The 144,179-nt window shown below is 44.6% G+C and overlaps 2 protein-coding genes across 2 annotated transcripts; both read right to left on the bottom strand.

The window, feature by feature from the left end:
- Positions 1 to 49,606: 49,606 nt before the first annotated feature.
- Positions 49,607 to 81,273, bottom strand: MAB21L3 (mab-21 like 3). The gene is made up of 7 exons (XM_058799886.1): positions 80,922 to 81,273; positions 65,033 to 65,135; positions 60,905 to 61,045; positions 56,083 to 56,374; positions 53,565 to 53,746; positions 52,594 to 52,788; positions 49,607 to 49,840 (listed from the first exon to the last, which is right to left on the bottom strand). The coding sequence occupies exons 2-7, from the start codon at positions 65,078 to 65,080 to the stop codon at positions 49,607 to 49,609; spliced, it is 1,092 nt and encodes a 363-aa protein (XP_058655869.1). The 5' UTR covers positions 65,081 to 65,135; positions 80,922 to 81,273.
- A 289-nt stretch (positions 81,274 to 81,562) lies between these two features.
- On the bottom strand, positions 81,563 to 114,623 carry SLC22A15 (solute carrier family 22 member 15). Its single transcript, XM_058800057.1, has 12 exons — positions 114,477 to 114,623; positions 100,459 to 100,671; positions 97,219 to 97,351; positions 96,050 to 96,214; positions 94,461 to 94,590; positions 92,524 to 92,739; positions 91,034 to 91,174; positions 90,184 to 90,269; positions 88,582 to 88,702; positions 87,656 to 87,728; positions 84,908 to 85,096; positions 81,563 to 81,877 (listed from the first exon to the last, which is right to left on the bottom strand). Exons 1-12 carry the CDS (start codon positions 114,561 to 114,563, stop codon positions 81,791 to 81,793), a joined length of 1,641 nt encoding a protein of 546 aa, XP_058656040.1. The 5' UTR covers positions 114,564 to 114,623; the 3' UTR covers positions 81,563 to 81,790.
- Positions 114,624 to 144,179: the final 29,556 nt, after the last annotated feature.

Below are 144,179 nucleotides of genomic sequence, written 5' to 3'. Positions count from 1 at the left end.
CAGAATCCAAACAAGAGACCTTAAAAAGTAGCCTCAACTAGAAGTAATTGAGAAAGAAGCTGCACAAACCTGCAGTTTCACCTGTGCTGTGGATGAAGTTCACTAAATCTGTAAAAATTAGAGCAAAGTCCTTGCAAGTGTTGTCTCTATTGCTGCTTACTCTGCGTAAGAACCAGAGGACACAGAGGCTCTCACGCTTTAATCAGCTTCAGCAAGTGTTGCAAAGAGAGGGTTTGATGGGCCGTGGGCACTGGTGTGTGACACACCCCAGGAGCAGGGCTGGACACTGCCAACCCAGCACCCCTTCGTGGCCAGGGTGAGCACAGCCATGGCCCAACTGCAGGGCAGAGCAGAGCTCACTGCCTTTCCAAAAGTTCCTGCACAGCAGTGATGGCCCAAGCTAAAGCCAGAGAAGGCCCTGCATTGTCTCCTCTGGGTGTGCAGGTCACACAGTCCGTGTTGGCAGGGCAGAGCCAGTGCCAAGGGCGAGCTCTGAGGAGGATGCTGCTCCATGGCTTCCTCCACCCTCTCTAGCCTTGGGGGTCTTAGCAGGCCAAGGGGATTTACAGCCCTGTGCAGAGATGGCTACAAGCCACTCCAAGTGACATATCCTGATGGGCTGGTGAGTTATAACTTTCAGGCTGCTCCAGGCACTCCCCTGCACCATGAAGGCACCTCAGCTATCCCTCTGTGCATCTGAGGGCAACAGGGTGGCAAGGCCCTTCTTGTGGGGCCACCCATTGTGCCAGGCAGACTATCATGCAGCTGTCACACTCTTCTGGCCGCCCTAGATAAGAGTTGCACATAGACCAGAGGCAGTGATAGCTCTGTCTGAGGGATTACACCCAGATTAGGAGAAATTGGTCCTGTGTTTGATCAAATTAGCAGAAGTACAAACTGGCAGCTGATCAAGGCACATACCACGCACATGGGAACAAATTACTGCCAGGGAAGAGCATGCGGGTTATAAAGCATCTGTTCCTGTGGCTGCCCAAGGCTGAGGACAGGATGCTGCCCATTTGCTATGAGTTAGAAGAAGTGCCCATGGTACACCCTTCTGAGACCTCTCTTGTGCTCTCCTAGCTGCTCGGATGCACTGCATTAGCCGCTCGTGGATTTACCCAGCTGGCAAACTGACTCTCCAGGTGGAGTCCCATGCTAAAAGCCCCATCATGTCATTGTCTACCTAGCACAGGAGGGAGAGAGAAACGCAGCACAAAGGGGCCAGAGTTGAATGTGTGCTATTTCCAAACTCACTCGAGAGCACCTCTCCAAAAGCAACTCATTCTACTGATATCCACCAGTGACCCCAGAGTGAGGTGTCACTCTGGAAGACCCCATGTTTCCCCACTAACTTGGGCCCTGTTCAAAGACTTAAACTTTTCAATAAGCTAAAGTTAGGGACAGTGAATTGCACAAAACCCTGTCTTGGCTCAGCTGTTTGGAAAGTTCACGGGAAGATCTACCCATGCTTTGATTAGGATCACACGGCTCCAGGCAAACCTGAAAGCCCAGCCTCTGTTTAGCGGGATATCATCAGCTCTTCACCAGAATGCTAATGCTTCTTTTCGATGTCCTTCTGGCACTGGCTGCTTTTGGGCAGTGCAGATTTCCTTTCACGATACACATATGTGTACCAGGACCTTAACTGTTATGTTAAGAGCACCTGAAATCGTGGTAAATCTGCTGACTTGGAGCTTGGGTTTTCCCCTGATGAGGAGCGAGATGTCTACCCCCGTGCTTTGCTCCAGGCGCTCTCTTGCTGTCCGCTTTGTTCTTTCCCACAGGCCGCTGGAAAAGCAGCATTCCCTGGGGCCGCAGCGTTAACATCCAGCACTCCAGGAGGCAATTACAGCGGAGACGGCGGAGCGGGGAGCAGCTCTGGGCAGAGCAGGCCCCAGGAGGACGCGCTTTGCTCCCCCGACCCTGCTCTGCTCGGGGCACAGGTATCTGCCAAGTACAGGCAGTACAGCAGCCCCGCTCCCCGTGCCCCGGCGTGGTTTCTTTAATGATTATTGTGGTATTTAGATACATTTAGACCTTGGCTTGCCGGCACACAGCTATTGTTTGCATGGGCATGTCCTCAAGAAACGATGCAAAAAGCCCATTATGGTTAGCGATAGACCTGGGCTGGATAATTGAGATCCACCCTTAAGCCTCAAGATTTTCTGATCTAGCGCTCAAATCCAGCAGATTCCTCTCTTGCAGATAAAAGAAAAAAGAAAAAAAAGAAAAAAAAAAAAAAAAACCAACCCCAAAAAATCCAAACAACCCAAAACCCCAACCAAACCCAATATTTTCAAAGCTGAATTTTCTCACTTCTGAAAAGCTTGAGGAATTTATTTTGGTTTGAGGGCTGTGTCAGAGTTCAGATCTTGTTCTCATATATATATGAATGTTCAGATGGACTGCTGGATGCATTATCTTGTTTCAAGCCTGGTCTCCACTTAAATTGGAAATGTTTAGTGGGAGAGGATAATCATGAGTTCAGTGAATATCTGGGAAAATTAATTTTAAGGCATGTCTGTGACAGGCTTTTTGGTGCCAAAATAACAATATTGTTAAGGAACAGCTCTTTTTTTACTTCATTTTTTTTTTCCCTTGGCAGAGAAGTTGAAATTTCCATAATGACAAGAACCTTAGTGCAATGCAGTTGAATCCACTTAAAAGTCTTTTTGCCAATATGTAATCATTTTTGTTTCACTCATCAAAATCAGCTAAACCAAGAGAACTCTTGTGACAGCAAAAGCAATACTCCCACAAGGAAGGTTTGCTCGGATCGCTCTTCCAGAATACCTGCACCTGGAAATTTTAAGACTAAGACATCACTGAAGTAAATACATAGAAAAATATATATATTGCAAAGATTTGGTGAAGAAAACAGACTGAGTAATCTCCAGTAATCTATCCCAATGGACCGATGAGAAAGCTTCCCGTTCCTACATAAACAGAGGGAGCTTCCTGTCTCTTATTTATGCCCCAATGAGTAGGAAGACAACAGTAACAAACGCTGCCAGCCTTGCCTTCATTCTTTGAAGCTTGTTTCCTTACAGTGTGCACACAAACCTCTCCAAGGGTATTGCCTAACTCACCAGACAGCCTCCCCGAGGTATGTTCTTAAGAGCTAATGCATGTCACACCCATGCAAGCCTCTTTTCCTGCATCTCCAGGCAAGAGCCATAAAAATATGCAAATCATTCGCTGAGTGTTGTAACCAAAGCATAAAAGAAAGTATTTCAGTGCCCCGAGGAAGTCAACAGCAATAAAGAGATGGAAAAGACTGGGGAAGATCTAGAGGGGGTCAGCTCTTCTCTAGCTGAAATAACAGGGGTCTGACCTGGAGTATTGGGTGGTTTTGGTCGCTGCAATAAAGGAACACTGATCTCTGTGGTGGGAGTGACAGGGCCCGAGGGAATGGCCTGAGACTGAGTCAGGGAAGGTTTAGGTTGGGTATTTGGAAAAGGTTCTTCACCCTGAAGGTGACTGGGCACTGGAACAGGCTCCCCAAGGAAGCAATTAGAGCACCAAACCTGATGGAGTTCGAGAAGCGTTTGGACAATGCTCTTGGGCATTTGGTGTGACTCTTGGGGATGGTCCTGTGCAGGGCAAGGACTCCATGATCCTTGCTGGGTCCCTTCCCACTCAGCATATCCTGTGATTCCATGCAGTAATGGAGTGATGGAGAAGCCAAAACTCCACACTGGCCAGCAGGAGTGGGCAATGGGGCAGAGGGTTCCCCTCCCTCGTGGCTGAGTGCACCCCGAGCTGAGCAGCTGTGGTGGCTCCTCCCTTGCAGGAGCTCTTGGTGGCCCTTGGCTGCTGCTGGGCTGCCTCAGGCACTGCATGGGCCCAGCTTCTGTCCCCCAGCTTGAGCTTGTCTGGCTCTCCTGGCCATCAGGGAAGGAGCTTAGAGAAATCTGTGGCTTCTGGTGGCTGATGTAGTGCCCTGGGCACTGCAGAAAAACATTGATTCTGCTGACTGACCAAAGGAGCTGTGGTGGGCAGGGAGGGGATTGCTTGCAAGTGCTCTGCTGCTGGCCTTTATGGCTGGACCTATTACAGAAAGGGCCTTTCAGATGTTACAGATACTTTTAAAATCTTGCTTAGCAGCTTGAAGAAATAGCCTTTATCCTTTTCCTTAACTTTTGGGGACACATTTTCCTGGTATACTTACAAACTCAAAACGTAGGCTTCCTGACGTAGGCTGAATGCACAGAGGAAGAAGCGGCATTAAAAATATTGGAGCAGTACCACCTCCCAGAGAACCACACTGGAGAAGCTTTTGCAAACCTAATCACCTACCCCTAAAGGAAGTCACTCAACCAGCTCCTCTCAAGCCAAAGCACTGAACGCTTAAACAACAAATTGAGATGTTGGCTGAAATAGGAAAAGCCTTTTAAATCTATATTGACCAATGCAGTTCAAAAGGGAGGTTTATTGTTGCAAGTGTATATACTATAAATAAGGGGGTTATTTGGTGTTCTGAGAGTTGCGTAACAGATTGTTTTATGTGATCTTTCAAGCAATGATTTTAGCATGAGTGAGGTGGGTGGTTCTCTGAGGTATAGGATTTCACCAGTGTGCTAAGGCTTTTGGGAGAGCTTCCACCCCAAGAAAGACAGATTTGTCATGCTGAGGTTTTTACCTCTCCCAGGAGACAGAGAACAGACATGGTGATAAAAAGGCATAACCCCCTGAGAAGCAGCGAGGGGGTGTGGGGAAGAAAAGAAAAAATTGTGAGGGTAAAAGAGGACTGAGATTTTTTTTTTTATTGCTCTTCCAATCAGGGAGTTGGCTCTTCAGTTTTGGAAATAACTTTCTGTTAATATTGCCAACACAGGCAGCAGTGGGGGAGTCAGCTAGATTCTAGCATCATTTCCAGAGTCCTTGACAGAAAAACACAGGTGCCTTTGTGCTCTGTGGACATCCAGCAATCCTGAAATCACCCCTATAATATGGCAAGGAAGAAAAAAAGATCACAGGACAAGGAAGGGTGTGTGATCAGATATGGGGAGGGTGCCACCAGGCAGGGTGCCATGAGGCAGGTGTGGCAAGGTGGAATACAGTGAAAAGATGGCAGCTCCATTTCTTCACCTGACGGTCCTCAACACTGCAGAGGGACCTGGCCATGACTGGTATTCAGTCTTGTGCTGTTAACTCTTTAAATTTCCACTCCTGTTATGCCATGTGGAGCCTCATTTCTCTGCTCAGAAACAGGGCAGTAGATTGCAAAACGTCTCTTGCGGATGCAATGCCATTGGGAAATGTAATGGCCAGGGAGGGCTGGGATGGAAAACAGCCATGGAAGTGGATGCAGGTTACGCCTCTGGTTCCTGTTGGCATGCAGTGCTTGTGTCTCTGTTGATGCAGGATTATTTTTTGTTTGTCTGATGTGGTTGGGACAGGAAAGCCAAGCTACTTGCTGTCAGTCCATTTGAGTTAATGAGTATGGACTGGGTTTGCCTCTATAAAAGAGAATGCCTTGAAGGAACACTGCAGTGTAATAAAAAAAGGTAATCCAAGTACAGCACCTAATTTTGTGCTTAGCACTGTGTAGCTGCAGTGTTACTCATTCTTACTAGACCTTTACACCAGCTGGATTGCAAGACTAGATTTCTACCCAGCATCTGAAAGAGAAAGAAAAGTTTGATTCAAAGGGTAGGGTTTGGGCCTGAGATGTGAAGGAGATCAAGCTGTAAACTTCACAGGCATTGCCCTGCTTCCAGCCATACTGAAGTCTCAAACACCATGTACTAATTGATGAGGATTCATCACAGAGCCTAGGAAACTCCAGCTATATCCCAAGTGGAAAACTGTAGTTCCCCACTGCACCATGGGCTCGCTCCTATACAAGGTGCCCTCCCCATTTTCTCTTGCAGTTTAGCCCTGAGAACTCTGGCTGCTGCTGCCCAGCCCCACCCAGCTGAATGAAGGGGATGCTGATTGAATGCATTCCTAAAAGCCTTCTTCCAAAAAGGCCATGGGCCATGCCCAATTGCCTCACCGATTAGCTCATGGTGATCTAAGCCTCCCGTTGCTCTGAGGCAGGATCCAGGATACCTCACCCTCCCCCGACTGACTGTGGAGACAGGTTTTAAAGAGACATGGGTGGTAGCCCAGCAACACTGTCTGTGGGTACTTACTGGAAGACGAGCAATCCTTAAAAACTTGAAAATATTGCCCCTATGCCTACCATAAATCACCTTTATTGTAAATCAAGTCAGGCCTGCCTTGCATCCATGGACATGGAGAAAAATGCATCACAACTTTTACAGCTGCCTAGAGGTAAAACATGACCGAGTCTGTAACATCTTCCTCGGAGATCATGTTTTCTGAGCCCTCTGCCCAGCTTGCTCATTTCTCTTAAAATTTTTGCTCACCTCTCCAAGGCTTTATCCTGATATAGTGCAAACAGAAGTCTGAATGCTGGCCCCTACATAAGACTCGCTGTGGCCCTAAGTGAACAATTTCTCTGGTGAGAGAATAGAAACCAAATCAAAGAGGATACTTGTCACTGGGTCATTACTTCATAGAGTCTTTTTCTAAAAAAGACTGAGCCAAAATCCTGCCTTTGTCCATGTCTGAACTCTGGATAAACTTACACTTGAAATGCACACATGGGCCCATAAGCAGAGCCTGACCCACATTAATTCCTGAGCAAGACATTAATAATGCACAAGAATTAGAAACTTGGGACACTCATCTTGCTTTACCAAAAGGTCATGTCCACAGATTGAGTTGCAGGTCTCAGCACCGAGGCCTGCGTGACTTCTCTATGGCAGCAGAGGTGGAGGAGCCTTTCCAGGTGGCATTCCTTCTCCCTGTCCCACCAGCAAGGACAGCAGAAGGCTTGGTGTGCATTACTGCTCGAGGTTTCAGCACACCTACCTGTGGTAACCGGAGAAGCCGTGGCAGAGCATGGAGAAGGCAAGCTGAAATTGATCCAATAAATGTGCAGGCCACCAGCCTATCCTGTTGCAAATCCCCCTGAGAGGATGTCAGTGCTGCTGTGCCAGAGATTATGGAAGAATGGGCCTTTCACGTTTTATAATTATAAATACAAAAATAAATGCAAATGAAATAAGCTTCCATATTATGTGTCCCTGTCATAGTAACTGAGAACCATGTGTAAGAAAGTGACAGCAAGAGCTGAATCTCACAGGTAGCAGCTTGACCTCTGAAGTTTAGCAACCAGGAGGAAGACTCACACATCTGGAATGCCAGGTAATTCACAGAGGAGGCCACTCCTGTCAGGCAGCCAGTGTGGATCTCAGCTGCCAGGAGGCTTTGCCTGGCTCAATGCATCTGTGCCTTTATCTCTTGGGACAGGGAGGAGGGAGTTAACAGTCTTGTAGCTTCCTACCCCTGCCTGAAGGCACAGGGCAGAGAGGAGGGGTGGATTGATGGGCCCTCAGGCTGCATACAGAAAGGGAGGCTTGCAGGGTGACCTGTGGAAGCAAAGGGCTCTCAGGCTGCACACAGCAGCACTGGTGCAGCTGCATTTTGTACCACAGCCATAAAAGCCGCCCCAGGTACGCAGGCAAAGCAGACTGGGATGGTGATGTTTGGAGAAAGGAATATCTGCAAGGCATCCTTCTTGTCTGAGCTCTGTGTCCTTCCACCCCTGGCTGAGCTGGCAAAGGCATGGAGCCACCAGGAACACATGCTACCTTGCAAGTGTGCCCCTGCTCCAGGCGTGGGGCACTTGGTGCTGCACTCGGTGGGCAGGTGTCTGCACCAGCACCTTCCTCAGAGGGCTTCTGGCTTGCCTGCCACATCCCCCAGCTCAGGGCTCAACTCCATCCTCCAGAGCTGGGTGTGCCTCAAGCCTTGCACAGGGCTTGTGAAATCCACATCTCTGCACTGCTCTGTCCCTGCAGCTGTGCCACAGGGCTGTCAGAAGTGCTCCCAGTGCTGGAGCTTATCTCAAATTCCCAGTGCCTCATAGCTCTGTGCCCCTTAATCAGAAAAAGCTACAGGTGCTCAGAAGGAGTCTGCTGCCAGGGCTGACCTGGGCCCATCCCACAGTGAACTCCCTGGAGGAGAGGGAAGGGTGGACCCTGAACGGTGACCTGACACGGGGTGATGGAGTGAGGGGCTGCCCCTCATGCTTGCTGGCACTGGGGCTTCCCTGAGGGGCTGCTCTGTTTGTGTAACCCATCACTGGCAGAGCTGCTCTGGGAGCTGTGGTTCTCCCATTGCCCATCACATGGGCTGCATCCTCTCAAAATGTGCCTCCTGCCCCCTTCACAACACACCAAAGCAATGAGGTGAGAAACAGGTAAGGCTGAGACTCCTAAAGTCCCTCACCTGGGGTGCTGGAAAGCAGGACCTAGATGGCAACTCCTGCTGCTGAGATGGGAGTTTTGTCTGATTTCTGTATTTGTTCCTGTTCTCCTGTACTTCACCTGTTCTCTGTCTCTTCAAATGACAAAGGTCAGTCTCCTTATTCTCCCTAAGTAGGGCAAATGTCCAGCTGAGCATGGAGAGTGAGAAAGGAAAAGAGATTGTTAGCAGCCTTGGAATGGCATATAAATCATGGGCTGGATCCATTGCTCAGCTCCACCATGGGGATTTGGAATGGATTGACATTGTTTTCCCGCTCATAAAAGAGAGATAATCAGTCTTCCTAAAAGTGATGCTGGGAGAAAGTTTGGCTTTGCTCCTTACACTCTTTGAGGTTGTTAAAGAGCGGGCTAGCTGGTCTATCACCCGGCTGGAAGGCATCTGTGACTTGAAATACAACAGCTCCTTGCAGGGGGTAGGATCATAAATTCCACAGGGCACCAGATAAACTGGAGGAGGTGAAAACACAAAGGGGCAGTTGAAGTTTCACATCCCTTCCCCCCCACCCCACCCCATCCTCTGCCTCCTTCCTCCCACCTTTGCCATGCCAACACAACAATAATGTTGACAGCCCTCTCCATCACTGCTGGGGGCTAAAGGAGCTCTGCTGCTCCAGGACCTGCTGCCCACGGCCCTGTCTCTCCTTAATCCCTGTTGCTCCCCCTTGGTCAGCAGGTGCACAGCTTGAGCAGCCTCTCACCTGGGAGAAACACAGAGGAATGGTGACAGAGGGAAGGACAAGGCTGGAGGGAGGCAGGGGGAATGGAGGGTTGCAGCAGGGGGTGGGATGGAAAATCTGGAGCTGAACAGAAGGAAAAAATGGAGGTGCTGAGGTAAAAGCTGGAAGGGGAAAAAGGAGCACACAGACATGCTTGCAAAAGAAAGGCAGCAGGTGGAAGCATGGAGGAGGGCCTGCCAATTGGAGCTGGTGTTGTACACATTTCCTGGCCAGTGAGAAAAGATGAGAGGTCACACAGAGGCTCTTTGCCTGCACACACAGCTCCAGGCAGGTGTCTGGTAGCACTGATGCACTCAGTTAGCAAACAGCTTCACCTGGCACTGCTGGAACAGTTCTGGGACCAGGTCAAAGTTCCACAGAAGTAACATCCCCTTCATTTGGTGCAAACAGTGCCCACTTTGCCCAGCTCCTGACTGTTTGTCTTCCCCATGGGAGGGTGATGATCAGTCACACAGGGGTCACCCAACTTGTTCTGCTGCTTTGGTTGGACAACACGGAACAATTACAGGACAGTTCCCATGAGGATGAAGACAAGGAAAACAAGGCTGTATTTAAAAGTGCTACCAGTGTAATCATTTTGGAAGGGGGTTGGGAAGGGGAGGGAAGACAGTACTCAGTCAGAGCAACAATAACCCAAGTATGGGTACAGTTTTACTGCAAAAGAGTACTTTTAATAGGAAAAGTCATTTCACTTTTTCAAGGAAAGCCTATTTCACTTGGAAATTCCTGTAAACAACACCGACAAGTGTTTTATGTGGAGAAGTATGAATACAAGAGCCTAGAAATGCTCTATTTCAGGTCACTATGGTATGGCAAACTGCTGCTCATCAGCTGCATGCTGCCTGGGGTGTCACATCTGGGTTCACAGCACATGCAGGGTCATTGCAGATGGACAAACAAGCTGCAATCGCTATTTATTGCACCTAGACAGTGTCTCTGAGCCCTGAAATGTTGTAAGGAAAATGAGGGGGGAGGCTAAATGCAGCTTTGGGAATAGCATGCCACTGACAGTCCTCTTTGGGGAAGACAGAATCTTCACTGGTTGTTTTACATTGCACAGAGGAATGACTGCAGTAGCCATGCAGCAAAGGACATGTCCACATGGCTTCCCACTGCTGGGACACTGCTCTGCCTGAGATTCCCAGGGCAGGTACAGCCACAGAAAGGGGACAAAGCCACAGAGGCTACAACAGCAAGATTGACTGACTTCAGCCTGGTTCCTTATGCTCTTGGACTAACCTCCAAATTCTCCTTCATCCAGAAACATTAACCCCAAGCCCTCGCTGACTGCATCTATTTTTCAGCAGCGATGCATGCTCAGGCTTGGAAAAACACCGGTCATTAATGGATCCTGCCCAGAAAGGATCACAGGCTACTTGCAGCCCTTGGGCTGAAAAACACATTCCCCCAAATGAAGGGTAAAAGAATTTGCCTCTTTGTTTTAAGGATTGTTCTCCCCAACCCTAAGCACAAGCTGAATATTCATGAACCTCCTATATGAATTGGTTATCTTCTAAAAGCAAATACAAAGTGCCCATTCTGCATGAGGTGCCCAGGCACCGGACAAAGCCAAGTGTCTGCTCTAGCCGTGGGTTTCCCAGGGACTCTCTGTGCTGCTTTAAACCAGTCACTCTTGCCTATTAAAACAGGATCAAATGAACAAAGAGGAAAAGATCCTTCCAGAGCTGTTTGAGGCAGCTGCAGCTAGTTCAGACTTCTACATCTCTTGACCTAACATGACTCCCAGGCTGCCACATTGTCTGCATGGGAAGCCAGAAGGGAAGGTAACGTGATTTTTATTGTAAGAGCTGCTCACCAGTGCAGCCAGCCAGATTTATGTTAAGAGTTCATGTTGCTAAGTAGCTTGCCAGCACAGAGGTCCAGCCTCATGTCGGAGCTGTATTTGTGGCAGGAACAAAGGGGTGTGCATGAGCACAGAACTGTGTCTGGCCCATTTGCAGGTGTTTGTGGTAACTGCACAGGGGAAATGGGCATTTGTGGGTGGGAGCACTCCCGAGGTTGCTGAGGATATCTAAGGATGGTTCATTCCTTGTACAGATGATGGAGCTGACATGATGGCATTTAAGAACTGGGTATCACTTGGGAGACAGACCCGGGTCCAAGTGAAATGGCAGGAATGTGAAAAATAAAAATAAAAAGGTGAGCACTTGCAAGTGTGTACACAAAATACACAAGACATGTCTACTGTCTGTGCTGGGTCTGTCAGGAATGGAGTTAGGAAGTTAACTTTTTTCACAGCAGCCTGTGTGGTGCATCTGCTTCCCAAAGGGAAGTGGTGAATTAATTTCTTGTTTTGCTTTGCTTCCATGTGCAGCTTTTGCTTTTCTTTTTAAACTGTAATGATCTTGACCACAAAGGGAGTTTTTCTCCCCCTGACCTATTGAGGTGAGGGGAATGAGAGTAGCTGAGTGGGCAGCTGGTTGTGGTCAGACCACCGCTGTCCTGTCATTCAGGTGCCCTGCCTCCTTCCCAAGGCCCTGTGTGCAGACAGTGGAGGCTTTTAGGGACTTGTTAGGGATTTTTTAGATTCTTTGGAGGTTGGTAAGCAATTCAGAGCGCCTGTGTGGGGAACTGCCTGGGGCTGGGCAATAGGAAGGAGTATCAGGGTCAGACTGACCTTGTGTCTGAATGCCTGGGAACACAGCTGCCATTGCCCCTGAAAATATCACCCAGTACTGGTGCTTTATCCCAGTACAGCAAGTGCCTCTGGCTGGCCTTGCCAGAGTGGGATTTCTGAATTGCCAGGGACCACTGCCTCTCTGTGCAGTGAGGAGAGGGGGCTGCTCCCAGCATGTGCTGAGCAGCAGACCTGGGGCTGTGGAGACCTCCCTTGCCCACATCAGTGCAGCTCAGAGCACCAGCCACGTGTGTCCCTTTGCTTATGCTCTGTGCTGTCCCAGGACACCAGGGTGCCCAGGACTGTCTCTGCTACTGATTTCTTTCCAGCTCAGAGCAGCCAGGTCTCCTGCAACCACCAAGGGACAGAGGGGAAATGCCCTTGATCAGTCTCCATTGTATATCTTCCACATCTTCTGTGCAAGTGGCAGAGAGACCCAAGTTCTCCAGAGAACAGTCCTGGCAGGTGTCACCAACATTGGCACTTTTCTGAACTACAAGTGCTTAGTCTCCACTCACTTCCTTTTCCCAGCACCCTCAGAAGATGTTGAAGGACACCAGTGGGACTGATCATTCCATGGGCCAACTGCACACCCTGCAGAAGCAGCAGGCACAGGCACGGTCACAGCATGGTTTGTGGGGTTCCTGGACACAAATCCCTTCTGCAGCATGAGACAGAACCTGGCATGCCCCAGCGCCCCTCCCATCTTCCCCAAGGGCTGTGTGTTTTTCTCACTGCCTTTGTGCCAGCACCTTCTCCACCTCCAGGCCCACTGTGCCACAAGACCTTGGCAGCCTCCGCTTTGCCCTGGTGAGACTGACCACCTGCAGCCCCAGGAGAAGGAGGATGAAGAGAGGAGACCACAGCTTTTTTAGACCACAGGCTATTTTCTCCCTGCACTTTGTATGCTTGTAGGGAGAGGTAGGCAGAAATGGTGTTCTGCTCCATGTCCCCTCCTGGCTCTCTATTCTTGCACTTTTAACCTCTGACCTTCATCCTCTTTCTCCCATCAATTGTTTCCCTATCTGTTGTTTTCCTTTATGCCCTCTCCCCCCTCCAAGAGCCATATGTTTTAGTTAGGATCAGCTGACACCCAAAGTGAGGGGTAGGGTTTTCCCCAGCAGTCCTTGGCTGGTGGCCACATAATTAAAAGCAGCAGGGGAGCGGCGGCAGGAACCCAATCTGGCATTAATGAGAGCAGAGATTGTTGTGTGACCAGCTGAGCTGCAGGAGCCCGGCCAAACAGCAGCTCAGCAAATGGCTCCGTGAGTGCAGGGCTCTGTGTTAGCATAACATGCATCTCCATTACACCTGGGCTGCTCAGCCTCCCAGCTTGGCCCTGTCCTCATCATCCCCCTTGCATAAGCAAATGGTAAGGACTGGATTCTGCTTGTTTGCTGCAGAAATTAAAAAAAAAAAAGAGATGTGTGACTTTCTACTTTGGTAGAATTTTGGGGTTTCTGTCTTGCCCATCTCCAGAGCTATTGGGATCCTGATGGGGCTGGTCAGGCTGAGTGATGTGGCACTGGGCAGGGTGGAAGAGGACTATCTCCATGCTCTGTGCTGGGAGCCTGCTTCCCCAGCAGGCAGTGAAGCTAGCAAGGTGTCCATAGGCAGAGAAGACCAGGCAGGGTACAAAGAGTTGTTAGGCTTTGCTGTCATCACTGCATGGATCTGACCACTGCTTGGATTTGTGGGATGCAGTTGCTTTGGGCCTGACTGCCCTTCAGACCCCCAAACCTTTGTCCTTTCTTTATGCAGACTGATCACTGCCTGCCTGCTTCAAAATTCTCTTGGCTGGCCACTCTCTCTCAAAGTCTGTATTAAGAAACTCCTTCTCAACATAGCTCAGTGCTTTGTTGTACAGCAAAACATGAGGGGCTTTACAGCAGCTACCAGTTGCAGTTTATTTCAGCTCCTCCATGTACAGCACAGCAGGGGCTTGCTGACACAGCTCAGAAAGCCAAAGATCTGCTTTTGCACAGACTAACTGGTAGCAGATGTGGCAGAGGTCCTGAAGTCCCTCATGTGAATGCGATCAGATATAATTATATAGTGTAGCTAATACTATACCCCTGCACACAGCAGTGGTCTCAAACTGGGAGTTTGGAGGCAGTCCATAACCTTTGTGCAATCTTGGGAGTTGATTGCAGTCTTGAGGAAGCTACAGCTGATGCAGGCCAGAGACATCAAAACAGGGTATTGCCCACAACGAGCAATCTTTGCGCAGTATTAGCTAAGGAGTGACATGTCATGGGTGGTCATATCTATCATCTGTTTTGCTACACCAAATAATTCACACAGTCACAGAAGTCACATCCCTAAAATTTCCCAAGTGGACAATCCTCATCATGGTTTTCTGACATCCACATAATTCAACATTTTCATGCTACTCAAAGCAGCTAAGCAAGCACCAAACTTTCAGTGTAAGAAACCCTTTGAACAAAAGCAGCACCTTAAAGGCTAGGTCACCATCCAAGAGTTTCTCAGCCTTTTCTGGAATAAGGGGATTCATGAGCTGTTTCTGCTTTTAGAATATCAATTCAGAATAAATTCTGCCAGGAGCTTCAAAATTCATCATTTGGAGCTGGGAACCTAACAAGACAGGCAGTGTTTGGTCAGTGTACATCAGGAGAGTTTGTAGCAGCATCTGCATTTCTGCAATAGAAGTGTGAGTCACAAAAACACTCATACTTTTTGCACCCCACGTAGAAAGCAAATCCATCACAGGTGTTTCCACAGATCCCTTGCAAAGATCACTAATGAAAAACTCCCATCGCAGGGCAGGAATTCTGAGTTGTGCCCTCAACAAAAGGGATATATGAGCATTTATGATTTTGAGGATGTTTCCTTTGCATGGAGCCTGAGTGGGGACCTGTGAGGTTGACCTGACCACATCTCCAGGGTCGGTGACAGAGCTGCTCTGGGGATGGAGGTGAAGCTGTTCAGTGCTGAGCACAGTAATGCTGAGCTGCCAGAGGCACTGCTGTGCTGCTTGGTGAGGACTGAGTGTGGCCCCCACATCAGTGAACAACCAAAAACTCATTGGGAGATGGCACCCAGCCACCAACATGAAGGGCACCCTGGTCCACAGCACACACTTGCTGTGGTTGTGGAAACTGCTCACCTGCTCCCAAAAGCCTCTGTGAGCCAATTCACTGGGGTGAATGACAAACTTCTCCTGTGCAATGACAACTGCATCCCAATGCAGGGGCCTCATACTGGCTTTGTAGAGCCTTCCACAGGCAGAACCTCCCCACACCTAAAAAATGCCCCAGGCTTCAGCTCTAAGGAGAGCTGTTGAAATGTTACCTGTAAACATGATTTTGTCTTGCTGAATACAGCAAGTCAATATTGCACTCCACTGCAATATTGTTGGGGTGACCTGGGTGTAAGAGGGTTAGACAATAACACTAAAGATAGGAAGTGTGCCTGTGCAATAGGTTAGATACAGAACAATGTCCTGTCATAAACAGTTTAGCCTCATCTACACAGAAAGAATCAGCCTAAGTTTACCATATCACAGCCTTGCAGAAAGCATGGATCAAATCCTGACATTTCACTAGCTTCAAGAGTGGTGCTAACTCAGAAAATAGTTAAATGCAGTTCTAGTTCTCTGTGGATGAAAAGGATTGATTTTCCAGTTCCATGAGGGGAATACTGTTCCTGGCTGCTTCAGGGCTGTGGTAATTGCAACAGGGATGGGACTTTGGCAGGCCAAGGAGTAGGAGGCAAGAACAAGCCATGAACTGTGTATGTGAGGCCACAACAACAGATGGGGCTGGAGGAAAACCATCCAAATGAAAATTGTCCATGAGTGAAGCAAAGACCGGCTTGCAAAAACCTGTCTCTGAACGTGCCCACACAGAATGGGTGTTTGGGTCTCAGTCCAAGCCTTCCTGGAAGCTCAGTGGTGTAAGAGGTTAAGAGTCAGAGCAGAAGAGATCTCAGGGTTCATATCAGCAGAGGGCTCAAAGCAGGTATCAGAGTCCAAATCCAGCAGCTCCTTTGTCCAGTGACTCATGATGATGAGGGCAGTTTTGCAGAATCACAGCTTCAGGCCTTTGGATGTTTTGAAGAAGGCACCTCAGTGCTGATGCATGTGAGCTGCTCTCAGCTGAGTTCTGGGAGTATGGTATTTGACCAGTTCTGGTTTTATCCACTCCCTCTGTATCACCACCATCACAGACAGTGAAGGAATTGCACAAAGGTGTGCTCAGCTGCCTCCCCCCCTCCGACTGGTGGGAGGTGAAAGCACGGGCTGTGTTTTCATCCTACCTGGAGGAGACTGTGAGGAGCCACTGCAACAGGCTTCAGTCAGGTGAAAGGTCACTGCTAAAGGCAAGGGGGGAAAAGGAACCTGTCCTCTTTTCCCACGGGGAAAAACCAAACTCAGGTGCCTTAAGCACTCTAAGACGACCAACATCAATACCATTAACACATGAGTCACTTCCTGAGTAGGCTGGATGGTTGTAGGGCTGTTAAATACATGTCAAAAAGCATCTGGCATGAGCTAGGTTTAGTTAATCCTACCTTGGAGAGGAGGATGAGTTAGCTGATCCCAAAGTCTTATTCTTTGTTCAGTGATTTCCCCATTCCTCATGGTACTAAGGAACCAAATACAGCTATTAAAAGCTTTGTAAGTTCCCTGTTGGCTTGTGCTTCTTCCATTAAAAAACCCAACAACAACAACAAAACAAAAACTCAAAAAACCCAAACAGACTCACCCATGGTTTATTTAGGAAGGAAATAGATATTCAGGGAAGGAAAACATCCTCTATTTATTCCGTAGTCAATGCTTAAGGGAGGACTGTGAGAGGAACCAGGTCCTGCAGTGCTTTCGAAATGGAGGCAAAACTTGTCCTGTGGGAACAAAAAGATAAACCACAGCCAGCACAGCAATCTCTCCTGTAAGTGCCTCCAGTTTCTTGGACTGGTAGCTTTCAACTTCTCTGATTATAGACCTTCCCATGATTTTCTCCCTTTGAAGACACAGGCCCCATACAGTGAATTTAAAGTGGCCAGCCAAAGGCTTGCTCTCCTTAATTACCTCTCAGAGCAGAGCGTCTGCAGGCCACAGGTCAAAGGGCTCTTTGCTGAAGAGAATTCAGAGTTAGGCTCTTCAAAGCCAAGTGCAAGGGATCAGGCATTTGAACATGGTATTGCCTGGGGCTCTGCCTTGGATTACGCTCCCATGGAGCATTTTTATTTTGGAGCCCTTCTTTGGGACAGACCTGAAAACAAACAGTGCAGTGTAAAGGGAGCTGTGCACAGGCAGAGGGGTAAAAAAAGTATTTCTGATTAACAGTGACAGACTGTAACCCCCTGGGGCTTGTCAGCAGCCTCATCACAGGCTGCTCTGCCATTGCTCACGCTCTCGGGGAAGGAGCCGGCCCTTGCTCAGACACAGGCATGGTGTCTTCTAGGCTGCTTGCAACCAACACAAAGCGCCCTGACACACACATGTCAGGACAGTGACACTGCACAGCTTTTGTGGCAGCGTAGGAGCCTTGTGGAAGTTATATGAGTTCCTCTCTGCTGCACTTCCTGGGGGCTGCCAGGAGTTTCTCTTTCAGTTCATGCCCCGGAGGGATGGAACACCCCATCCTGCAGCACGGAGCATTGTCAGCAGAGACTGAAATGGGTTGTGCTTGGCAAGCACAGTGGAAAGGAAAAAGAGGGTGACCTGGGAGGATTGCTGTTCTCACTTCATTTTTCCATTGCATGTGCTGGCTTGTTTTTTTTTTTTTTTTTTTTTTTTTTTTTTTTTTTTTTTTTTTAATTTTTTTCTATCAAGCCTGAAGAAAGAAACAGAACAGAAACAAAATATAAATGGGTTCTCTCTCTGTAAGTGCTACAGCAGTGGAGCATTTTTGAAAAAATGAAAGCAAGGTCTGGGTTATAGTCTCCATCCTTACACTCACCTCCTTCTCTGTCTTTTCCCTCCCTGTCTTGCTTTCTCTCCAGCCTCCCACCACTGCCTCTCAGGGTGCTGAGCTGATGCTTGTGCTGGTGCTTTGACAGGTTACCAAGGAATTGTATCACTCACAGGCTGGCCCTGAAGAGACATTTTGGAAAGCGCCTCAGCTCTCCCCACAGCCTATTGTCAACAGATGCGATAGCTCAAATAGGACAGCAATTGAAGGTGACAAGAATGTCATTGTCATCTGAGCTGCTGGGAGCAGCCTCTGGCTGCTCAGAGGGGCAGAATGTCCTGGTGAAGTACTGACCTCAAAGCTCAAACTGTATAGAGGGTGCTGGCCTCCTGCAGCACCACCTCCAAACCACCTCTGGCAGAAGATGAATCCCACTGGCATCTCCCTCCCCTAAAGAAACCTGGCCCTTGCCACCCGGTCCAACACAGTCCCTCTCCTGGCTGGCTCGGCTGAAGGTCCAAGGAGTGAGCGGTCCAGGCAGGTCCTGGCATGGGGAAGGGTCATTCTGCCACCCTCTGGGCTGCACCCTACCTCCCCAAGGCAAAGCATGCAGTGTTGGGCTCAGGCACACCATGTGTCCCTCAGGAAATCTGCTTCACCCGTCCCTGCTGGCATGTCTCCTGCACCACCTGCCCCCATCCATCCCTGGGCAGCAGCAGAGCCAGAGGACAGGGGTTATCCGTGCTCCACACCAACAGCCTGGCAACTTCAGTTGCCCATTTCCATGACAGCGTCACGGGCTGCAGAGAAAGGTTTACAGAGGGCACAGTGCCAGGAAAGTCCCTGGAGAAGATCTACCTAGAGAAGATTCCCTTTTAAACCACAATCTCACCCACAGCACCCATGACAACTGATCTCTCCTAGAACTGAATACAGGGAAAAGGTATTTCTTTTTATGCCTTTGACTGGCAATGAGCACAAGGTAGAGCCCTGGACTTGGGTCTTCATTCAGAAGACTGGCAGAACTGCAGTGGCTGAGGGAATCGCAGCTCCCAAAGCCCCAGAGCAATTATGTGCTTGCTTGAAAGAAAAGTTTTGAAGCTGGATGACTCAGACCTGGAAACAAAAAAGCCAACATTTCTTCATTCCATAGCATGCCTCTGAGAACCATAGGCACCATGAAATACCTTGAAACCAGACAGCAGCCAAAAGCAGGCTCCCAAAGTTAGGACATTCTTCTGAATGCCAGGGAGGAGGCCGTGTGTACGCCCAGCCTCTGAGTGTAGCCTCAGGCAAGGCACTGCCTTGGTTGCCTACACCTCAAACCTGCTAAAAGTAACCTTTCCTGGTCTTGCTTTAACTCTCCAAGAACATGAGTTCCTCTGCAAGCCCAGCACATACCACTCTCCACATTTAGCTGGCCAAGTAGACCCTCTGGAGCTGCGGCCTGGGCCCTTTAATTGCTGCTCCTGTATTTCAGATGGCTCTTGCAAACCTCCTGTAACCTGAGCAGACAAAATTGGTGCTGGCACTGGAAAGCAGTTATGCAATATGCAGGAGGTAAAACCCTCCTGGCAGGGGCACGTGAAAGGAGATACAAGTGGGAGGCTCCAGTTGCTGAGGTGAACACCATGTCCCACGAGGAGACTGGGAGAGAGGAGATATACATGCCATAGAATCACAGAATGGTTTGGACTGGAGGGGACCTCAAAGATCATCTGGTTCCAGCCCCCACTCCAGTGACTGTCTCCCTCCTTGCTGTTGTTCTCCCCGCCCATCTCTGCCATGAAGGGTGGACAGACCTGGGCATGGTGAAGACACTGCTGGAAAAAGCAGCAGTCTGAATCTGAAACTCCAACAGACAGGAGGCCTGTGCAGAGGCTGTTCACCCTTGTGAACATGTTTCAAGCATCACCTTTTTGTGTTCAAAGCCATCAAGTCAGCCACATGTTCACTGAGTTGTATCCTGTCTCCCCTCTCCCAGTGCTGCCCTGGGGCATGCAAACACAGGAGGCTCCTGAGGCAGAGCTGGGAAGGTGCTCGGCACCCCCACAGGGTGTAGCCTGCCACCTGTTGCCCTGGTAAGCGTGCCGTGCCATGCCATGCCGTGCCATGCCATGCCATGCCATGCCATGCTCCTCCGCCAGCTGGGCCCCGCTGCTCCCAAGGGCAGGGTTTGGCTGAGGCAGGCTGGCTCTGGCACGTGTGAGCAGCAGGGCACGGATCCTGTTTCCTTGCACTGGCATGTGCTGCGCTCTGTGGTGGGGCTGTACAGGCTTGAGCTGTCCTGTCTCCTCAGGTGAAGTGTGAGGCTGATCCCACCCCTGCTGCCAGGGCAGCTGCTCCAACCTGTAAAGGCAGGATTTTGCCCACAGCATGTTTTTCTCCAGCCATGCAAATTCATGTGGAATTAACCAAGAAGTGGGATCTCGCCAGTGCTCTGCACCACCTGCCTGAGTTGGAGTTGCTGGTACTCCTCTCCGTTTTTCCCTGCTGAAAGCCCCCAAGTTGCCAGCTCCATGGAGCTGCCCTCTCGCCCTCAGCCAGAGAGACCTGGCTCCCAGCGCTGCCGGTTCAGCTGTGAACAAATGTCCACCAGCTTCTTGCTGCATTCTCCTGCATAAGCCATGCAAAATATTTGGATTTTGGCTGCAGAAGGTCTTGCACCCTGCTCCTTTCTAAGCCTTGCGAGAAGCTGCCTTGCTTTCCCCAGCCTGATTAAGCACATTCCTTCCTCTCTCTCTCTCTCTCTCTCTCTCTCTCTCTCTCTCTCTCTTCTTTGCTCTGCCCTGCAGCAATTTCCAAAGCATTTTTGTGGCATCCAAGACGGAGACAAATTCATGAGCTGTGGAGATGTGGTTTCTGCCATGTGCTCTCAGCTCTGAGTCCTGGCTAATGCAGGGGAGGTGGGTCCACAAGCATGAGGGCACTGTGCTCCTTTCCTGAGGGTCAAGGGGTACTCTTCCACATCTGTGTCTTTCTGAGTAAAATCAAATTTCTCACTGTGAGCTGATTGGGGAAATACTGTCTATGCATTCTCTTCCAGGTTCCTGACTCTCAAAATAATAATAATTATGTGGCCTGGAAAAAATTATTGTTAACCATAAGCCTGGGAAGTGCTTCTATTATTCAGCTTTATGGGAATCCATACAGCTCCCATGGAAGGGGATTATTTACCTAGGCCCTGAGAAAAAGTGGAGGAGCCTGCATGCTCCTTCTGGCTATTGTGCTGCCAAATCCCACGGCAAGGTGGCTGGAGGAGAGCGGTTTCCTCTGGCTGTCATTAATCCTTGTGGGCTTGGCGGCCTCAGCGCACGGCATCCTTGGGTCACCGGCTGCTGGGGAGCCAGGCTATTGTTTGAGGGCTTTTGTCCCAGACAGAGGAGCTGGGGAGCCAGGCTTTTCAGGTGTCCCCACCACACAGTGACTGGTTTGCAGCCTGACACTGGCTCAGGCCTTTCCCGGCTGTGCTGCTGGGATTGGACCCGTTTCGATGAGGCCGAAGGAAGGGGTGGCCCAGGGATGTCCCAGTATGAGCTGTGCTCACCCTGCATCAGGGAGCTTCCCCACATACCTGTGACTGCAAGGAGAGGGCTCCACCACAGCCCCCATGGATAGGATGGAATGCCCAGGACCCCCAACTTTCTCCGGTTCCTAACTCTCAGCCTGATCTTCTAATCCCTGCAGGGCACAAGCAGGAAGGCCCAGTTTCAATTCAGGGCATGAACTGGAGCAAAGGAAATGTGCTCTTTCTCTAAGAGCTAAAAGAAGTCTTGCAGAGAGGCTTTCTAACAGGGATGTTGCCCATGGCATGTATGTGCATAAATGTGCACGGAAGGAATTGTGGCATGGAGGGAAACCCAAACAGGCCATTCACTCTTGCCATGGGCTTGCAGAGCCCTTTCTGGTTCTTTTAATGGTGACAACCTTAGAGGAAGAAACAGAAATATGTGTTTTCCAAGCCAGGGTTCAAAGGGGGTTTATAGCTCTGATGGGAAAGTCTCTGTTCAAGGTTGCATCTGTCTCAGCACAAACTGCACTTTAGAGACAGCTCAGAAGGAAGTAAGCTGTGATTTCTTCCCCACTGATGCTGGCAGGCAGTGCACTGGTAAGTTGCCTTTTCTTTCTCTAGGTGAGGCATACAGCAATGCCTTCATGTGGGCATTTCTCCCCACTCCTGTCCCTCTCAGGGCTTTAGGAAGGCCCCAGAGCAAAGCAGCCAGTCCCTACAGCCACCACATTGTGACTGGAAGCTTTCCTCTCTGGCTTGCAGCTGGAGCTCCCTGTTCCTGCCCTCTTCAGAGGTGTTTCGTGCTACCACAGCTTTGCCAGTGGCAGCAATATTATTTTGACGCTGCAGTCACTCCTTTTTGGTAACTTATTGCTTTGAGAGGTGCTGCTGATGGACTGGAATGACAAAGTCACTTTTTACAGCAGCCCAGCAGTGACACCAGAAGAGCATCCAGGATCTGAAGAAGGTCTGTCTGATGGCCCCCATAAACAGAGCTGTGCTATTGTCCCCCCCAGTGCCACCTGGGCAAGCGACACAGGGAGAGTCTGTGGGTTTTCCAAACCCACACAGTGTGGGGCTGCCTCAGAGACCCCATAGCTGGTGCACCCCATGACCCTGTGTGCAGTGCTGGGCTGGGGCTAGGGGCACACTGGTGTGGCTCCACACCTGGGCTCCCAGCCCACACCTCCAGTGTGGAGGCACAGGGACCCAGCTGTGCAGCTGGCCAGGCAGCCTCCATGCCTTGCAGGGATCACAAAACACCAGCGTGGCCCAAGGGACCCCTGGGAATCTGCAGCAGAGCAAAGGTCCAAGCTCTGTGTGACCCAGCCAGTGCCTGGTGGAAGCAGAGCCACCCTAGTCCTGCATCAGTGCGTGGGGGAACGGGGTGATGCTGCTCTCAGGCATCAATCCCTCCATCTTCTCCCTGACTTTGCCCAGTGAGGGGCATGCAGGGGTGCAGGGGGACACCCTTCCCCTGCCCTGTGCTCAGCGGATGAGCACTGCAGTGGCAGCCAGACAGAGCTGCTTTCTGCAGCACAGTGCTGCCATTGTCCAGCTGGGCTCTGGGCTCTCTCATCCCCACCAGGATGCAGGCACAGCTTGGAGCTCTGCAGCCCAGCAGCACAGACAAAGTGAAGGGGATGGGTGGAAGCCTCTGGAGCAGGCAGCCCACCTTTGTGTCTCCACAGTGCAGCCCCACTGCTTTTTGGACTTCTGTGCAAAAGATGATACAAGGGAGCACAGTAAGGTGGTGGCTAAAAAAAGGAAAATCTGAATGAATAGGAGGGGGAAGGGAGAGCAGATGACGCTGAGATGTGAGGGGCAAGAGAGAGCCAGTGAGAGAGAGCTGGGCTGCGAGCCGGAGAGGAAAAGACGTGAGCCCCGTGGGAGCTGGGCTGTGGGAAGAGACAATGCGATGGAGGGGAAGGAGCCAGCTCCCACTCTGGGACAGGCACAAGCTGCAATTAGAGAGAGGAGACAGCGTGTCTGCCCAGCCTGGGAAGGCTCTGCCATGGACTCAGGGTCGTGCAGGGGCTGGGGCAGAAAGCCCCTGCCTGCTCTGTGCCCCTGCACACAGCTCCCCTTTGAGTGGCACCCGAGGGGGCAGAGACCCCAAGGGCAGACACTGGCAGTGCCTGTGGCTGCAAGGCACAGGGGCTTTGTTCCCCAGCGCTGGCACAAGATGTCTGGGTTGCTTTGTGCTTGCCCTGCAGTGGCACAGTCATACCAGGCCCCCTTCCCTGGGTCAGCCCTCCTCCCCTGGCTGCCCTGGGCAGCTCCCTCCTGCCTCCTAAACCAACTGATCAAATACCAATGTCCTCCAGGAAAGCAGGTTGCTTGACTGTTCACCCTTCACAGCTAGCACCCTTCAGCAGGTTTTTGGAATTTTCCTGGATGAAGGATGCTATGGAAATACGCAACTCCAGAGCACACGCTCTGGTTTTAGTGTCCTCCTCTGCACTGCGATTATCTAGCTCCCAATGGAAAATTTAAGTTTGTTTGGAAACAGTCTCTGGGTTTGGCTTGAAAAGACTCAGAAAATGCCATGCAAGGGTCACAAACTTTTAGCACAAGCCATGTTTGGCTGGGACTGTAAAAGAGGAGGGAGGTGGAGGAATATGAGCACACACCATTTTTGCTACCACAAACTTGGCCGGGAAACTCTGCGCTTCACTCCCTCTGGACATAAAGGTCCAAGAAAGGAGTTTGGTGCTTTTAAAAGAAAACAACATGCAGCCAGAGGAACTGATTTCCACATTTGCTTTTTACGGCTCATTTTCACCACCCAGCCAAGAGGCAGATGAAGCAGAGATCCTGCAAACTTCTGCTGAAGTGACAGCAAAGGGAGATGCTTGAAAAAAGCCATCAACTCGTGGCAGGGACGGAAGAAAGAGGAGAGCCCTGGTGAACCAACAGTGGTTTTTTAAAATATAAAATAATATACTTCAGACTTGCAGTGGTTTTTGCTTCCTGATCAACAGTTTTAAGCCAACCCAACTGCTTTCCTCTTTTTCTGGGCATTTTAAGATCTTTTCACCGAGGTGAAATTAAATATGAGGCGCCGGAGGAGACCTGCCGGTTTTCCTGACATTCTCACCTGCGTGGGAGCAGCAGGAGCTGGGAGTTAAGGCAGCGCCGTGTATTCACTGACCAGGCAGGCACAGAGAAGTGTGGAAGATCACCACAGTGTATTTAAAGCTGTGCAGCAATAACAGCTAATTTGGTTTTGCCTAAAGAGCAGTTAGGGTTGGTTTTGTTTCATTTTAAATAAAGACATTTGGACTCCAAAGGTCATTTCCGTGGAATAACAATGCTCCTTTCAGAAAGGGGCACCGGCAGGGTCTCCGTTACTCCCAGTGCTCCCAGTCTGGTTTGAAAGCCCAGCTGCAGCTCAGCCGGGTGAGCATCCCCTGGGCTGCCCTCTACATGTTGCAGCCACGGGAAGTGCCAGAGCTCAGGAAGAACTGTTGGCTCCTCTGCTGGGGTGTTCATATAGGCACCATCCTCTCCTGGTGCCTATTTGACAGTAAAGTGAGGATAGTGTCCAGTCCATTTCACCCCTCACCCCAACCTCAGCAGCACCCCTGTGCCTTCTGGGCGTGCTGGAAGAGGATGGTGCATCCCCAGCAGGCAACATACGGCCATAGGTTCTCCTCATCCTCAACAGGTATGGCATGAGGAGCAGATATGATCAAAAATTCTGTTTCTAAAGTAGGTCATTTGCAGTGTGGAAAGGTTTTCCATGAGCTGCTGCCTTTAAATGGCAGGTGAATGTGCTTCACTGACTTCAGTGAAATTGGTACCATGATCTGTATCCATGCAAGCACATTGATGCTAGGCAATACAGGAAGCATTCAGCAGAGCTGGGTGAAAAAGCAGGCACCTGAGTGCCCAGATCCAGTTACATACTTATTTTCCTACATGCTTCCTAAACAGCTACTCTTTCAGGCTTTATGCAGGCAGAAAGCATTGGAGCTGTGAAAAAGTAAACCTGAGGCTCAGGCTATTCTCTGTCTGGCAGGCATGTATTTGCCAAAAACTTCCTCTCTGCTCCAGTGCAGCCCCCAGCATCACTTCCTATCAGTCAGTCTTTAAGTTACAGGGCACTTTGCTTGAAAAGTACTTTATCTTTTATTCTATGTGGGGAAAGGATCTTCAGAAAGAAAAAAAGCCTTTGAGTTAAAAAGAGCTCTCCTCCTTAGCAAGCACTGCTGTTTGTCACCATCTCGGAAATTTGTAAACCCTTTTCTCTGTATTTATCTAACTCTGCTATTTTGGGATTTGCCGTAACTGTCTGCACCAATGAGGTGTGTGTGGAAGGGAGAGTGTCTGTGCTGCTTGGCTGATATTTTTGGCCAGTGCAGAGCTCATTTCTGGGAACCTGGGTACCATGGGAAGATGCAGTTCTGATCCCCTCATCTCTCTGCCTCCTCTTCCTCTTCTGAGAGCATTGATACCCACAGAGGCTCAGGACTCCCCAGCATAGATGCCTCTGGATGTGCTGAGGAATCGAGGAGAGAGGAGGACACTGGGATGGATGGCAGTGGGACCTGGCTGCAGTGGGACCTCTTCTCCCATGCCAGCACTCTTGTAGCTCCAGGAAAATTCATCATGACAGCTGAAGGAGGTTTGCACAATTTTGCCTCCCAGGGGCATGGTGGGACTGTGATGCTCCATAAAAAAAGGCAGTTTACTTCCTCTGCTCTTCCCAAAACTGCCCTGGCAACTCCCAGTCAGCCAGCTCCTGTGTGGGAAAGAGCAGCACGGGCCAAACGTGGCCAGCCAGGAACAGAAAGGAAAGGGCTTCATGAGCTCACAGTGCTCCCCAGGGAGGTGTGAGTGCATGCATATTGTATGCATACACATGTGTATGTACCTTAATACCCTACAGCTTACAAGATACTCGTAATTTTAATTTTCTTGACTGGCAAGGGTCTTTCCAAACCTTTTCCAGACACAGTTAACCCGGTCTGCCCTATTCCGCTCTCTTGTGCTGTCAGTGGAGAGACATGTCCTCACCTAACCAAAGTTGTGTTCAGAGCCATTGTACATCTACTGATCACACACAAAGGTCTTCCAGATTTCTTGGAAGCTTGCAGGAAAAATTTTTTTCAGTTCCAGAGTTTTGATTAGGGCTTGTCTTCCAGTAGCCAGGAGGTCACAGTGTCTGCACAGATCACAACCTGAACATCTGCATCCTATTACACAGTGTGGTGATTATTTTTCAACATTCCCCACGTCTTCTAGCAGTGACAGTGGTGATTAAAGCCTGGAGTGGATTCCTGAGTAGCATTTCAGCTTCCTTTACTTTCGCATCCTGACCGTAAACAGAAGAAGAGGGTTTTCCTTGGGCACTAGGTCAGGAAACCCGTGTGCCTTAGGGTGATGCTGACGCACTGATGAAAGCCTGGAGATGTCAACTGGTACAAAGCAGCTGAACAAACCTGCCAAGGGATGCCAACAATAGCAGGATGTCACTGCGGCTCGCAGGGAGGAGATTTCCATTCACTGATTTGGCTCCCGTGCCAAAAGCCGTCCAGTGGTCCAAGGAATAAAGCCATTGTCTCCAGGAAGTGACCTGCAGCAGACTGTGGTGGCTCAGAGAGAGTGACGGGGATTTGGTTTCCCATCTGCAGTGCCAGAGCAGCAAGAGGAGGAGGAGGAGGAGGAGGAGGAGGAGGAGGTGTGTGAGGCAGGCTCTGGGCAGGGCACCTCTGGGCAGCCCCCCTTGCTCCTCTCACATGGTTTGAAGCCCCTGCTACAAGAGCTCCATAAACCGTCTCGTAGAAGACTGGGACTTTATTGTTCTCCTTGGTGGAGGGAGGGGAGACAGGTCAGGGAGATCAAGGAGCCAAGAGGAAAAGGATTATTCATGGCAAGTCTATAGCAAGAGGCTGGAGCTGCCAAGCAAGTATTCCAGCCAGGAGACAGTCTCAAAATTTCCTGACCGAGAAAGGATTTTACTTTCTCTGCTCATTATGCATGGTGGCATTAATGAGCCCACATTTCTGGGCTGCTGGGTTTGGCCTTGTGCAGGTCAGCATTCAACATTCAAGAAACTTCCTTCACCGTATTTTTCCCTACAAGTCTGTGAGGCAGCCAAGGGCAGGAAACTGTCTATAAATGAGGGCAACTGCTCTGGGTGGGGTCCCAGCACTGAAAGCAGCTGATGTCTATGGTCTGGGTCCAGCCAGACGGGAGAGAGGAGAGAGAAGGCCAGACCCCTTCTCCTGGGAAGAGGAGCTGTGGCACACACCAGGGCACACGCCCTCCACAGCAGCTCCTGCTGCTTCCCCTCACCACAGCCCTCTGCAGCTCCTCCTGTCCTGTCCCTCATTACCTGCCTGGCATTTCTCTGCTTGTCTGCTCATCTGTCTCCTCCTCGGTGTGCCAGAGTGCTGTCCCCATGTGCCTGCCTGCCCGTGCAGCCCTGTCTGTGTGTCTTGCTCTCAGTGAAGGCTCAGGCTGCCTGCACATCCTCGTCCATCTGTGTTTCTCTGCTCAGTTACGCTCGTGTGCCTCTCGCTGGGTCTGCCTTCCAGCGCCTGCCTGTGTCTCTGCTTGCATCTCCCTGCACTGGCCCTTTTCATCCCGGTGAACAGGACAGGCACGTGCATCCAAACCCCGTGTGCCCAAGGTGGCTGGAGCTGCCCCGGCTCAGAGCCAAGACAAAGGACAGGGAAGAGGAGGAGGGACGGGGAAGTGGAGGGGAGCAAAAGGGCTATTGAAAAAGGCCTGGGGGACAACCCAGCTTCTTGCTGCCTTTGCATTGCTCTCATGGAAAAGATCCTCAGATAAGCTGCTCACTATGATAATGACCTAGTGCCTGCAGCCACCAAGGTGGAGGTGAAGAGAAACTCTCCTTCATCCTCCAAGACAAGAAAGGACGAGTATGAACCAAGGCAGCTGCCTCTTGGGCTAATGGGGGTCAAGGGTGGGGGGCACAGATGCACATCAGAGCTCAGGCAAAAGGGGAGGGCTGCAAGACATTTGGAAAAGGCAGACTCAAGGCAAAAATCCTCCAATTTTAGAAAAATGCAGGTTGTGCAATTAAGGCAGTTAAGGAGTAACAATGCACCCCTCCCTCAGAGAAAGGGCAGCTGGCCTTGCACGACATAGCTTGGAAATACCTGCTCAGAGCCTTGCTTAAAAATTTGTTCCCTACACACTGGCAACCACATCACACACCAGATGAACTGCCACCTGCATGAGGAGCTTCTGTGCTGTGCCCACAGGTGTGGTGGTGCAGGGAGAGGATGCTGCAACAAGGGCATGTTGAGACTTTCCAAAAAAGTTTGCAAAGGGCAGGAGAACTGTGGCTGCTATGGGCTTTGAAGAGTGCAGAGGACCCTGATGGGCCAAATTACAAGAAGCAGAGAGGTCAGGTGAGAAATCCTGGAAGAGGAAGGACTGGCAAGGTTTCTGGAGACATAGCTGGGAGGAGGGATGGAGCAAGCTGGCTCTTGCTTCTTGCATGGCACGTGCCACACAAGTGGTCAGAGGCACCCTGGAGCACCAGCAGTGCCGGCAGTGTACACATGTGCAGGGAGACAGATGCAGGGGTGGGGAGACAGGAAGAGGCACAGAGGCAGGCACAAGATGAGTCAGCTGTACCAGCTGATGACTAGGGGGGGTCCTGGAAGCTGTCAACATTTCTGTCTCACTTTCTGGAAAATACCCAGCCTCAATGGAAAACTACTGCAGCAGAAGTTACCAGCACAAATCCTGCTTTGAATACTGGGCCAAAACCAACACAGCGGTGCTTGCTTTTCCCAAATTTTAATATGACTCCTTTAGTCCTATATGGAACCAAAGAAACCTTAATGAAGCAGTTGACACGATGGAAGAAAGGGATGCCATCCAGACAACCTGGACAATCTTAAGATCTGGGCGCTTCCAAGGTCAAGTTGTTGCGTCTTATGCCCTTGCGGTCATAAACACTTAATCCAATTTCAATCTCAGCAATCTCTTCTGGGAGATCAGGACAGAAGACTCTAATGTTTTGAGGAGACGCCTGACGCTTCCTTTTTTGCCTGGCCAGCCAGCAGATGACAGCAAGCAGGACCAGGCCAACTGCTGCAGTCCAAAACAGCCACCCAGAAAAGAACCGGCCTTCCTCTGCAATCGTGCTATTCTCAATCTCCTGCAGCAAATGAATCAACTCCTGGTGCAGATGCACCTCACGCTCCAGCATCTGTTTGGCCGTGGCTCTGCTGATGTGCTGATACTTCTTCTGGCCAGGCTGGATCATCTCTCTGGCCATCGAAGCTAGGAGGAGAGAATTTGCTGCAGCCATGGCCTGGAGGAGGAGGGAGGAAAGGGGGCTCATCAGGTCTGCGTGGGAGAGAGAAGGGAGCTGGGGCCACCCAGAACATTCCCAAAGCCTCTTCAGGCACCTGCCATCTCTGGGAGCCCTGAGCCACTCTGCCCCCAGACCCAAGGGTGGCAGTGCTCTGTCCTGAGGGACTCAGCTCTCTCTCTCTGTTTCAGAACCCCCTGGCATCTGCCCTATCCTCCATCCAGCCCAGCTTTCTCCCTGCACGAGCACTCACCAACACCTAAGTCCTACATGGGTGCAGCTGTGGTGGAGCTGAGGCTGCCTACTGATGCTCCTGGTGACTTCTCCCACTGAGGGACATCCTCCATGATGTCACAGCCACCAGAGCCGCATCACCCGGTCACCAAGCCCAGGCTCTGTCCCCACCACCCAGCTCAGCAAGGCCTGGCCACCACACCAAGAGCAAACCCCACCTGCAGATGAGAGCTCCCAGGAATGCTCTTGGCAAAGGGACTCCCCTCCAAAACTGCAATTGAAATGAAAATGGGGACTGCAGGTGGATGTCCCTGGTGGTCTGACTCCAAGTTACCTTGCAAAGAAGAGCTATGAGCCCTTGGGCAGAGACCACTCTACTCCCTCTCATTCTCTTGGCTTCCTTCTGCTGGGGCAGGGCATGTGGATAGCAGTTAATTTAAGAGAAATTTTAAAAAAATCATGGCAGCCACAGCTAAAGGTCTAGCAAGGAGTGCCTGCAGCTACCAGTGCTCTCAGGTACAGCAGCAGGAGGGGACATCTTCACTGCCCATGGGAGAAAGCTAAAAAAAACCAAATAAATCTCATTACTTTTCTTTCCTTCAACTACCCATTTAACTACCTGTGCCTTCCGCTTGTTCCTTGCTATCTAATTAGATTTCCTCAGATGACCATGTTTCAGGGCAGAAGGCCGGGGGGGTGTGCAGGTCTCGCAGGCCTTGGCCAGCTGCAGGGAAGCAGCTGGAATGTGTGCCCCCTGTTCTCCCTGTGTCCAGGCTCTGTTCCTGGCTGCTTTGTGATGGAGATGTAACAAAGGGAACGCTGCAATCGCCACAGCAGGTTAGCAGATAAGCAGCCCTCCCTTAATGAGGACATGATATACCTGGCAAGATTGTACCCCTCGTGGGGAACAACAGGCTCTTTCACTGCAGGCCTGGCACAGCCAGGAGCAGCTGAGGGACAGAGGGAACAACAGCTGATAAATCAGCTCAGCAGCACCAGCCATAGCAAGCCCCACATCAGCTGTTGTTGGGAAACCCTGGGATGTCCCACATTGGATTCCACCAACAATCACAGCAGGACAGCAAATTTGAAGGGCTACAGCTTTTCTAAATTTGGCTTTTCCAGGAAGGCAGATGGGCATGGCAGCTCTCCAGCACCAAGGGAAAGCTGCATTTCTGCCGCCAGTATCTGCTGAGGGAAGCCAATCCCGGAGGGAAAAGGGCAGCATTATCACACTGAGAGACCTCTGCTTGCTGCTTGGGAGGTAAAATCCCCACTGAAAGGAGCCAAATTGTTACTGTGTGTATCTAAAGGCACTGAATTATTAAGGAGATCTCTTAAGGCTGCAGGTGAAGTAGAAAGCTTTATGGATGATATTAAATGTAATGGACTTCTAATGGGAAACCACCTGATTGCCACAGAATGTTTCTCAGCTGTGGAGCAAACCCAAGCAGCTGGAGTGAGTGTGGTACAGACCATTATTGCCCCGGGGAATGACTGGTTTAATAGTCCTTTGCAGCATTTTGGAGTGTTACAGTGAGCCTGTGATGGAGAGGTACTCCCTCCCACCCCATCCTCTGAGAATATTCACAATCCAGCCTTTGCTTTTTCTGGATGAGCTCAAAACAGCCTTTCCCTGTCTCACCAGTGCACACTTACATGTGATTAAGGTCATATAAGAGCTGGCTGTTTTTTCCAAGCGTCTTGAATTTGCCAAAATTAGGCTGGACTTGTGGAAACTGCGTTCCCGAGACCTCGGGCCCTCCTTGCTTTGAATAGCAGGCCAAACACAACACAGCAATGCTTGCTGTCCCAAATTTCAACATCACTCTTTTAAAAAGTCTCACATGGAGCCACAAATTACAAAATTCGTTTATGAGAGAGAGGACCCATGAAACACCAATACTTTAGGAAGCAGCAGGGAAATTCCTGTCAATGATCCCAAAGGAGTTAGACAGGGTTCTTCCCAAAAGGTAAGGAGGGTGATAGCCCAGATGAAGTGTCTCTACACCAATGCACACAGCATGGCAAACAAGCAAGAGGAGCTGGAAACCATGGTGCAATTAGAAAACTATTACCTGATTGCTGCCTCAGAAACACAGTGGGATGAGTAGCACAACTGGAACACTGCAATTGAGGGCTATAAGTTTTCCAGAAGAGACAGGATGGGAAGGAGGGAGGGTTCCTGTGCTGTAGGTTAAGGAATGGATGGATTGTGGAAAATTGCCTCCGAGAAACAGCCACAGACAGGGTGAGAACTTGTGGATGAAAATCGAGGATGGGACCAGCAAAGGACAGCTTGTGGGTGGGGTCTGCTCCAGGTACCTGACTGGTTGATAACACTTCTTGCTTCAGCTGCAGAAGCATCACACCCACACATTTTCATCCAGATGGAGGCTTTCAACCATCCAGACATCTCCTGGGAAAGCAGTACAGCTGGCTGAGAGCAATCCAGGAGACTCCTGGAGTGCCTAGAGGACAACCTACTGGTCCAGACATTGGACAAACCTGCCAGAGAAGTGTTGCTGGACCTGGTGCTCACATGTGCTGATGAGCTCATCACAGAAGTTTAGTGGAGGCTGTCCTGACTGTAGCAGCCAGGCCCTGGATGAGTCCATGATCTTGAGGAAGATGGGTCTTGGGGGGAGCAGAGTGAACTTCTGTTAAAAAAATTAGAGGATGAGATCCCCTGGGAAGATGTCCTTAGGGACAGAAGAGCTGACCAGAGCTTTCAGGACACTGTTCTTAGCTCCCCATCCATGTGAGTCAGGAATCAAGCAATGAGTAATTCTTTAGGTGACTTGAGGGGGTAGAAAAGGCCATTACAGCTGACTACTCTGCTGTGACAAAGAAGCCCTTGCTCCAAGACCTCATAATCAAATATAAGACAAACAAGAAAGGTGGAATAACCAGGGTGGAGAGGAAGTCAAGGGCTAGAGGAAAGTGTGATGTGTACCAGAGCTGCAGGGACTGAGGCTTTCTATTCCTAATTAACAGGCTCACTTGTCTTATTTTCTGCTCTGACCACCATATGAGCCTTTTAAATATAGAAGGCTCCTCCCTGGCTATGTACACAGCCAGCCAGGCACCACCATCCCTCTCAGCTACATGGCCACAGGTCACATTTTCAGAACCACTTGATGGGTGGATTAATGGCTGCCTTTTTATTGCCAGCTCTCCAGCTTTCAGGGTGGGGTGGAGGTGGGAAGGAGAAAAATAACTAATAAAAAAACCCCATATGTGAAGTTTTGAAGTGTCATGAAGGTGGATAAAAAAAAAGCTGATATTTTATTTTAAAATTAATCTGTAGGGGGTTTATTTGCTGCTTAGTATGAAAAATGTGAGGCTTGTAGGCTCATTTTTCACACTTTCCCCCACACACAGCCCAGGCCTGGAAAGTTACTTTATTATTTTTAAATGAAAATATGGAGCTTTACTGGAATAACTAGTAACTGTGGGTGTTCTTCAGTGCTGCCCAGTGCAGCCACCCGCACAGAAAAATCAAGGTTTCTATTACATTTAAGGAGAAGAGCAGGGTCTCTTGCCCTCTCTTTCAGGCTTTGAGAGGTAATATTTCTAGGAAAACCCTAGAAATTATTTACCATAATTGATACCGGTTTTATGTACTAAACAGCTGAAATTGAAGGGTTTAGGGTTGTTTTGTCTTTTTATTACTATCAAGAGGGAAACTGCTCAGATTTAAATGCTGTGCTGTATGCAATGCAAATCAAACCCCAGCAGGATGCAGAAGGAGGTCTGGGTGCAGAGTAAGGGGAAGTCAGCAAGTGGCATGCACAGAGCCTGGGCTCAGAAGGGGGCTAGGAAATGAATCCCCACGCCTGGCTGTCTCCATCGCCTGTGGAACTGCGGCGGAGCAGCGCTTCGGTCAGAAATCTCCTGCCCAAATCTCCTGCCCAAGCCGGCGTTTCTCACAGTGGAAATCCAACCCCTCCGAAGGCCAGGGCGGGATTGTTTTAACCTCTTGGGCAGAGCCAAGTCTCCAGCCGCGCTGCAACAGGCAGCACGCCGCTCTGATGCTGTTCCTGCTGCGGCACAGCTCCAGCCCTGCTCCTGCTCCTGCTCCTGCTCCAGCCCTGCTCCTGCTCCAGCCCTGCTCCTGCTCCAGCCCCTGCTCCTGCTCCAGCCCTGCTCCTGCTCCAGCCCTGCTCCAGCTCCTGCTCCTGCCCTGCTCCTGCTCCTGCTCCTGCTCCAGCCCTGCTCCAGCTCCTGCTCCTGCCCTGCTCCTGCTCCTGCTCCTGCTCCTGCTCCTGCTCCTGCTCCTGCCCTGCTCCTGCTCCTGCTCCAGCCCTGCTCCTGCTCCTGCTCCTGCCCTGCTCCTGCTCCTGCTCCTGCTCCAGCCCTGCTCCAGCTCCTGCTCCAGCCCTGCTCCAGCTCCTGCTCCTGCCCTGCTCCTGCTCCTGCTCCTGCTCCTGCTCCTGCTCCTGCTCCTGCCCTGCTCCTGCTCCTGCTCCTGCCCTGCTCCTGCTCCTGCTCCTGCCCTGCTCCTGCTCCTGCTCCTGCTCCAGCCCTGCTCCTGCTCCTGCTCCTGCTCCTGCTCCTGCTCCTGCTCCAGCCCTGCTCCTGCTCCTGCTCCTGCTCCTGCTCCTGCTCCTGCTCCTGCTCCTGCTCCTGCTCCTGCTCCAGCCCCTGCTCCAGCCCCTGCTCCTGCTCCTGCTCCAGCCCTGCTCCTGCTCCAGCCCTGCTCCTGCTCCAGCCCTGCTCCTGCTCCTGCTCCTGCTCCTGCTCCTGCTCCTGCTCCAGCCAGCCCGCAGCCGGCCAGAGGGATTTGACTGCAGCAGTGCTCCTGCTGCCAATGGGCCCGAGATGCCTGCTGAACTTTGCATGCAGCTGCTCTGCCCACAGTGATTCAGCCTCACCCTGGCTGCCCAGTGCTGCCTGTTTTCTTCAGAAAACCAGGGTGATGTGAGTCATCTGGTCACACCAGGGCTCGCCACATCTGGCTCAGCTGCAGGACCATCCTCAGCCCTCTGGCTGCAATGGGCCGTGCTTATTGTCTGTGGTCCTCAGGGCTGCAGCCAAAAGCACCTGTCCATGACATGGGGACACATAGAATCATAGAATGGTTCAGGCTGGAAGGCACCCTGGAGGTCATCTTATCCCTGCCATGTCCAAGGACACCTTCCACACCTCCCACTAGTTTACTCAAAACCCTGTCCAGCCTTGAACATTTCCAGGGATGGAGCATCCACAATTTTTCTGGGCAACCTGTTCCAATGGCCCACCACCATCAGAGTGAAGAATTTCTTCTAATATCTAATCTCAACCTACCCTGCTTCAGTTCGAAGCCCTTCCCCCTTGTCCTATCGCTAGGTGCCCTTGCAAATAGTTCTCTTCCTCTTTCCTGTAGGCTCCCTTTAGGTACTGGAAATCTGCCTCATGGGGCAGAAGACACATGTCTTCTGACCAGGGGCACGCTGTCAAGCTCACAAGAGGTCCTGTCCAGAGCAGGGGAGCATGATTTTTGGTGTGACTCCTGTCTGGGAGGCACATGGAGGGGCCAGGCCCCCTTGGCATCCTATTTCCCACATCCCATGCCCTTACACACTGGGCAGGGGTGGCTGCTGCGCTACGAGGGTGCACAGGAGGAGACCTGGGGCCAGCCCTTTCCAGCTGCACCCAGGCGCTGCTGCAGGTTTGGGGATGGTGGCAGGGAGGGAGAGTGCTGACAGGGCACAGGTGCTGTCCCCAGGGCTGAGCCAAGCTGTGCTGAGTGCCAGGAAGGTGTCACACCTACAGGTCTATGCTCTTTGTGCCCTGGCTGCCTGTCCCAGGAAGCGCTGTCTTGAAAAACCACATAACCCGGGGTAGGGCTGACTTGCTGATACAGGGCATGCCCTTGCCCAGCAATTAATTGGGATGCAAATAGTATTTGCATGATAACTACTCTGCCTAAATAACACCATGTGTGGTATGGAGTGTGAGTGCTTTTCCTCTACTCTGAAATAACTTAATCTAGAGACAAGCTTTTTGAGATGCATGAAGCTCAGAGCAGATCCAAGGTACTGCCTACAGTTTCCACACAGCATCATCCTGACTTTCTTGTGCTGCTATGTGTGACCAGGGGAGCCATGAGGTGCCTCACATCATAGCAGGAGGGTACAATCATCATGCTAAGCAATTAAAGGACACCCCCATCCCCCCACACCAGCTACCCACGTGCCTGGACTTTCCTTCAGGCTGGCACAGCACCCACTGCCTTCCTGAGCTGGCATCTCAGCGGGTGGGAAGGAATTTGGACCCAGTGGATCTGATTGCCAGCACTGTTAAGGAGGCAGCTGCAGTCTTCACAGGCTGAAAGTCTGGCTTTAGGACCAGCCACTGCATCCCAAGTGCCTGGCTGCATCTGGACCCCATGCTGCCTGAGGGCACCTCGATGCCAGTAAGGGAGGCTGCTGTGCCCCAGCAGCCTGGAGTCTGCACCGTGGTCTGGTGCAGCAGCAGGCAGTGAGTGGTCTCAGCTCATCTATGGCTTTAAAACCCTTCCAGAGAGAAGGAGCATGAGGGAGCTGCGTAGCTGTGTAAAGGGCTGATGAGAAATATTTAAATATTTCAGTTCCCAGTGTAACTTGAGTAATTTGGAATGGAAAGTTTCCATTACCCAATAAATCTAGTGCATTCATTTAAAAGGAAAAAAAAAAAAAAAGAAAATGGACAACTTTTGGTGTTGGCTTGGGGAACATAACAGTGCAGCAGAGTCACAGACAAGCACCACCCACCAGCAGGTACATAATGTTCTTGGCCCACGCTAAGGCCAAGGAGGGATACAGGGTAGGCATGGAGCAGTGGGCACATTTGCTGCCCAGGGAAGGCCTGCTCAGTCATGCTGGCATAGATAATGCAGAGAAAAAGTTAGGCTTGGATCAGAGCAGGTGAAAACAAAAACCCCAAACCTGTGCACCTTCAGATGAAATTAAATTGCATGAAAAACTTTTTAGGAAAACTTATAAGGAGATGCCCATGTGCGAAGCAATGCTCTGCACTACCTGACTGTGAGAACAAACTCTGTCCAGGGATCAGACATGGTCACCCCTGGCTTCTGCCTAGGAAGGACAAGTACCTACTGCCTTGCAGGGATGGCTCTGGGGCTGAACTCTCCCAAATCCAGGAGCCCCGTGCTTACATTGGCTTGGAGGATGAGCTCTCCCTGCCCCAGCTCCTCCTGCCACGGCCCACCAGTGGCGCTTGTTCCTGAGGCGTGCTTCACAGAGAGCCACGCTCTCCACATCAGGATTTGGGGGGAGGGAGGAGGCTTATATGTGCCCTGATTGCTGTTGTCAAGCAGCCCTCGGCCACCTCGATGGCTTCAGAGTGGGGACCCGGGCCGGGAGCGGGCGGTGCCGGCTGGCGGGGCTGCACTGCACTCCAGCGGCCGCCGAGCTCCCTCCCGGGAGCAGAATGCCTGGTGGCGAAAGGCATCCCTCGGGCTCCCCCTACACCCTCAGACCGTCCTCACTGCGACAGCTCCCAGCCCTCCCCAGCGCTCTCTGTCTCAAGGACGATTTTAGTATTACAGCAACTCTGGTGCCTCCCGTTATCCTGCTTCCCCTCGCTCCCAGTCTTCCTGCAGCAACAGTGCAGGCAGAGGAGAAGCTCGCACAAGGACTGTGGCACAGGGTTGGGGAGCTGGGGGCTGCTTGCAGCAGAGACAGGAACACACGAGTAAAATGAGTAAACAGAGCAGCACCTTCTTCCCTAACACACCAAAGAGGCACGGAGCACAAGGGAGAACACAACCAAGGCAGTCTGGAGCCTCCGAGCCCCTTCTCCCTAGAGCTCACAGCTCTTCCAGGGGAAGAAGCAGGGGGATGGCACTGTGACACTCCAGAAGGGACCACCTGGCATGTGCTGGATGTAGGGCATGAGCTGCGCCCTCTCCAGCTCGCACACACCAGACCCTACAAGCTCAGGAGCAGGGAAGTCTCGAGATCTCTCGCTGCTCAGAGTCACCCCGAGAAAAGTTGGAAAGTCTCTTTTCCCAGCCCGGTGGTCGAAGAAGGAGTCAGGGCTCTTCAGTTCTCGGTCTCAAGGTTGTTTATTGTATCTTATCTATAAAATTCTTTCTCCTGTCCTGCCAGGATGTGCTCAGCAAGACAGTCCAAGGCACTCTGCCTGCCCCCGGGGTGGTGTTATGTCTTTATACTAAAAACTATGTGTACAATATTTACAGTAACTTTCCAATACCTATCACCTATGTTAGACAGTGAGCTTCTACTCTAAACCAATCTGAAAGTGCCAACATCACAGCAGAAGATGGAGGCCAAGAAGAAGAAGGAGAAAGGCTGGACACACCCAGATTCCTCCATCTTGCCCCCTGAACTCCCATTCTAAAAACCCCAAAATCTACTTTTTCACCTTGTGATAAATTCACTATCATTCTACTTAAACTGTCATGGCTTGCACATCTTCATCTAAGGTTGGTAACTTGCTCCATGGGTCATAATCAAAACCACAGGCATTTTTGGGCTCTGCCAGGGTCTCTGAGCCCCCTGGCAGGGGCCTTGGCTGCTCAGGACAGCCAGAGGGATGTCCTGGGTTCTGACAGGAAGGAGAGCAAGAAGGGCCCTCCCTGGAAGGCTGTGAACAGAGCTAGAAGCTGAGCTCCCACCTTCACCCTGATTGGCACCAGAGCACCCAGCTGCCAGCAGCAGGGCCAGAGTGATGCCCTGCCCCTGTTGGGGACAAAATAAATGCCCTCTGCACCTGGGGGTGCAGCTGCAGTGCAGAAACTGTTCCCAAATACAGATGGAGTTTTTGTGGAGCTGCGGCACAGACAACCCATGGCAGGGCTCCCACCTGAGCTGGCTGGGTCAGGCAGCAGAAAGGAGGGTGGAGCAGTGTTGCCTCCCTGCAGCAAGATAGTGCAATAGCAGACAGCACCCACTCACAGCCCGCCTTGTGTTTCTGGGCAGACACTGACAGTAGTCCAGATACTCATACAGCTTCCTGCCCGAGCCAGAGGAACAGAATTACTGCAAATACTGCTATTTTGGGCACTCTGAGGAATACAACCTTGCCAGTCAGTCCTGCCCTGTTGCAGGGACCATTTTTGAAACAGAGGCCAAGGCAGTGGCATAAAAAATGGTCTCCTCGTGACAAATCCTGCATTTACAATTGTAAATAATATTTACCTCCAAGGCACAAAAAATGTGCAGAGGGAGCACTGCAACTTGGCAAGAGATGTCTCTATAATCACCAAGAAAGATTTAAACAAGCAAACAAACAGAAAGGAAACCATACCATTAATGACATGAAATATCAACAAAGGGAAAAACAACACACCCTCACTAGCAGAAGCAACTTTTTCACCTACAGAGCAGCCAGGCAGCCACAAATTACTTTCCCAGCTCAGTACAGGCCAGAAGGCTGGGAGAGCTGGGTCCAGATCTGTGTACCACCCTCTGCTGCATCACTTTGGACAAGTCACAGGCCATCCTTTTGTCCTATGCACCAATACAAGGAAGGAGAAGCCTGGAATATGCAGCACCACAATCACACCTCCCTCCCTCTTTCCCAAAATGGTGCACAGTTCTACCTGTGCCAAATGTCGTACTTGGAAGGAAAAACTTCAGATCTCTCACCTTAAAAATCCTGCTAAATCCAGCTGAAGTTTTACCCAGCTCTTCCAGGTTCTCAGGACAGGCTGATGTGGGTTCATGTCTTGCCCAGGCCAGGGAGAGGGTCTGAAGATACTTTTGAGGACGTTGTAGGGATGCATTGAAGGAAGAAAAAGAGGGAGTCCTGATGATTTTAATGGTCATCTTTCAAAGCTCTACCATGTGTCTGTCTTACAAAGGTATCAAATGAGACCCCAGCACCTGCACTTCATTTTACCAGGTTTTTCCAGCTTGTAAGAGCAGACCACTGGAAAAAAATCAATAATAACTAAGCTTGAACTGCAGCCTCTAATAAAATGAGGTTTAGATCGAACTGTTGTCCAGTGTACATAGGTAGGAACCATTGTGTTGTTCCCACACAGCTCTGCTGTCAGCATTACAAGAAGCTTGCTGGGCTGACATTGGTGCTTCTCCCTGCTAACCTAGACTTGGGCACATATTACAGTTTCCTTTTATTATTGGTCACAGATCAGATCAGTCTCTGTGTGAATTAAAGGATACCCCTGCTCACACCCACGAGTTTTGTGTGAAATTTCAGCCAAGGTTTAGCACAGCAAGTTTGTGGACACCTGAGCTATGCTTGAAGTGCCCTGGATAAAACAGAAATGAGCATTAGGGCTCTCCTAGACTGCCTTAGGCTGTATTTCAACAACTACTGAGTATTGCCAAGACTTCTATTTGTTTTCTAATATGTTCCCTGTTTAGAAAAACACCCCAAGCCCCCAGTGCCCTCCTGTTCACTAACCAGGTGCTACACAGAGCTCTGGAAACAAGCACTGGGTTTGGATGCTAGCATGTTTTTAATAAATTACATATATTTTGGATGTAAACAGTGACTATTCATTGAAATGTCATTTTCTATTCTCTTGTTTTGACTGTGGGTTGAAGATTCAAAGAGATTAAATTTTAGAACACCAAAAGTAGCCTTTGCTGTAGTTTCCTAAGCAAAAGGGGTATGTTAAGTACTGGAACACAAATAGGGAGATGGTCCTCCACTTTGAACAGAAGAGCTTTCCTCTTGTTAAATCCTAGCAGGTGAGAGCAACCAGCTGCTACAGCCTCTTTGTGCTGGGATTGCAATAAGGGGCTTTGCCCAGGTTGCATGATGAGGCTGCTGCCACCTCCAAATCCCAGCCATCCCCACATCCTGACCTCTATCACATCCCAACCTCCATCAGTCCAGTTTGCCATGTGGCTATTTCACATGTAGCAGGAAGAACAGTGATCATCTTAGGTTTTTGATCATGTTTTGAGGTTTCTTTAACAGCCCTTGAAGTATTCCATTTTGCCAGAGGTACATGATACCCATGTTTTCAGGTGTTCCCTTGCTATAGGACCCAAATCCATGTGTATCACGTGGTTTGACTTTGTCAGCTCTGATGTCTCACCATCCTGCTCCAGATTCCCCTCTCTCAGTGCCTGGAGGAACCTCACTGAAAACACTTCCAAATCAGTTCTTATCTTACAGCAGCTCCAAGAGGCACAATAAGGACCAGGGCCTTCCAGCATGGGGCTCGAGCAGGATTTCTGCATTTAGGAGCCTTGAGCACAAGGACAGTGCCTGAGCACAGGCTGCCTTGGCTGGCAGAGTCACCAGGGTGACAGGAGGACAACATTTGACCAGTCTGCTCCTCTGGGCAGCTTCTTTTGCACTGTACTTACCGAGGCAGCTGCCTTCAGTTCCAGCTGGAGGCACAGAGCTTGGGCTCTGCCCCAAACTGATGGTGCCCATGCACCTCTGGAGAGTGATGAAGGAAAGCACAGCCCAGGTCTGGCTCGATTGGTGCATACATTGTAGAATATCTGTTGTATGCATATTGCATATGATCATCACAACTTATTAAAAATCTTCATCAAGACTCGAGGTGCCATTGCTGGAAGCAGCCTTTGTCATCATCAGGGATGCTTTTGGGATTGTGTGGAGCCAGAGGGGGAGCAGCAGCAGCTTCTGGGGGCACACAGCTGCTGCCATCCTGTACAACACTGTCTCAAGCTGCCACTACACCCAAGGTGGGCTTGGCCAGCCAGGGTAGGATTTCTGCCCCTGCCCCACTCCCACCATGGCTGTAGGCTGAGCAGAAATCCTCCAAGTGTTGTCAAAAGGCTCTGCCTCCTGAGCAGCTTCCCTGGCTCCTCATGGGTCCAGGCACTTGTCCAAAGTCACCATGCTGTGCAGAAGTCCCGGGAACAGCCCAGGGCTATGTCTGGCTCAGAGGAAGCAGAGAGAGTCACTCCACCCTGCTGCAAGGCTGAGGGGTGCTTTCCCTCTGTGTGAGTGCCCTTCTGCAGCCTCTGTCAGGCTCCAGGAGGGGAGACAGTCTGCTGCAGTCTTTTTTTGGTTGTTAATACTGGTGTGAGTTGCCCGAAGCCATACACCGAGCATCTGGCACTGCCATGCCCTGAATGCTGCCACTTCATCATCCTAAACCGGGGATGTCATTAGTGATCTGCATGGCTGTGGCACTGCAAGGAGTGCTCATCCATCTGCTCCTCCCCAAGTAACTCCTTTTCACTCCAGGAGTTCTTTTGGGTGGCTGGAAAGGTTCTGTTGTCTTTCCAGCTGTTCAGATCAGCATCTCCTTTGTTACTCTGAGGTTTCGCTAAGGGTTTGCATTGTGCTAAGTTTCAGAAAGCTCAAAGAAACCAAAGATCTTTGTATGCCAGGCTCCTGCCCTAAAGTACTTAAGTCTCCAGGGACTAGAGGGCAGACAAAAGAGAAGAAAGTGCAATATCAGAGCAACAGATCAAGCCAGTGAGAGAATATATTATTCATTAAGTAGATCTCAGAACAAGTAACAGAGGGAGTGCAGGAACAGAACTTACAATTGTCTTAGGTACAGTTATAAAAAATTTATACACCCATTTTTATCTCCTCTTTTTTAACATCTGTTTACTTCATTTGGGATAGGACTAGGCCTAGCCACCATTTTTGAAAATGAGTGTATTTATATGTTCCCACTGTTTTCACTGTTCATGATAGGGTGGGGTGTACATGTGATCATGTGAGTAGATAATGTCCACAGAGAGAGCTGCAGAGGTCTGAGTTTGATTCTAAAGCTAGTGGTAGCTGGAGTCTTTCCTGAGACTTGTCTGTTAAATGGGCTCACAACAGAGACTGAGCTGCTCTGACCTGTGGTCATGTCTGTCTGGTGGCACAGATGCCAGAAATGCATCTGTACGCTGCCTTTCTCAACATGCCAACTTTACTCTATGCTACTTCTAATGCCAGCCAAACCAGTTCAGAGGTGATCACAAGGAGACCTCCTAGATGTATATTCTCACTGTGGGGCTCCTGCTGACTTTTGGAGGGTGTCTCCTGTCCCCAGATTGCTGGAGGACTCATTGGATGCTGTGCTAAATGCACTGGAACAGAAAGGATCCAGGGAACAGCTGTTCAAGTCAAGGACCTGGGCCTCCAGCACAGAGATGATGATAACTAAGTGGCCATTGCCCAGGGCAAGCCCCTCCCAGAAGTACCACACTTCAGTGCACCTGCAACTTTGGCTTCTGGCATCCTTTACACCTGCTGAGCTTTCCTTTCCCATGCAAGCCCCCTCTTCAGGCCCTCATTTGGGAATAGAGGGAAGCAGTGAGGGGCTGGTGGCTGCAGAGCTACTCCCTATTTCAAAGTGGGTGCTAAAACCTTTCTGCTCAAAACTGAGCAGGGACACAGACAAAACAAATACCCTCAGCTGGAGCCTCCACAATCACTTTTAACCCTCCTTACCACCTCAAGCAGAGGCAACTCTGCACTGTCATACAAAATTAAACTTCGTCTTCATTCTCCAGTCTAATCTCTGTCTCCACAATATGATCCTGAGGTATAATCTGATTATGAACCTTCATATCACACTCTAACAAATGGCCCCAGCTGCCAGGCTAAGCGGTTTAATGAGATACTGTGTCAGTTATCAAACCAAAGGCAGAAGAGACACTGCAGACAAAGGCACTGCTTGCTCAGTCCCATCCCCAGGATGGGACATGAAACTAATGTTGTGTCTCTTCTGTAAGAGGAGCAGACCTGCCCTTCTGCAAGAGTTTTGATGGAGAACTGTTCTCTGTCAGGCAGGGTGGCAGATGCTCCATGACTGGCAGCTGTGAGATGTGACCACAGTGTTGTCTGGCCATGAGGGTCTGAATACAAGACAGAGAAAACACAGTTTGTCTTTAGTCAGATGTTATTACATCTGATCCAAACATAAAAGCCCAAGATGTATCACACGGCAAATCAATACAGTTGTTTGTTAATCCAAATGCAATCAGACACTTTTTTTTCTTCCTGTCTACCTAAGACCCACCCTTCCCCCTCAAAAGTGCAGCCAAAACATAATTCCCTCTCAGTGGCTAATGGCATTCATAAATTACGCTCAAGATCCATTGTTCATTTAATCCTTTTTGCTGCTATTACGTCTGGTCACTGATTTGTTACCTCTCCAGTCTATGGCATTTTAATGACACAGCTAAAAAACAGCCAAACTCTTCAGCTTAGTGATAAAAGCTGGATATGTGCAACAAGGAGGAATGGTGTCTACCACTAACTCAAGGGGAAGAAGTGTGGGAGAACTACAGGCCAGAGCTGGTTGTTGCCTGGGGAAGGCAGAGAGGAACAGGCTGGAGCAAACTCATTGATTCTGGCCTGAGCTCAAGTCTTATGGAGATGATGGAGCTGTTGGCCCATGGCCTCGGGAACATGGTTCACTTCCAAGACAACCAGACCACAGCAAGCCTCTTAACCAGCCTAACCTGGTTTGCCAAGGAAATAATTGATGATAGTCACTCTTTCTTTGAAGTTGCAGTTGTTTTTTAAGTTGTTTAACTTGACCTCTGTGTGTTGTTTCCTCCTCAGCACAGGGGTTATACTGCATGGATTAGTATATCAATGTGACATTCCATTGCAGGAGATACTGATGAGACTCCATCTGGAAGGTTGCAAACCAGCCTGGTCATCTGTGCAGACATGAATTACCCTCAGTGTAAAGCAAGAGTGGAATTACACTCAGTGAAGAGCAAGACTGGAACAGAGGTTTTATCAGAGAGAAAGAGACCACAGAGTCTGGCACATCTAGTCATGCTCAGCTGAAGGTAAGGGAGCTTATGATTACCCTTGTGATGGTTGCACAGACAGCAAACCCCATGGAGGGTGAGCAGCAGCTTGATCTGTACTGGTACAAACCAGACTGCACTGGCTGTGAGCACATCTAGGCTGAAAGTTCAAAGAAAGCTCCTAATGATCTGTGTGGGTCTGAAATAATCTGCCTGCCTTGGGAGCCAGGGGCAAAGTATCCACCCACCTTTGAAAGTATCTACCTACCTTTGCTCTCGGTTAATCTGGGGATAAGGACCAGGAAGAGCAGCAGATGGATTTGGTGGCTGATGACATTCCTCCCAGTCCTCACCCCTTTAAAATGGGATCGTAGGAATTCAACATTGATGTTCATTTCCTTAGTAAATTTTACAGTGGATTTTTAAAGTGTCCTCTGAGCTGCATTTTTGTTTTAGTTCACTACTAGCTTGAAACTGGATTTTCTTTCAACTGTCCTGAATTAACCAGACTTTTTCCCTGGAATGCATTAGCTAGCCTCCTGGAGCTGCAGTGCATGCAGCCTTGCCCTTCAGGTCCCCCATCTGTGTGGGTGACAATGCTGTCACCAGAAGGGCTATGGCCTGCCCTCTGCTGCTGGGATGCGCTGCAGAAGCAGATGGGTGTAAGGTGCCTGCAGCTGTGGCACAAGAGGTTTGGCTGTTCAAGTTGCTGGATAACAAATGGTGCCCATCTCCTCCAAGGCAACATGAAAAATGTGATGGGCCAGATGCAACTGAGCCATGGCTTGGGATCAGGCTCTGGACCACCCTGCCCATAAAGTGGTGCCCTCCCAGGCTGAAGCAGGCTCAGTTCATGCTTCTTGGAGCTGCTGGCTTGTGTTGCTGCCTGATTCCAAGAGTGGCTTTTCTAAGAATGGAAACAAAAAGATATTAAGATTTTTAGTCCAGAAATCTTTAAGTATCATAAGCCACAGTTGTGCAGCTGGTAATTACCACCACCCAGGGGAGTCTAGGAAGATGCCATTCTTTTTTTTAATTACTACAAAGCCTTTCAACTTGATTAATTCTTTCCTTAATGCATTTCCTTGTAATTTGTATTTGTGAAGATGCTAATGGTAAATTAGACAATCTTTCCTATGAAAAATACATTCTGTACTCTCCATAAGCTTGGTTTCTGGTGGCATCTGTGCATTCTTCATCACCCATCCAGGAGATGCCTTCAAAGTCAGGTGCTGATCCTTTCCTTTCTTTCAGTTCAAAGGTGTTGCTTGAAGCAGAACTGACAAGGTACAACTAACACAGGTACAATTAATGAAAGCATCGTCCTTTTCTCTGTGCTGCAATGGTTTGGGTCAGAACAGACTAAAACACATTTGCTACCTGGAGCTGTTTAATTTCCTTTGAAATTGTGTATATTACTCCAGCCAGAGAAGTCAGATGCCAAGGAGGTCAAGGGCACCACAGCCTTCTACAGTAATGGCACAGGTTGGCCTGAAAGGGTGAGTGGGATCTCTTGCCATGATTTGAACACTGGCTGCTGTGTCACTATCTCACATGACATTGCAAGGCCCTCAGATGAGTGTTGGGGGTGGGATATAATAATAAAAAATATATTTCTCCTCAAAACCAGAAATCCTAGCATTGGTAAGCAGAAAAATATTTAGAGTGAAGGCAAAATTATCCTGCCTATCATTGTCCATGTTCCAGCTTTGCTCAGAGAGGGCAGGCTGCTCCCCTGGGAACATAGTTTGCAAGGTGATCTAACTTCATTGCTGGGCACCATTTCAAACTGGAGTGTAAGTGAGGGTGAGTAGATGGTCTGTAATGGCCTCTGTGCACACCTGGGTCCCACGAACTAAAAGAGCTTTGATGTGCACTGAAAAATAACTATTCCCACCAGAGCCAAAGGGGTGGCATCAGAAAACTTGTTCCGAGATTTTTTTTTTTTTTCCTGGAGGAGGGAGAAAACAAGAGGGAGGCAGAGGAGCCTAAGGCACACATGGGAGTCATGGCCTAGTCCCATGGAGAGAGGGAAGGACCCTAATGGAGCAGGGCAGTGGCTATTCCTGCAAGTTCCCTGCTTCCCAGAAGCCTGCCTGCACTTTGCTTGTTGGTGCTTTCCCAATCGAAGGCTGTTGGGAATTACTGCAAGCCTATCAGAAACAATAAATCCATATTCTGGCTCTTAGAGCTTCCAGAATTTAGAGACTTTTTACTCAAGTCTTGCTATTTATTAGAAAGCTCCCCCATGGTCTCTTCTCTCCTTTTTGGCAACAGAATTCAGCATTAAATCAATCGAGCTCATTTGTCTCAGCTCGATGATAATAACAAGATACTCATTTTAAGAGCAAGATCCTGGATTGGTGTTTGTGCTTCAGAGAGACATTGCCCTCTAGTGACTAGAAGGCAGGCTGTGTAAAAAGACAAAACATCACGAGTTTTGCACAGTTTTGTATGTCAGAGCAACACATTCAATTGAAATTTCTGACAGATGGAGCAATGCTGACTGTGGCAAGGGCTGAAAATGCAGCAAATACTCATGAAAGCAGTGAAAAAGAGGGAGAGAAAATGGTCATCACATTCCTTCCAGACATTCTGAACAAAGAACTTTTGATTAAACTTATTTCAAGAAAGTTTGTATTTGTCCAGATGCTCACTTTTTAAAAAGAAAAATTATAAATATGAAAAACACAAAACTTATTCTGTAGCCAAAACACAATGTGGTATCTCTTTTTGGAGGAAAATTTTGGGATGAGGCCATGATTTTGCAGTCAGGCTTGGTGTATAAGTGAAAAGCTATTTGCAGAATGTTTACTATGGTAAGAAATGTGATAAATATATTTGGCAAGTTTGGTTTTTTTAATAAGAGACCTCCTGCACAACTCTCCCACAACCACAAAAAACTGCCTCACAACAAAACCCCACACACCCAAGCAGACCTGCATGAGATGATATAAGATAGTAGCTCAAAAATGTCTCTGAAAGGAATTAATTCTTGTATTCAACTGCTTCCATGAACACTTTAGTCCTTTCCTCAAAGCCTTTTCCCTTTGCCAGTGGCCACCTGTATCACATCTTGCTGTTCTGGATTAAAAGCTGCAGGATTGTTCCTGTGTCTTTGTGGTCAGTAGTAATGTACCTTCCATGTTTCAGTGGTGACAAGGATATTTTCTGCCCCAGCATATGCTAGCTGCTGCATTTGCTTGTGTAAACAAGAAGAAAACAGAGCAAAAACGGATCAGACTTGCCTCAGAGCAGGGGTCCATCGTTCTGTGGTTACTTCCTGGCTTTGCTGAGTCATTGCTGGCTGTAAGAGGCTGCCACTGTGGCAGAGCAGTGGAGCATTCCATGTCATGGCTGTGCAGCACACAGTGCATGCCCGTGGTTTTGCGTCACAGCAGGCTGTGACCCCAGCAGCTGAGGACTCTGATACACAGCTGCATCCAAGTTAAGGTATCACCACTGAAACATTTTTTTTCACACAGCTATAAAGGGAGATAAATTCTTCAACAGCCACAACTAAATCCCACAAGAACCATACATCAGAGCAGTAAAATATTAAATTTGGGATGAACAGGTCTGAATGTTTTGCACTGTTTTCAAACAGTCTGAATTGTTTTTGCCCTCCTCTAACTTCAGAAGCCAGCCCTTCAACCGCAAGACAAAATCAAGATGAGACAGGAGACATGACTTCATTGCCACAGCTGTCTGACTCTGCCTGGCAGATCGGCATCTCCTTGCGCGTTACGGGAACAGCTCAGCTCACAGGAAACAGGAAAGCCACACTTGAACAGGAGGTGTCATCATGAAACTGACACTTGTGTCCCATTTAGGGGGCCTGGAGAACAAAGGTCTAGCAAGAGAAGTTAACTGTTGGAAACAGTTCCACACAATGCAGTTACCCATGTGGAAAGGTGGCCTGGAGGGTATTCGAGGTTCGGAGCAACGCGGCTGCCGGTTTACGTGGTGGGATCAGGTCTATACAAGGTGAGATCTGGTGCAGGAGACACAGGACCACGACCAGGCCAGGACCATACAGCTGGGATCCTTCCTGCCCCGTATCTGCCCTGCTCAGAAAACTAGGTGACAGCCTGCTCCAGAGGCAGAGGCTGTGCTGGAGACCCGTGGCTGTACCAGAGTCTGCCACGATGGGGAGATGCCGTGCCACGGATGTACCTCATGCAGCTCCCTGGAGCGCAGGATGCAAATCCCACCTCTGCCAGCCCCCTTGGCAAAGGACTTGTTTACTTTCCTGCACAGATGTCACAAAAAACCCCACCAAACCGAGCCCAAAATCCCCTCTTTGTTTAGTTTCAGCAATTTAATAACATTAAATCCAGCATTCTTTATATTAATTCTAAAGCTATGTTCTTTTGAAATACTAAAATCCATGTTGTTTTGAAACTTCCTCAAAATTAAAAGCATTGAGAGTCTTGGAGTTAAGAGCCTTTGAAAAAAACTCTCTTCTGCACTGCATCCAAAAATACATAGGTGTTAAGAAGTAGGGAAAGACCTGCTCCTTGTCCAGCCTGCTTGGTAGAGCCAGGGATGGGAGTGAAATCTGCCCTGCCAAAGCCCCCTGATTGTATGGCACTAACACAACTGGCAAAGGCAAACATGAAAAAGACATATTTGAAGAAATTGGAAGAAAAACATAATTGGAGGAGAGAAAAATGAAGAGGCAAACCCCACTGTTCTTCTTGCTTCCATTGACCTCTTCAACACTAGCAGCATGTTTAAATCCCTACTGGATTCCTAGTGGAGCAGGATCTCCCTGAATTGAATTTCCTCTGAGAAAGCTTCCAGAACACCTCAGAAATGTTCCTCTGCCCCTCTGCAGAGCTGGCCTGTGAGGTAAGCAGGCAATTAAACCTGCTGTCCTTGTGAGAAAGGTGAGTGCAGCAACAATACAAGTGCTGGGTTACAGAGGCAGCAGAGCGAGACTCCTTTGCGCTGCCTTTCAGCTTAGGTGCCACAAGACTGGAGACACAGAACAAGGCAGTTGCCTGCTCTGACTGACACACAAAGTTGGGTTTCACTGGCTGTAGCTTCCAGGCAGGCTGTCACTGTTGAAAGCAAATTAGATCAGCTGGGCATCAAGTGATGCCTCCCATCAGTTTTCACCGCCCACCGCTGCCAGCTCCACACTTCTCTTTAGCGCTGCATGTGCCAACTGTCTCACAGAGCCAGCTGCAACATCGACTGGAAGGACACAGGGAGCAACCACAGGTGGGGAGAGGAGCTGGGGATCCACTCAGGGCTGGGGCATGACTTTGCCTGCCTTAGTCCAGGCAGAAAACAGGGTTCTCCAAGAAGACTGCCAGCTTGCTGGCCACCAGGTCCAGGTCACTGGTGTTGGCATATTTGAGCAGATTGGTGTTCTTGAGAAAGTAATGCTTGAGGAAGTGCTGGCTTACACACTTGTGCAGCTTCTGTACCAGCCTCAGAAAGGCTTCAGGGAAGCAGCGCCAATCCTTGGTGCGTGGGTATTTTTCACACGTCCAGAATAGCACTGTCTGCAAGAAGCAGATGGGAAAGAAGATGTGTTAGAGGTTCTGTCGAGGGCTCACACAGCTTACTAAGGCACTTTTAGTGCTGGTAAGTGGCTGACAGCCTTGGAAATCACAGAGACTCACGCTGCTACCTCCCTGTGTTAACGTTTCTGCAGTGGAGGGATCCCAAGTGACCAGGAGGAGCAGCTTGGAGGTGCCTGGTGACGATCTCTCCTCAGAGCCACTCTCCACTGACTGAGCCAGGAGCCCAAGGAAAATGATCTCACTAAAATAGTCTTGGCCTATTTGCCATCCTCCAGAAGGAGGCTCTGTAGAAATGCCAGGCATTTTAAGCTGTAGAAAATGGCCTATTATGCAAGGGTAGAAGCCAGTAGATGCAAGGAGGGACAGAGCATAATGAGATCAACATAATTATTTGTTAGCTTCAGCTGTGTTTGTGCTGAAGATACATGAAGATCTGCATCCTAAACAGACTGAGATTCCAAGAAGCCATTGCAGGTGCAAGGCTTGCTTTCTGGTCAAATGCTGCCTGATTTTTTCTGACATGTGATATTTCATGTCTTATGTTCTATTCCCCTAAAATTATTTTATGCAATTTAACATTTGAGAAATACATAGTTAAAATAACAGAATGCATACGATTATTGCTCTTATAGTATTATTTTTACACCGCCTATGTTGCATTTTCTCAGACTTTCCCGTAACTGAGAAAAATTTTCTCAAGGAACTTAGACTTACTGTACTAAAAAAGCCATACTAACTGCCTTGGTCAGCCTGAAATAACTTTTTAAAGTTCAAAATCACCTATTCTGTGTTCAATAATTCTGCTAAGTCCCTTAACTATCCTTTGAATCCCAATTTTATTTTGCAAATTCAGCTACCCAAAAAGAGACTTAGACATTTTGAGAGGTGGCAGAACTACAGTCTTCAACTTGTCTCTTTCTACAGAGGTAGAATTTCACCTGTAGTTGTACTGCAGACAAATTTCTTCTCAAATGTTTTTCAAATGTGAAAAATTTTTTGTTCACAGCTGCAATAACCACAAAGCCTTTTCTTGAATGTCACCAGGGAATAAAGACATAGTGAGGAATTCAAGCTATAAGTCTTTGAGAGCTGCTCCTTGAAGACTTGCAGAGCAGTTGCCTTCTGACACACTAAAACTACTTCAGCAGGCAGCAGTTGCAATGGAAGGAAAAGGAAAACAGTGCTGCTTTTCCAGTCATGAGCCCAAACAAGTGATTTATCCCCAGCATTTATGTCCCTAGCTGCCAGCTCTCTATCTACAGCATAGAGTTGGCTTTCAGAACGTACCTAGATATTTTTGAAATTCCAGATCTCAAACTCAATTTCTATGCAGGTAAGCAAAAGAAGGGCAATTATGTGGTCCTCTCTGGCTTTCAGAGCTTCTGGGATACAGATTTCCTCTGTCAGAGAGGATCTTGTTTAATCCTAATTGCTGGATACCTCTGACAGGGGGAACCTGAGGATGCGAAGAAACCTAACACTAAGCCTCTGCTCAACTGCTGGTTTAACCACTGACTGTTTCTCTCATTTTTCTTTTCTTTTTCTCCTGTTTTTCTTTTTAATGTGAGTAATTTTGAAAAATTCTTTCTGTCTGGTAAACCAATCCTCTCTTGCCGTAAAAGCTGGAACTATAGTTACAGTAAAGAACTGAAGAGCTTCTGAATAGTTTCCTACTTTAATCAAGAGTCCATACAACAGCACTTCCTGCACATCTGCTCCTTCAGCCAGGGGAAACATTGTTCCCAAGGGTTAAATGGTTTTCCACTTTGTCTTACATATGACAGTTTCCCCACCAGGTTGTTCTTACGGGCACTGAGGAGTTTTGCATTCAGCTAAGCTATAATCAGCCTCATCAAATATTTTTTTACTCCATCTTGACTTAAAGTAGTGCCATGACTGTAACAGCATTTGATGGTTTTTCCAGCTTTTTCTTTAGGAAGAATCTTAGCATTGCATTTAGTTTTGGACACCAAGAGATCAGTAACTACTGTAGGAACCTAATGGCTTGAGGCTTCAAGGTGGGAAAAGTACAGCCTCTCCCTGGCAACTCCAGGAGGAAGAATCCCAGAAAACAGGATTTTAAATCTATAATCTAACAAATGGTGCTGCCTGTGGCCCATTGGTGTCTGCAGCTGTCAGACGTGGGGACACAGTCATAGCAGAGTCTTCTCTCTCTTCTTCACAAATCTTGTTTGAAGTCATCTTGAACCCTGAAATATTTGCAGGGAGGATGCCACCACCCCTTTAACTCTTTCTTCCCTTCCTACCCCAAGTGAAACACCACCAGAACTGTAGTTTGCATCTAAATCATTAATAATGCTTACCTAAGACAGTTTTGTTTGGTGCATATCCATAAAGAAAAAAATCACTATCTTTCACCAGAGAGAGAGGGATGGATATAGATGGCTGGGATAGTCAAGAAGGAGGAATTAAGTGTGTAATTACAGACAACAGTATAATGTGAAGTCAGAACAGAGCAGGGGCCTCAACTCCATTTATGTTGCTGCAATCATAATGTTCCTACAGTCCTTAGTTTCTTATTGAAGTTTGGAACACATATTTAGTGAACTCCTTGCCACCACAAAGCAGTGAAAAGGTAAAGCAGTTTTGACAGTTACCTTAGAAGTTACACAGGTGCTACACTGATTTACACCACAACATTCTGGCATTACTGGATGGAAGCCCCTGCAACAGATCCCATGACTGTAGGTAGGTATCAGGGTGATGCCTACCTGAAGGTGATAAGCTGTGATGACAGGCTTATTGCCAGCACACCAGACATCTTCCTTCATCTGCCTCATGACCCTGAAGCACTTCCTGCGACAGCCGCCATCTTCATCAAGTCCCTCCATGAGGATGTGCTCAGCACGGGAGAAGCACAGCTGCCAGTGATAATTAGAGCGGGCTAGGAGGTCGAAACCCAGCGACTGTGGAACAACAGGGGAAGTGGGACAGCAGATCAGAGACAAACTTCTCCCAGCAATGCAGGTTACAAAAGCATGTGTGACACCTCTCAAAGCCTATTCTAAACAGGGTTAGCAGAGGCAGCAAACATGAGGCGCGCTCCCATCTTAATTCTTAGTTGAATAAATGTGCATTTTGCATTGTTTCCTTGTGTGCTGGTATCACTTACTGCAGGGAGATCCTGTTCCAGAACCATCATGCACAGTACCAGCAGTGCCACTAAAGCAGAGGTGCAGCTCTGCAGGCACTTTGCTGTGGAGGAGGAGCTTGTGCATAAGAGGGGAGCAGGACTGGAAGGTGGAATGGGACCTGCAGGAACTTGGCAGCTGGGGCTGGACTGAAGTGCCAGAATCCAGCCATGAGTGTTGTAGGGAAAGATGGGATTGAGCTGGAAGGAAAACTGCAAGACACCAGCCCATTTGCTGAAGTCTTACATGAGGCAGAGCAAGAATAATGCATGTCAGAGCTGTGTGATGCAGGCTGAACTGTTTGCCAGAGACTCACGCAATTAAAAAGCTAACTCAGATTTTTTTTCTATAGAATTCACCACTGTAAGGGGGCAGAAACAAAATCTAAATAAATTCTGACAGAATATTTTGAAACATTGCCTCTCTCTTTAGAGAATACATCTTCTAACCCTACTGCCATCACCATGCAGTTCTTCCTTCGGTAAAACACTGTCAGACACCTGAGAGGTAAGTTCCATCCCAGAGTTAAGGGTGTTTTTTACAGTGTTTACCTTGATGCATTGCACTTTTTCCTGAGAAGGCCAACGCTTAAGGCAACGAGGCCACCGGGCTTTCTCAGGCCAGCACGTTGGAATCTCCACAGCAGGGACCAGCTCCACCTCAACCTGGGATTCTGACGTCTCCACAGCCACACGGACCACTGAGCTGAAGCTCTCCAGCACTGTCACTTTACCTGTGAAAGGACAACAAGAGAAGAAAATATAGATAAAAAGGTCCTTTTTTACAAGCCAAGCAAGAGGCTGTCTAGGACCTTGCAGTTCTATTGGTCTGTCTTAACATTTTATCTTCAATAATATGAAGAATACAAGAAAAACCTAAATCTATGCAAGTCTATCCTGGGGAATGAGAACAGGAAGATGAAAGAACAAAGTTCTTAACTTTACACTCAATTATAATGCTTTTTTTTTTTCCTTTGTAGGTCCTCTTAAACCCTAGGATCGGGTTCTTAAAAATAAAGCTAGACAAGTGATGCAACCTAACATTTCTAATGGTACACTACAAGGAGATCACTGTAGATTGGAGAGGACCAGATTAACACTTCCTATCTAAAGATGTTCTTCCTTCAGAGAATCTGAGATCAGACCCTTGCCAGATCACACTTAGCACTGCCAGTCATTCAGAATGTTTTGTGGGGTATCTGTAAAGTTTGTTTCTGGAGATGCACTTGCACAGAAGACACTACCAGAATTTATGGTCTGTTGTGCAGAGCAGTCACCCAGAAAAGGCTAACTTATACATCACTGCGAGTGCTGAGTGTTAAGAAAAGTTAGTTCCAAGGTGATTTGGAGGAAAGAAGTTTCCTCAGTGTGAAAGAAGAGTTATCTCCAGGAACAGCACAATCTAAGAGTACAGAAAGGAAAGCAAGCTGCAACTAATGGACTTTGTGGGATGTTTCCTGTTGGTCCAGTTGAGTTCATGGATGAAATTTCTGTCCCAGTCACTGAGGAGGATCATTGTCCCTTCAGCTCTGCCATCTGAGCCAATTGCATGTTCATCCTCTAACCCACTGAAGTGAAAGCCTGAGCAGATGAACATAAGCAGTTTAAAAAGCAGAGTGTTATCCCACCTCATTTTGAGTGGCATGGGCTAAGGAGCAATTCATGGGGTGAATTACCTTGCAAAGAGTAGAGTCCATCCCAAACAGAACTTCATAAACCTCAGAAAATCTATGTGCTATTTCCCTGCTGAGCCAAGCCTGGCATCAAAACAGGAACTGTTCTGTTCCCAAGCTCCCAACAAGGATTTCTAGCAGCTGAAAAGTGTTAGAGCAACCACTGTGTCAGCATGTAAATATGTTCATGGCTTTTCCAAAAGCATTGCAATGCTTATACCTATTTTTCCACTAATGAAAAGTGAGACACCTCAAAAACTGATTTTGCTAGTGCTGAAAGAATTAAAAAACAGGGAAGCAAAGATATCAGTGAAGTTTTTCTGTAACTTTAGCCATACTGTGGGATGAAGGAAGTCCATTCTTCACAGAGACAAACAAAAATGGTAATTGCTTTTCCTGACTTCATCTTCGCCCATCTCCTCCCAGCGGACCTTACAAAAAAGGCATCAGAATAATCAACCTAAACTCCACTCTCTGGGGTCCTTGCAAGTACCTTTCCTGCAACACTCAACTTTCACTCAAGAACTTGATGTGACTGTGAATGTGACTGCTACCCAACACAAAAACTTTCACATAAGTGAAGCCTCAGAAGCAAGCCTGTTCCAGCTGGTCTTTCCAGCCTCAATGGTGAAATTTCACTCCTATCCACCTTTCCATTCCTATGATAACAAGTATTTCCTGAAAAAATGCCATTATCTAGCAGAGCTTGACTTTAACATTTTTTTTCCTTGGACTACAATTCAAAGTGCGATCAGATGAGTGGAAATAGCTTCTATTGCTCTGAAATACAGAAGACTCATTAGGCTACCAATGAATAAAGTCATTCTGGAAACATGCCATGGGAAGAGGCACCACAGGAGTAGCTTGGACACTGGGGAAAAGAGCACTTGTCCAACATACTTTGCTTCAGTAGAAGTCCCTCTACTTAGTTCCCACCATCCCATGCTGGAAAGCTGTGGGCAGCTAAGGTTTCCCCAGAGCATTATCTGCCCTACAAATATCTTCAAACATGTTCTTCTCAGATGTACACATCTTTCCAGTATCCAATTTTCCTATACTACCTTCTTTAATAATTTAAATATATTGCAGGTGCTGTAGTAGAGAAAGATTTTTTCCCCAAACTCCTAAATGTTCTAAAAATCAGGGCTGCCTCTTAGTTGAAGAGGGTGATGTGGCTGGAGACTCTACCCAAATTCCTAAGAAAGGAGTAACATCTTGCTACAAAGAGCCCAAGAACTACTGAATTCTATCTTCAGTGCAGGTCTGTGTCTGTCAATGCAATTGCTTGAAGTTTTCCTGGTTTGGGAGAGTTTTGCTCAGCTTCTGACCACACAAGGCAAACACTGTCTGTGTGTGTGTGTGATGGATTCCCTCACACCTGTCCCCACCAAACTCACTGGAGAGGTTACAGGAGACAATCGACTTCTCCACCAGCTCCCGGAAGACGATAAGGACCTTAGCTGGAACCAGATCACCCTCGATGTTCACATCCTCTTCATGCCACTGCTGGAGGCTTTTTGAGAACTGCTCCACCTCCAGCCACTGGTGCAGTTCCTCAGGGTCTCGCACGGAGGAGAGGAGCTTGGCTCCATGCACGGTGTAATAGCGCCAGTGCCGTACCTGGCACTCCCTGTAACCCGTCAGGCCACGCAGAGGAACTGTGATGAGGAACTGGCTGGGTGCTAACACCTGGGAGAGTTCAGAGACATTGAGAGAGGAGACAAGGGCAGATCCATGAGCTAAAGGAAAACAGGGTTGAGGAAGTACTAGGTCAAAGTGGGGGCTTGGAAAAGAAGGACAAACCATGGTATGATGGGACTAACTGAACACAGCCAGGACCAGTCTAAGGGTTACCTTGGAGGCATGCAGACTAAAAGGAAATTGTCTTAGAAGGCATTTGATGTGAAGCCCTTAGAAGATAAGAGCTCACTGGCTGATTTGCCACCACACCTGCCATGTTTTCCCCCTTCTCTTGCTATTTCTAGTCTGCAGTTGCATGAGATGTAATAACCAGCAGCTTCCAAGGAGCAGAAAGGCATGAGAGAATATGTTTTGAGATCCAGTCAAGGGAAACCCAAATAGTGCTAGTTATTATCTCAGAATTGTTACTTGAGATAAGCCCAGAGTCCAATACTAGTAATAACTATGGCAAAAAGTGCACCTTTCTGATCTCTTTCAAAGTCCACTACAGACAATAGCAAAATAAGGCTATGGCACATTAATTTTACAAGTGTTTCACTCTGTTTGACTGACACTTCAAGGGACAGAGACATAAGGCAAGTGACATGCCTGAGCCTACAGAGGCTCAGAGAAACTCCCAGAAACAAGTCCAGATCCTGGCCTGCTGTAATAATGGAACTGCATCTCCTGATGAGCATGACAGAAACAGTGTAAGGATGGAGGCAGAAACCAATGGACAAGGAAGCCTTAAACAGGCTTGTTTGCAAGCCAGTTCATTTGCCTTACTTGGGGAAAACCCATCTTCCAATAAAATCCAGTTCTGAGACACTATTTGCAAGGAAAGAATGAGGTGACTCTAATACCACAAAACATCATTTCTCTGGCCCAGGGCATAGCCAGACATGTCCAAGAGCTACTTTGGAAGCATCTGGCAGTTGTGGTTCCAGAAAGGGTGTTCAAATTCCTTCAGATTTTTACCATGTTGGCTTAGGAGTTTTTCAAGTCCACTTGCTACCAAGCCTAACTTACACTGGCATAAGTAAAGTGAAGCTGCTGCATGAGCAGGATGTGAAGTGACAGCCACTGGTGTGAGGTGGTTACACCCACGGTGAATGAAACACGCTAGTCACTCTCCTGTAACAATCCAAAACACTCTGGTAGTCTTCCTCAGCTCAGATCAGCTGATTTAAAGTATTACCACAGAAGTACCAGGCCCCTGAGGGCAGTAACAAGCTTTATTGTCCCTAAGCAGCCTTTCTGGGACTTCTATCCACACCTTCTGCCCATGGGTCTGGGCAGAACCCCAGGTTAATAAACCATTTCAGGTTAGCCCTGGGCTCCAGTGAGTGGGGCAGTGGCTTGACCTCAGACCTGACTTACCAGCAGACTTTCCTGATGATCCAGACTCTTGGCTGGCCCAGCTGCCCTCCTTGTATGTGTCACACTCAGGGACCACAGGGCAGGGGCTGCCTTGCTATGCTCCTGCCTATCTCTCTCTCTCTCACAGGGAGCAGCTGGTCTTCTCTGCTCCTTGGCAAGAGATTTGGAAAATAAAAGATGGCCAGCCAGAAGCACAGAAATAGCAAGGAAAACACCAGGATGCTGCTCTTTTGTCAAACATAAACCATAAAGGCAGGAGGACGCTGAAAGGATGACATCAAGGATCAAGCTAATCTGCACATATCAGGTCTGGTGGGGCTGAGAAATCCTGTGGGCAGCTCAGAAACAGAGCAGTAGGAAAAAATACAATGGCTGTCATGCAGTTACTGCTCCTCTCACTGCCTCAGCCACATTTGCAGGTAAACAACCATACCCCCCAACTAAAATGCTGTCTTGTATGCACTGGCACCCAATAGAGTGCAAAGGGAAGAGCTGCACATGTTATGTGAGTGCCTACAAATGCAAGGGTTCTCCACCTGGGGCTTACCAGAAAACAACAGAATGCACAAGGCTGGGATTCACACTGTAAAGCTGGGCAGCTGGTGTCTTCTTGGCCTGAACAAATCCCAGTCCCACACCTATGCTCTGTCACACGATGGTCTCACACACCATGTGCAGGCCACGGGCCCCAGAAAGTCACAGGTTCGAGCAAGAGTCTCCAGTTCTGGGGTATGTAACTTGTGGCCAATTCTGCTGTATTAAAATCCTGTATAGAGCATGCTGGGCAAATTAAATACAACCTCATTCTTGTGAACCTGGCCATGCTGTTCCAGGGAGACAGAAACAGTAGGTTAGAAAAAAAATAATTATGCTTTGAGGGGAAAAAAAAGTAAGCTCTTGTGCAAAAGACAAAACAGTCATGGAAGGATCAGTTTGGTGGGTGCAGTTGTCTGGAGAAGAGGGTGTGTGAGGAGGAAGTAAGCACAGGGATTGTCAGGCACCAGGAAGGCTTTGTACCTGGATGGATGGGTGGAATGGGCGCTTCCTCCGAAGCATAGCTGACCACTTGGCCAGTAAAGCTGGCTGATCCTGAGAGAAGCAGAAAGGAAGACAAGTACACAGAACAGAAAGAAAGCATGTGCTAGGTCACTCATTCACAGAGCAAAGCTGCAAGCTTCCCTGGGTGCTTGGAGTTTGTAAAAGGAAAATCCCCCCATTGCCCCCACCTTGATTAAACACTTGGCTATGCCACTGGGCAGTGCAGTACCAGTGATCAGTCTGGACCTCTTCCTTATAACTTTACTGAAGCCTCCGCAGCTTTTGCATCAGCCCTGCACAGTTGACAGCTCCAAAAATGGTGGGCCACAACAAAAACAAACACTTAGAACTTTTAAAAATTAAACAATCTGTTTTGTTCTTCTGAATTTTAATTCAGGTTTTTCATTAAAGCACGACTTCTTGTTACATGGGTCACAGGAAAACACTGAATACCTAGAGACTTTTCGTAACCATTCTCCACTCAGCCCTTCATATTTACAAGGGAGCTTGAGGCTTCTCAACGAATCTAGATGTCTCACCATGTTAAATTGATTCCTTTTAGCCAGAAGCTGAAAGTTCTGAAAAATCCTGTAGATTCAGCCAACAGAAAAAAAAGATGATGCAAAATGAAACATGGAATAATGAATACATGAATACATTGACTTTCCCTGGACACAAGTCTCCTCTATTTTGAAGTATGTCAGCAACAGTATTAAAGTTTCCAATTTTTGGAGGGAGACAGCCCAAACCAAAATAATTTCTCATCAGCTTGTTCTTTGCTTCCCCATACATACAGGACAGTTAGTCAGGTCCTCTGAGTATAACCTTCACAGATTTGTAACACTGGGTTCAGTTAAGCATGAACAACAGATCTGCCACCTTTAAAGGAACAGATTTTGAGGATTTCTTTCAAGCAGAATTTGTTCAGATCTTCATACTATGATACCAAGTTACTGCTCATAATAGATTGCCTTAGTGGTTTTGTTCTGCTTTGCTTTCCAGAACAACGGTTTTACCCTGACCCTGGCCCTGTCAGACCTCATTAGCCAAGCAGGTTTGTTCCAGCAGAAGAGGTGGCTGGCAGAGCCTGGCAGTCAGGAACTCGTGGACCAGGATGTGGCACTGTTTTACGTCGCTGTGGCCATACCTACAGACAAGACCACATGCTCTGGGATACACGAAATCCCAGCAAAGCTAGGAATCTCAGTGTCTGTGTCCCAGGGCATTATATTTTGCCTCCACCTCCATACCCTTCCAGCAGCTTCACACAAAGACTTCTTCCCTTTCAGTCCCAGAGAGCTGCAAAAGTTGCCTCGTGCTTTTGTGTATTTGCTGTGTTTTGATCTGTAAATGGCTGTGGTTCAGTATAATGGTTGACATTAATATTTCAACTAGTTCAGATGAAAAAAGTTGTTTTCATCTGAAGTTGTCATTGTTGTGATTGTTTCTTGTGTCTTTACTAGTTACTTTTGTGTAATGGAGTCACAAGAAAAAAGCAGCCTTCTTCTGTCACAGCTGGGACAGAGCATTATTGTTTTCATGTCTGAAGGTCTAAAACAGGGAGACATTTCACTTCTCCCACTAATAACCTTTTTTTTTTTTATCCCAATAAAAAGAAATTCCGATTCATGACAAGGAAAAAACATATTTTTCAGAAGAAGCTTTCTAATGTTCATAGCAGAAGAAGGACTTCTAATTTTTCTTTCTTTTGTTTTAGTGAGTTGACAGCTTTTCCACCTGTGAAAAATATAGGTCATAGCTCATGAAGACATGAGCATTTTTTTCTTATGTTACTGCTGTGTAACTTTCTTTCTGTCTCCCAAAGAGCTTTGGCTTCTGTTTGTGGATTGACAGCTCTGGCAATAGATGCTGTTTGTAAATACAGCAGCTCTAAGAGGCTCTGCTTGATTTACCCATCTCTCTTGAATGCTCCTCTGGCTGTGAGATGTCCATGAGTGAGTGCAAATGACCCAGTCACTAGAACGCCACAGTGAAGTGTCAGCACATCGTCTGTGGTGTTTTGGGTGAGGCACCTGCCCATACAAACACTTACATAATGGAGAAATCACTTTCTGGTTGCCTACAGGCTGCCAGAGAGTGCATTAGAGCTCCTGTTCATACCTTAATGTTCTCATTGTGGATGCCAGAGTTGGAGATGGCCTGGAATCGCACGGCCTTGTAGCTGATTTCTGCAGTCAGCTGCTGGATGATTTTCTGCACCTCCTCCACTGCTTTGGAAACCAGGTAATGCCGCCTTTCCACCTGTCAGTTCCAGGAAAGACACTTCATGTTGCAGGTAATTGCAGTCTTTGTCTCCAGTGGGAAGCAGACAAATCAGCTTAAAGCATCCTGAAACATTTGTGCTTGTGGTGCATTGAGATTAGAAATTGTTTCCCTGTGTATTGGAACCAATTTACCATGAGACAGAGCTGCGAACAGCAAAGGGTCAATATTCAAGACTATTGAGCATTAATTGATATTTCCATGCCAACACCATTGGATGGAAGGAAAGGAGTTCATTACACAGATAAATTTGTTTTCAACTACAGCTACAGTCTCAATTCTTTATCCATTTGATGCAGAATACCAGTTACTCCCCTGCATATGGTAACCATTCTCAAAGTCAGGACATGTTCCATTCCAAGAGCTGACAGGACATCAAGAGTTACAGATCTGTCCATTAGTCAGGGGGGCAGATGTATCTGGCATCATTTAGATGCCTACCTTATACACTGAAAGTATCCACACTGTCTTTATGGTTGAAGTACAAATGAGACTCTACTCCTAGATAGTGTGAAAGCATCTTTCCAAAGCTGGTCCCATTGGGAACTAGGTGTTTGTGTGACTTAAAGGGTAATTCTTCAAGAAGTAGTAGCATAATGAATTATTGGAAATTATTTCAGTGAAATGTCTGAGTCTTGGGAAAACTGAGGTGAGGGGTGGACAACTCAGAAAAATATAAGATGAACCTGAACCTTCACTTATGACTAAAAATGAAGCACCATAGGGGGGACTGTCACAATCTGAACAAGGAGATTCAACAGGAGGAATGTGAAGGAACCATGTTAGTAAAGGGCATTTAATATTTTCCAAATATCCTTACACATGTAGCAAAGTGAGGAGATTCAGCTACTGTTAATGAAGTTCACGAACATATTTGTCATTACTTATGCAACCAGAATTACTTATGCAGAGTGAAATATTAAGAGTGTTTACTGCTCTTTTTTGGATCCTACACTTCATCTCATTTGGTTGCAGCTTTTGCTTTCTTCTTGATTCTTCTTTTTCTTCACTATATTCTACTAAACCTTATTGTCTGCAGGCAAGAAAAAAAAAATCAGAAACAGAGAAACAGAGTCCATCACCTGACCAAAGTGAATGATAAAGTGTAATTGCCAGTCAACATAATTGCTACAGTCTTTTGTTATTATCAAAGACCAAAAGGAAGCAAAAGCATAAGTTAAAAATTCTGTACTGTGAGGGTGGTGAGGCCTTGGCACAGGCTGCCTACAGTACAGAAGAAGCTGGGGATGCTCCATCCCTGGAAGTGTTCAAGGCCAGGCTGGACAGGGCTTTGAGCCCTGGTCCAGTGGAAGGTATCACAGTTCACAGCAGGGAAATTGCACTGTATGATCTTTAAAGGTGCCCTCCAACCCAAACCAACCTATGGCTTTCCAAAATTCCTGTGTCCTCTTCACTCAGCATCTTCTTCAGCACCTAAACAACTCTCTTTTCTCTTTTAAAAATATCACTGACAAGTACTTCTTTAGAAGTCCTTTTGGACACCTTTATGTCAAATGTTGAACTATCAGCAAAAAACACTCAAGTGTGTTGAAATGTGTCCCCAGGGCCTGGAAGGGGACAAAGAGATTCACTTCTTCACAAAAAGGGACCATTCAATGGGCTAAAGCAGACCAGTGCTTGCCTCACATCCATTAACCATGAACAGCAACTGACTAATACTGAACTTGAAGACAAGCAGAGTTTGAATACCTTCCTCCCTCAGACAACAAAGTTAAAGGTATTTTTACTAAGCTCAATAGCTTTTGTAAGTGGGAAATACATCAGACAACAGCATCATACTCTCTTGACTGAGCTCTCATCCACTCTTGACATCCTGCTTCTTTGCTATCTTAACACCATGTAGTCCTTTATGTTTATATAATGTCCTTTAATTTCCCTAGTAGTTCACCCTCCCCCTCATTCCAATTCATCCTTTTCTCTAAGAGCAGTTTTAGCTACTTACATGTACTTTAAAAAAACCCCACTGAAATATTTTAGCCCATATTCATTTTCACCTCTTCATCTCAGATATCATTTATGGCACTTCTCCATCTGTATCTATACTGTATCTATTTTCTCCACCTTATTTTTGTTCATCCAGAACAACTCCTTAGAAGAGTCCAATAAGCTTGACAGATACCTAATGGTTTCTCCAGGAAGTGAATGGTGAGTGCCAGAGAAAGTTGTCCATGTCTAAGAGCTTTTAGACAAAAACCAGACTTTTTTTAAACTGAAGAGTATAAAAAGTATACACAGTGGGTCAGCTCAAAAGACCTAGAGTGCACTCTGTATGCATTGCTCATGCTCTGTTCTCTCTAAGGGGCACCTGCTGGGAACATTTCTTGCCACCTCCAATATCCAGGGACAATCCAATCAACCCAGCCTGGCCTCATTTAATTCTACCTTCATCACCTACTGGCTAGGCTACAACAGTTGTCATGAATTCTTTATAAGAGTATACACTCAAAAGAACAGTTGAGGGAGTACCACTAAAGTCCACTTTCAATGTGTACTCCGCATCACTGGATGGAGCAGGGATAAAAGAACAATAGGCATGTGACTGCTCACTGTAATTAGCTAACTACAATTAGCTAACTATAATTATAACTATGAATTGTTAAGAACATTTGGATTTTCTCTTATTTACCCAGCCACATCCACTCCATATGCATTTGAATTTTTCCCTTGATGAGTGGCGTAAGGATGAAATCTATGGTATTATAGAGATTCATTGCACCAGGTGGTTGACCTGTTTCCAAAAACAGGCAGAATTTGACAAGCTGAACTGCCTGAAGTTGGACAAGAGACTCAGGAGCAGGCAGAAATAAGAATCCATCAGAGCTGGAGGGCTGCTAGAAAACAGACTTCCAGTATAACCTAAAATATTGGCAACTATGAGCCTCACTGAACTACAGTCTGCTTCTGTTCCTTGTACTTATGGCTGTCATATGAGCATTTTCCTGTGCATGGCTTCCCTCTGTTCCCTCCTTTGTAGCTCTTCTTTTTAAATCTTCAGAGAAGCACTCACTGTTATAGCTCACTGAACAGATTCTCATGGAATGATTTTCCTGTGCACAACACCCCACGCCTGAAGAAGGTATATTTCTGGGAGAACCTTCATACTTGCCACTAAAACATTTCCATAGAGAAAACAAACCTTTCTTACCAGCCCCTTCATTGTACCAGAATAGGCTATCCTTTACAGAAAATAAAACCTTATACTTTCTGATTTTGAAATTATTTGTCACTTTGGTGTCTTGCATTTTGTTGGGAAAAGCAGGCTATAAAACAGGATCTAGCTAAGTACTACCATGAAATATGTCAGCTTTAAAAAATGTTATGGTTCACTTAGAGCTTTTATTAAACAGTATTGTTTCACAGAAGATTTTATTCTGTTTTATTTCATTTCATAATGGGGGAAAAATTGAGGGCTGGAATATCTTATAAAATAGAAAATGAGATTCCAGTCTTCATGTGCTAATGAGACATGATATTTTAATCATGGTATATAGAGAAGTATCCTAAGCTGAGGTGACAGACTGATGACTGAATTCTAACAATATTGGTCTGTCTCTGCAGTTCCTACATGAATCTTTCTTAGAGGCAACGCCTGGTGTTGGTCTTGTTTCAGTCAAGCCAAGACCGCCAGACAGGGAGAGAGGCAAGGACACTTCCTTAGATTTAAATGCTGGCAATTACAGCTCACATCTGGAATTCTAGATTAGGAACAAAAATTCAGGATACCTAGAAGAAGAGGATGAGCACCTTGAAAAATTAGGCTACCAGCAGATAAGATTCTGCAACAGAAACCTAGAAATCTCATTAGAAATACAGTTCTCATGAAACTTCACCCAGTCTTGTCTCAGAAATGAAGACAGCAGGCGAGCAACTAACTGTCAAATTTGGCACCCTTCAGAATCAACACCTAGTATGGGAGACAGAAAATCTGGTCAGATAAAGTCTTACCTTGCTCTGGATGTAGATTTCTACATCTTCATCTGTGAAGGGTTTCATGGCAAGATGGTCTTGGCTGCTCTTTAAAGTGTCAATTCACTCTTCACTTGTTCACCTGCCTCTGGAAGTAGAGGAACACTCAGAGAGAGCTGCTCAGAGCCTTCTTGCCCTGTGAAGCTCAAGTCACCTAGTATCTCTGTGCTGGGGATGAGTAAGAGAAGAGAGAAGCAAGGAAGCATGCCTATTTTTAATAATTTTCTTTTTCTGGTCTGAGCTATGATGGTGACATCCAGCTCATTCAGAAAACTATCTCCAAGTATTATTCTCTAAGTTCAATTGTTATTATTCATCGTATTACTTTTAAATGGTGGATCTTGCATGCAGGCAAACACAAAAATACCCCAGCAACTGCTCTGTCTCAGGGCAGATCTGGAAGTGCTTTTCAAATGCAGTGCAGCTTCAGTACATTTATGCACAGCATTATTACTCTGCTGCCTTGCTAGACCTTCACTACATCCTTTCTTAAATGCTCTCAGTTATTCCTTGTTGACTAATCACTCTCTTTCCGTCTGAAAATGCATGGGTATTTTTACACTCAGATCACTCACTGGGGTTGCAATCTGCAACCCCTGCTCCCCTCTTCTCACCTCTCCTTATATCTCCTCTCTCTCTCTGGCTGTATTGACAGTAAATATTGTTCAGCCTGTCGCCTCCTGTAGCTTGCTTCGCTTTCTTTACAGTAAACAGACAGAAAGCTGCCTCTCGTTTTCTGCCAGCAGCTCAGCTAACAACCCCATATGGATGATTCAGAGGCAAAAACAATTGATCAGGCCTCATTGATCCAGTGAAGCTTGCTGGCTTTTAGAAAGAAGGGTACATCAGCACATGGAAGGGAGTGATAGAGTATAGAGATGAGATCCCATGCTGCTAAGCATTCCTTATTAAGGAAGGCACACTCTACTTTTGGGTAAGATCACTATTTCCCCCTGGAAAATGATCTTTGACATCCCTTGACCAATTTACTGCCTCTGCAGCAGCTGGCAAAGGCAGCACCTGGGTGGGCACTGGGTGCTACCTCAGGAGAGGCACTGTTGTTGCTAGTTATCCTTCATTATGTCCTTCATTAAGTCAAATACGAAGTACATTAATTTAAGTGATTGATTGGAGCACAAATACCTGCAGGACATCTGTTTCTCCAGCACCTACAAAGCAAACCTTCCTATGCCAGACAGCTGCCACTGTCTTTTTGCTGAGGGACTTGAGGACTCCTTCACAAAGACATGTAGCCATCTACTTCCCAAACCAGCTTCCACTAGAGTTGGGCACTGACAAAGATTTTCTTGGTTCCTCAATGTTTAGTGACTCATGCCACATTCTTGCTCACTTCAAAACTTACTGGCTACCTTTCCTCTGAGGAGCCAGCAGTTTATGTGAGTTCTACTAGGGAAACCAGATAAACGGCAGGGTCTGAAAGAGGGTAAGCGAAAATTACAGGTTGGAGCAGAACTTGTAGAGGCAGGTTGGATGGGATTATATCCAAGTAGAGTGTACAAGAGAGAAGAATTAGCCTTTTAAATGGCATTATAAGCATGCTCCTAAAACATTAAGCCCCTTGTGCCTTCTCAGATAGTCAGCTGCACATACAGCAGACAACTTCCTTTACACTCTTGACACCACCACACATTAATACTCAGAACCTTGAATATGTATTATGAAGGAAGAAGAGATTCAAGGGTCTCTTTTTTGCACCTGTAAGGTCTCTTCTCATGACAGCTGTCCAGAGACATGGTGCTGGCAGAGAGATGAAGTGGGTTTGGTAATTTTTCTTTTATATAATAACATACCTTATGCTCATAATCATTATTATTATAATGCATCCATTATTTCCATCCTGTCAGTAGCACATATTATGCTACTATTTGGCTGAGAGTAAATACTACAACTGATAAAGGCCTTTACACCACCAGCAAAAACAGGTTGGAGTGGTATGGGAGGCAGCAGCCAGTCTTAATCTCACAAGAACTTGTGTTAGTCACATGAGGACCAGATAGCACAGAATGCAGCAAAAAGTAGAGGCAGATGGCCATGTGTGAAGAGAGAATGTTACTGTGGGAAAAGCCTTCATCAGAAGGAAAGAGTGAAGAGAAAGGACAGAGCAGAAATCAGAACATCTGCAGAGATAAAAGAGGATGTAGATACAAAGTGGGAAGAATCCAGGCTTCTCCAGTGAGGTCTACTGAGCTGATGTAGTGGTACTGCAGAGAAACCTCCATTAGATGCATCCTTCTCAGGACCTTCTACCACGACAGTGCTTGAATAAAGTAAGACTAAGGTGGAGAAAATCTGAGATGGATCCAAGCTCCAAAAGCTAATAAACAAAATCTCCTGAGAAAATATTTTCTCTGAGCCTACAACAACTTAATTCCCCACGCACACCAGCAAGAGGGAGTGAAGAATGGCTATTTCTTTTTCCTCGCTCTTCAAGAAGCACAGAAGGAAAGAAGGAGACCATGAAGAGGATGAGGCCGGGCTCTTCTCAGTGGTTTCAAGCATCAGGACAAGAGACAATGGGCAGAAACTGATGCACAGGAAGTTCCACCTGAATATGAGAAAGAACCTCTTGAATGTGGGGCTGATTGAACACTGGAACAGGTTGCCCAGAGAGGTTGTGGAGTCTCCCTCACTGGAAATATTCCAGAACTGTCTGTATGCAACCCTGTGCCATGTGCTCTGGGATGACCCTGCTTGAGCAGGGAGGTTGGACCAGATGACCATTCTTTTTTGAAAAGCTCACAACAGCTTCATGGAGATAAAAAGCACTCTGCTGAAGCCAGGCAACCATGTGAAGATCAAACCACAAAAGGTCTCTTCAGTTCTAGTTAGCTCACAATCCATCAGATATCATGGACATGAACACTGTTGAGAGCCTTTGAACTTGATTAATTTGGCAAATTAAACTCCCAAGTATACTTGTTTCTAAGGAGATTCCCATCCACACTGAGAATGGCTATCTTTTTGACACCTCCAAATCCCTTTCTTTTCTAGTGATTGTTAGAAGTGTCTTAAGTCCCCGCTAGGGTTGGGGCATATTTTTGAGAGAGTTTCTCCAGACAGATCTTGCTGAAGCACTGCAACCTTCCTTCCCTCTTCGGTGGTGTCTCTGAGGAGGTTTTCAGCATCCCATATCTAATTAGCCAACCACAGACACCCAAATTCTGCTTGATGACCATCCATTGATTTATACAGCTTCTCTCAAATATTTTCAAGCCACACTTCAATACTTTGGTTTTCTCAAGTCACAGTTCCCTGCCTGCTGATCTGCATAAGATCATATGGAATGACTAAGGTGTATTACATCACCCCATTTATACTATTTCAGTTCCCATTTCATAGTACCTTGTAATGGAGTTCAGATGGTGGCTAATTTCCTTTCTACCTGCATCTTCATTTACTTAGCAGTACTCTTTTAAGAGGACTTAGAAATTTCCTAGTATCTGCAAAAACACTGAATCTGTGGTATATAATTTTCATTCATGCTGTTGGCAATGTGCAGGACTGAATATGATTTTGGATCTGTGAAACCCTTGTGAAAGTATTCTGTGAATATATGCCTTGAATGGTATTAGATTGGCTCTTGTACGTTCTGAAGATGCCAATTACTGATGCTTTCCATCCTTGCTTGGCTTTCCTTTCTTCACTCTTAAGTTTCACAGATATGACAAAGACATTTCAAACCTACAATCAAAAGTAATACGAACTGTGAACTGCACAACAATAAAGAAATCACCAACATCTTGTAAATAAGAGCAGCAGTATTAACTGCACAGGGTTGTCCAATGTTGTGCCTTTTTCTGTTGGGCAACTATTTAGAAAAACTATTCATATGGAACAGTGAGCATGTATTAAAAAGCCTCTGCTAAATCACACAAATGAGTCAGACCAATGTACCACTTGTGACTCACAGATGATCTGCAGTGGCAACAAATAAGCCCTGCTGAAGATTCTGCCTTCCAGATGAAATACAACCCTGAATTTCTAGTTGCTAATGATGACCCATCTCTTCTTGCTCTAATTACCGGAGGCATCAAGTCTGTTGCATTAGCTGAAGCATGTACTTGGGTCAAGACAGACTACTAGACCAAATGATCCCAACAGATTTAATAATCTCTGACAGTTCTCTTGCCTTCTTAAACTGTTGTCCCATTTCTTCCCATTAGTGGATTAAGTGACTGTGCAAAATGAGTAATTGTAGCTCGAATCCCCTATACCATTTATGCTGTAATAGTCATTAGAACTGCTCAGCCTCCATTCAGAGGATAGCAGCATAACATAATCAGGCTTTTTGGGGGCAAAAGTTCTGGGAATTTATTTGGGTTTTTTTCCACTTTGTCTTTTAACAAGTTGATAAGAGCAAAGGGGATACTTCAATGACAAAAGCCTGGGATGGACTAGAGGGAAAAGGAAGTCCTGCTAATTCACTGTGACAGCACCAGAATCACATGTGGGTGCCAAATTGAAATGCTTCTCCACTCATTCCCTCCCATTACCAATCAATACTTGGCAGGCTCAAAAATGCTCCAAATGCTTATGCTGCTTGTTCTCACTGCCACACGTTCTCACATTAGCCTTGGGCCTGCACTTCATATGATGCAAGCTAAAGGTTTATATCCTTTCCAAACTAAGTACAGGATTGGATCAGGTCCAGTCATTTATAAAACCAGGTACTTTTTTTCCATTTGTGGTCATACCAGACATGTCAGAAAAGGCAGACAGCTTTTGCTAGAAATGAGTTCTTTTAATCTGGGAAGAGATTTTAAACCCCAAATTGTTTACAACCTGAATGTTTTCAGGCTGCAGTCTAATATTTCCAAAGAAAGTGATCACTCCAGGATCACCAGCTGAGGATGTGGGAAATTCTGAAAAATGCTGATATTATAATGCTGCTACCCACCACTGACCAGCCTCAACTAGGAAATTCATCAGAATCCAGTCCATTTTGCAGCTGCTGTTAAGTATTAAGCCACTGGGCAACAAATATAAATCACATAGCAGTGCTTCTAGTATTGGCAACATCACTGGGACCAAGTGTGGTGATGTGCCCAGGGTCTGGAAATTTCCAAGTTTAAAATGGTCAGCTCAGAAGATGGCAGAAGAGACAGGAAGCTGGGAGTCCTGGCTGCATCAGCTCTGAGGCTTCCAGGAGAGTTCACTGAGATGTGGGACAGGAAGACTGGCATTTTGTGTTCTGAATCCATGTTCTGTCCTCTGAAAGTTCACTGAAATAGTGTAATTTCAGTGCATCATAATATAAACATAAAATATTCCACTAGACCATTTCTAAGGATATTTTTCCTCTGTGTTTTATCCATCACTAAACTACAACTACTGTTCTACTGTTTCAATCAGGATGTCCCACCATCTAGAAAACCTACCTGCAGCCAACATCCACAAAAATGAGAGACTTCCAGCACTTTTATTTATATGCCTACATAAACAGCCTGCATGCCAAAAAGGAAATACTTGATACCACTGATTTTAACACATGGTTAGAAAAACATCATCTGGAAAAAACATGTTTGACAGAGCACAGTGCAACTGGGAAAACTTTTACCACTGGAAGTCTTTTCAGGTGAGAAAAAGCTACCTCACTTTTGATGTCAGCATAGCGTTGCTGGTTATTTTCAGGTGTCAAAAAAAGGATTTCAAATTTAGGGGCACAGTAACTTGGGACAGAGAGACCAAATCCAAGATTTAAAAGAGTCAAACCAAGAAGCATGCTTGCAATGATGCTCTTTCAACAAGAGGGGCTGAATGAGACTGGATCACTGCATTTCCAGGAGCTGGTATTTTTTTTCATGACTGCTCTCAGAGCACAATGTTAGTTTGTATTATTTTTACACTTTGCTGTTGTGTCCAAATTGACCCGATTCCGAACTTATTGCTCGAGTCCACAGCAGTTTGAAGTAAATTGAGTAAATTACCAGTGCTAAGTGAGAACAGTCACTCCAACACAAACTCACTTGGGAAAGAGAAGACTCAGACTGGCATCCCTGTTTCTGTGCTTCACCCAGTCACTGACTAATAAAAAATGTACAAGAGTTCACTGGAGCCAGAGCTAGAAACTAGGTCTCATATATCACAGACCAACAACAGCTACACACCCATTAAGATCTATTGCCTTCTCTTGATCAAAATACAATTACTGCAAAACAAACAGGTCAGCTTGAGCAAGGAAACTGAGAAGGGTCTCCAGGCCCAAAAAACACCTGGTCCCTGGGAGCTATTTTAGAGTGCTGGAAAAAATACTTGTGTGGGAGGACAGTGAGATTAAATAAAAAGCTAAACCAAACAAATAAAACAACAAAAAAAAACTCCAACAACAATGAAGCAAACCACCCCCATCCTCTCCCACCCTAAACAAACAAAAACCCACAAAAAGCCCCCAGGAGAGTGAAGACAGCTGACAACATTCTGTCTGAACCACATGAAAAGCAGATGTGTTTTTGTATGATCTTGGTTAACAGTATTGCCAATCTACTCTAAAAGCTGTCTGATCAAACTCCTCAGCTTGCCACCCCATACACAAGGTCAAAGATACCAAACTTCCCAGGTGATCCTTAGGATATGTCAACTTGGACACTGTGTTGTGTCCTGGGGCTAATGTGGCACTGTGGAGAGGACACAAAGGAGAAGCTGAAGAAGCAGTCAGGATTAAAGGAAGAGTTTGCCAATATTCCTGTAGAAGTGTCTCAAGAAAAGCACAGGGGAAGGCCCAGACAACTACATGCTTTGTGTGGGAAGAAAGCAGAGGAGGAGAGTCACTGGGACTCTGCCATGCATGGGCCCAGAGAGTAACAACTGCCATGCAGGAACAATTACTGTACAATAAGAGCACCAGCAGAAGTGAGAAATAATTTGCTTTTTATTGGAAGCATGATATATGTACCATAAAGCAGACCAAGATAATCAGCAAACTAGTGAGAACAAGCCTTGTCAGAATCTCTACAGAGGCTTCAGTCAGGTATTTTCAGAGAATTTCTAGACAGATCAGATAATGACCTCCATAGATACACACTCCAGCTTTGCTGAAGATGAGCTAACACAGCCTCCAGTCCAAGCTAAGTCTGGCTAATACATATGCTATTCTTTTAGTCTATAACTTCTGAAAATTTGTCATCTGAAGAGCAGGTAGCAGGAGAAAGCAAGCAAGCAAGCAATTTAATTCTCAAGCAAACAATTCCTCCTTCATCTCAGACCAATAAAACTATACAGCATCAAGCTAATTCCCATCAGCTGCCCAGCCCTTTCCCCTTTATTGGCTGTTTGTGCAGTCAAAGCCAAACTGCCAAAGGGAGAGGGTCAATCGTTTGTGCTGTATCTGCTCCAGGCAGTGACAGGCCACGGGACTGATATTCAGGGCTAGAACTAGTTAAATGCAGATTAAGGGCACTGAAAACAGGAGTGGGGGAGGAGAAACCATAGTGGAATAAAACCAGAGCAAGTTGCTTGGCCAGGCTAGTGCAGAAAGGAGCAAGCCATCTCTGCTCCTTGGGTTTTCGTGGAGGGAAGGAAACAAGCAGATGTGCTTCAAATGGGAAATGCGGTGAATAATGCTACCAGTCATCTGGTGGGACAGGGACAGTTTGGGGCAGGAGGGAAGAACCACATTCACAGGAGCACAGAGCTATTCAGTTTCTGCTACCAGGGACTCCATGAACTGCTCTCTAACAAAGCAAAGGCTGGCAGAGAAAACAATCAAATGGCAGCTTAGAACAGAGCACTGATCCCTATTCCCCTACAGTCACTTTTTCCAGGTTCTGACAATGTTTTCTTTGCTACTGGACAGGGGACAGGAAATGCAGTCAAGCTATTTATCACCTCATTGCCAGGTAATGAAGACAAATGTTCAAATTTTGCCATTCCCTGACGAGATGTTTTGGCAGGAGCATTGAGGACAGGGACCACGGCCTTGTGCATCTGCATCCACTTTAAGAAGGGGTGTTTAAGAGACAACTAGAGCTCATGGGAACCCCCCCAGTACGTGTTAGTAACACCACCACAGACATTTGGCTATGCTAAACCCCCCAAAGTGTTTCCAGTCTTTCAACATCAATCAGCACAACTGAAGCCAGTAGTAAATTGATTCTCACATTCCACTGGTGCCAGTTTTTGTTAGAAATGATTTGTGATAGATATGGTGGAATATATTGATTAGTACTGACAGTCCCAGTTTCCCAGGCGCTTTGTAGCACTGCCTTTCCAGAATGACCTGCTTTCCACCTTGTCAATTTTCTTCTGCAGAGTCCATTAGAAATATCTATTCTATTCTGAGAGCTTCATGTCCCTCCAGAAATCAAACAAAAGGGTCAGGCAAGTAAAAAAATCAGTACAATAAAATAGGTTTGAGGTGTTGCAAAAGAACTTGTTTTTATTGAGACATTTTGTGTCATGGGAAGAAAAGGCACAAAATAAGTTACAAAGACATTGGATGAACTGTACGAGTCAGAGGCAGTATCAGAGCTGTTACAAATCACCTAAAAATTGGTTTCCTAACATAAGTTAGCCTCTACAAAATTCCTAAAAAAATATGTATTTAAAATTATTGAAATAATTCAGAAATTAAAAGAGAAAGTAAAGATAACCAATATTAACTTTTTGACTAAATTCACCTGGGCTTAGCCATCATCACCCTCTCTTAGCAGACAGATCACTGGAAAATATTTAGTATTACAGAATTATTTTAAAAACTCATTAACACATTCTAAATTAAGAACCTGATATTGACTTTTCGTACCGCCAGTGAAGTACAATACATACAGGTAAGGCAGTATGCATAGGAAATACATTAAGAAAACAGAATAGATAAGTGCAATTATTCTGAATATTTCAACATTTGTTATGGCCCCTCACTATGGCAAAGAACATGTTAAAAAGATGGATCCAACAGCTGTTCACAGAACATATGAATACATCACCATAAAAGGTCTACGGTGGAAAAGCTTACGCTGTCTTCAGTTGTGACTTCTCAGATGAAGTATTCTACAAACAGACTTTCCAGCAGTACAGCTCTGAGTTAACAACAGCACATTAATACAGTTAGAGAACAGAAAGTACTTCTGAAATACATCAGTCCTCATTTTAACATGGGAATGCTTGTAACACTCAGTATTCCATTAATCCAAATTAAATACTTAACAGTACACACATCAACTATATACAACTTCATTTTTGAAACTGAATCTGCTCCCCCTGCCCCCGTTACCAATTTCCTGTTACTCAGCTCTCAACTGGCAAGGACTTTTGATTGTTAGTTCACATTAAACAGGAATGAGAAACCAATGCAAGTCTACAGCATATAGAGAATACATAAAGATTCGTTTTCATGATGATGAAAGGTGGAGCAGCAAAAAAAGTAATTTACCCCTCTGGTCAAGAGGAGGTCTAAGTTCTGTCTTCTGAAATCAGCAAAGATGTAAATGCACACAGACAGAGCTTGGCTATAAATGTCTGTTCATGTCCTTAGGAGTTTCAGTTACTTGACCTAAGACAACAGCAACACAGAAAGGCAAGACAGTACCAGCCACCTGTCAGCCCAGGCCAAGGACTTGACGTGCAAGAAAACCCTGTGGAGTGGTGTATGAGCACGGCTGTCAGGGCTTGGGCAGGGTGTCCTGTGAGGGAAGATGCCAGGGACTGCCTGTGCTGGTCCCAGACAGCTCAGCAGCAGCCGGCACAGGAATCCCAGAACGGCTGAGGATGGAAGGCACCTCTGGAGGTGGCACTTCTGGTGGTGCCCTCCATCCTCAGAGGAAGGCAGGCACCTCCTCTGGAGGTCACCTGGCCCAACCTCCCAGCTCAAGCAGAGCCAAGTACTAAAGCAGACTGCCCACGACCATGTCCCAGTGACTCCTGAGTATCTGCACACATGGAGACTCCACAACCTCTCCAGGCAACCTGTGCCAGTGCTTCATCTCCCTGGCATTAAAAAGGGGCTTCCCTGTGTTCAGATGGATCCTCCAGTGTTTCAGATAGTGGCCACTGCCTCTCAGGCCCAGTGAGCACTGACCCACTGCACTCCAACACTGCCAGAGGAGCTGATGGCACTTGGACAAAAACATGTTTAAGATATGGCTGTAAATGCCAAGAAAAAGAGATTACAGTGCTACAACAGGATGAGGAAAAAGGATAAGCCCACATCAGCACAAGACAAACAGAGAGATAGATGAGCAGGAGAAATACCAAAGGAAAATCAGCCTGAGCAGAGGCTGAGAGCAGACTCAAAAGGAGCTACAACTCTAAATGGACTGTGGCTGGTGCTGGAACCCACAAGAGAGCAGCAGAACAAGAAACAAAGAGTGGTGAATGAACAGAAGCACAACAGACTGATGCCAGTCTCCTGCGCTGCCTGTTACCTTGCTGAGGGGACAGAGCATGACAAGCAGCCAAGGAATTGGAGGATGGCATGGGGTAGAAAGAAGGAAGACCAGTGTCTGAAGAAAAGCAGCAGTATTTTCCTTAAGTGTTTTCATTATTTTTAATTCCAATACCAAAGCAGTAACAAAAAAAACTCTAATTGGCAATAAATTAAATTGATTAAAGCCCCCTGACTCAAAACTTACTATTCCTGAAAAGTCATGCCTTCAGCTGACATTAGTATAGAATTAAGGGCTTTCTGTCCCTTTAAAAGGCAAACAATATATACAGGAAAACCATTTCCTAACTGTGTAATTATGAAGATCCTCAGAAGTTTTAAGTCTTTTAACTAAATTTAAAAAAGCTTTTGACAAAACCTTTAAAGGGAAGGATGACTTGAGGACTAAGTAATGGATTCCCACACAAATAAAAAAAGGAAATATTTTGTCGTTTCCCCAAAATCAATTAAATACAAAAGTGACAACAAAAAGCTCAACATAAAAGAGGTAGCCTAAAAAAATCAAAATACTTATTTGATTCAGGAAGCAAAGGTAGTGCAATAAAAGTATCCATATGAAAAACATACTTCTCATTTCCACATTACTCAAATTTTAACAGGAATAAAATAAAATCTGGGTTGGATTTTGAGGAGGAAAAGGGATCAAATACTAGAAACCAGTATTTTAGAGGCCTATTTGAAATCAAAGCATACACAACTCTTATCACAAATCCCCTAGCAGTTTTTGCTCCGTAACAGTTTTCATCAGTATCCGCAAAACTGATTTTTCCTACAGACTAACATCAGAAATGCAAGTCTCCTAATCAGGCTTCCAAAATTTAAAAATTTTGTTTGGAAACAGATGTACCAGATACCTCTCTGAGGAGATTTTTTAGTAAATACAACTTTCAATACGGGCAAAGGTCTTCTTACCATCATACTTTTGCCTGACTCCTGACAAAACAGGTACAAAATGAGCACCTCAGATGCATTGGTGGGATGCAGAAACATACATGATAAAGACAGATTTCCTCTAGAAACCTTTAGTGAATGAGGGCAGGCAAGTATTTAAACATATTCCATCCTACAATCTTACTGTATACACCCCATGGTCCCCCTTTATTGTGTACACATAGCAGAGAATGGCTTGAAAGAAATAATCTTTCTTCTGGGCCTAGTCAGCCCTCGCTGTATAAAGTTTTATCCACCTGCTTTTTTGCTGACAAATATGCAGCCATGTCAAGGCTGACTTGCAGTGAATATTAGTTGTAGTAGGGATTTAAAATCCATACATTATTATTTAGCAATGCCTCAAACAGACTGTGCATTTTATAAAAACCTGCTAGATCTCAAGAAGCTCCAGGCAAACTGTTTACTAGCAATGTTAATTTGTAAGATTGATGAATGAACTAACAAATTCCAGTGTACAGTTTTTAACCAGGTTTTATCAGTCTTAGAGAGTAAACTTTGACACTTGCTACTCAGAATCAAAACAGGTTCTGCACATTTCTCTGCAATGGCTACATGGTATAAACTCTGAATGTTCTACAAAAAGAACACTTTAATCCTTCATTTAATTTCTTTGGTTTCTCAGAAACAAAAGCTACTTAAGTGAACCAAGCAATGAAAGCCAAGCAAACAAAGGTAACTCTCTGTCCCTATAGTTACAGGGATGCCTGTAAATACCAGTTCTGCGGACCAGTTCTGCATGGATAAAGTCTAAATAAAGGCAGCTCAAACTAGTTTTGGACTATTGCTCTCCAGCAAAAACTGTCTTTGGCACACATATAATCCAATTCTGTGATGCTACTTTACACATAGTCCCATATAAAACTGACGGAGGAAATTAAAGACTACTTTCACAAAACAGGCACTTCAAATTAGAACAAAAAAAATCTGTTCCCTATTAGGCAATACAGGAGCATTTTTCAGAATGACAGAAACAGAGAATAGTACCAAAACTGGGATGAGAAAGTTCAGTAAATTCAGACTACCAGGGTAAAAGTTTTACCCAGCTCTACTAGCCTTAAATAACAGTATCACCTGGAAAATCTGAAGGCTACAACAGACTAGACAAAATTAAAATACATTAAAATACACAGCATGAAAAAATTATTTATCAATTTGTTCACCCTCCAATTCCACATTTAGATCTGCCAGAGAGGTTCTCTTATGTAGATGTCTTTCTACCACATATCTTGGAGCAAGATACAACAAATGAGACTCAAAATACAGCTATACCCTAAGTCTCCTGTTTGGTAAACAGCTGAATATAGACATTTCTGATAGAAACACTGTGTCAGATCAGACTAACTTCCACCATCAAATGACAGCACTGCTCTTGGGCTTTTCTGACATCTTTACTGCAAGGCTCACAGTCTGCAGTCACAGATTCTGCTGTGTCAAAGAGCTGGACCAGAGAAGTGCTCCTGGGGTGGGAAAAGGGATAAACACACAACCTTCAGCTAAAACAAAATACTCCTCACCCAGTCTGCATTCAGTGATTATTATCTGCATTCAGAAGACTTAAGAACAAGAGTTTTAGTGCTAATATTCCCTTTAACACACTCCAGGAAAATTTCCTCACTTTCCCTTTTTCCTGAGTGCAAGAAAAACATTCTCTTGCAAACTGCTTTTACATGCTTAGGTGAAATACGCTGTAAAATGTATGGCTCAACTGCATTTCCCATGGCTCTGTAAATCATGTCCTACTAAGAACATCCACACAGTTTGGAAAAGCTGGCATGGATTGCACACTTTGAGCTAATGAACACTAATGATGGCTCCCATCCTTAGAGCCTTGACTGTAACTATGGTGGAAACAAGCTGCAACCTGCTCCATGTTAGCTGGGTGTCTCTGGCGAGGCTCCTCACTCAGCATCCTGACCTGAACAGAGTCACCTCTGGCTCTCCTTTAACACAGAGCTTCTATGTTTCTGGTATGTCAGGGGTCTCTGAACTTTGCCAATTCCTAATTAGAGAACACTATCTTTGTTTTCAGGAAAAAATTAAAATTGTATTGTATTAAAGGGTATTTCTACCCAACAGCTATTTTGTGTTTTCACTTACCCTTGCCCTAAAGTGTTTCAGTTGAATCCTCCATTTTTTTTTTTTTTTTTTCACTTCTTCCAGCTCATTCTCCCCCATGCTGCCTCACATGACCTGTCACTCTCCTTCACTCTTAGGTGTATTCACTTATCACTTGTGAGCTCCCCAGGTAGGTGAGGTGTGTTTGGGATTCTGCTCAGACCTGACTAACCAGCACCATGGGAAAAGCTCTCTTCTCTCTAGCATAATCCCACTAAATGAGCTACCTGGAAAAAAAAAATAAAGAAAAAGAAAAAAAAATCACAGCCAAAGGAATCCAGAGAAGAAATTCCACCTGGGGAAAAGTGGTACCTTAGTGCCTGCACAACATGAAAATGGATTTACAGTACTGGCTACTCTAGCAAAAAACATGGCAGAAGATTATCACACTGCAGTAAACTATAGCAAGAACCTTGGTCTCAGACTCCTAGCACTACAAAATGTAGTAGACTGATGTACCCAGTGTTCTACTTTCCAGTAGCTCCTCATGGCAAACTTACTGCTCACACACTGACATACAACTATCTCAATATTGTAAAGCATTACATATCATGGGTAAGAAGAAAAGTGATCCTATAGGTTTCTGTACCAGAAGGCCAGCTCATACTAAAAATGAACAGCCTCAGAAAAGAAACTTAATGCACCTAATGGATCTGAACTTCAGAACACAAAGCTGGAATGCAAAGTTTGATGCTACATTGCTGAGCTCCTCCTGCAGGGATTCTCTCATCTAAACTTTCTGAATTAACTGATATGGGAAAGTACAAATGGAAGATTTAGAATTCCTTTTTAAATATTCCCTTTAGAATTTCAAAGGTAAAAGCATAGGACAGATTTAACGTTAATAAAAGAGCAGCAATTCCTATGCAAAAAAGTTGCTAATTTTGTCTTCACTCTTGTTTCTGCAATTTTACATATGTATACCAATACCATAAAGTGCATGAGCAGAGAGGCAAATTTAATTTTTATTTAAAGACTCACAAAATCTAGCTCAGGTACTGCAGAGAGTAATCTTCTCCTCCTGAACCATTACAGAATCCTACTGTTAATGAAAATTCTGTTGAGGGTCTTGAGGCATTACACAGTGTTGCCAGGGCAGATAATGGCAGCTCCTGACTAGTTCCACCCAACACCCAAAGAGAGACAGAGGCAACGAACACCTAAAAACAAACATGTAAAAACACCTTGGCAACATGTTATTACTGCCAGGCTTACTGCTGTTTGCCATCAGCAATAAAAAGTCATTTTCCCAGCTGTCCATAAATTAAAGTGTAAGTAAAAATTTAAAACTATTTGAATAGCTCCAACTTTTCCAACTATTTCTGAGTACTTTATTCGGTGAAATTTCCTTATACACAAAAGGGCCAAATAAGGCAGAAAGACTACCCACCTGGGTTAAAAAGTGCCACATCTATAACAACTACTCAACAGTCTGTGGGGGAAAAAAAAGGGAAGACTATGAGTGAGAATTCTTCCAGTGAAGAATAATACAGGCAAAAAGCACAACAATATTGACAGACTGTTCATAGGGACTGAAGTTCCCAACTTTGCCCACAGTCAACACCTGGATCAAGTTCACACCCCATTGGAATGCTGCATGTGTCAAACTGCAGACTCTGGGCTGCTCTCTGCACCAATCAGGGAAGAGGCACTTTGCTCAGCATTACAGTTCCCAGTGAACAAAGTTCAAGCAGCTGCTGCAAACGTCAGATGCTGGTTACTTTCACTTCCTTGCAAGTAAAGGAACTTCCCACTCTAACCAGGACATATTCAGCAGACAGCTTTTTGGTATTTTTAGACCCACCTTTTTTAATTCTAAGATCTGCAAAAATGACTCATGAGCCTGAAAATATATTTACTGCCATTGTGAGCACTTTGCTAGGAACTCAAAGTAGGAAGACTAACATTTTATGGAAACCAATCTTGACAAAGAGAAAGCCACAGGTTAGAGGATGAAGATGGTAATATCATCAAGAAAACTGAATCTCTGTAAGGCCTCATTTTTGTAGTTGGAACATTCCACATGTTTCACACTTCGGGATTCCATATCCCTCTAATGAAGCACCTACAGAAAGTTCAGTGAAACAGGAAAGTGAAGTTGTTTTCCTTAACAAGGTCAAGTAACCAAGTGCTTGAGCAAGCATTGGTCAGAAAACATCGAGTAACCAAAAAGGTCCAAAGAGATTTTCTGCCTTTTTAAATTAAAACCTTAGCTACACAAAAGATTTTAAAATAAACACCAGCAGCTTCCTGATAACAGCACCCAAAATATAAAAGCACTTCACAGTTCCTCTTACCATTTCAGAGTTAAGCCTTCTCCAGAAATAAAGACCCAGACAGGTCCACAAAAGTGAGCTATACATTCTGTCACACCACACACACGGTATGTGATAAATGCCTCACCTTTGTTGCACCCAGGAAACGATATCCATCACAGAATTATTTCACTCCACAGAGAAGTTGCTGAGCTTCAACAGTTATGGCAAAGTGAGGACAAGGTAAAAGTAGGCAAAGCTATAAACAGCCATGCTGAGATGTGGGGAACATGCGGCAAACATACACAAGACCAAGAAAAAGCTTTGTGTATGAAAAGAAGGAAAAACGTCAGTAACTTCCTGTATGTTGGCAGGCTTTGTGGCCGCTCTTTTGTGCAGTCCTTCCTCCCAACCTTCCGTTATCACTAAGTTAAAGCCCAGCTCATGACTAACCACCTGTAGGTGCGCACACAGAAACCTTTTGTTCACAGCTGCCTCTCCTCCACTGAATATGCAAAAGCCATTTAAACATACAATTTCAGCAATTTGTTCCCACTGGAGTAGCACACAGCACATTCTCTGACCACTTTCACCCTTATGGAAAATACAGTGGCTGTTTCCAAGTTTACCAATTTGTACTGAAATAAAATCCACCACCTTGAAAATAAAATACTAACACACACACTGATGATCTGTCCAAATTTGTCTAAGCCTAGGTTATTCCTGGGCTTCTGAAATACATCATCTCACTCCTGCTGTCTCACCTGGCTTCAAATGCAGTCCATGCACTGTATTCTGAACCACAAGAATTGGAATGGCTGCCTCATATGGAGAACATCAGTGATGTCATCAGTCTGAACAGTACCCAAATCCCTCTCCAAGTAAGGAAAAACACAGGCACTTGCCCAATTACATTGCCTGGCAAGCAATACTTGTCATACAGTACAAGTACTTGTCATACAGCTGGACTGACTGGGCAAGAAGAGGCATAAAATAGGCCAGTGTTTCTTCTTTTCATTACTTTATCATGTGAGTCTCTTCATCAGCGTCATAAAACTCCTCATCTTCACTTCCACTCCCTGTAGAGCTGTCTTTGTCTCCAGACTAGAAGCAAAAAGGAAGTTGTTTGTTAGACTGAAGCCACTAAATCAATCTCAACATACATGAGCATGAACCATTACACTTATGTGGAATGCTGGTATAGAAAAAGTAAGAAAACACAGGTCTAACCACTGTATTAAAACTTTATAAAAGACATTATGTGAATTCAGATTCAAATCCTTGGTTCCTCAAAATATCTTTAAAAGACATGGGGTTGTAGTGGATGGACTTTCTCTGCTCCACCAGTAAACTACAGAATATATCCAGGAGAGACTGGCTAGAGTGGTTCTGAAGTGGTAATCTACTAAGTTTTCTTAAATTTAGTCTAAGGTACCTACTCTGTGGAGACCTACTGGAAACACAGTAGTCTCACCACTGCTCAGAACACATATTACTTATTTAGGTAAAGCTTCTCCATCCCCAATTCATACTTTTCCTTGGCTAGCACGGACATTTTACTGCGCAAGTTGAATTAAAAAGATTCCCCTGCAATACTAATGAAAGTGTTATGGAAAAGGGAAAATCATTACCATGCTCTATGTTCAGAAGGTAAAATCCCTATTATAGGCATACCTACTCCAGTCAGAGTCCTTTCCACAACATAATTTATACCACATACCCAAAATAAAGTCAGCTATTACAGCTAATTGATTTTTATTTGGCCAGTGCAGCATTTTTCCATGGAACTGACACAAACGATTCCAGTTAAAAAGGTTCTCTTGCTAGTATAAGCTCCATCTCATTTGATTATTTAGGATTTTTTCCCCAATATGCTTGCATCCATCCTAAGACCTCTGTCTGCCTAGTCATATGCTAAGAAGGGTGAGAGAGAGGGTGAAAAATAGAGAAATGGAAATAGTGCTCCTGACTGACAGTACCATGCAAGCAAAATCTGTAGCTTTAGATCTCTCTTCAGAGGAGCTTTGCTACGGCAATGTGCGTTAACTGCAAAGGAATTTCAAACAGTTTGAGCACTACGACCTGTCAGAAGATGTAAAGGGAACTGTGTTAGGCTTTTTTTTTCCTAGACTTCTGAAACTATTTGAGGAAAGTCAAGCTATTACTGGATGCTGCTCAACTTGAATATCACATTCATGTATGTTAACAGGAACAAAACCTCCGTTCTGGGCAATCAGAACACATGTTATCTTGAAAATGGTACAAAAGGACAATGGATTTCACAGGGGGAATTCAGGGTATGCCAAATAAATTCTAAATCTTTCTCACAACATCTTCATAAGACCTCTCATGGCCTTGTCAAATAGGGTTAATGTTTAACAGCTTCCCATTTTAGCAGTACTTTCTTTGTGAGCTTTAAAACAAATCCCTAATGCACTGCAGATATAACTTCACTGAAGTTACAGGATTAGTTAAGGCCTGAACCAATGACTTTTTAATTTGGATTCAGTAATTTTAATCCATCCTGGGCAAAATTTTTCTGAAAGCCATTCAGAACAACGTCCCCTTTTGTGGGTCCTGTTCAGGTTGGGATTTTTAAAAAGCCTACAGAAGGACAAGCAAAGAAGACTTAAACTTGAGGGGACTGACTGACATAAGCTAACCAATTTGTGGGCATACTAACAGAAAATACTTGTCACCTCAAAGGGTAACCACCAAATGACTGCAGTTGGTTAAAGAATAAATGAAAAATGTGACTTCCCACCTGTAAGCTGGAACACCTGCACTGCTTACAAAAATTGCTTTCGTTGGTAAACCATCTGCACAATTAAGACGTAATAATTGTGTAATTACCAAAATAACAGCTGATGTCAACATATATGATGGATTTGTGTAGTCAGCAAGAACGTGGTGCCATAACACATTACCCAGTATGGTTGAAAATGTTTATAAAATAACCATGTAAAGTAGCTAAAGTATAAAATTAATGGTTACAGGGCTGCCTTTTTCAGCCTTTCTTCAAGGGTGCTTTTGTCACTAAACTGTGCTGTTCTATCAGGAACTATTACAGCTAAACTTGGTAAACAAGGCAATGCATTGAAGCTTCTGATAGGAAGCAAATGTTCCTATTCTAGAAGTATGTGATTTCTGTGAAAATAAATATGACTACCTGTGAATGTCAGAGTGCTTGACCAACAACTATTCAAATGAAAGTAAAGGTGTTAAAATGATCCTGTCTCATCTCAGCCTAATGGGGCAACTAACATTGTTTGTTACAAGTTTCCCTTCAAGTCTTCTGACCACCTATTCTATTTCTTTAAGTCCCTCCATACTTGAAGTTTTAGGACCAGGATTTAAACTTTAAAACTTTACCCTGATTCAAACATCCACTCCCAGCTCTCTAGCCACTTGTTTCTACTCCCACTTCATTCACAGAGAATTAACCATGTCAAAAAACCTCCACGTGAGTGGAAGATACAGGCATCCAGAGAGGTGTCCAGGAGTTTAATAAAATAAAGTGATCTGAAAATCACAGCTCAAGGAAACCTCATTGAAAAACATCCCGCTGCCACATTTATTTATGCTTATACCTGGGAGTTTTGTAGTTCCAGTGTTTTCAATGAATCTCATTTCCCAGAGTCAATAGTGGGAGAGATCTCAGAGGTTAGTCTGGCTTTAACCCATTCAGAGCCTGTCTAGGACAGACCTGGTAACTGGCACTGCAGAACAGCTGGGGCAGGTCGGAAGTAGTGTGCTGCCTTTGAGAGCAGCCCTTCACAAACAGGCTTCTGGTTTTGATAACATCTAAGGCTTCTCAAGCTTCAGTGTCCAGCTTTGGCTGAAGCACACTGCAGCAATCAGTCCTTGAGATTAGAGATGCACAGACATCACTTTATCCCGAAGGGAAATGTTGTAAGCTTGTGGCCTTGAAGGGATGAATTAATCCAGCTATATTTCAGCCTGCATTTCCAGAAAACATTTCAGACATGATGGTAGGGCTGCTACACTATCTTCTCCTTGGGGCCTATCCTCCACAGGCCAAGAATCACTACCCTAATCTATTTAGAGTGGCAGATTCAAGCTGACAGCTGATATAAACACAACAGAAAAGTACCAGGAAAAGAATGAGTATACCTGTGAGCCATCTAGGGCTTGCAGTGACATGGCTTCATCACCCAGCCTCCAGTAGGAGCACACCTGCAGGTCTGAAATAGTTTCTAGCAAAGGGCTGTTTAAGGTCTCTGGCAACAACAAGCTTAAGAGCCCAGACAACAGACCAGTTGCTCCAAACACAATATAAGGCAGAGACCACTGTACAGATTTCTGGAAAAAATAACAAAATTAGGTTGAGATTGGTTCCTTGTAGTTCATATTGCATATTAAAGGATTTAGCCTTTACAACCATTCCCGCTGGCAGTGTTTGTGTTCCTATTCAGCACAAAAGTCACCAATCCTTCTGCCATGGGTTTTTTTGGTTTTTTTAGTTTTTTTACCAGCATTGCCAACTGTATCTTGTCAATACTATTAGAACCCGACAGATTTTATAATGAACTTTAAAAGAAACACCTGCTGAATTTGAACTCAATTCTTGCCTCTAATCTATGTACTTTTAAACAAACGTAACATTCCTCTGTAGAAGGGAATAGATACCCCAGAAACACAAACATGCTGCTTGGAGATCTCTTGAGGTCATCTAGGCCAACCACCTACTCTAAGCACAATTACAGCCTCAATCAGATAAGCTCAATCACTGCTTCACATAATCAAACAGCAAAAAATCTCCAAGGATGGAGACTCCCCCCCTCAAGCAGAGGCTGCAGGCTGCATTAAGCCTCTCAAAAACACTATTCTCCAAATTTCTTCTCCAACCCGCAAGCCAAAACCGGTGATAAACATATGCTAACAATGAGGGATAGTGTCAAAAGCCTTCCCTGCTCTCCTCCCTTTCCCCATCCATACTGCCCTCCATGATGAAATGGCTGACTATCAAATCAAGCTGGCTGAGAAGGGATTGTCCTTAATAAATCCATGTTCACTGATCCCAATTACCTTCCTTGCCTTATAAACAGATTCTGGGAGGTCATGTCTCAATCCTCCCACAGACTGAGTTAGAGGTGCTCAGCCTGTCACACCTGGGTCACACTTTTTGATACTGAAGACACACACAGGATGAGCCTTTTTCCTCCCACAGCTACCAGTGATCCTTCACTACAATAGTGGTTTACCACAGATGATGAAAACACTTGCTGCACTATCATAACCATTCTTATGGAATCCTACCCCATGGAATGGAAAGCTTTCAGCTCTAAGTGTTCTTGAACCTACTGCTCCTCCTACTCTTTCCTCAACTTCCTTTTTGCTTCCTCTGCCTTCTCTTTCCTCAACTGTGCTGACAGGCAGAGTATTGGAGAGAAGCTTTGTCTCTCAAGACTGAAGCACAAGTATTTCAGCTTATTCCATGTCACCCACCAATGGGATGCCCCTCCCATTCATCCACAGACATATTTTTCTTTAGCTGACAGAATCCCTATTTATGCTCCTGCCTAGTTTTAGCTTCAACTGAGCTTTGACATTCCTGGCATCACCTGTAACAGCCCAAGCAATGTTTATACTTCTCTTTTGATGCCTGTCCCTGTTTTCACAGTAAAGAAGGCTCATTTTAAAACAGGGAAAGAGTTCGGCTGTTTGTTTCAAAAACTCACATCGTAGAGAGCAATTCTAAATTCATGAAAATAACAGGCTGTGATCAAATAAAAGACCAACATTTCATCTCTTATCTCAGCAGTTAACTTCTCCTATTTTTACTATTATGAGATCTTCAGGCAAAAGACACTGAAAATTCTTTAAAATACCAGAAGAAATGGTGAAACACAAAAATTACTGATTATTTTCTCAAATCAGGGTTCATTTGTTATGCAACCAGAGCTACTTTCATTTTCATGGAACCCCTTCAAACATTATGATCCAAGATTTGTGTCTCATGCAGTATCAAATCTCTGGCAGACACAATATAATGAATGCCCCAACTGCTACATAAAAGCTGCCTATTAAATCCACCTGGTAGACTGGCAGCACTCTTGGCTTTGCCTGTTGCTCCCCAGAGGTGTTCACACTCTCACCTGCCCAGTGCTTCGTTCTGCAGATTAAAAGGCTCTCTGTGCTCACCTGCCCTTTTGCTAACCTTCTGCCTCACATGTAAAATGGCAAATGGCAGAGAGGAATATTAACTGAAATGAGATCTGTCACATTAAAGGAATTGCCATGGGGCCTCAGCAAACAGCTGGGAAAAACTGGCACACTTTTTCCTGCATACACATAACACACTAAGCACAGGAAAATAATGGTATCATCCCCATGTTTTGTTCTTTAGAATCTTTCTTTGCCTTGCCAGTGTATCTGATCTCCACATCACCTTCGTTTACTGAAAGGCAAATTGCTTTGCTGATATTTATAACCCATGGATATTTAATGAAGTGTACTGACATTAAAATGAACGTTTTCTCAAAACTATGAGTTATTGAGCCCATATGCATAATTTTGATGCAGGAGTTCTTTTAACCATATGGGTGTTTTGTTATTGCTTGTGCAGGGTTTAAAATTTGGTATCACCATCTTGGTGATTTGAAGTATTTTATTTTAATGTCCATTAGATAGGTCCCAAAATTCCTACAAAGCTAAAATACCTTCTAAATAATGCTGAGATTCTGTCTAATCACACAGAAGATACTGCAATTCTTTTGGCCTACCATAATACTGTTAAGACAGGCAATTTATGTATCTTAATTTATAAATGACATTTATCCCAAACATTCCCATCTCTGCAAGCCTCTGATACACCAGAACCACAAAACAAGAATATATGTAACAGAAGTTCAGACAAACCAATGAAGGGACAAAAGGCGCAATGATTCCACCAACACGGGAAAACATGGAGCAGGCACCCATTCCAACATTCCTATAAAAAAAACCCAAAAAGAGTTAATCTTTTGAAAAGTGTCACTGAGCAAGGAAAAAGATTCATCAGTCATTATCCTGAGCACATTAACTGGCAAAGGAAAGTCAAATGTAACTGAAAGCATCCCAAGACAGGAATGAAATGTGTTTTTTGTGATTAAAATGAAGCAAAAACCCCCTTTAGATTCAGAGTTTTTACATACATACATAGGCAAAACAAGTGCGATTTCAGTTCATGCATTTGGCCTGTGTCTAACACTGGCTGAATTCATTTATTCAAATCCTACTTATCATCAGATTTACCCACTGATGAAAAACACCACAGTATGGTTTCACTGGTGGCTGACCACCCTATGCACCTCTATGGCAGAAGCTCCTGTCTTCCCTGTCAGCAGAAGCAGGGGGTGCTTCTGCCCCTACTGTTGCTCACACAGCCTGAGAAGCATCAAGTTACTTCAACAAAGTTTATTAACCAGCCATCTTCAATGTTCCTGGTTAAGCACGTATGATGATAGAGTTGTCTGGTTTTATAAAGCACTCATTAAAAGAAATATCTGCAGTGCTACAGTTACCCTCATTAGTAGGAGGGAGTTGTAAGCAGGCCAAGCAGATAAGGGTCTATTTTACTGTTACATAAAAATACACTCAGTCTGAAGAGAACACTGCAAACTTGATGGAAGAGGGAGTGAGAAGATAAGGGAAAAAATTTCAGACGTAAAACTACATCTCACCTTTATATGCGACTGAAAAAATAAAATTAAAAACTACAGTTAATAGAAAAAAAAAATAGAGAAATAAAAGATGATCATGTAAGAGAACCAGAAAAACGAAGACTTAAAATTAACTTGTGTTACCTTATGACTGTGGGATAAAGTTCTGATGTGTAGATGTAGACAATATTAAAAGCAGCACTGATTGTCAGTTTTCCCAGCAAAGACAGAGAGCGACTGTTCACCACAGCAAACACTCCAGTATCTGAGAGAGAAAATGTGACCCTTGTAAGGCTTTTGAGCACTCCAATACACCTCGAAGCATTTCAATCACACAACAGTATGGTGTGAAAAGGAATCTAGTGAAGAATCTAAAAGCTGAATCTACAACAGTATTTTCAGTCTACCACTAATTAAATACTAAATGAGTTCTATCAGAAAGTTCAAGAAAAGTATAACAGATACCTTTCCAAAAGTGAGTAGATTTTTTTTAACAAGAGACGTATTCATTGTCATTTCTATAGTATGACAATATTCTTCTAATATTATTGCTTTGAAAGGAAGATGCTGTGAAGAATCCCGCTAAAATTCCCATCCAGCTTAGTTTATTAGAACAGCCAGTGCTTATCTGCTTTTAACAGCCAAATCAGAGCTCATGCCCAGTGAAGACAGGTGCTTGCTTCTGGCCAGTGAGCCCTTTCACTTCCCCAAGCACTTCACCCTTGCCTGATTTGGGCAGTTCAGTACACAGCTGATTTCCTGGGGTCTCATGGTTCTGTCCTCTCTTTTCACATCTTATGTTTGGAATGACATGAAAAAAATACTTGGTGACTGGTACCAGGCAAACCAGAATATTTCAAAGTGTCCATGCTGGAAAACTTCTGAAAATTTAAGTTGCATCCCTTTAAAAAAGCTTTACCTATGAGACCCACTGCCATCTAGGGCAAATTCTGTACTCTGTCATACATGGTTAATTTCTTGAATCACTCTTCAAGCATTTGAAACATTCTCTTACTTTATGAAAGGTTAATATACATCCATATATCTTACAAGCAAGGTGAATTTATCTATGTGGTTTTAAAAAGAAAAATTGCTACATAATCCGAAAATTAACATTAGTGCATCTTCACACAAAAGATGTTAAATTTTTTAAAGACTCCCCAATTCAGAAGTTTATCAGAATGCTCTCCTGAGCTGTAAGTTGTGTAGCCACATTACTACTGCCACAACCACACTACTTTTGAATATTACAAAGCAGTGTGGGAAAGATGGGAACTTGCTCCAGCACTCAGTTCTTCACATCTTCTAATACTGATCTTCCCCTTGGAGAGTTATATCCAAGTTGCACAGGTACCACTTACACTAACCTGTCATCTAGCTATTAGAGATACCACAAGAACATAATTCATTGGGATTATGTCAAAAACACTGGAAAGGAGCAACTGATGCGAACAGAAGTACAGGGCAGAATCCAAAGGCAAAAATTCAAATCCAAACCTTACTAACAAGTTTTCTCTAAGGTCTTAGGGAGGTTAATGCTTATTGTTCTTTTTCTAATGAGTTGGCCCATTAGAAAAATGAGCTTCTCCAGCTTCAAAAATTGAGATTCACATATGGTATGAGAGTATGGTATAAGAATATGGTATGGTATGAGCCTAATCTTCCAGCAGTCATCAAATTGTTATGCTGTAGGATGCTGCTTTTACCAGTTCTTATCACATACTCCAGAAACAAAAAACTACTTACCTCTCTTCTTAGGCAGAAACATGACAATAAGACAGGCCAATCCTCCCAGGAAGAGAAATGCACTCAATGTTCGCTTCCGACCAAACCTGATAGACAAAGATAACAAAGGTTTATATTTATATTCTGCATTAGGTTTGTGGGTTGCAGAGTAATGAAACCTCTGAATTCACACTGACTCCTTCTTTGCAGTTGGGAATTCTGAATTCCATCTTCCACCAACACCTCCTCTCACACCGTTTTTAAACAAGCTTCTGCTGCACACTTAACAAAATGAGTGCCAACTTTATACAGTGACTGGCAATTTCTAGGATTTGGGGCTGCTTCCCGCTGTGTGTGACATTTGTAAAACTCCTCAGGAGACACAGAGCAGAGACTGGGAGGAAATTCTACAAAAACTGAGAGGCATTGGACAATGGCTCTCAATGTATCGTGGTTCAGGAAAAGGCAGAATATCTGCTCTGCTCTCACAGTAGCTCAGAGAGGTACTGCTATTGCAGGAGACCCCAGGACAGCCCAGGCGGAGTGGAGTCGGGATAGCTCTGTCCCAGCAGCGAGGATGGGATCACGGGGCAGCGGTGGGAAGGACGCTATCTAGTGTCAGCCTGCAGGCAGCGCAGCTTCCTCCCAGCTACATCAACCCCACCCAAGCCAGAGGGACGGCTCATCGTGAGGTGTGTGACTGAAAACAAGTTAAACTGCTATTTGAAACAGACATGAATCAATGGCACTTTCACATCGAAGTGTAAAGCCCACACAACAGATACAAGTTAGGAGGTGTGATACACAGAAAACCTATATTTGAGAAAAGTTATAAGGAAATCCTGAATGGGTCAATAAATTCCATACTTACCATTTTTGGTTAATCAAGTAAATACAGACTGGGTATGCTGGGATTTCTATCAAGCCTGACAAGGCTAAATTGGCATAAATATTTCCGCCTAAGTCACCCACATTAAGGGTAAGACCGTAGTAAACCAAGCTGCACACAAACCTGCAAAAGACAGGAGAAAAAAAAAAAAGTGAAATCAGAGCTGACACTTTGCCTGCCAAATTGAAGTACTGGTCTGGCACAATACAATATAAACTATATCTAGTGTTTCAGCAGATAGGTGTAAAATGTTTCCCTTTAAGTGTATGATGCCTTCTAGGCAAATAAACCATTTTGTCCCAGCAAAGACCCAATTCCTGACTTTCTCCTGAGTAAAACTTAAAACTACACTTATGAACAACATGCATAAACCAGTATAAAGTAAAAATACAATCATGACTATATTTATTATTTAACTTCTTATCCCTTTTGTTTTTATCAGGTTACACTTTCATCCACACTTTTTCCAATTGTGTCTAAACCAAATTTCTCAAGCAGTTCAAACAACACTTGAACCTTTTTTTAATTTCTACACCCTGGTCCCATTTTATTCATTCATTCTCCAAATCTGTTAACTTTTCTTTTCTAATCCTATTGTCATGTTAACCCCTGTAAAAGGGAGTTGTCTTTACAGAGAGGAAAGAAACTGGTCATGAATTTGTTCTGCAGCAAATCAGCAATTCTCATTTAAGGAACAGAACAATCAACTATTTATTCTGCAGTTAGCACTTTGAAAAGCAACATGAAAACAGTTCAGTGCTGTATGCTGACAAAACCATTTGTTTTATTCTTAACTGACACATCTTACCCAAATATATGCATTATACAAGCAACTATATGAGCAGTCATGCCCAAGGACCTGCATACTATGTCACACATAAGGTTTTTTAAAGAAGCAGCAAAAGACCTCAGAGCTATCAAGATATCTGAAAAAAAAAAACCAAAAACCAACAGGCACTTTTGGAGTTAAATTTCTGCTAGTAACTGGAGGGAGCATCACAGGCTCCTGCTCCTCACTGCAGCAACACTTTCTCTTAAGAACTGTTGCCTGCAATGTCTACTCATTAGACAAGGTAGGCCACCCACCTGTTAATGGGGTCCTTAGACACAAAACAAGAAATAATCCATGTGAAGAGATACTGACAGCTCTGGGCCTAAGAGGAGGACGCTGTGACCAATCTCAGCAGCCTTGTGGGGCAGAACAGAAGGGGCAGTTCTCAACTATTTTGAGACTCAAAACACAAGATAGAAATGCAGAGATAAAACACCTCAGAACTGGACTGTAAAAATGGCTTTGTGCTAGCAATGTACTAAGGAAATACTCCAATAGATACTTAAATACTATAAAGGATCCTTTTTAGGTACACTGTCCCTAACAATCTGTAGGATGAGGCAATCCTCAGCACCACATTCTCTCAAAGACTTAAAGCGGTCGCAGCAGCACAGCTGGGCCTACAAAGCATTCCCAGTACCAGGTGAACATCATGATCAAGGTGCGTCCCAGGAGAATCCTGTATCGGAACAGGTCCAGAAAGCTGCCAGCCTCTCTGGAGCTCCTCTCTGCTGGCAGTTTTAATGAAAAAGTGCATTTCTGCTTGCGGTTCCTCTTGGCAATGAGGTAGAGGGCATCTTCTGCCTCGTTCAGACGGCCCTGGGAATAGAGCCAGCGGGGGGACTCAGGAATGAATCTGAAACACACACACACACACACAGACACCTTTAGGGGTTTTCTTCTCCATGAGGCTGGACTTGTCTAAAGGAATAAGGCTGAAATGCACTTCAGTATAATAAAGAGTTTTCAAACAACCCTTCAGGTATAAAATTCATGTACTGAAAAAGAAACAAAGCATGTTGAAAGGAAATGTAAGCCGTACATAATTTAGATACCAAAAATTTACACTGAGTGCATACATATATACGCACATAGAATTACACTACAAGTATGATTTTATACATTATATATATACACATGTACACACAAGTACGATTAGGATCCTGTCTTTGGAGAATTCATAACAAAGGAGGCACACATTACTACAAGTAACACAGGATGCTTTTGTAAGACCCACTAGTTCCGTTTCTCATTTTCCACAAGACCAACTTCCACTTCCCAGTTTTCAGCTTTTTACCAAATTCTCTCCTGTAGACAAGAAGGCAGAAACTGTGCAAAGGTCATGCTCCTTGTGTGCACTCTTCACCTGACAGGTCTGTAACTCCAACAATATCTACTACACACATCTTCTATTATTTTGAGGCTTCCAGAACTAATTTAAACTTCAGCCTTTGGCCAGAAGCTTTTTAAGATTTTTGCCTCAGACCAAAAATTTTTTTTCCTATAAGTTTAAAAGAATATGATTTTGTGTTTTCACCAAAAAAAGAGCTTAGAAAGGAACGTATTTTCTTCCCCAGGATAAAAATCTGATAGTATTTTCTACATTGAGTAATTTTTAAGCAACGTGGCAGGGAGGCAGTGTGAAATTTGGAATTTAAAAAAAAACGTTTCTTACAGGAAAGACAGGTTTCTGAGCACAGCTCTGAAGTCACAACCATAACTCACTTCAAAAAGTTGTACATATCAATCTGAAAGTTAATTTTTTTTCCAAGGGTGCCTATCTTCACAAGGTTTTAAATATCCAAAGTGTCATCTCTGCCTTTCGCCTCATAAACAGCCTCAACCCTTCCCTGAGTTCTGATGCTTCCATTGAAAGGGTTGTGTGGATTTTTTGATGAGCAAAAGTTTTATTCAAAGAGTTACTGAAGTAAAATAGATGTTGGAAAGGAAAAGACCTCTAGTTTAAACAGCAGCTAAAGTTATTTTGCTCTTTTAGTTACTGAGACTTAGATGTCAGAAAGCAAGTAAGAAAAGCAGACCACACTGCATCACAGAGCTTTTCAGGGCTGAAATCCCCTACTATCTCCAAAAAGATCACATTTGAAAAATTAAAAGCAGCTGCCCATTTTTTCTTTTGCATGCCACTTTTAAGACTGGACAGGCAAGCAATTTTGATGCTGTTCCCTCTGTGTAAACACAGGAGAAGCATCATGTTCTCACATAAATACAAAATCATTCCTGTATTCATAGTGCCTCGTAGCACACCAGTTTAGGTTATCTACAGCACACCAGCTAAAGAACAGGATGTGCTTCTCTTCCCGCCTAGAGACTGTTCCCATCTACAGGAATACTGCACACACAGTACAGTGTACACTTACAGGCTCAGATATTGCAGCACTACTATTTGAAGAAACCACATACCATGTGGGGAGGAGGAGATGTGTACAAGTTGACAGAAATACCTTATTTACATCATTTCATGCCATCCTAGAAAGGCAACTTGACTTAATAGTTTGGGTACTCTGATTTTTTTTTTTTTGATATCTTTCTTTATGAAACTCAGTTTCAACAACTTACAGAGAGAAGACAAAGACGACTGCTCCTTCCAGATTAACCACAACAGCCAGAGTCCTCCAGGAACGAACGAAATACCCTAATAAAGCATACTGGGCAATTCCAACAGCAAAGAACAAGCCACCAATAGAACCTAACACACAAGTAAAAACAAAACAAAACATCATCACTTCTGTAAGAAACACTAGTAAATCTCAACAAATGGGATCAGACAAGAACTAACTCTTTACTAGTAAAAATTCATTCAGCAATTCAGGCAAAACCACAGTTCTTTGACCAAAGAACACCCTGGCCTTCACTCATGCAGAGCAGAAGTATTACATCTAATTGCAAAGATCAATAAAAGCCCCTTCTACATCCTCCACACTCAACAAAGCCTTGTGAAAAATGAAGTCATCTAATTCCAAATATGTGTATGTATGCAGCATAAGTATGCACCTTTCTGTGTGCAAAAATAAATACTATGAAACATTGAAAACCTGGTAGTTTTAGGAATATGTAGCATTCATTTACAGCTTCCATTATTTATTAGACACCCTATCTTAAAACAGGCTCAGCATAGCACTTCTTGGGTTTTGTAAGTCAGGCCCTGGAGCTCTAGTGATGCCTTAGGTTTTAGCTTTCATATTTTTCTGATTCTGTACTGCTTTAGTACGTAGTTCTGAACTCCATAATAAAGGATGGTAAGCTCTCTTCACAGAATAGCTAGACAATACAATTATTTTTCCAGCTTGGGACCAAGGACCACTGATCCTAATTTCAGGCCCAAGAGCATAAACAGCAGTGGACTGAAGAGAGAAAAACAAGATGGGACTTAAAACCTAAAGCTATAGTTGGACAATTAACTCCAATATGCAAATGGATCAGAACTTATAAAAGTGAGAGACCCCGTGACCGGTTGTCCATTTTGTGACCATTTTGGTTCATCTTGGGTGTAGCGCTGGCTGGGCTCTTGTACTGCCCAAGGTGAATCCATTGAGGCCTTTTAATAAACACCTACTTTACTCTTTAACTCCATCTAGCCTCTGTTCCAGATCAGCCTTCACAAGGCATCAGTAGCAGTACAGGTTACACTCATTTCTGAAGGACAGGTCCAACACTAGCAAATCAAGACAATCAAGAGGGTCTGTATCTTCTAAATTCTAAGGGCAATTACTACATGGTACAACTTTTTAAAATAACATATAACAACAGTTTTCTCATCCTCCTATGACACAAAAACACTTATGATTTCTTTTAAAGAACTGCCAGGAAGGAAACAATTATATGTAGTGAACGAACACTTGGCTGTGTTTAGCAGAGTCCAACATTCTGATTAGTAGAGCTCAGTTGTGACAAACCTTGGATGAGTATTTAGCTAGTAACATTCATGGGAGAGGTTTCAGCTGGATCTTTGTCAACTTGAGTGATGCAGAGATCTGAATGGCCCCAAGTCATCTGCCCTGCTTGTCCAAGGTTCATATTAAACAAGCAGAGTTCAAAGGCTGTGATCACAGATATGCTCAAGCAGAGCTAAATTTCCAACTGCTTTGTATGCCTCAAGTGGTGTGTGAGATTGAAATCTATGAATTCTGACAATAAAGGCAGTTTACCTGCTAATGCCCAGTAGGCTGTACCCACACACTCATTCAGCAGAACAAAGGCTACCAGGGACATCCCACCATTCATCATCCCTACCAAGAATCGGGAAACGGCAAAGAATTCATACGAGGGTGAGAATCCGTTTGCAATGGCAAACAAGATGTCAAGTGCAAAACCTGGAAAACAAAGCAAAAAGATTCATTTTAGAAGGGTACCTAAAGAAACAGAAGCAGTTACTGGTATCTTTACTTGATGCCCAGTGGCATCTGTCCTGAGCCATCATAGTAAACACCACCACCACAAGTTTGGAAAGAAATTTAAGTACCTAGAGTCAATATCCAAAAGGAGGGGACACAGAAGGAGTGCTTTTCTGATACATAGTTTGCAGTTTGAACCTTTAAATTCAGTTCATAGCACACAGTTTTTTTATACAGCCAGAACCACTGCCTGACTCCTGTTAAAGATGGCTTTATATTTATCCCTGATACAGAAGCCACCAAATATCCCTCCTCATTTTCAGAGAGCCGTGTAAAGAAACCAGAGAAGAGAAACATTGCCAGGGGACAATACATGATGGGTTTGCACAGAGACCAGGCCCACCTTTTTGTGCTTTGAATGAGTGCTGTTCCTTCGAAGAAAAACAAAAAGCATAAAATATTTATTTAAACTCTATATGCTCATGCATTGACACACAACTTTATACATACACAAAACATGCAGTTTTAAATGCTGTTTCATCTGGGGACAGTTAGAAAGCTTATGAGCTTCAAAACAGTATGAGCATCATAAATACATAAAAATTAAATCATGCAAACAGGGGACAAAACATGCAACAAATGCCTAACAGGTTATACAGGTAAGAATGCAGTTATAAAACTACTAAACATAGTAATTGCAACTCGCAGAGATCCCATGAGCACAACATTGCACGAGTGAAAGCCTTTTACGGCATGACTCACAAACCCAGAACACCTCGCAGAAATCCAAATGGTGACTGAATAGTGAAATACTGATTTGTTGTCTCAACTTCTATGGCACAAGTATATTGGAATGCCAAAACAAACAAAACCACAGCACATGATTTTCAGCTGCATATCAAGCTCTCAGCAGGAACTGAGCTGCTGCCACTGATCTTCAGGGACACGACACCTTCATGCCATTAATGCTGTCAAGGGGTTACCTGTGAGATAGACTTTCTTCCTCCCGAAGCGATCGGACAGCTGCCCAAAGGAGATGGCTCCAACAAACACACCACTGAAGTAGAAAGAACTGGCAGCACTGACTTTGTACGATGCATTGCCAATTAAAAACCACTGCACGGAGGGGGAAGAAAAACCAGAAACAACAAACCAGCAAAAAGGCAAATTAATCAGAATCCGAACAGTTCACCAACAGCTAATAGCTGAAGGGGATGTTACAAATTTTAAAGATCAAACTCTTCATAAATCTCCTAAGCATCATATTCAGTAAACCATCATTCCCCACTGCTGTCTCCCAAACTCCTTGCAGGATACTAATAATCACAGTTCTCCCAAATCAAATGCAGTCTTTGGTTCTGAAATCAAGAACAGATTCCTCACAATACTCTAATTTTTGCAGCTTTCTCCCACTTTCCTTCTTCTGCCTTCTTTTACATAAAGCTGTTTACCTAAACCGATTCAGATCCATCTACTGACATGTGTCACTGCAGTGTGTAGAACACACATTGTGAAAAAATAGTTGTGGTTTATGTCTGAAGATACTCCTGCACATGCTCCTCTTTATGAACTGTCTTGTCCCTGAGCAATACTTTGGTAGCAGGCTAGTCAGGTTTTCTGCACACACTCATCTTTTTTACAGTGTACTTCATCACCTCCAGTTCTCTTCAATTCCAATACAAATACATCTTGAAATGTTTGATTCTTAGAGACTTAATGTCTCAAGTTGAACCTGACAAAATTCTTTGCCCCACAGAAGTGCAGAATGAAAATACACCATGCTCTCAATGTACAAAAGTTATTTTCTTTTGTATTCTAAACACTCCACATCTTCTGTTCTTTTCTTTCACTATTCCTCTTGCAACTTGAGATAATGTTTCCTTTTAGTGACAACCAACTCTTCTTCCTGTGCTGGTAAGCTGGTGATTATGTCATTATCCCTGCAATAACTCTCTAATCTTCTCCTCATAATCTCCTCTTCCTCTACCAAAATCTCATTAAATATCCTCTCTAGCAAAGCTTATATTATTTCAAAGCTCAGTTATAAACTACCTCATCATGAGAACAGAGCCATGCAATTAAACCTCACAAAGATTAGGATGCTAACAAAACATCATTCATAAGCTCCAAGAAAATAAGTTGCTTACTTTCTCTATCTGCTTCATTTTGAATTGTTACTTTAACAGGAAGGTAGTTACTGATAATAGTAGGAAATGCATCCATAAAGTGCCAAGACTGACAAAATTCAACTGAAACCAACCATATGACCATAAATCAGCTTTTGAAACTTCTGCAGACTTCAAAAACAATTGCCAGAAAAATGCATTTGTAAAACAATTGCATATGAGATTAATTTTATCCTGGAAAAACATGGTCAGTTTGTTTTATAAGAGCTACAAGAATCATGCCCCAAATTTTGGTATAAAAATTTAAAAAGCTGCCAACATGAAAACTGTTGATGTGAGACACTTTCTGAATCATTCAGGGATTAAGGGATAATTTGGTTGTAAAGCAAAATTTCTTCTCAAGATTTATCTCAATGTCTAAGCCCTTTAGAGAGCTCAAGGCTTTTCTACATAAAAACATGCTACATATATGGTTATTCAGAAATCAAGCTTTTTACAATCTTTCTCAGTGTAAATTTGTAATGGTCATGCTATCAATGATGCCACAAGGTTAAGCATTGACACGTCCTCTTTCAATGTAGGAAAAAACTTCTTTACAATCAATCATGAAATTAGATTAATAATGAATTAGTGGTGAAATATTCTCCAGCTATGTATGTTCTCTCTCAAAATGCTTGTGCTTAGCACATAACCTCCAAATACACCAAATATTTAGCTAAAAATTCATAAAAACTGTACTTTAATAGAGGGAAACAGAAGAGGTATGAAGATTTTATTCAAATGGGCCTCTACTGAAACATATGCTACAGAATTAGAAAGCAGACTCTACACAAGTTGCCTTGAGGTTGGGGTTTTTTGGGGTTTTTTTGGTTGGGGAGATTTTTAGTTTTTTTTCTTGCTCAAGCAGGCTTTGTTCTTTACCTGCATTTCTTAATTATGCAACCAAAATGTATAAAGATCAGTATAAAATCTATGTCATATGCCAGGCTCTACAAGCATGTCTGACTTGTCAAGTTTAAGAGAGTAAAAGATTCTTGGGCAAGTTAAAAAAAAAAAAAAAAAGAAAGAAGAAAAACCCCAGAGAAAGTTTAAAAACCTTACTGAGTTTTAAATAATGCTTAAGAAATTCACCATCCATTAAAATTTTAATTTAAATGGTATCATAAGTACTCATATCCTCTTTACTGAGAGAATAAGAAGCAATGCCTTTTGTACACAAAGACTTGGTACTGCTCCAAAGCTGGCCATTTTGATTAATATGCTCCTAACCAATAAACTGCTTTACAGGAGTAATTTGGATAGCATTAATATCTCAGGATAATAGCCACAAACTATCAAGTGGAACTACACTTGACTCCACAGTTCAGCTCTACATTCAGGCCTTGTAACCAATGCACTCAGGGCTCTCGTAAGGAGAAATTTGACATTAACAGTTACTGACAGACCCAGGAAGGGCAGGTGTTGCACACATCAATGCAGAGTCTGGAATCATTCCGGTAGGGACTATGGCTAGACCATGAAAGAAATCACTTAAAAAACACAGAGGTTGTGCCAACAAAGCCAAAGCTTGTTTTGGAATAGAATGTGAGGGATCTGCTTTGTCCACCTGACTCCCCACTGCCCATGTTCTTGCATGCGGAGCTGCAAAAACTGCAGGAGCCAGTTCCTCTCCAGTTCCTCCAGTGCTTGCTAACTGCATGATGGATGCACTACATGCACTGGAGCTCAGCAAGGGGGTGGCCAGAAAGAGCTCAGAGTCCATAAAGGATTGTGAGCGAATCAGTAAAATGAATGTCATGATTCCAGCTCAAATGTGGAACCAGGCTGCAGGATGCAATATGTAACCTCTACACAGAAATGGTGGAAGTTTTGGAGCAGAACACTGATCAAGATCTGCATAGCAACATAAAGCTAGCTTTTGTTGCCAGTAAAGACATGAGCACATTACCTGGGCTCTAGCTGGAGGTAGCACATTTCATTTGCTAATCAAAACATCCATTAGTATGCAAGAAAACAGCAGTACAAAGAGACCCCCAAAACCATCCCAGTAAGATTTACTACTCACACATGAGACTGCAAAGCACAACTCAGACTCACCTCAGAGACAATGGATGTGAAGTTGCTGCTGAAGTGTACGTGCTTGCGCACCTCGCTGCTGTTGGCAGTCAGAAGCCATTCCCCAAAAGCTCCCTGCTCGCTCACTGAGTGGTTGCCATGGCTCTCATTAGCTGAGAGCTCCTGGAGATCCCACTGGTAGGGAGGAGTTGCACCCACCAATGCGATGAGGATGGCTTCAGTGGCCACATAGAGCTGGTGTGAAAGACAAAAAACATCAGAGATGCTCAGCTTGAATCTAAGTAATGTCTCCTCCATAGCTGTGTGAAAAATGCCAATCACTTGGTTTAAAATTTTAAAAGTTTAACAGTAATAAAATGATTATAAAAATAGTAATACAATTAGAGTAATAATAATTTGGGCAATTTGATTTAGGACAATATGAGACAATAGAAACAAAGAGTTACAGATGTCCGGGTACCTTTTTCTGGGCAGCATAAGCCCAAAAAGGACACACGTTAACAGAGGATTAACTCTTAAAAGCAACAGCCTGTTGCTTTTAAGCATATTCATACATCTCACACATGATGCATAAATTCCATCCAAACACAGGATTCTGTCTGTTCATCATGAACTTTTTCCTCATAATCCTAACGGCGTGATCCTGCCCGAGCGAGGTGAGAAGAAGTTCATTTCTCCTGACAATGGAGCAATAAATTCTCTTTCTCTGAAAGATTTAGGTGTCCTGTGACTGCTATCTCGGTGCGAGTCCATTCTTTAAAAAAAAGTATCCTACATAGCATAGTTTCTATTTTAGCATTTTGTTATAACCTAAAACTGTATTTAATACACTACTTAAGAGAATTAATACAGCATTACTTTCTAACACAACACATATAATATTCATTTTAATATCTGCGAAAAGCCAATCACATAATACGCATTTTTCACAGCCGGATTGAATCAGTATTAAAAGCATTCCTACTTTTCTATTTGTCTTCTGCCACTATGAGATGTCAAGTATAGCCCTTATTTACCAAACAGCACACACTGAAGAACCACAGCTTCAACAAAGTGGTTCTTGCACTTTTTATGTGTGCAATATTTGAGAGAAGTTTCCCTCCTGACACCTTTCCCTCAGTCAGAGAGCCCCAAGCTCCCACCCACAGCAGGTACAGATCATGGATGGAGGAAAAGCTATTTGATGTAGGGTCTCCTCAAGCCAGGTCTTATAGGCTCTTGGAGATTTATATCACAGATGGCATAAAATCAGCAGGATGGCTTCTGTGGCAGTGTTGGAAACAGAAAAGTTTTATTAAAAGGCAAAATAACAAAGCTTTTTACAGAGAAAAATCGAGCCAGGACAAGAGGTTCTTGCTCTTGGTAAATCACCTCACAAAATCAATTAGTTCCTTTGTTCTCTTCTTTTTCTAGTAAATTAGTTAGGCGGGACTTTAGGGCTTCTGTCCAATTTGCTATCCTTAAGTTTGAGGTGAAGTCTCCAAGGTACTATGAGGTGTCTTTCTACCTAATTGAGGAGAGAAACTCATGGGCGTTTTTCCTTTTTCAGGAGACAAAGGACAGTTTTGTCACTCCGTCAACAGGGGGCACATTCCTACAGCTATTGGATGTGCTAAGGAGGAGAAAACCCCTATTCTTTAATGCAATATATCACTCTTCTATCTTCTCCTTCCACCTGTGCAGTTCACTCCTCTAATTCGGTATTTGGGCTAGATCTCCTCGCCATGTTTTCATATCTAATCCTTCCCAGTTTTGAAAAAATGAATTCTTTGCTGGCTTTCTAACTTCTGCGGACCTGTTTTACTTTTAGAAGAGACAGGAACACCACACATGCTTTTTTAATATACCTAAATAATAACAGATACACACAAGGTCTAAACAGTCATCAAGTCACTTTTGTTTAGGAAAGAATAAATAAAACTGCCGGAAACGCAGACATTTCAAGTCTGGTCCAGAGCTGGTTTGCTGCTATTTGCTGAGAAGAATATTCATAGGTCACATTACAACTACAGCTTAAAACCCCATGGTTTGAGACCTGTTTGAATATAGAAGTGGCACAAATTCTGCCAGAGAAGATGGATCATGAAGTCTTGAGAGAGACAAAAGGCATTGTTAGTAACAGCCCCACACTCTCCAAATAAAACTGCTTCATCTCAAGCCCTCATTGATGAACTGTACTCAGCACAATGGTTCCTGATAAAACAAACAAACCCCTTCCTCCCAAACTCATTCATGACTCTCCAACCTTCAAACCCTACTTGGGTACCTCCTGAACAGTCCTTGCTCTGCTCCCAGCATCTCCTCCCCATGTTCTTGGGAAGAACATACCCACAGGACGTGTGTTCTCTCAGAAGGCTGCTTTACAAATAATTCACAAAACTGGGAGAACCATGGGTACAAAAAAAGCAGCCTGAGGACCTCTGAATTCTGATGCAAGCAACACCAGATAATACTGCTCTGTTCTGCACAACAGCTGAGCAGCTGGAGTTACACCCAAATCTAAATGAGAAATATTACTAAGCTAAAACAGAGCCCCGAGTTATTATCTGAAAGCAATTTTTCCCATTAGCTCCTCTTTGTATTCTACTTGATAAACTGCTACTTTAGTGGCAGGAGAATTATTTTTTTAAAATAATTCTCTTTCAAGTTTCCATTTTCAGAAGAAATTTGGAAAAACAAACAGTTGAGTGTTATTATTTAAGTTTAAGAACAACTTCTAGATCGACAACAATGAAAAGTAAAAGAGCTCATCTGGGAAAGAAGGCAATGACTAAGATCACATGGGAAAAGAGGTTTTAAAAAGCTGAGTGATCATGTTGCTAGGGATGTGTGGATACAGTACTCTCAAGAACAACTTGAAATTACTGAGAAATGAGAATTACAGGTCATGATGTGTGGTGCATCCCCCTACACTGACTCACTCAGACAATTATGTGCCATGGTTAAGTGATAACATCCTTGCTTTTGTCCTGTGAAATAATAAGAATATTTTTGAAGTAGGTCAAGAAGATAAATCCTCAAGACATTTGGTTTCAAGAAGGAAAACATAACATTTTCCATTTTTACACGAGGTGAAACCAGCTATAGAAAACTGAATAGAAAAATAAGTGATTGCAGGCACATGCAGAAACACTACAGCAATAATCAGCCTTTGACATCCTAGTGGGTGCAGCAACTAAGGATATCACAAAGATATAAACACTTTCAATTGATTTGTGCACTCAGCAAACCACATGAAGATGGAGATGTGTTTTGATATTATCAAATAGTATTGTTCTATACTCAAGTTCACTGAATCACTGCTGACACAAAACTCTCTTTCCTAATGGGCACCTGCCTTGTATTCTGGATAAGAGGTACAGTAAACCCTATTAATCTCATCGTGGAAACAAAACAAAGCCCACAAAACACCCCCAAAATTCACTGACAATTCTCAAGGTCAGAAACATTTTCTAGAAGTGATTTTAAAAACATGATGAAGGAAACTCTAGACTTAATTACAAAATAAAGCTTCCATTTAAGTAAGAGTTGTGTTAATGAATCTGAAGATTTCTCCCTTAAGAACTCTAAATGCTTGCATTTAGTATTAGTAACATACTTGTGCAGACTGGTGAACAACACAAAGCAGTAACAAATCAAATAGAAATGTTATATAACAACTGCGTAAAATATAAAATGACTACATAATATGCATTGTGGCAAACAAAGCCCTTGATTTTGCATTTGTTCTATAACCCAAATCAAGTCAAATATATGTCATTTAGTGTATAGTTCCCATTCATAAAATGTTTTAATTGGCTCTATATGGATATGAACAGTTCCCTACCAAATTCCCTCCACTGATCTGTATTAATCAGGATGAATACCAAGTACAGGGGGAAAGGCACCAGCTCCCAGTCACTGATGATGAGATGCTTAGAGTTCTGTTAGTTGAAGTTTCTCCTATTTGTCAATATTCTATTTAGGTTAAAATTTTATAGTCTGCCTAAATTAGAAGACTGTGGTGTAAGGGAATTTATTAAAAGGCAATGCCATAATAACCTGTAAACTTTCATGTTCCCTGCTAAGTAGAAGGGATTTTAGTTAGCCAGTTCAAGCTATTTCACTAATACACTTCGAAATTAACTTAAAATTAACAGAAGTGACCAGTTTTCCAGGTGTTTGTTTTCATAATAAATTACATCCAAGAAAGATGCAGAACCTCCAATAAGACTAGCAAGGAAGGGGGAGAATGAATTTAAAGTTTCATTTGTGTATAGTGAAATGAGCACAAAAATAATGTGAGAAACTCTTTTAGACCTCATAATTTACCCATTATGAAGCACAAATGAAAAAACAAAAGCAAGACTTCGATTCTAGGAAGAGGAGCTTTCAACATGTTTTAGTCACCTCATCAGCAATTCTCAGCTAGCCTGGTCGTTCTAGACAAGTATCAGTGGAAGCATTCATTGCTGAACAAAATAATGAGTAAGACAGTAACTTCTGACATTTCCAATACAGAAACATTAAAACTGCACCCTGAGGAAAGACAGAAATTAAGGAAGAACAATGAATGACCTTGCTCTGGCAGAAGCTTTTGATAGAGAGATGGTTACAGTTCAGGATTAGAGTAATTTCTTCTGAACCCATGATAAGCAGCTGAAAAGCTGGAGGGCAACCTCATTTTTGAAAATCTGATGATGTCATCTGCTCCAAGTCATCTCCAAAGGGTGATTTGGCTTTAAATTCACATTATTTTTTCTCCTCAACAACTCCTATGTAGAAAAGCCCTACAATGTCTTCATGCCTCAGAATTATTCTTTGCTGCTGACAACACATTCCTCCATGAAAGTATCCTTCCCTTCCTGGTGGCATGGTAAGAGGGAGAACACAGTAAGACAGAGGAAAAGCTGTAGTTAAAGCAAAGAATCACCACGTGCAGAAGAACATGACATCTCAGTTCCTTACCAAGGCCAGACCCATTCTGACAGAAAATACTTCCCATGCAGAATGCAACCATTGTTGGTTGTTATAACCTGTGACACCAAGGACAGAGTGGACACATATTTTGAAAGACCTTAGGGTTTCTGCAGACAAACAGAGAAAACAGAAAACCTACACAGTTTAGAGTTTTTAAGCCTGAAACTGCTAGCCTCCAAAATCCACAGCAAAAAGTCCAAAATCTGTCCAAAACCTTACATAACTTCAACCTAGAAATTCTTTAACATCCACAATGGAGACAAACGCTGCACAGCAGACCACAACTCTTAGAGCCTCACCTCCGAAAGGTTTGTGGAAAATGCCCCTCAAGCTTCCCCCTCCGGTTCCAAATATCCCAACACACCCCTCTCAGCTGTGTTTCATTCTCAGGGTTATTTTGGTGGGCAGTGGCAGCAGCAGGGGTTTGCTGCTCCTGCTCAGCCTGGGTGCCCACGAGCCAGGTGACTGCTGCCATACACAGACAAGGGCTGCTTTACTTTTCATGGGCAAACACTGGAGTCTGAAGAACAAACACCTTCATTGTACAAGCTCTCTGCAACATCTCCGCGTACACACCTTTGTCTGACAGGGCCACGGGAACACAGCACCCTCACTCACATCACAGGCTGACACATCTCTGAACATGAATGATGAAGTTATTTTTCTGCCTTTAGAAACACAAGGCAAAAAGAAAGCTCACGGACTGGTAAGTTAAAGAACCGAGGCAATACACATGAACCAAAATTACAAAAAGCACTATCTATCAATACTACCTCAGCTTCAATAGGAAAAGTCAAGGAAGGCAAATTACATTAATGTGCAATCAAGTGCCACAACTCCTCAGTCAAGCACCAGCTCCACAGTTCCACCAATATCACATCAAAGGTGCCACTCCATTCTTCTTATGAGGAAAAGGACTTAGACAAGAATAAAGCAAAGAAGTGGTGTAAGTTCCTATTCCAGTTTAAGATATAATGCAAAGCCCCGGAGTGGACCATCCCAATGGTATTATAGGGTAACATGAAAAATAGTCAGCAACTGCTGGCAAAAAAAAGCAGGAACTGTGGGCTGACAAGTACCAGGCAGCGTTTAGTCCTGCTTCCACAAGCATGGTTATTCTTTTGTCTGCATTTCACGTTTGCCTCTCTTTCTCTCCATACTTTGCAGTCTGTGTTGGCTATAAACTTACCTGAGTCACAGGCAGTATTTTAAGAGATCAAAGTCCTCACCTGTGCATGACATTTTGGGACACTGCCAAGGAATACTGGGTGAGCATCCTGCTCTCAGAGAGGCAGTTCTGCTAAGACTATAAGAAAAGCACATTCTTGGCTCAAGCATTTAACTTGGTAATTTAGTGATTACTTCCAAAGTTCTTGTTTAAGTATCCAGACTAAAAGACAATGCTGACATTTGTATAAGCTACTTTCATTTATTTATTCATTTTAAGGACCTGCATGAGGGCAAGCAATTAGATCTACTTGTGTTTTGTTTATGGTTTTTTTTAAACTGAAAATGTCTTCTGTTTACTACTATTTCAGAGCATGAAATAGTAGTGTGATGCTCCAGAACTGAAAAAATACATTTTTCCAGTTACATTGTGGAACTTGCTAAACCATTAATTTTCAGCTTAGAGGCCTCAGAATTCACTGAATTATTTCTTAAAAGTGCTCAGAAAAATAATTAAGAATTACAAAACTGTTTCAGCACTCTTAAATTTACTGTAAAAAGGCATAACCTCTTCAGGAGGAAGTCTGTCAAGGGTCTACAAATTGAAAGATATTAAAGGACTCTGATATTTATATATTTTTAAGACATCACTAACTAAACATCACACCACAAAGTTTTGTAAGCTACAAACACAACTCGCTCCATCTTTCCTTATATGAGGATCTCAAAACCTTCATCAAGCCTTCCAAGGCAAATTCTTAACACCCTTTCACCCTGAGCCCACCACAACTGGAAAAAAGACCAGGTAAACACTACGTTTAACCAGGTTACACTGCAAACTTAGTCAGAGATCATATTGTAAACAGACAAGACCTAGAAAACAGATGTTATTGCTCCAGAGGGACTCCAGTCCCACTGGGCTAACACTTGGAAAAAGTAAACAGGTTTTGCTTAATGTAAACAATACACAAGAAGCACTGTCTTAAAGAAGTAGTTATATTAACTATTCCAGTTAAAATAACAGACATTTGAGAACACAAAACTTTATCAGAAATGAAGAGCAACTATCTCATGCAAGTGGCAAACAACTACTCTGAGTTCAATTACACACCTACTAATTCTCTCACCCAAGAGGAAAGGAATTTAGAGCCTCTAAAATGGAGACGTGTCAGTGAGGAGGGCCTTGATATTGCTAGTGGAAAAACACAGGTAATTTATTGCCTACAAAACATGGCAAGTCAGAGACTGTGTGTACACAGGGGCAGAAGAGAAGGAAGGGGAGATAATGTGTCATAATACAAATATTTTTAACCCATAGTGTTTGCTACCCAGTAGAATTATACCTGTTAACTCCCAGGCTGCTCTTCCAAGGGTGCTTAGAGGACAGACTGGCTGGATGGATTGCAGTTTGCCAGACTGAAAGGCAAACAGCAGAAGATGGAATTGCTTCAGCAAGTCCAAATATGATCCCATAGCACCAAGTAGTCTGTATAATAACAACTTTATTATTAAGAAACTGAAAATATCTCCCCATATGTACCCACAGCCCATATAAAGATGACAATCACTATTGACACTGTGCCTGCAGGCACCTTCCATTCCCTGTTGGTAAAAAGACTTTGCAAAAATCAAGGCATTCAGCCACAGCTCCAGCAAAGAGCCCCAGAGCAAACTCCTTCTGACAATTTCACTCTACACACCATGTAGCCACCTTTCCTCTCTCAAAAAAAAAAGAAGAAAGCTGGATTTTGGTTTGCTTTTAGGGTTGCTTTTTGTTTTTAACAGGCAGAATACTCTACTACATTCCCTCTGTTGGTAAGCCTTCAGCATGGCTGCTCTGTGCCTCTCCCAAAACTCACACTTCTTGCTACACCCATCAGCAGTAGTCCTGCTAAGGTCTTCACAACAGCGCACTGAACAGGCATCTTCTTGGGATGAAGTCAGCCTTGTAAGTTAAATTACAGAACCTGAGCAGAGGTGTTTATACAGGTAGAAACCACACAGAATGTGTGTTTTAGTGTCAGAGTGAATGTTGTGATCATTAGAAGAGCAAGAACATCCAGCAACTGGCACTTAAAAACACCTAAATATGAGCTCAACTGCATGTGCTTTGCAGTTCAGATACAGCTAAAGAAGGAAAGGTCTTGAAGTCACAGCTCACATTTCTTCTCTCCTCGAGCTTGCTCTGATCATACTCTTGCAGATAAATGTAAAGCAGATAAATGTATGTGAATGATGCACTGGTTTGATTAAGACACAACATTACTGTAAGAGAAGATGAAGGCATAGGCAGCTGATTACATGTTCCTAACTTCCCTCCAATAGGGATTCTTTTTTAAAAAAAAACAAACAGAAGCAAGTTAGCTTTTTAAATTTCATCAGTAAGGAGACAACTGCTAGCATCCAGACTTCTGCAATCTATCTGACAGTTAAGGACCCCACTGCTAATAAGGCATGTCACAGCCCAGCATGGTTGTTTTAGGTTATCTTCAGAAAATACTACAATGTCTGCATCAGCTGCATTCATATTTTTAATGTTATATGTCATATGTTATATATATTTATAACATATATTTATGTTATAAATATAATAACATTAAAGGCAGGTGATTGTCTCTCTTAAGTAAGTTAGTTATGGATCTGAAAGAAGGACAGAGACCAAGGATTATTGGCTAGCACCACTGAAATCAAATGTCATGTGTGAACCAAGAACTACCTTTTTTTCTTGAAAGATTCCCCCCACCCAATTGAAGTAAATGGTAGGATCTGTCTTCACTTAGCAGTTTCATCAGTTTTCAGATGGAAATATTCTTAGCTAAATCAGTAGCAGCACATCTTTATGCATCAATAGCTTACATACTCACACCCACCTCATTTACTTGTCCTCCCAAAGAGGAGGATGCTATACCAGAACAAGGATTTACATTCAGCAATGCAAGTACTCTAAAAGCCTTCATCATATTTACATGGAAAGCAACAACATCCTTCAGAATAAGCATGCTCTGACTAGGATACAACGCACAAAAATATGTGACAATACAAAGCTTTCCTTAAGAAAAACATTTGGGTCCCTACATTTTATGTTTGTATTCATGCCACATCTAAAGCCTCTCCTCCACGGAAGTGGCTGCACATGTCTGACACACATTCTGCAACTGCTTTATTGAGAATCAGACAGACTTAAAATTCATACTTCTCCCACATACAGAAAACAAAACAAACATTGAGGAAATCAAACTCAAAAAAGATTACACAGAAATTCTGAAAATCCTTTTTATATCTGCCACCTTGCTCACTTACCTTTCAGACACCTGTACTTGAACTGTGTTTAAGTTACAGTGCAAGTAACTTGGGGTAAACACCGTCCCTGTCATGATGCCCCTGGAACAACTGCAGCACACTATACCAGAGTTGTAATGCAATTTGTGAAATATCCCTCTCCTTTCTTAATTTTAAATTGTTCATTACATTTCCAGTTTGTTTTGCTCTTCCTATTTAGATAAGTTCAAATAGTATATATCATCAAGGACTGGGAATAAGTTGTTCAATGTACAGTTGTTCAGTTCTGGCTGGTTCAAAGAAAAGTTTAAAAGATTCGAGCAAATGTAAGTATTAAAAGAAGATTCACTGACCAAGTATTTCATTACTGTCATTCCAACTATAGAGTGATGTCTCATGCCATTAAAAGAGGTAGAGTATGTACAGGGCATAAATAAGAAATGTCAAGAAACAGGCAAGGCTACATAGGGGATCACATCTGCATCCTGTCTGAAAACAGACATTATTCCTTCTGAATTATTTCTAGAGATCTGGAATGTACTTAAGCGACATGCCCCAGAATGCTTTCCCTCAAAACATTTGTGCAGAGGATTAAAGACCATCTTTGTGCACTGGGATGTTGTAATGACATAAGTCATACATGATATTGTTGTCATTAGTAAAGTGATGTGAGCAACAACACTCATTACAGCTGCACTGCATCACAGTTTAAGGCAAAGGTGTTATTCAAGCAACTTGATGTAACTATCTTAACTGTTTTTACATCCTCCTCTCAGTTAGTAAGGAGTTCCCAAGATGGATGGGAACAACCACCCTTGGTAATTATCCATATTACTGTGCAAAGCACATTAGTCAAGGCAAAGGCTTTTTCAGCTGTGCAAACAAGAACTCCCTTCTGAATTTTAACATGTTTTTTAAAGCCTTTTAGTGGAGACACAGTAAGAGCACATCTCCATTCTGTTTGGGCTTGGGCAATCCTGTAGCTCCAACTCACTGGCACAGGCCAGACTTGTTCAACCAGGTATGTTGAACCACAAGAGACAAAAAAATTTTTTATTTTTAAGTATGTTTGTGTGCTCTCAAGTATCTGATCATGGTGTGGGATTTTGCTCACATTGCTACACACACTAAACACCAAAAGACTATTCTTTAATAATACTTCAGTATAATTTCCTCAAAACGTTGTGACAACCTTTCTGGTAATCAACAGGCATTGAGTACTTACTTTAAGCTCAAAATAAAGTCCTAAGTATTTTAAGAGTTATCAGCTCCTTTTGTTTCTTCCTCACTTTCTTAAAGATATACTAGCAATGCAAGACTAATCCAGCCTCAATTTCACATCATTAGTCATTCTTCAGGTAAGTCTGGTGTTTCTGTAACTCCATGTTATTTGGAAAAACATTTCTCTGTTGTCAGTCCATTATAAAGTCAGCAACTATTGCTATAGAATACACCTAAAAATCTTCCAAATTCCTATTAACTTGGTAGTGAATAAGCCAGACATACCTTGATATAATAACAGCTCAGCAGGTTAATGAGTAACAGCAGCAGGTAGCAGAGGATAATAGAAATCAGGGAGGATGAAAGAAGGAGCCCACAAGACTCACACTTTACACTGATAACACAGGAAAACATTTTTCTAATTAGAAGCAACCTGGAGGTTTTTGCCAGAATGTCAGTAAGCTCATTCCACATATCAAGTATCAGTTCACTCAAGCTCACCTAAAATTGACTCATGTGGAAAGTCTCACCCCTACAGACAGAAGTGTTTGGTAGAGCTTGACACAAAGAAGTGTCTAAATGTGAACTAAACTATGTCCGTAATTAGAATTCAGAGACCAGATACACTGGTGTATCACTAAGGCTAGCTGGTGGAAGTAGCTTACTGTAGAAATTTATATTTAAAAAACCAACTAAAATGAAGGAAAGTACTTATAAAGTATGAAACTCAAAGAGATTAATAACATGCAAAGATGAAAAAGCATAAAAGCCTACAACAAAAGCAAGTGCACCCACCGGGAATCTTACTGGGAAGGGAAAGCACAAAGTCTAAGGTCTGGATATTGGCTACAAAGATGAAGGGACTTGACACAGCAGACAAATATTTTCACACATTGGGTGTTCTTACCTTTAAGAATGTAGAAATATTTTTTATACCAACAGGCCAACATAAAGATATAGGCCAGCTGTGGGAGCACATGGAAGGGGACAGGGAAACTAGCAACAAAATGGAATAATCATGGCACAGCCAGTGATACAGACCACCAAGAATTCTCATTCTGCTGCCATATGCTGCATCTAATCCACTACAGGAGCCCATGATTTCCTAGATCTACATTCTACATCACACACACAAGATACATCACTTACCTTTGGGTCCATCCTCCAAAGGCTGATGATAAACCAGACAAAAGATTAACACCACTCGTGGAACCTGCCTTCAGCCTCGCTCCCGCACCTCCCAGTGACACATTATGTAACTTGGCACCAATAAAGGAACACAAAGAGCAATCAACCACCCAAGCAGGAACCAGATGAATAAATCCAAATCTACCAATGAACTGAAAGACAACAAGCTTCACATCTAAACTCCTTACAGACTCCTATGCCTGCATGATCTGAAGTAAAGAAAGCCTACGAGTTGGAGGATGATACTCAATTGGTACAGTTCAAGAATTAAAGATAACATGAGAAGAAAAAAAGCAGACCTGCAAACCTGCTATCCTTCTTTATTTATTCTGAATTAGTTCCAGGTTTTCAAAGACTTTTCTGTTTACTTGTCTCATGAGAAATGCAAGTTAATCCATTAAAAACAAAACAAACGAACACAAACATTATGGAACAGATGACCCACACTAAAAATTCTGGAAATTGACAGAGCACTTGTCATGGTTTGCAGTTCATTCCAGAATGTGACCAGCACTGGAAAAAGAAGTAACTACTGCCTCCTTAATTCTTAATCTTCAGTGAACATATACATTTACTAGCCAGCTGGCCAGCAGAATAAGCAATGTCTAATTTCAAGAATTTATCAGCTAAATCATATAAATCAGAAAGAAAGGAAAGAAAGGAAAGAAAGGAAAGAAAGGAAAGAAAAGAAAAGAAAGAAAAGAAAAAGAAAGAAAGAAAGAAAGAAAGAAAGAAAGAAAGAAAGAAAGAAAGAAAGAAAGAAAGAAAGAAAGAAAGAAAGAAAGAAAGAAAGAAAGAAAGAAAGAAAGAAAGAAAGAAAGAAAGAAAGAAAGAAAGAAAGAAAGAAAGAAAAGAAAAGAAAGAACAAGGAAATAGAAACCTACAAAGCTTTTGCTGTTTATCATCAAAACTTTGCAACCCAGTATAGAGCTCCCATCCAACAGGACTGGGCATCTTAATCTTCTTTGGTCATCTCATAAAGCATCTTAATATTTTGGTCAGTCTAGGGGAAGTAGGGGTTGCCACGAAAAGACCTCTTCAGTCTCACAGCTCATGACTGCAGTTCTTGATTAGTACAAAATGGGTCAGCAGAGGAGGGAGGACACTTACATTCCCCTCTTTCTTCCTGCAACTATTAAGATTGCTACAGTGGAAGTAACCCAGCACATATCAGCCTAGCTGAATTCATGACAACGAAGTTTGTGAAGCTAACATGGGGTAAACCAGACTTCTCTCAGATTCAAACCATACTTCAGTCCTACGCCTGACTGTGACAGTTCATATATTATTTTTGTCTTCCTTTCCTGTCCTCACAGGAAAATGCACAAAGATGAAACGAAATTGGAAGGTGACAAACATGGCTGCAGAGCACATCAGTTGTACATGCAGGCTCTGAAACTCTCTCTCCAGAGAGCCTGTCTCTTCTAGAGCACTAGAAGAGTGTTCTCTCCTCTAGCACTCTACTGTTATTTTGGACTCCACTTCTATCACGAAACTCAGGAGAGTTCCAGCTTTGTATATCGCAAACCTGACTACCCAAAATGCAGGGCCTCATCCAATACCTAATGGAGAGACACTGCCCCTGTACTCTAAGAGTTAAGTCAGGGCAAATCAAAGCACCATAAGCAATCATCACCTGTCAGCTGGTTACACGAGAGCTTCTGCATACAGAGGTATCAGTGGCCACCTGTCACTTTTATCAGTGACAACCAAGCCACATGCAACCTAGAAATTCCCAGCCTAGCCCATAAACTCCGGGTTGCACAGGATTCCCAGCAGAGCCTCTTACAGAACTCCACGTCTTCCAGTCCAGGTCACGGAAACCTCCGTTTAACCTCAGCCAGCCCTTCACCTGACCAGCTCCTGAAGTGCTCCCCGAGTGGCACAAGGTGTATCCGCCCAGGAAATGCGGCGCAGAGAGCATCAGCTGCCTGCCCCAGATACACTCTGCCCAACTGAGCGCTGCCTTTGGGCAGAGCTCACCTGTGTCCCAGGAGCGCAGCAGCTGCTGCAGGACAGACCCAGAGGGGAGGACGTGTTAGTGCCACAGCAGCCCCCAGCAGAAGCCCTCCCACACCAGCCTTCGCAGCGGGCAGCACTCCTCGCAGGGACATCCAGCCAACACTTTGGGAACAGCTGTCCACCGCAGCCAGAGCCTCCCCCTCCCGGCACTGCTTCCCCCTCGGGACAGGAGACAGGAGCGGGCGGCAAGGGCGGCCTCTCACCTGGAGGAGCACGGCCAGCAGGACGCACAGGTACACCTGGTAAGGGCCCATCTGCCCCACCAGCGGGAACGCCTCCTCCACCTCCATCCCGCTCCCCGCCCGCCGCGCAGATCCTTCGAGCGGCCGCCGAGCAGCGCATTCCCGGGGCGGGGCGGGGCGCGGAGCGGCGGCCGGGCCCTCGCGGAGCTGGAACAGAAGGAGAGGGAGGAGGAGGAGGGAAAGGAGGGAAGGGCGGGAGGCGCGATGCGGCGCTCATGCGCAGGCTCCGGGGAGAGCAGCCGGGATGCGGCCACCTCCCTCCTTCCCGGGCGCCCGGCGGGGAAGCGGAAACGCGCGCGGCCTCAGCGCAGGCGCGCGGGCCGGGATTCAGCGATTTGGGATGGGGCGTGAGGGGCGGCGGGCGGCGGCAGCGCCTCGGGCCGGGCCCTCACAGTGAGCTCGGCACTGGGGGATGTGCCTCCTGCCGTCACACCTGGGCACAGCTCTTGGCAAGGGGAAGGGGCACAGAGGTGTTGCCTCTGCACCCTTGCATAGACCAGGGCAGCACGCTGGGCGAGAAGGCTGCACTGGGTCCGTGCTGGCGAGGTGTTCCCGGTTTTATGGCATTGTCCGCGTAGCAGCTGCGCTCCCGTCGTCCAGGAAGGCACAGTGGAGTCCCAGTGTGCACTTACCGTGGGAAGCTGTACCCACAGTTAACTTCTGTCAGTTCACAGCGGACCCCAAAATGCTGACACACCTCGGCTGTGGAATACTCTGTAATGATGCTTCATAGCCTACCTGCCGATAGTTGGGGGGGAAAAAAAAAAAACCGAATCTGACATTCTGCCATAAGGCTATTGTGTAGGTGCCACTAGAGGTCAGTTCAGCACCCACACAAATCTTGCTGTTCTTGATTTAATGCCTGGTAAGGACGTGCCTCTCTCCGTTACACCAATTTCCACAAAACTGTAGTTGTAGTGTATTTTATGGGAAAAAAAAAATGAGAGCCTACATGGGGTAGAAGTTCTCACTTAGAAAGAGACATGGGACTAGTTTTGGAAGGAGCATGAACTCTACTGCATAGAGAAGGGAAGGGAGATAAATACAAGTGAAATAGGCATCTTGCAAAATGACAATGATCTTTTCATGGTCCATTTTCATTACACCTTTACAATATAGCTCCAGGAACACGAAACAAGTTATATTGTTGAGACTTTTTTAACGTAGCGGTACCGAGAAGCAGCAGCAACATCTTTATGCTTGTAGCTTTTATTGTATGAACAATAGAAAGGAAGAGAGTTGTCATGAGCTATGACCTTTAGGACCATGCCAGAAGCCTGGGAAATAATACCATTTCTGTGCTGAAAAAATCTTGGCAAATCGACAATCATCAAAGCAATTTACTCTTAAAATGAAATTCACCTTTGCCCTAAGCACTTCTTTTCATATTTGAGGCTTACTACAGATTGATTAAAGGCAAAACAGCAAAGGATTTCTGAAATGTCAGGACCTTTTTGCTGTTCACCCAACTGCACTTGTCTCATTTTATTGCTCAGCTAAGATGTGGAGGACATGTCCTTGTGTTTGGGAGTTCTGCACTCATCTCCGCTGCATCCTTCCCATTCTTGCCAGTTCAGCCACACTTTGTGGCAGCCACAGCTTTATTCCAGCTTGTCCAGTAACAGGGAGCTTTACCATCAACACCCAGCTCCTCCCTGGCTCTTGAGCCAAGGTGAACAGACCCTGGGGAAGGATGTGGTACATGTCAGGACTGTACTGCCCCCCGAGTGCACCCTGCATTCCCCGGCACTTCTCATCTCTGTCGCACTTGGGACCTCCAGCAATCCTGCCTGGGGGTTTTCCTCCCTATGCTCCCTGCTTGCTTACAGCATTCCCCAGGCACTTCTCATCTTTGTCTCACTTGGGACCTCCAGCAATCCTGCCTGGAGGTTTTCCTCCCTATGCTCCCTGCTTGCTTACAGGCACCCAAGCTCCAGGCTCTGCCTGCTATAGGGGCAGCAGTTAAGAAGAGTCAGCTTTCTGCATTCCCCTCCATGGGGTGCTGCCTTCCAGATGATGCCTCTGCTCTGCTCCTGCCACGCCTCTGCTGAGATAACACCTCTGATTCAGCTTCCAGGCCCGACCATAGTGAAGTTACAGCACTGGCCTTACAGGTATCAACACTGTGCAGCAATGCCCTGTGCCTGGGGAAAACAGCTGTCAGGGAGCTGTCTCCTCTGGTGCTGCTGCTTCCCAAACTGAGTCCAGCAGAGAGCCATGAAGGGGATTAAGGGACTGGAGCATCTGTCATGAAAGGTAAGGCCAAGAGATGGTACTGTCTAGCCTAAAGCTAAAAAGGCTCAGGGAAGAACTTCACAATGTGTGTAGACAACCTGATGGAAAGGAATGGAGAGGAGGAGCCCAGGTTCTTCTCAGTGCTGCCTTCCAACAGGACAAGAGCCAATGGGGACAAGTTAAGAAAAACTCACTGGCAATGAAAGGCCAGTGTCCCATGAGGCCAATGGTCTTGGAGATGATTGGATGCAATATTTAGAGGTTTCAGTCAACAACAGTACTGCACTCCACTTAGCAAATGATCTGCCCTTGCTGGAGCCCTCAGATCTTCCCAGAGAATTACTGTCTGTGAAGTTCATTAATGTACAATTTGCTACCTCCTCCTCCTCATTAATAACTATGTCAAATAAGACTACTCTTAATACTCCTGTCTGTGGGGAATTTTTCTTTTAATGAGAGCAAATCAGGCTTCTTAGCCATAAATGTGGTGCCCTCTAGGTTTTTCCACATCGCTCCCAACCCTTTCTCTGTTACTACTGCTTCATGGGTTTGTTCCATTAGAGACTTACACATTAAATTCATCTGGGCAACCCAAAACTGAGACAGCTGCATGGCTTCTTTTTCAGCCTTTCTGAAATAATAGTTCCTGATATATTCTGCCCTTTTCTGTCTGTATGTAATGATGACCCAGAGCATTCAAAGTACTAGATATATGTAAATGCAAAGGGATAACCCTAAGCTATGCTTCTCTCTGGGAAACAAACAAACAAACAAAAATTTAAAATAATAATAATAAAAAAGTAAAATCCGTGTTTTAGAGTTAAAAACTCATTCTGGTTCACTGATGTTGTTTCCAGATTTGCTATATTCATTTGTAGTAGATTCTGATAATGGCCAGTCATTTTTCTTTGGAAACACAATCAATAGTAGTTTTAAAAAAGACCTTAAAAGAACTTCTGATGTTCCCACCTTCTGGCTGGGGATTGCTTACCCCCATTCAAAGGTGTTCACACAAATTGTTGATTCAGCAGTTGGCACAGGTGAGATCTGAAGAAGTTCTGTTCCTGATGGAGGAAGTTTCAGGTCATCCATGAGTGGATAGTGTGAGTTAGATATGAGACTCTGTAGCCAGACTGCTGTAGATGACAGAAGATAAGTGGGTTCAAGTGAAGGATCAACAAGTACTAAACAGTACAAAATTCCTCTGAGGTTTATCTAAAAAAGGAAACACCTCTGACTCTGAAAAGTCCCCAGGAGCCAAATTGTTCAAAGCAGATATCTGAAGGAAATATTTGCCTTCTCTTGTGATACTCCTATGTAGGCATTATCTTTGGGCCACAGCAAGAGACAGCATTTGGGCCAGAAAGGACATTTGCAGTCCTGCTGCCAATTGTGCAATCTTGCACTTCATCAGGTTCCCATCTCCTCATGGCCTCCACCCCCACCTCACAGGAGGTTTCCACCACATCAGCTGTGCTGAATGCTGAGCACTGAATGGCAAAAGAACTGAGGTCTGACTGCAGCTGTGAGAATGGCAGTGAGAATGGGAAGAGTGGTGGAAATCTCTTCCACAGGAATATAAAAGGGTTGTGGTTCACAAAACCTGTTACTATTAAACAAGTCCAGGGCTAAGAAGGGGTCCCTCCTTTAGGATGAAAATAAAGCAGAGGTTCTCTTGATCTCTTAACTTCATCTGGTCCACAGCACAATGACAGGAGCAGTCAGAGGGTTGACAGTATCTGCCAGAATGCTTGCCTTTGCTGGCCCCCTGTTACAGAAAATGAAGATTTTTTCCAACCAGACTAATCAGCTGCTCGTTGCAGCTGGCTTACCCCATAATACTATGCAAAGCTAGCATATGGCTCATTACAATATACCCTGACTAAGTGTGCAGCCAAACAATCCACCAAGGCATTTTTGCTTCTCTGATGTGTTGTTTGCACTTTTTGCAAACAAAGCAACAAACAATTCCTTTGGAGGCACTTTTCAATTTTAGATGAGGCTTGGGGATACTGAATTTCTGTCTGAACTGCGAATGATGTTAAAAGCTGATTCCCTGTCCCTTCCTAGACGGACAGTTGTCTGTTGCAAAACAGATCCAGTTCAGATTCCTGAGAAATCGGAGCTTGTTCACATATCATGTATCTCTGGCAGGGGATAGTTGCTCTCAGGATGTCTCCCCTGGTCATGCCTCAAAGTGCACATCTGTGACCAACACCTTCTTGGCCAGAAGCTGCTGTAACTCTCAATCCTGCTCAGTTTCCCATCACTTAGACATTGCCCAGTGTCCATCCTGGGCTGGGAGCTCTGCTTTCATCACAAAAGGGGGTTTCAGGTTTGAGAGGGGTTTCAGGTTGAGCAGAGGAGTTTATGAAGCCCACCTCTGTGCTTAAACATAGTAAAATCTTAGACATTAAAAAAAAAAAAACAGGGTAGTCTTAAGAAGCAGGATTGGCCTCTGTGGCCTCCCAGCACTGACTGGGACAGAGAGGACAATGTTGAACATAAAGGTGAATGCTTGTACCTCTAAATGTCTCTGTTGAACAGTTGAGCCACACTGCCTTTGAGAGAACCCATGTGTTCTCTGTAGGTTCTTTTCTTTCCAAGCAGTCATCATTTGGCTGCAGTACTGCTCATAATCTTGACATTTACACCATTCATTCTCTGCCATATCACCAGCATGCAAAAGACTTGTTTGGACCATGGCTCGCTCTGGAGACTGATGAAGATCCCAGAGAAGTAAGCAGAAGCACTTACAGGTGGTTTGTCTGGCAGAGGCAACAGCACTCTGGATTTGGAGGCAGAGAGGGCATTCGGCAAGTGATAGCTTTTTCACAATTCCCTCAAAATGCAAAAATTAAGGATAACCTCATGGATTTCAGCAGCTATTTCTATCCCAGGTGTGCCATGTAGTGCAATACTGGTATTCTGCTCAGTATGTTTGACCCCCCGTTAAATTTCTTAATCATCTCTGCTGCAGGTTATCAAAGGAGTAATTCACTTTCAACAGCAACTCCAAAATGAAAAAATAAGGCTTTTGTTCCTGTCCTGCTCTTACAAGAGAAGTGTGATCATTTAGGAGCACCCCTCAAAAAGGAAGGCGTAAAGTCAGCCGGACACCAGGCAAGTGTTGCTGAGTATAAGGTAGAAGCTCATAGTCAAAATTATCAGAAGTTTGGAGACCTAGGAGCAGTGTGGCAGCACCATGGAAAGTCTGATGAGGACTTGCTTGTTGGACCTGATGGGCAGGCACAGACTGTGTTATATGGACTGCAGGCTCTGCCTGGCACTAGCTCAGGGCTATCCAAAGTATGATCTAAGGAAACATGTAGATGTACCTTAGGCTTCTGCACACAACAGGGGAAGCATGCATGGATGATGGGATTCTGTATATCTAGCTCTAGACATGGGAGGTGCGGGATACTCATTATGTGAATAAACAGAATTCCACAAAGAGTTTTTTTATAGGTAGTTATAGGACATTTCCCCAGCAAACAGATTTGCACCTTGGGAGAGTTCCAAAATCACAAAGGTCTTGTGGACTTTGTTTCTCCAAAGAACTGTAGTTCTCAAAGTGATCTTGTAGAGTATCTACAAAAGATGTTGGCAAGAGAAGACCCTCACTCAATAATACCAGGAAGGGACAGTAACACAGTCTGGGTTTTGCAGCAAAGAAGTCTTTTGAAATTTATGCATCTAGGCAGTGAAGAAGATAATCCCAGGTGCTTCCCTTGCTACCCAAGGAAAAAGGAGGTTTCAAGTCATCCTTATGTTCTGACATCGCAGTTCATTTGTGGGTTAAAAAAAGACACACAGGGCACAGTTTCATAGTATCATATAATTGTTAAGGTTGGAAAAGACCTCTGAGATCGTTGATTCCAACCATTACCCCAGCACCGCCATCTTTACCACAAGGCCATGTCCCCAAAGTGCCACTTCTGGATGGTTTTGAGCATTTCCAGGTCCCTGCACAGCCAGTTGCAATGCCTGACCACTCTTCCAGCAAATAAATTTTTCCTAATATCCAATCTAAACCTACCCTGGTGCCACGTTTCTCATGTTTCTGCTCGGCACCCTCAGCAATTGGCACTTAGGGTAAAAGAGCAGGGTGGGAAGGAGGCAAAAGCGAGCCCCTCTGTGGTCAGAGGCTCCCTCCCAGCCCCCAACTCTGGCCCGACGCGGGTGGAACAAACGGGAGGGCGGAACCCTTCCACCCAACAGAAGGCAGGAGCCGAGGAAGATGCCTAAATCTCTTTTCAGTTCGGGACAAAACCCATCAATAAGTGACCAGCTGGCGGCGGTTCCTGCGCGCCGCGAACAAAGAGCGGCTGCGGCGCCGGCGGGGGCCGGCAGGGGGCGGGCGAGCGCTGCGCGCCGGGCGGGGGCGCGGAGGGGCGCGGGGCGCTGCGCGGGGCTCTGCGCGCTGCCAGTTAGTGCCCTGCAAGCCGCTCGGGCTGGGCGGCACTCGAGCATCAGCCCTCTTGGCGTGTCTCCTGAAGCATAGGGCATGACAGCAACTTGCACATCTTGCTGCTTAAATGTGCTATTTAAATAAGGCACGGCTGAAATCTGGGCTTGGATGCTGTAGCCTGGATTAATCGTTGACAGAATATGAAAGCGGTCTCGTCGGATGTTTCTGGCAAAAGATATGCAAATTTGCCATTCAGACTTGTAAAGATCTAGTTCTTAATTGCTATGACTATTGGTCACTGTGCCCATCACTACATCACGCTATTCCAGCACAGAGCTGTGATATACAACAAAAGCCAAAGAACATTTTTCTACCAGAGGTGAGAGCAGCAGCTGCTCTGCAAAGGGTTGACTTCCACAACATGGCAATGATAAGTACCAGTCTTACCAGTATATCGTCTCTTGGCCATGATGGTCATGGAGTGTTTAAAACACTCATGCTGGAGTGTTTTAAATTGCCATAACAGGTACAGAGTGGCTGCAAAATTTGTTTATGTTGGCAAAACCTAAGAGAAGGGCAGAATGAGACCCTTCCCGACTCTAAATCACATAGCTGAATTCCTGAAGGTAAATGCGTGTGGCAGTTTTATACGTTTTTAAGTTTCTGGGCTACTGCACAGAAACAATTTTATCTTGAGTTAGTGTAGGCTGAATGGGAGAAATCCTTTTAGAAAACTGAAATGGTAGAATCCAAGTCTTATACAGCAAACTCAAAGACTTTTTAGAAAATCTGAATGATGCTAAAATCTGAGTCACTCTTGTCCTCCAAATAGAGAAGGATTTCTTCACATTAAAAATACATTATCTTCTGAATCAACATGTTCTAGAGGAATTCAAAATACATTCAGCAAGAGGCAACCACATTTCTGGTCTTTCTGGATTTGTATGATAAAGGAAAGGGAGATCTTATTTCCACTAGTATTTCTATCATGTAAAATTATGGGTGATTTCCTGAACAAACATGGTGACTCTGCTGCATTCATTCCAGGACAGTTTCTGTACTCTGTAGGTCTGCTGGAAATGTGAATGCCTCTCCAAAACATCATGTTGCTGTTCTGGGTGGATTTCAGTAAAAGTTGTTACACAGCTCTATAGGGATGGGTTTGGATGTCTTCCTCAATCCAGGGTCAAAGGCCACTTCAGTTCCTGTAAGTGTCTTATGGCCACAGGAAAAGCCTATGTTGGCCAGAGTGGGCTGTCTGACTTGGAAATGAGCTCCTTCTAAGATCCAACTAATCCCATTGACCCTTGCCAGTGTCATTAGTATGCACCTCATATAGAAGTAAGTGTAGAGTGTCTCAACAAAGATCAGTCCTGTCTCTCCCACTGAAAAGTTGCAGATACCAAGGGAAGACTATGGGCAAGGTGGAAAGTTTACCACATTTCCCAGGCCCCTTTCCCAGTCTTCTTGCAATGTGTGGCTGGTTCAGCCACAGCTGATGCCTTCATGCCTAGCAGGTCTGGATAGGTTCTCTTCCATTGTCCAGTCCCTTTTGAAAGTCCTGCCCACTCTTTTGTTCACTGTGTCTTGTAGCAAGGATTTCCACCATGTCACTGCATGTTCTTTGAAAGAGGACCTCCTGTTGTTATCCTGACACCCGCCACCTGCCAATGCCTTGTTCTTCATTTGGTGAAATTGGAGGAGATTTTGCATCTTCCATGCCACTTATAGTTCTGTAAACTTTCACAGAATCACAGAATGGTTTGGGTTGAAAAGGACCTTAGAGACTACCTAGTTCCAAACCCCCTCACCATGGTCTTCCACAAGACCAGGGTGCTCAGAGCTTCACCCAACCCAACCTTGATATAAATGAAGTAAAAGCACTTTATATAAGTAAAAGTGAAGGAGAGCACTTTTGCTGTCAAAGGTGGTGCTGAATTCAAGCTATGCAGAGCCTTCGTATCTACACACTTCTAGAAGAGGTTGCAAACAATGTTCCTGCTCAATTTCCTCCTTCTGTGGGAGCTCTGGACTGTGAGAACAATCCCTCCAGCTGAGTTTGGTCTCCCAGTCTAATTCTTTCTGGTAGTATCAAGCATGCATTTCTTCTCCCCAAAATCTGGTTATCCACAAGCTGTACTTGTCAGTTGGCCTCAGACCCTGCAATTCTTGATGGGATTGCTCTGCAGATTTGCTCTGAGGATTGCTCACCCTCAGACTGATCTCCAGGAGACAGGTGTGGAGCCAAGGAAAGAAGTTTCCTGAGCAGGGGACAGTTAACACAAGCAACTGTATTGGATTTTGGTGACAAACAGCATCAGTAGGAACTGACATCAACTCCAAGCCACAGCAGGGAGCTGGAGAACTTCCCTTCTTCAATTTCCACTGCTGGCATTCAGGGCCTGAGGCCTCCTCTTGGAGGCTGGGTTCATTCTCCACCACTTAGCTCCTCATTGACTCAAACTGCCAAGGAGGACATCTGGTAGCAAAGGGAGGTGGTGCTCTTTCTGAGGTGGAAATACAGTGTCTTTATTAGCTGCTGCATTTAGACTTCTAACTAATTTCATCTAGGCCACTGAACAGTTGGAGAATGACAGCAACTCCACTGAGTTTTGAGGGTACAAGTGTACCTAAAGGCTTCAGCTGTATTAACATGTTTGGCTACTGTGTGACAGATCTGCCGTGGGGTATGAATTCAGGGATGGCATTCTAAGAGGAGCTGGCATTTTTGATCGGTTCGTTGGTCATGACACCTGAGGCAGGAGTTTGCATAAGTCTCAAACCCTATTTCCAACGCCTTTAATGATTGCAGTCACTGAAGTGCATTGTGTCGAGGGGGCAAAGGCTCCATTTGGAGGGATAAAGGAAGCACAAGTGTGAACAGCTGCGTTACTCTTCAGTGAGCCTGGGATATGCCTCCTAACCCCAGGGCGGGCAAGAGAAAGGGCTCCGAGCTTCACAGCAGAGATAAACTTCCTCACTGCCTCCCAGTTTATTTTTCAAATCCTCACGTGTGAGTATGGGGAACTGAATTCCACCCTAAATTACCAAATCTCCTAGGGGCTAGAGTGGAGCAAGAATTCAAAAGTCAGTTTTAGGAGTCTTAGGGAAATGGACGCCATAAGCAAAGCTGATTTTTGTCAGCTCTGTGAGATGCACAGAGAGTCAGCAACAGTGCTGGAAGATGTTATGAGATCTTTTTTCAGATCTTTTGCCAGTTGTGAAGTGGACTGCCACTATCCCAGGTCTTTTTGCAAAGACTGGGCTGGCAACCTTCCTGCAAGGAGGAGACCAAACTCACAGGATAGACACATTAGGACAACAGATATCTGGGAGGATAAAATAAAGTCCCTGTAGGGATTTGATTTTAAATAATTTGTGAGATGCACAGGGAGGCAGATGGGTTTTAAACAAAGATTGTAGGGACCAGCTCATTTCTCAGTCAAAGAGTACCCTGATCCTGTTGATGCTTCAGATGTGTGCCATTTTTTATACCAAATGGAAAAAGAAACCCGACTTCTTGGACTTGACTTGCTTTGCTTCCTGTGAAATATGTTTCTAAGGATCAGTTTGTGGAGTTGAAAGAGATGCATGGGACATGAATGGAACATGGTGCAGTGAAGCTAACACACCATAACATTTCCAGTACTCTGAATTGAGTTTCTCTGCATGGCACAGTGTGGACCTGGCAGTTCATTCAAAGCCAGCTTACAGCTCTTAGACTTGATATGCACTTGCATACCAGACTCAGCCATTCTGGCCTTGCTAAGCGGGACTTTGATTGTTGTTTCTTCACTGAACATTTTTTTCTCAGTCAAAAACTTCATGTCAGTTCAGCCCTGTTCCATTCAAGTTACAGTGTTGAGAGAGGGAAAGCTACCAATGTTTGCTTTCTGTACTGAGAACAATAATGTTGGAAGCACTAATGAAGAGAAGGAAGGGTGTTTTCATAGAAAACATGTTGCCTACGTTCCATCTGAGAATGCGAAAAAACTGTGGTTGCCAGCTCTAAACTTGACAGGTTGCTGCCAAAACAGAAGCATTGCCAATAAAAGCAAGGAGAGATTTGCTAAGAATACAGGCAGAGCTGATTTTGCTCTTCGTGAGTGGAGAACAGTTGGAAAGTGATTAGTCCACAGTGCCACTTGAAACAACTTTATCATATGTGCCATATGGACTTCAATACAAACTTCTCTATAGTTTAATACTTGCTAATAAAGAAATCAACAGAAAGAAGCTAAGTGAGAAAAGTTACATCTATGTCTATGTAGACTGAAAGAGAAAAACCGAAAATGGAAATTCAGAAGGGTTTTTTATTGGCAGAGATGCACTGCTAAACCTACAAGCAAATAGTCAAGAGGTGAGAACCACAGATCTGCCCATGGGGAGGACAGGAAAACTAACAATCAGCCAGCATGGATGAATCACCTCCCAGGAAAGGTAAGGCAACACTTGAAGTAAATACAACACCCCCTTCCTCAAAATGTGTTGTAACTTTAGTTATCTGACCAGAGTTCTGTGTTCTCCTCTGTCATTTTCTGGCCCATCATGCCCACTTAAATTACATTACCAGTTACATTATATATGATCAGTTAAGTTATATTTCTAACACCAAAAGAAGGAATCACACTCCATAACTGAAACAAAGATCTATATTTTCAGTTATTTGAAAGTCAATAAAGACTTGTCAATTGAATCAATTGAGTGCTGTGATCAGAGGCAGGTCTATCTTCTATAAAACACTTGAGCAAGTCAGTTCCTAGATTTTAGGTCTGGGGATTTAGTTTTTCTCTATTCCAGTAAAATCTGGGGTCAGACCTAGATAATCTAAGATATTTTCACCCCACAAGTCAGAACGTAGCTTTTGCCACCCATTCTGTCCATCCATCCATCCATCCATCCATCCATCCATCCATCCATCCATCCATCATTAATGCCTCTAAGCAAGACTTTTTTAAATACACTCATAAATTGCTGATTTCTGTAGAGTTCCAGTTAGGATTATTTATGTTCCATTTCCAGTTATCTCTAAATAAAATGTAACAGCTACAAAGACAGCAAAGGAGGGCAAAGACAGAAATGGAAGAGAGAATAGTCAAGAGGAGCTTTTTAAATTAAAAGAAGTTTTTCCTTAATTCATGCTATATCAAATCCACATGAGACTTTGGGATTTTTTTAGATTGGAAAGTTTCTTGAAGCAATTTGAATTTTCATTTTGAAGTTTATCCCTTTTCTCATCAACTAAACATCCTCACGCCATGCTCAGTACTTAAAAGATCTATGCATTTATCTAGTGTCAGTCTCAGATTATCCAAGCAGCAGCAGACAAGCCATTTCACCTCTGTGCCTCCATTCCTCCTCTTACCCTTCAAGAGGAACCAGAGTATTCTTCTTGCCTACATGCTAGGATTTTCCAGAACCCGCATATTTCCTTATTTTGTCACTGATCCAAAAGCCACTTAATGTCAATGCAAAGATTTCAACTGATCTTTGAGCTTTATCTTGGTTTATAAATATATTCACTCTGAAGCCTTTGGACAAACAGCACTGTACAAATGCACTGTTGGTACTGCTGCATCTTACACTGTCTCCCGTCCCTTCTTTAGCTGGCGATAGTCCCACAGAAGACAGACTGAGTGAAAGCCAAGTGTCAAGCTCCAGATTTCACCCATTGTCTTCTAAAACAACTGAGTTGTAATGCAAATTGTTCTGCTTTGTTAGGAATGAAGTGCAGCAACTCAACAGAAGTGTTTATTCTCAGGGATATTTCTTGATAGACAAGCTGTATTGCACCCAGGCGGGGAGATTTAGCTTTTTGTTACATCCTAGACGGTGCAAGCCGAAAGGGAGCTTCCCTAGTGAGCAGAAGTATCCATATTTCCTAAGCAGGGAAGGCAATGACAATTTAAAGCCAAACTCCTGTCAGACAACAGGAAACCTCCCGTTAGCCTCAGAAGTGCCCAGATTTATCTAATGAATCAGCAGCACAGGCAGGGAACTGACCCAGAGCTCACATGAGCAAGAATATCTCTGCAGATTGGCCCCATGACTCTGCTCCTTCTTTTAGCATTGTCTAAACTCCTTGCATTCATTTAGCCATGTTGATGAATGGCTGTCGACTTTCACCATTCATCAGTGCTGAGGCTGGGAAACGGCGTGGAGGCGCTTCTGGCCTTTTCAGTCCCATTTGGTTTAACACTCATCTGCTGAGGTCTCTGTTTAGTGCTTAAGGCCCTGACAGGAATCTTTCTGTGGTGAAGATCCAGCACTAGTTAATACTGGAAAGGAATCCCGCCAGACAGAGAAACCCTGCAATGCTTCCTCGGTGTCTCCCAGGCTAGAAGGGTTTACCTCTTAACAAGATCGCCGAGATGAACAGATGTGCCCTGACCCGAAAATTCTCAGCGTTTTGATCAGTGTATTAACACACAACACTTGAATTGTCAAAATCATTTACACCTCCAAACACATTCCTTTTGCCAGGCAGTTGGAAGAAGTGTGTTGAATGTTTAAACAAAGGCACTGACCTGTGTGTGAGACTCAGCAAGCTCTTTGGATCGCTCACCCTGTAATATTGCTTGTCAAAGCAAGACAGAGGTAGGAGTTCCCAAGTCTGAATTGCCACTCTGGAGTCACACAATACAAAACAGACATTTCTTTCTGGCCTAGAAGTGGTGTCACATGCAGAGAATCCTCTGTAAGTTCATGCAAGTGCACTGTGTCAGGTGGATAAGCAGGGAAGGTCAATCATACTGCTCCTCAAGGTGTTTCCCAGGGCTGGGCAAGAGGGGCAGCATTTATGGTCAGATAAAAGTCAGAAATCAACAGGGTTTAGGGTACATTTCTATGTCTGTTAATAAGCAAGATCATCTTCAGATCCTTTTACAATAGTGTGTTGCATCATTCTTCATTGAGGGTGGAAGGGCAGAGGTTGAAGATTTCAGTTTCTGTAGCCTGGGATATTTTGTAGAAGCTGCCAATGTCGTATTTCTCTCTATCAAGTGATCTACCAAAGCCATCAGTTCATCTTGGAGAGGATCCAGGGAATAAGAAAGAAATGGGTAACAATAACTCATTATTAAACCTGGGTTGTTGACTCCTTCCACCAGTGAGTAGTTTAGATATCAGGGATCAAAGGCATTGCTTCCAGCAGGAGGCATTTGCACACACATCTGTTTGGCACTAATAAAATAGCTGCTAGACAAAGTGGAGACTCCAGCCTTTGAAACCTATCCATCTGTTGTTTGGGGCTGAGGGCTTACAGTTCCTTGGGCAGCATTTGGAGTGATTTTGAGGATCCAGCAAAAGACATCTTTTCTGATGTAGCAGTCTGTGTTGAAGTGGGAAGGAAATATTGGAGGAACTGCTAAGTCAGTTTGCACATGTATTTTAATGTTATTTGTAAAAAGATGTCTCATCCCTAAGGAGACTTCTTCTCTTTTGTAGCTGGAACCTTTCTGGTTCTTACGCAGTGAGCATGTGGCAATATAGAAGAGGATGACTGCCTGCAATCCTGTGAGATCTACAGCAAGAGTGAGACTACATGGAAGGAAAGCATCCTGCAGAAATGGTGCAGGGGTAGTCTGCTTCAAGTTTCAAAATTATGTGCCCTAGCCTGCAAGGAAGTGTTCCTGCTTTAATTTTTTTATCATCATTGGTTATGGGGCACATGAACACAGAAGTCAAAGCTACCCCTTTCACATCTCACTCTAGTAAAAGGTTAAGTAATGAGTGAGATACAACAAGAGTACAAGTTTACAAGAGTAACACACCCATACCCCCATGATATAGGGAAGCCTGCAATATATTTGGTGAGTACAGTAGCCCCAGTGCAATAAGAACTGAGAGGGCTGCTTTTAGGGAAGTTACAATGTATTATGCTTGTACAAACATACCACGCAGAATAAACATAGGCAGAGGAAGAAACATCAACAACAAAACTCAGTGAGCCTCACTAACGATCCTGCAAGTGATCCTACCTGTGAACTGGGAGAACTCCAGCTTGCCCAAAGACACAAACCCAGAGACAATTCAGAGAAAGCGTAGCATGGGGTCCTGAACTGAACAAAAACCAGCATCAAAACCATGGCTGATACAGAAGAACGTGTATTTTTCAGAGCTAACAGTTTTCATTAAGCAGGAAAGCCAAATAATAAACCATAATCCAGGACACATCCCACAGAAACAATTCAAGAGATAAGGTGGATAACATACAGGTCATGAGCAGGTGTGGAGGATGATGGAGAGACAGCACCATTTCACTTCCCATTGAGATCTCTTCTGCAGAAGGAAAGCACAGCTGTATAATGGATGTTAAGGTACATGACACAGACTTCCAGTGCAAAGGATTTCTGTAGTGTGACAGCAGAGACAGGGAGATTCACATATGCGAGGCACATCTCTGAAGGCTGTCATTCAGCTACCATTGTAGTAACTCTGCTCTGAGATCAATGACCAATGTGATTTCTGCCGGACTGCTGACCCAGCTGCCATGCAATACTAAGAAAAATGATAAGCAGGAAAATGAGCTGGGAGAATTATATCTGTGTGCTGATTATGCATTGGCCAGTGGAAGGTAAATGCAATTCATAGTAGAAAATGCATTATTCTGTACAAGAAATGGCAACCTATTATGCGCCGGAAACAGCTAAATATCCTGATCTCAGGAAAGATTCAAAGAAAGCAATATGTTTTAGAAGAGTCAAGCAGACCCAGAACAGCATGCAGAATTTCAGTATTGATGTGTGTAGTGTACTAAAGCAGGGTTACCTGGGTGCCAACATCTCCCTGAAGGTTATAGACATGATGACTTATTTGTCTCTCTAGATCTGACACAACAATGTTGGGCCATTTCTCCTGGTAAGTTGGCTCCTTCCATTCTCCTGGAAAGCTGGCTGCTTTTTATTGCTATGGAGTTGACCAAACAGTATGTGCCTGACAGCACCAATACCTGTCCAGGAGCAGCATGAGAAGGGCTGCTCTGCTAAGGAGGGCAGGCAGGAAGCTGGGCGTGACCTCAGCATAGTCACAACAGCACCTTCACCCACACGGTCTCTTAGTTCTGGAGCAGGGCAGAGCAACAGCAGTCCACTGCCTGGCCTGGACAAGATGAAGAGGTCAGAGAGCTCAATCAGAAGCTGCAGGAGATGTGGTCAGAGCTAGGGCAAAGCTGGTTACAACACAGGTCTGGAAAAACAGCCAGTGAGGCAGGGTAAGGCTCAGTCTAGATCTGGGCATCTGTGCCCTGAGCTTACCTTGTGTCTGTGGCAGACAGCCTAACAAAGGCTGTGTGAGATGCTGGTACTCAGGTTATTGTATGGGATCATGGGGGAATGCCAGAACATCCTTGTCATATGTGAGGATGAAGAGGTTATTGTAGGTCTTATCCAGCTCTGTACCAAAATACTTCAAGGAGGTGAAAACCCTTCAACACTAAGATAAAGTTAGATAGTAACCCCTTTGTGCCATCTGTGAGACTGATGAAGCTGAGAGTTTTGCTGGCCTTGACTATAAAGCCAGAAAACAATGAAGAACATCTACAGATGTTTTCTGACAACATGAAGAGAAAAATACAGTGGCAAGAAGATTCCTGGCTCTATGACAAAAATTAAGTATGCAGTCTTACAATTCATGTTCATACACAGCATTAAAATTATAATTTCTGCAAATGGCTGGACTCTTAGAAACTGAAATACATTAAGGATGTGACAGAAATCAAGGACCTTATGAGAAGATGCAAGAATCAGGCCTCACACTTGGTTTCAAGTGCAAATCTGAGTATATAATTAAATCAAACCTACTTCATGTCATCAGTACACACCTAAGTCTGCCTTCACTGGGGGCAATGGGAGACACAGTTTCCAGCCTGAGGCTGCCACCATGATTCACATGTACCATCACAGCTAAATGGATGCAGCAAGAGGAAGGAAAACATCCATCTGAGAACAGGAATAGTGCAAACAATGAGTAGGAGAGGGATCCAAAGTCTGGCAGATTTGAAAGGCAGCAATAAATGTTCTTCTAGATGGGTCTGTGTGTTGGTACTGCAGGGTTTGGCAAGGCAGCAAACATTCAAACAAAACAGACCATCAAAAGCAGCTATAAAGCAAGAAACAGCAAGTTGTGTGGGCCATGGAGCTGTGAGTGCAGGCGTGGAGCAGCTTGGGCTTTGGAGAATGCACTAGGAAGTCTGTCCAGCCACATGCAGACACAATGACTGCTGTTGCTGCAATGCCTCCAAAACAGCTGGTGTTGGTGAAGCACAGGTTTACTCTTAGAAACATTGCACTTTTCTGTGCTGTGGGTCCTACTAAGCAGTGCATGAAGCAATATCTAAAGCTACAGTCCAAGCTGAAGACACTGCCAGTGCCCCCAGAGACATTTAAGGCTCTTTTCCTGCCTTATACTCCAACAGCTCCAGAAGATCTCATGTGTCTAGAAGAAACCCAGATCCAAACCATACCAGGATCCCTGATTTTCCAATTGTTTTGGTGTTTAGGCTGCTGAGGGTGAGCAAAGTGTGTGATAAGACACACTGGAACATCTGACATGAAGCCCGTCTCCAATTCTTTCAAAACAAATAGCATGCAAAAAAGGAGCAGGTTTTAACCAGCCTTGGTCTGCAGCCAACATGGGCACATGGTTAGCTTTAGCAGGACTGGACAGCATATGGCACAGCGACCTGGCTTGTTGTGAATAATGGAGTATAATAAAACCTGTCAAACTGCTATTGGCAGCTAGGGTGAGGAAAAGTCTCAGTGCACAGACAGTTTGAGAAAACCTACTTGTCACTGCCATGCAAAATATTTTATGGCAGTAAATACACATCATAAAGTGCTTCTCAGCCCTGCGTGTTTTATCCTCAGTCCCTGGAGTTCTACAGGAGTCCAGCACAACTATGGGGATAGCAAAGTGGGGAATGCTAACAGCTGGGAGGAACAAAAAGAAGGTGCATGAGAAGGTGAAGAAGATGAAGAGCCAAAGTCCAGAAGCAAGAACAGCAGGAGGAGTTAGAAGGGGTAGTTGGAAGACAGAGGAGTGTCATGGCACCAGCAGGTGTGTTGGCTGAGAAACACGAGGGGGCTGCCTGTTGGCCCGGATGGCAGAGGAGGAAATGGTGTGTACTCAAGGCAGGCAAAGGGAGGAGGAGGCAGGATGCTGTTGGAGAGGGCAGCACTGTCTGGCTCTAGGTTGGAGGAGGACTTTGTGGCTGATGGGAGGGCTGCATTTTGTGTGCTAAAGCTTGAAGACAAGGAATCGACAGGGGAATTTCTTTGTTGTTCCATCCACACAGCCAGCAGGGAAATTTGGGATAGGCATAATGCAGCTCTTGACCTATAAAAGTTCAGCCAGTGCCTGGCCCCCACAGCATCTCTGCAGAGCATGTGGGGCCATGAACTAGGCTTGCGAGGGCAAATCCAGCTGACATGCAAGGACTCCAAGCCCCAGTTCCATCCCTGGCCTTGGAGCACTGAACAGAATTCTGCCTAAGCAACGCAGGTCAGAATTAACCTCGAATTTTCGTGTCTTGAGTCATCAGCCTGAGCCTAATTTTAGGCTGCATCTCTGGAGAAAAGTGAGTACTGCAAGGCTTAAGGGCAGCTCAGCCTGGGCTTCTTTGTGCCCTGCAGTGCTGTTCTCCCTCTGGCCTTGGATTTGTCTGGTTTCTGGAATTGTCCTGCTCTGCAAGAGCATAACAAGGCAGTAGAAGCACTGCTTAGTCATTACATCCTGCCATTTCAAGCACCAGTCTTGGTTTTTTTTTTTTTGGTTTTTTTTTTTTTTTTTTTTTTTAAGAAAACACTGAAAGCACTTCCCTTATAGATTTAACTACCTTAAATATTGCTACTGCTGCTTGGGGTGCCTTGTTTGTAGTATCAATGGCCTGCCTTAGCTGCACTAAATGCACTTACATGGGAGCAATAGCAACAATCTGGAATTCAGAAAGTCTACAAACAGGCAGGCCTGTTTTAATTAGTTGAGTACAGAGACTAATTAATATGCAAATGAGGAGCTTACCAATATTAATCATCTGTTTTACTAGGCTGCGTTACTAAAGAGTTTCTAACGAATTTGCAGATGAAGTTTCCATGACATTAAAAATCAGCTAAACACCTAACTGAGAAATAGTCTCCCACAATAAAAGGGAAAGAGAGAAGGGGAGAGTGATGCTTTGGTTTTTTGGAAGGAAAACTTCAATGACTGAAACTAATTTTGTCTTTGGCAAGTGTCACATAGGCTGACTGAGTCAACTGCTTCCAAACACTAATTGAAAGCATTTCAGTAAGCGAGACACCAAAAGGCACTTGGACAGTAGCAGCACACACATGTCCATGTGCGCATATTTCCTTCTGAGAATTGAGTAAAAAATTGCATGAATGACTAAAAAATTGCATGAGTGACTAAAAAATTGCTGTCTACCTTTGACATCTCTCAATAGCTGTCAACACTGTGGAGCATAACCCCCAGGTAAGATCACACTGAGTTGTACCTTCTGTGTATTTTCCTATCTCCACTCCTGTTACCAATGCCTTAGAACACGGTAACTGAAATCCTGCCCCTGAGCTACACCACTCTTTCCTCTGTTAGCTTTACATTTTGCACTTCACTGAGCTTCTGGGTGGGTTTGGTGGAGCTTCTTGTCAAATTTGCTCTCTGATTTTCATACTTTAGTTCAATGCAATTGCATATGGGTTCCCCTCACTGCCCCGGGGAATGCAGAAATCAAATAAAGAATGTTTTCATCTCTAACAAATCTGTCAAAGCATTTCTGTACCTCCTGGTTTTCTTTTCATATACCTTTACCCCTGTGTTTCCTCTATTGAAAGCAGAGCCTAAATTCTTGGTGTGATGTGCACGTTTAAGTGGCTGAAAATGTGAGAATGAGATTTGCAAATCTCTTCTTGAGTTACAGGTGAGACCAAAAATCCGCCAGCAAGATACTTCAAAAAAAATTAAAGACAGCCCTAAAAATGAATCCAAATCCACTAGCTGATCTTCAGGGTGAGTGAATGGAGCTTGGCGGGTGGTTTGGATTAAAGAGGTTCCTGAGGTTGCAGAGCTGGAAAATGGAAATAGCTCAGCAGCACCTGCCATCACCCCTGAGATAGCCTTCTCCCTCCCAGCTGAAAATGTGGAAGATACACATTTCATTTATTCAGAAACAAGACAGGGGCTGAGGCTGCCCTTGCACTCCATTTACCTGCACTGAAGTCAAAGCCAGGGGTATGTTTCCTTCCTGAGCTGGGGATATTGAGATGAGAATAGCTGAGCCCCATCCTGACTCCCGGCACCTCCTGAAAATTCCTGCTGCTGCTAACTGGTAACCAGTTTTTCTGTAGCTGTCTGAAACAGGGAAAATTGCTTTAATTTCAGTTTTTGCATTTAATGTGGGAGCATTGCTCATTCTTCATCCTAGCACCAACTCTTTTTACCACTCCTTCCATGATGCATTTAGCACATGACCTCAGGAGCTCTTGATGCAGTGTAGTAGGTGCCAGGAGAGCCCCACAAATGGAGGTTCCAAAAGTCAGGACCTTGTGGGGGACAGGATGGGGCAAAGGGGAAAGGATGGGCTATGAGTCTGTTTTTGAGGGATTTTTTTGTGTTCGGGAGTAAAGAAGGGAAGCAAAGAGGGGGAAGTGAGGAGTGGGAGATGTTAGTGCGGGAGGGTTTACAGGCTTTAAATCCACCTCAGAATTAGGATTTAATACCAACTACCCCACCATTGTTTCTGCTTGAGCTCCAATAGTACTCATTGTCCTAACAACCCCAAATCTGGCTTTCATGGAAAGAACTGTGCACACCATGGAAAGAGGAATGCTCATGAAACAAGGACACTTCCCTGAATGGTTCAGATCCTTTAAAGGGGCTGGGGTATTAGCCAGGTGCATAACCCCATCCTGGACCCCATCCCCATGCTCCCACACACCTCCCACAGGCATGAAGGTCTGAGCTTCATTCCTTCAGGTGTTTGTGGCATATCCCATCTCATCTCCCTTGATGTGTTCCCTAATTCTCCCTGCCTTCTGCCCTCCAGAGCTGGAAACACCAATCCTGGCACTCACAAGTCCTGAGTCTCAGCTGGGGATGGAACAAACATAGAGACACAGGGCTGGCAACCTCCCTGTGTTGGTTCAAGGTCCTCTTCTCCGTGCATGGTGCCTCTTCAGGCACTTGAGCCACAGTACTGGGGTGATAGAAGTGTTTCCTTCTACAGAACTGCTGAATGGCTTGGAGTCATCTTTCCTAGAGAAAAACACCTTTGAGTGGTCATGAGAAATGGGAAGACTGCAGCCTCCCGAACAAACATTTTAGAAAGTTATGAGTGACTGAAGATTAGTGAACAGAACAAACTGTTTCGCTGACTTTAGCTGTAGCTGTCACTAGCACAACACCCACACCAGCAGGTGGAAAGGAGGTGAGTGCAGGAGTTGGAGAGGTGTGATAAATACAACTAAGTAGTTGAAAAAGCAAGAACTATCATTTTGCTGATACAAGTGATTTAAAGTAGCCTCAAATTTTAGGATCTGTGAAATGAGCTCTTTCCATGTTTAAGGCTAATAGCACTATTCTCATGGGGGGGGAAAGACCCCATTAATTGGAGAGAATTCTAACAGGAAATGTTTTTTTCTCAGTAGTAGCAATGCAAATAAGAATAGAGTGCTAGAGTTTGGTAATGGAAGGATTAAATAATGTAGAAAGTCACTGAGAAAAAAGGAGAAAGCATGACATTTTTTCCATAGAAAAGTAAGCAAACTGAATGAGATTAAAAACACAGGTAGGATGTTTCAAGCTGTTCATACAAGAAAGTTCCATTGTGCCATTGGACAAACTTCTGGGGTCATTTTGTTTTGGGGAGTTTTTAGGAAAATTTACAGGTTTTAGTATGATGTCATTATTTTTACAACATATTAAAAGTTTCAGAGGAAAATGAGCAGTCTTCCTATTCTTTAAAGGGAGCATAAGGACAAGAGAAAAGACAGAAAGAAAAGAACAAATTTGGATAAACAGAAGCAGTGGAGTGTCTCATCTCTGATACTGAATCCCACAAAAAAGACCCCTGAAATGGTTTTCCAAGCCCTGATGCCCTATATGGGTATAATCCCTTCAAAGTAGTGTAAACCTCAGTGATTATTAATATAATTTTGGTTGTTTATATGAACCTTGAGGGGGAAAGGAAGCTTCTGCCATTTTAATTCCTTTGTTAATGTCTTCATGAATGCAATTAGCACTTCATTCACGCTTCTTTGTTTCTGGATCCCATTACGATATGGCTTATGCCAACTTCTCTCTCCCAGGAGAGGTGAGGCATCATGCAGCACTCCACTCAGCTGTGTGGCTGAGCACTGACAAACTCAATTTGCTGGAGGAGAGCATGAGATGACACGATGCAGTCGCTGCTGCTGTGATATGGACAAATGGCCTCTTTTGTTCCATGCAAGATGTCACCTGTCCTGAGGAAGTGCATCTCTGCATAGGTAAGTGAAAGAAAAACAAGGCTGATTTACCTGACAAGAAATTAGCCTACTGCAGCTGGTTGTAAAATGGAAGCATCTAATTATTTAGTCCCTTTTTCACAATTGCACCATGCCTATTCAAGTACCTGTTCAGTTGTTTTAAATTTCTTACAATGATGCTAAAGTCATCCCTTTTGTAACACCATCAGCCTCTTCAGTCCTAAACCAGGGATGGATTTGACCCCTCAGTTTTTTTCCTGACTGCTCCAAAGGGCTTTGATGTGAGGTCAATGCCCCAAGCTGCAGGGCAGCTGAAGTTGCTCAGCTGGACTCGTACAATCATATGAAGCAATCGTGAGTTGGAAGGATCCCACAAGGATCCCACTGAGTCTGACTTAAGAAAGCTTTACCTTTACATTAGCAGAATCTTGGGTTCATTTGGGGCTGATCCTGTCCTTGGTGTTCATCAGGGGAGGCCCAATGAGATGAGTGGGCTTGTAGTGGTGTAAAGTTGAAGCCAGGAGGAGCTGAAGCCTGTCATTCTGTGAGGGCAGCTCTCCCGTGCTACATGGGCATTTACAGATGCAGGGACTGTGAGCATCAGGGGCTTGGGCAGCCTCTCTGGGCAGGGGGGAGCCTATGTGTTTCTAAATATCCCACCAGGTACCAATTCACACCTAAATACTCTTGGAAATGCTGTTCAGGACTTCTCTGAGGCGAGGAGCCAGCCCTGATTCAGGAGTGTGTTAACTGAGCACAGCCAAGGAAATCCAGAGAGATTTGAGCCTGTGGGAGACCAGCAAAGCTCCCAGCTGCAGGCTGATGAAATTTTTGCCACCTCCATCAGTGAGAGGATTGAGCTAGGTGCAGTTTACCCACAGGATTGATTCTTTAAAATTACCACAATATCCCATGAAGGGTGAAGAATGTCTCTTCCCAAACAGGGATGAGGGCAGTGAAGACATAAGCTGTTCCTCCTACCAGAAATTTCTGGTGAGGCAGATGGGAAAGACCATGTTGTAGAGTCTTTTTCCCTCTTTTTATGTTGATCCCATGCGCTCTTCACCATACCCAGTGCAACCTGGCATACAAAACACAGCAGCAGGCACTGAAGTCCAGACACTCCCTGTGGGCTCCAGGTCCCATTTTTACACTGCCCCCACATCCCCAAGCAACCTACTGCCAGGTAAAGGGGATTGTTGTTTCCATCACAAGACAGAAGGGAGGGAAAAACTGTAGGCTGAAAGCCCAAGGAAAAGAGACAGGAATTCTTTATCGCTTATTAAATGTGCAATTCAAAACCTGGTGAATAGGGAGATGAAAAGCTCCTGCTGAGAAATGGAGAGAGAAATTGCATTTTGGCCTTGGGGAAACCTGTGCCTATAATATTAAAGATGTGCAAATAAATAAATAAAGCCAATAGCTCGATTTACGTGTCTAATATCCTTGCATGCCGTGATCAATGTCGATATTTTACTTTTTTATGAGATTCTCCAAAAATCCATGGCACTTTCCTTTATTAATTGTTATCCTCATTGTAAAGGTCTTTCACATGTCTCCAGCAACTAGGTCTTAGCTGTCAACTCCATTAAATTCTATTATAATGTGGCATGATTGAATGCTCCAGTGGGATTGGCCAGCCAGTGTGTATTAATATATTATGGAGCATGCAGAGGCAGGCACCAGCACCTTGCTGCATTCACAAAGATGCTGTTGTGTTTACATTTTTTTTCCCCTCTCTGTGCACGTCTGCTGTTTCAGTGGAAACTGGCTTTACCATAAATTATCCCTTGCAAAAAGAACAATGTAAACTGTGAGGGAGCTTTCCCTGGGACGTGGAAGCCAGCGGTCTTCCCTCAAGTGAGCAGATTCTCATTCTCTGCCTAGGATGTATTTGTACGACTTTAATTAGTTTGTGTTTGTACAGTATGAAAATCTAGGAGGCCCATGTTATTTAACATTAGGGAATATTGAAGAGCATAGGATTTCCCACCCTGCTGGTTATAAGCAGGGATGTTATGCTGCTGGGAGGGAGCAGAATCAGAATTCAAATAGATGTGATCATAGATTTATTTTTTTTAAACAAAGGAGTTTGGCAGATCACACATAAGCACAGTTTAAGACCTGTGCCTTTTGGGGGTGGTGCATGCACACTGGATAGGATGTCACCTGCAATGACAATGACACCCCTTAGACAACGTAATACCATCCTCAGTGACTATCTGTAGCCTGAACTGAGCGACCCAACTTGGGCACCTTGTGCTTCTACCAGGAAGGCCAAAAAGCAAAGCAAGACCACAGGCTCCAGCTAAAAGTCAGTCCAATTCAGAACTGGGAAAGAGAAAATTAAAGGCATATCCAGCTCTCAAATCTTTGTTTGTCCAGAGGTGCTCTGATCAGATGCATTCCATAGTTAGCAGCATTAAGTCAGCACTTCTGGATCTCTGGAAAACTCTGATGGGTCACCAGCCTCTCAGCCCATCACAGCCGTGCTCATTGCTGCTGTTATCTCTCTTTGGCTGTGTTTACATTTGCCATTTCCAAAGCCCTGTGTGCTACCATGAGCAGGAACATGGCCAGGCAGCAGCTGCCCCAGCACTGCAATGGGTGAGCTTTGATGAGCACTAATGCCTTGGCTGCAGCCAGACAACAGAAAATGTAACCTGATTGCCTTTTGGGGGACATGCTGAGGTCAAATCAAGCACAACTTGTGTTGGACCAGGCAGAATATGGCTATCAGAGAACCAGACAGGGTGTACCTGGGTGGTGCACTATAGGCAAACTTTGTGAAATTCTTGGATTATTGAGGGGTGTCTGCCACAATGGCATTGTTTGAAAGGCAGCAGTATCCTTCTCCTCCCCTGATTCATGCATGTTCATATTCTGCACTGTGTAGTTTTTGTTCTCATGCTCCTGACGCACTAATTGCCATGGTCCAGGATGTTGCCATGCCCAACTCAATCTGCTTTTAAAGACAAGAAACTCACCTAATTCGATAATTCATCCTTAAGATCACACTCCACTTGCTTCCAAACAAAAAATAATATACAGATTGATTGATCTTTTACAAGCGCTGAAGATGGTCTAGTGTTAGGGGATGAGGCCAGGGAGAAATAGATACTGCTCATATACTAATAAACTGTAATTCTTTTCCCAGAATACCTGGGAAATTGCCTTTAGTCAATTCAAGAGACTAACCAATTTAGAAGAATAAAAATAATCATTATGGTTACAACAGTGACTGGGGGGGATTAAAAAAAGGTAAAAAATCAAACCTTTCAGAGAAGCAGAAGGGGAAAGAGAAGCTTCTCCCAAAGATGTGGCTCACTTTTGTGCCTGTGCCATGCAGAAAGAAAAACAAGTCTGCTTTGTTCCTCCTCGAGCCAAGTCAAAGGGTGATGATGTAAAACAGAAGTGCAGGCTACATTTTCCTGGATCTGAGGAAGATGTAAATGCATAAAATGTGATGGAAGAGCTTTGATTTTTATTCTTTCTTTTTTTCTTTTTTTTTTTTCCTTTTTTTTCCCCTTTCTTTTTTTTTTTTTTTTTTTTTTTTTTTTTTTTTTTTTTTTTATTATTATTTCTCTCAGGAATGGTCTGACAGCCCCAGGCTGGAGTATGTGTCTCTCCCAACTACTCTGTCACCCAGGTAACCATGGAGACCATGACGATCGATTAGATGCCATCTGATCTCAACCTCATAAAAAAAGCCCCACGTGCACCCGCGCGCGCGCATACGCGCACGCACTCACACAAAAAGCAACCCAGGCAGCAGATGGCAACCAGGCCACTAGACCTGTCTCCAGAGAGAGCGAGCCGGGGAGAGGGCCTGAGACACACAGGCACAGGGAGATCATGAGGGAACAGGGTAAAAAAAACAAAGGCAGAAAAAGTGGGGAGGAGGGAGACAAAGAAGTGAAGAGATCAGGAGAAAGAAAGGAAAGAGGGAGAGGTGAGAAGAGGGTCCGCAGCTGCTGTGATTTCTGGGGGACTGCCTTGGGTGGAGCAGCAATCATTTACACTGCCTGTAAGTCTGTCTCCTTCTGAGGGTGGAGATTGAGGCTGAGAGAGATCAAGGAATAGAAGTATGAAAATACCAGGTCAAATCCAAGGAAAAGCCCACAGAAGTGCAGTAAATGCGCCCTTGCGCACTTCTGCCCCAGCGACAGCTGACCCCTCCTTGCAATTGGTCAGGCCAAACAAGGTCTCTCTGTAAGGATGTGAGAAGGGCTCTGAACAGAAATCAGAGCTTCTCACCCCTCCCCAGGACAGAGTGGGTACAATATGAGAACTGCAGCACCAGCTCCATGCTGCCAAGAGGATTGCAGCTACCCTCTGGACATCTTATGGGGATGTGAGAGATGGAGCCAGAGGAGCTGCCTCACCTGCAGCTTACCTCTGTGCATTGTCTGGACATTCTCACTAGCCTGGAGGTGACTGGCAGAAGCAAAACTGCTGAAATCCTTACCAGCAGGAACTCCTATGTCTGTACAACACTTACAAAAACCGGGTCTCTCCAAGGCCCTTGTGGAAATGCCAAATAACCAAAGAAATGGCAAAGGGCTCTTGGAATTGTAGGACAAAGGATTGGAGTAAGATCCCAACAGCATCTCAAAAAATACTGGTGTTTGTACCATCACTTTGGTAGGGAGATACCAAAATGAGACAGGTTAGAACCTCTCTGAAATCTTGCAGCAAGGGTGTCCATTTTTTCTGCTGCTGTCAGCTGTAGAAGAAATGGACTTCCAGTTCCAGTATGAACTGATTGGAAAATGGATGGGCCTAGTGTGGAGGTGCAAGGTGCAGAATCTCAGATGGGGAGAAGGCCAGACCTATGTATGTGACTTGCATGGGCCTCTTTTGGAAGCTGGGGGTGGGATTTATGTGATCAGTGCTGAGCATCTCCAGTCATCAGTCTGAACTACTCTTACTGGGGAGAAACAGGTCCTTCTGGTGAGTATTTCACATCCCTCTACCACAAACATCTAAAATAAGCAAGATGTGTCACATCATCATCATGTCTTCTTTTCTCCAGTGCGCGTAAAGGGAGCCAGGAGGAACTATCTCAGATTAAGTGGGGACATAAGAAGTTAACGGGGATAAACCCCACTCCAGGCATGTCAATGGCACCAAGACTCCTGCTAAATAGCTCATCTTCATCCCTTCCATCGTTCTTCTACAGACACAAATGAATTCACATCTCAGCAAATGGGAGTTGGTCCCTGGGGATCCCTTCCCAGGATGCTTGTCAAGAATAGTGAGGATGGTACCTTCATTGTGAGGAGATTGTCAGGTGAGGAAAATGGCTCATGTTCAGAACATGGGGATTCAGGTGACCTTGAAAATTGTTCTCAGGAACAGTGGACAAGTTGAAAATTTGGTAACTGCCAGTGCCTGAAGTTAACCATATCTAGTTTAAATACCAAAATGACAATCATCCTTTCCTAACTATGGTACCTGTCTGATGTCAGGTGAGGCAGGAGAGGGCAGGGGACTGATGGTTCTGTGAAGTGGGGCTTCTTTGAGACCAGCTCTCAAGAAGATGTTAATCTGCCTCTACTTTAAGGAGTGAGTAGAGAGGACCAGATCTGTATTCCTGCTCCATAAAGATTAGTCATGTGCATGATCTCTCTTTCCTGGAATTTTGTGGAACATTTGAAACAGGATATTGACCCCACTGATATCTAACATTACTTCATAGATTGACCTTTACTCTAGTTGACACAACAATCCAAACTTCAGCAAAGAAAAATAGCTGTGAGCATTATCAAACTCAGAGAATAGTTCTGCAAATCCTGAAGATGGCCTGTAGCCCAAATCCTTATTTTCAGAAATGTCAGATTTCCTGGTTTCTTCTGTCAATAAGTCCTTTTAAAAGAAAGATTTATTTATCTCTCCTCAAGGAAGCATAGAAGGGAAGCAAATCAGAAAGCCAAGAAGATGCTGGAGATGGTGAACTACAGCTCTGCAAGTATTTTTTCTAGATGCCTTCAAGGAAGATGAAGGCACAAAGTCATCTTCTATTCTCAGCCACCCCTGTAAAAAGTCACATGGAATATTTCTGCAACAATAAAGTTGCTCTGATTTGCAATGAAGAAACTGAAAAGGCAACATAACAAGTCATCTCATGGCAGTCTGATCAGGTCTAATGTAATCCCCCTGACCACACTGGTTATTTGTCTGAAGCCTTGTCATTCACCAGGAGTGTCCTGCATCTCTCTGAGTGTAAGGCAGTGACACTGGATTAGTGTCACTAGCTGAGGGACAAAATTGCCCTAAGAAGGCTAAGAGTCCAGCTATCATGTGTGGGATTGTTGAAATGAACAGAAACTAGATCACACATGCAGGAAGAGCTGAGTTCCAGGACTGTCAGAGCAGTGTCATGTCTAAAGGCAAGTATTGTTTCAGATAAAATTTGTTCTGTTTACTTGATTAGAAGCAGATGGTCTCTGACCTTATATGACCAGAATGACAACCCCCCTAAACATTCATGTCTCTGTCTACTTTTCAGTCTTCCTGCTCTCCTGCAAGAGTTTCAATAGTGTTTAGTGTTTAAACAAGTTTGGTACTCATGGCCAGCTCCCATGACATTTTTTTCCGGGATAACAAGTCCAAAACCTATGACAGAATTGATGGTTCTGGTTCTGTTAAGAGTCCACCTGGAGTTCATATCAAACTTCCTAGCTCTCCACTACCTTTCCCATATTTTGTCAACTGATGTAGCTTAAGAGAAGTACCAGGGATTTACTGACATTGATTGTACAGTAAGAGATGCTTAAGGGCTCCTCACCAGCAGCAAGGATAGATGTAAAATGTAAATGGGAAGCCTAGCATCAGGTTGGGTATAAGCTGGCAGGGCACAGCATGCTCAAACATTTGCTAATTACCCATGTATCTATCTCCCAGCAGAACTGGGTATTTGTTATCCTCAGGGCTGGAGGGCACCATTATTACTGCAGTGTTTTCTCACTGAGCTATCACACCGAGAGGTGGCAACATGTGATACGGCATTTTTAAGCAAATGATCCCAAATCTCACTTGATTTGTGAACCAATATGAAAACCAGTTCAATTCCATCTCAGAGATTTTGCAAGAGGAACAGGAACTGGGCAGTGGGCTCAGTTTGGTGTGTTGGGTTGACAGGGTTTTGCTTGACAGTTTCTCCTGCCAGCCAAAATATTACTGAGGTGCCCTGTTTGGAGCAAATCACCAGAGCATTACCCAGGGAATTTTCTGAAATACACGGTAATGGAAATCAATATCCCATAATGATGTGACACAGGAGTACAAGAAAACTGGCGTGTTTGGTGTCTGAGAGAAATTCTGAGTAGTTGATTTCTCTGTTTTGGCTAAATTGCTGTGAATTACATGATCACATCCATAGGAGCAGAGCACAGAACATCTTGGTTTGGGTGACCATAGTTAAGTTCCCAAAAATGAAGATACACTGAAACAAATAGGGCCTTATCTTCAGAGCTCCTGTACAGCCATAAATTCTCTAGCCTTTGCTGCTGTGGGAGATAAATGACATTATTATTTAGATGTTAAGATCTGAGATTA

This window comes from Ammospiza caudacuta, chromosome 2 (assembly GCF_027887145.1).
Source record: "Ammospiza caudacuta isolate bAmmCau1 chromosome 2, bAmmCau1.pri, whole genome shotgun sequence".
Lineage (NCBI taxonomy): Eukaryota > Metazoa > Chordata > Aves > Passeriformes > Passerellidae > Ammospiza > Ammospiza caudacuta.
This window is presented reverse-complemented; position numbering and strand designations above follow the sequence as displayed.

What these genes read in the sequence shown, in the direction of transcription:
- SLC22A15 (XM_058800057.1), bottom strand. Translation starts at nt 114,563, where the DNA reads ATGGAGGTGGAGGAGGCGTTCCCGCTGGTGGGGCAGATGGGCCCTTAC. An exon ending in TACTTGATTAACCAAAAATG is followed by an intron (nt 90,270 to 91,033) that starts GTAAGTATGGAA and finishes TTTGTCTATCAG; the next exon opens with GTTTGGTCGGAAGCGAACAT. An exon ending in CGCCTTTTGTCCCTTCATTG is followed by an intron (nt 85,097 to 87,655) that starts GTTTGTCTGAAC and finishes TATTTTTTCCAG; the next exon opens with AAATCTGTACAGTGGTCTCT.
- MAB21L3 (XM_058799886.1), bottom strand. Translation starts at nt 65,080, where the DNA reads ATGAAACCCTTCACAGATGAAGATGTAGAAATCTACATCCAGAGCAAG. An exon ending in AAATCTACATCCAGAGCAAG is followed by an intron (nt 61,046 to 65,032) that starts GTAAGACTTTAT and finishes TGGAACTGACAG; the next exon opens with GTGGAAAGGCGGCATTACCT. An exon ending in TCCACAATGAGAACATTAAG is followed by an intron (nt 56,375 to 60,904) that starts GTATGAACAGGA and finishes GAACTCTCCCAG; the next exon opens with GTGTTAGCACCCAGCCAGTT.